The sequence below is a fragment of the Scyliorhinus torazame genome, chromosome 26 (genome assembly GCF_047496885.1).
Source record: "Scyliorhinus torazame isolate Kashiwa2021f chromosome 26, sScyTor2.1, whole genome shotgun sequence".
In the NCBI taxonomy this organism is placed as follows: Eukaryota; Metazoa; Chordata; class Chondrichthyes; order Carcharhiniformes; family Scyliorhinidae; genus Scyliorhinus; species Scyliorhinus torazame.
This window is the reverse complement of record NC_092732.1, coordinates 21,247,849-21,392,027: the sequence shown is the minus strand read 5'-3', so window position 1 is coordinate 21,392,027 and position 144,179 is coordinate 21,247,849.

Below are 144,179 nucleotides of genomic sequence, written 5' to 3'. Positions count from 1 at the left end.
CGGCTTGCATGAAATACAACTTTTAGCCAAATATTCATTTTGGAGAAAAAGTGATTTTATTTTTTGCGACGAATTATGCATTTTGAGTAGTTAGCCGTTTTGGTTTCAGATCAACTTGCATCTAAATGTACTATTTTTTGCCAAACATTCATTTTGGAGAAAAAGTGATTTATTGGCGAGCATTTTGAGCCATTTGCCCTTTGCTTTCAGAAAAAGTGATTTTCTCGGCGAGTTGAGCATTTTAAATAATTTGCGTTCAGAACGGCTTGCATGAAATTATACAACTTTTAGCCAAATATTCATTTTGGAGAAAAAGTGCTTTTTTTTTTGGCGGCGAATTATGCATTTTCAATATTAGCCGTTTGGTTTCAGAGCGACTCGCATCTAAATTTTCTATCTTTTGCCAAACATTCATTTTGGAAAATAAGTGATTTATCGACGAGCATTTTGAGCCCTTTGCCGTTTGCTTTGAGAAAAAGGGATTTTCTCGGCGAGTTGAGCATTTTCAACAATTTGCGTTCAGAACGGCTTGCATACAAATGCACTACTTTTTGCCAAATATCCACTTTGGTGAAAAAGTGATTTTTTTTTGCCGCGAATTATGCATTTTGAGTAGTTAGACGTTTGCTTTCAGTGCAACTTGCATCTAAATTTACTAGCTTTTGCCAAACATTCATGTTGTAAATAAGTGATTTATCGTCGTGCATTTTGAGCCATTTGCAGTTTGCTTTCAGAAAAAGTGATTTTCTCGGCGGATTGAGCATTTTGAATAATTTGCCGTTTGCTTTCAGAACGGCTTGCATGACATTATACAACTTTTAGCCAAGTATTCATTTTGGAGAAAAAGTGCTTTTTTTTTGGAGGCGAATTATGCATTTTCAATATTAGCCGTTTGGTTTGAGAGCGACTTGCATCTAAATTTTCTATTTTTTGCCAAACATTCATTTTGGAAAATAAGTGATTTATCGACGAGCATTTTGAGCCCTTTGCCGTTTGCTTTGAGGAAAAAGTGATTTTCTCGGCGAGTTGAGCATTTTCAACAATTTGCGTTCAGAACGGCTTGCATACAAATAGTGCATACAAAGTGGACTTTTTGCCAAACATGCACTTTGGAGAAAAAGTGATTTTTTTTGCGGCGAATTATGCATTTTGAGTAGTTAGCCGTTTGGTTTCAGTGCAACTTGCATCTAAATTTACTAGTTTTTGCCAAACATTCATGTTGTAAATAAGTGATTTATCGGCGAGCATTTTGAGCCATTTGCCGTTTGCTTTGAGAAAAAGTGATTTTCTCGGCGAGTTGAGAATTGTGAACAATTTGCGTACAGACGGCTTGCATAATAATATACTACTTTTTGCCAAATATTCATTTTGGAGAAAAAGTGATTTTGTTTGAGGCGAATTATGCATTTTGAGCCGTTTGGGTTCAGAGAAGCTTGCATCTAAATTTACTAGCTTTTGCCAAACATTCATTTTGGAGAAAAAGTGATTTATCGGCGAGCATTTTGAGCCATTTGCCCTTTGCTTTCAGAAAAAGTGATTTTCTCGGCGAGTTGAGCATTTTCAATAATTTGTCGTTTGCTTTCAGAACGGCTTGCATGAAATTATACAATTTGTAGCCAAATATTCATTTTGGAGAAAAAGTGATTTTTTGTTTGGCGGCGAATTATGCATTTTCAGTATTAGACGTTTGGTTTCAGAGCGGCTTGCATGTAAATTTTCTATTTTTTGCCAAACATTCATTTTGGAAAATAAGTGATTTATCGACGAGCATTTTGAGCCCTTTGCCGTTTGCTTTGAGAAAAAGGGATTTTCTCGGCGAGTTGAGCATTTTCAACAATTTGCGTTCAGAACGGCTTGCATACAAATGCACTACTTTTTGCCAAATATCCACTTTGGAGAAAAAGTGATTTTTTTTTGCGGCGAATTATGCATTTTCAGTAGTTAGCCGTTTTGGTTTCAGAGCAACTTGCATCTAACTTTACTATTTTTTGCCAAACATTCATTTTGGAAAATAAGTAATTTATCGGCGAGCATTTTGAGCCACTTGCCCTTTGCTTTCAGAAAAAGTGATTTTCTCGGCGAGTTGAGCCTTTTGAATAATTTGTCGTTTGCTTTCAGAACGGCTTGCATGAAATACAACTTTTAGCCAAATATTCATTTTGGAGAAAAAGTGATTTTATTTTTTGCGACCAATTATGCATTTTGAGTAGTTAGCCGTTTGGTTTCAGATCAACTTGCATCTAAATTTACTAGTTTTTGCCATACATTCATTTTGGAGTAAAAGTGATTTACCGGCGAGCATTTTGAGCCATTTGCCGTTTGCTTTGAGAAAAAGTGATTTTCTCGGCGAGTTGTGAATTGTGAACAATTTGCGTACAGACGGCTTGCATAATAATGTACTACTTTTTGCCAAATATTCGTTTTGGAGAAAAAGTGATTTTGTTTGCGGCGAATTATGCATTTTGAGCCGTTTGGTTTCAGAGAAGCTTGCATCTAAATTTACTAGCTTTTGCCAAACATTCATTTTGGAGAAAAAGTGATTTATCGGCGAGCATTTTGAGCCATTTGCCCTTTGCTTTCAGAAAAAGTGATTTTCTCGGCGAGTTCAGCATTTTCTATAATTTGCCGTTTGCTTTCAGAACGGCTTGCATGAAATTATATAACTTTTAGCCAAATATTAATTTTGGATAAAAAGTGATTTTTTTTTTGCGGCGAATTATGCATTTTCAGTGTTAGCCGTTTGGTTTCAGAGCGGCTTGCATTTAAATTTACTAGTTTTTGCCAAACATTCATTTTGGAGTAAAAGTGATTTATCGGCGAGCATTTTGAGCCATTTGCCGTTTGCTTTGAGAAAAAGTGATTTTCTCGGCGAGTTGAGAATTGTGAACAATTTGCGTACAGACGGTTTGCATAATAATGTACTACTTTTTGCCAAATATTAATTTTGGATAAAAAGTGATTTTTTTTTTGCGGCGAATTATGCATTTTCAGTGTTAGCCGTTTGGTTTCAGAGTGGCTTGCATCTAAATTTCCTAGTTTTTGCCAAACATTCATTTTGGAGAAAAAGTGATTTATTGGCGAGCATTTTGAGCCATTTGCCCTTTGCTTTCAGAAAAAGTGATTTTCTCGGCGAGTTGAGCATTTTAAATAATTTGCGTTCAGAACGGCTTGCATGACATTATACAACTTTTAGCCAAATATTCATTTTGGAGAAAAAGTGCTTTTTTTTTGGCGGCGAATTATGCATTTTCAATATTAGCCGTTTGGTTTCAGAGCGACTTGCATCTAAATTTTCTATTTTTGCCAAACATTCATTTTGGAAAATAAGTGATTTATCGACGAGCATTTTGAGCCCTTTGCCGTTTGCTTTGAGAAAAAGTGATTTTCTCGGCGAGTTGAGCATTTTCAACAATTTGCGTTCAGAACGGCTTGCATACAAATTCACTACTTTTTGCCAAATATCCACTTTGGAGAAAAAGTGATTTTTTTTTTTGCGGCGAATTATGCATTTTCAGTAGTTAGCCGGTTTGGTTTCAGAGCAACTTGCATCTAACTTTACTATTTTTTGCCAAACATTCATTTTGGAAAATAAGTAATTTATCGGCGAGCATTTTGAACCATTTGCCCTTTGCTTTCAGAAAAAGTGATTTTCTCGGCGAGCTGAGCCTTTTGAATAATTTGTCGTTTGCTTTCAGAACGGCTTGCATGAAATACAACTTTTAGCCAAATATTCATTTTGGAGAAAAAGTGATTTTATTTTTTGCGACGAATTATGCATTTTGAGTAGTTAGCCGTTTTGGTTTCAGATCAACTTGCATCTAAATGTACTATTTTTTGCCAAACATTCATTTTGGAAAATAAGTGATTTATCGGCGAGCATTTTGAGCCATTTGCCCTTTGCTTTCAGAAAAAGTGATTTTCTCGGCGAGTTGAGCATTTTGAATAATTTGCCGTTTGCTTTCAGAACGGCTTGCAAGAAATTATACAATTTTTAGCCAAATATTCATTTTGGAGAAAAAGTGATTTCTTTTTTTGCGACGAAATATGCATTTTGAGTAGTTAGCCGTTTGGTTTCAGATCAACTTGCATCTAAATTTACTAGTTTTTGCCAAACATTCATTTTGGAGTAAAAGTGATTTATCGGCGAGCATTTTGAGCCATTTGCCGTTTGCTTTGAGAAAAAGTGATTTTCTCGGCGAGTTGAGAATTGTGAACAATTTGCGTACAGACGGCTTGCATAATAATGTACTACTTTTTGCCAAATATTCATTTTGGAGAAAAAGTGATTTTGTTTGCGGCGAATTATGCATTTTGAGCCGTTTGGTTTCAGATAAGCTTGCATCTAAATTTACTAGCTTTTGCCAAACATTCATTTTGGAGAAAAAGTGATTTATCGGCGAGCATTTTGAGCCATTTGCCCTTTGCTTTCAGAAAAAGTGATTTTCTCGGCGAGTTCAGCATTTTCTATAATTTGCCGTTTGCTTTCAGAACGGCTTGCATGAAATTATATAACTTTTAGCCAAATATTAATTTTGGATAAAAAGTGATTTTTTTTTTGCGGCGAATTATGCATTTTCAGTGTTAGCCGTTTGGTTTCAGAGCGGCTTGCATCTAAATTTACTAGTTTTTGCCAAACATTCATTTTGGAGAAAAAGTGATTTATTGGCGAGCATTTTGAGCCATTTGCCCTTTGCTTTCAGAAAAAGTGATTTTCTCGGCGAGTTGAGCATTTTAAATAATTTGCGTTCAGAACGGCTTGCATGACATTATACAACTTTTCGCCAAATATTCATTTTGGAGAAAAAGTGATTTTTTTTTTGGTGGCGAATTATGCATTTTCAATATTAGCCGTTTGGTTTCAGAGCGACTTGCATCTAAATTTTCTATTTTTTGCCAAACATTCATTTTGGAAAATAAGTGATTTATCGACGAGCATTTTGAGCCCTTTGCCGTTTGCTTTGAGAAAAAGGGATTTTCTCGGCGAGTTGAGCATTTTCAACAATTTGCGTTCAGAACGGCTTGCATACAAATGCACTACTTTTTGCCAAATATCCACTTTGGAGAAAAAATGATTTTTTTTTTGCGGCGAATTATGCATTTTCAGTAGTTAGCCGTTTTGGTTTCAGAGCAACTTGCATCTAACTTTACTATTTTTTGCCAAACATTCATTTTGGAAAATAAGTAATTTATCGGCGAGCATTTTGAGCCACTTGCCCTTTGCTTTCAGAAAAAGTGATTTTCTCGGCGAGTTGAGCCTTTTGAATAATTTGTCGTTTGCTTTCAGAACGGCTTGCATGAAAATTTACTATTTTTTGCCACACATTCATTTTGGAAAATAAGTGATTTATCGGCGAGCATTTTGAGCCATTTGCCCATGGCTTTCAGAAAAAGTGATTTTCTCGGCGAGTTGAGCATTTTGAATAATTTGCCGTTTGCGTTCAGAACGGCTTGCATGAAATTATACAATTTTTAGCCAAATATTCATTTTGGAGAAAAAGTGATTTTTTTTTTGCGGCGAATTATGCATTTTGAGTAGTTAGCCGTTTGGTTTCAGTGCAACTTGCATCTAAATTTACTAGTTTTTGCCAAACATTCATGTTGTAAATAAGTGATTTATCGGCGAGCATTTTGAGCCATTTGCAGTTTGCTTTGAGAAAAAGTGATTTTCTCGGCGAGTTGAGCATTTTGAACAATTTACCGTTTGCATTCAGAACGGCTTGCATGAAAATTTACTATTTTTTGCCAAACATTCATTTTGGAAAATAAGTGATTTATCGGCGAGCATTTTGAGCCATTTGCCCTTTGCTTTCAGAAAAAGTGATTTTCTCGGCGAGTTGAGCCTTTTGAATAATTTGTCGTTTGCTTTTAGAACGGCTTGCATGAAAATTTACTATTTTTTGCCACACATTCATTTTGGAAAATAAGTGATTTATCGGCGAGCATTTTGAGCCATTTGCCCATGGCTTTCAGAAAAAGTGATTTTCTCGGCGAGTTGAGCATTTTGAATAATTTGCCGTTTGCGTTCAGAACGGCTTGCATGAAATTATACAATTTTTAGCCAAATATTCATTTTGGAGAAAAAGTGATTTTTTTTTTGCGGCGAATTATGCATTTTGAGTAGTTAGCCGTTTGGTTTCAGTGCAACTTGCATCTAAATTTACTAGTTTTTGCCAAACATTCATGTTGTAAATAAGTGATTTATCGGCGAGCATTTTGAGCCATTTGCAGTTTGCTTTGAGAAAAAGTGATTTTCTCGGCGAGTTGAGCATTTTGAACAATTTACCGTTTGCATTCAGAACGGCTTGCATGAAAATTTACTATTTTTTGCCAAACATTCATTTTGGAAAATAAGTGATTTATCGGCGAGCATTTTGAGCCATTTGCCCTTTGCTTTCAGAAAAAGTGATTTTCTCGGCGAGTTGAGCATTTTGAATAATTTGCCGTTTGCTTTCAGAACGGCTTGCAAGAAATTATACAATTTTTAGCCAAATATTCATTTTGGAGAAAAAGTGATTTCTTTTTTTGCGACGAAATATGCATTTTGAGTAGTTAGCCGTTTGGTTTCAGATCAACTTGCATCTAAATTTACTAGTTTTTGCCAAACATTCATTTTGGAGTAAAAGTGATTTATCGGCGAGCATTTTGAGCCATTTGCCGTTTGCTTTGAGAAAAAGTGATTTTCTCGGCGAGTTCAGAATTGTGAACAATTTGCGTACAGCCGGCTTGCATAATAATGTACTACGTTTTGCCAAATATTCATTTTGGAGAAAAAGTGATTTTGTTTGCGGCGAATTATGCATTTTGAGCCGTTTGGTTTCAGAGAAGCTTGCATCTAAATTTACTAGCTTTTGGCAAACATTCATTTTGGAGAAAAAGTGATTTATCGGCGAGCATTTTGAGCCATTTGCCCTTTGCTTTCAGAAAAAGTGATTTTCTCGGCGAGTTCAGCATTTTCTATAATTTGCCGTTTGCTTTCAGAACGGCTTGCATGAAATTATATAACTTTTAGCCAAATATTAATTTTGGAGAAAAAGTGCTTTTTTTTTTGGCGGCGAATTATGCATTTTCAATATTAGCCGTTTGGTTTCAGAGCGACTTGCATCTAAATTTTCTATTTTTTGCCAAACATTCATTTTGGAAAATAAGTGATTTATCGACGAGCATTTTGAGCCCTTTGCCGTTTGCTTTGAGAAAAAGGGATTTTCTCGGCGAGTTGAGCATTTTCAACAATTTGCGTTCAGAACGGCTTGCATACAAATGCACTACTTTTTGCCAAATATCCACTTTGGAGAAAAAGTGATTTTTTTTTTGCGGCGAATTATGCATTTTCAGTAGTTAGCCGTTTTGGTTTCAGAGCAACTTGCATCTAACTTTACTATTTTTTGCCAAACATTCATTTTGGAAAATAAGTAATTTATCGGCGAGCATTTTGAGCCACTTGCCCTTTGCTTTCAGAAAAAGTGATTTTCTCGGCGAGTTGAGCCTTTTGAATAATTTGTCGTTTGGTTTCAGATCAACTTGCATCTAAATTTACTAGTTTTTGCCAAACATTCATTTTGGAAAATAAGTGGAAAATTTTGGAAAATTATCGGCGAGCATTTGCCCTTTGCTTTCAGAAAAAGTGATTTTCTCGGCGAGTTGAGCATTTTGAATAATTTGCCGTTTGCTTTCAGAACGGCTTGCAAGAAATTATACAATTTTTAGCCAAATATTCATTTTGGAGAAAAAGTGATTTCTTTTTTTGCGACGAAATATGCATTTTGAGTAGTTAGCCGTTTGGTTTCAGATCAACTTGCATCTAAATTTACTAGTTTTTGCCAAACATTCATTTTGGAGTAAAAGTGATTTACCGGCGAGCATTTTGAGCCATTTGCCGTTTGCTTTGAGAAAAAGTGATTTTCTCGGTGAGTTGTGAATTGTGAACAATTTGCGTACAGACGGCTTGCATAATAATGTACTACTTTTTGCCAAATATTCATTTTGGAGAAAAAGTGATTTTGTTTGCGGCGAATTATGCATTTTGAGCCGTTTGGTTTCAGAGAAGCTTGCATCTAAATTTACTAGCTTTTGCCAAACATTCATTTTGGAGAAAAAGTGATTTATCGGCGACCATTTTGAGCCATTTGCCCTTTGCTTTCAGAAAAAGTGATTTTCTCGGCGAGTTCAGCATTTTCTATAATTTGCCGTTTGCTTTCAGAACGGCTTGCATGAAATTATACAATTTATAGCCAAATATTCATTTTGGAGAAAAAGTGATTTTTTGTTTGGCAGCGAATTATGCATTTTCAGTATTAGACGTTTGGTTTCAGAGCGGCTTGCATGTAAATTTTCTATTTTTTGCCAAACATTCATTTTGGAAAATAAGTGATTTATCGACGAGCATTTTGAGCCCTTTGCCGTTTGCTTTGAGAAAAAGGGATTTTCTCGGCGAGTTGAGCATTTTCAACAATTTGCGTTCAGAACGGCTTGCATACAAATGCACTACTTTTTGCCAAATATCCACTTTGGAGAAAAAGTGATTTTTTTTTGCGGCGAATTATGCATTTTCAGTAGTTAGCCGTTTTGGTTTCAGAGCAACTTGCATCTAACTTTACTATTTTTTGCCAAACATTCATTTTGGAAAATAAGTAATTTATCGGCGAGCATTTTGAGCCACTTGCCCTTTGCTTTCAGAAAAAGTGATTTTCTCGGCGAGTTGAGCCTCTTGAATAATTTGTCGTTTGCTTTCAGAACGGCTTGCATGAAATACAACTTTTAGCCAAATATTCATTTTGGAGAAAAAGTGATTTTATTTTTTGCGACGAATTATGCATTTTGAGTAGTTAGCCGTTTTGGTTTCAGATCAACTTGCATCTAAATGTACTATTTTTTGCCAAACATTCATTTTGGAAAATAAGTGATTTATCGGCGAGCATTTTGAGCCATTTGCCCTTTGCTTTCAGAAAAAGTGATTTTCTCGGCGAGTTGAGCATTTTGAATAATTTGCCGTTTGCTTTCAGAACGGCTTGCAAGAAATTATACAATTTTTAGCCAAATATTCATTTTGGAGAAAAAGTGATTTCTTTTTTTGCGACGAAATATGCATTTTGAGTAGTTAGCCGTTTGGTTTCAGATCAACTTGCATCTAAATTTACTAGTTTTTGCCAAACATTCATTTTGGAGTAAAAGTGATTTATCGGCGAGCATTTTGAGCCATTTGCCGTTTGCTTTGAGAAAAAGTGATTTTCTCGGCGAGTTGAGAATTGTGAACAATTTGCGTACAGACGGCTTGCATAATAACGTACTACTTTTTGCCAAATATTCATTTTGGAGAAAAAGTGATTTTGTTTGCGGCGAATTATGCATTTTGAGCCGTTTGGTTTCAGATAAGCTTGCATCTAAATTTACTAGCTTTTGGCAAACATTCATTTTGGAGAAAAAGTGATTTATCGGCGAGCTTTTGAGCCATTTGCCCTTTGCTTTCAGAAAAAGTGATTTTCTCGGCGAGTTCAGCATTTTCTATAATTTGCCGTTTGCTTTCAGAACGGCTTGCATGAAATTATATAACTTTTAGCCAAATATTAATTTTGGATAAAAAGTGATTTTTTTTTTGCGACGAATTATGCATTTTCAGTGTTAGCCGTTTGGTTTCAGAGCGGCTTGCATCTAAATTTACTAGTTTTTGCCAAACAATCATTTTGGAGAAAAAGTGATTTATTGGCGAGCATTTTGAGCCATTTGCCCTTTGCTTTCAGAAAAAGTGATTTTCTCGGCGAGTTGAGCATTTTAAATAATTTGCGTTCAGAACGGCTTGCATGACATTATACAACTTTTCGCCAAATATTCATTTTGGAGAAAAAGTGATTTTTTTTTTGGTGGCGAATTATGCATTTTCAATATTAGCCGTTTGGTTTCAGAGCGACTTGCATGTAAATTTTCTATTTTTTGCCAAACATTCATTTTGGAAAATAAGTGATTTATCGACGAGCATTTTGAGCCCTTTGACGTTTGCTTTGAGAAAAAGGGATTTTCTCGGCGAGTTGAGCATTTTCAACAATTTGCGTTCAGAACGGCTTGCATACAAATGCACTACTTTTTGCCAAATATCCACTTTGGAGAAAAAGTGATTTTTTTTTGCGGCGAATTATGCATTTTCAGTAGTTAGCCGTTTTGGTTTCAGAGCAACTTGCATCTAACTTTACTATTTTTTGCCAAACATTCATTTTGGAAAATAAGTAATTTATCGGCGAGCATTTTGAGCCACTTGCCCTTTGCTTTCAGAAAAAGTGATTTTCTCGGCGAGTTGAGCCTTTTGAATAATTTGTCGTTTGCTTTCAGAACGGCTTGCATGAAAATTTACTATTTTTTGCCACACATTCATTTTGGAAAATAAGTGATTTATCGGCGAGCATTTTGAGCCATTTGCCCATTGCTTTCAGAAAAAGTGATTTTCTCGGCGAGTTGAGCATTTTGAATAATTTGCCGTTTGCGTTCAGAACGGCTTGCATGAAATTATACAATTTTTAGCCAAATATTCATTTTGGAGAAAAAGTGATTTTTTTTTTGCGGCGAATTATGCATTTTGAGTAGTTAGCCGTTTGGTTTCAGTGCAACTTGCATCTAAATTTACTAGTTTTTGCCAAACATTCATGTTGTAAATAAGTGATTTATCGGCGAGCATTTTGAGCCATTTGCAGTTTGCTTTGAGAAAAAGTGATTTTCTCGGCGAGTTGAGCATTTTGAACAATTTACCGTTTGCATTCAGAACGGCTTGCATGAAAATTTACTATTTTTTGCCAAACATTCATTTTGGAAAATAAGTGATTTATCGGCGAGCATTTTGAGCCATTTGCCCTTTGCTTTCAGAAAAAGTGATTTTCTCGGCGAGTTGAGCATTTTGAATAATTTGCCGTTTGCTTTCAGAACGGCTTGCAAGAAATTACACAATTTTTAGCCAAATATTCATTTTGGAGAAAAAGTGATTTCTTTTTTTGCGACGAAATATGCATTTTGAGTAGTTAGCCGTTTGGTTTCAGATCAACTTGCATCTAAATTTACTAGTTTTTGCCAAACATTCATTTTGGAGTAAAAGTGATTTATCGGCGAGCATTTTGAGCCATTTGCCGTTTGCTTTGAGAAAAAGTGATTTTCTCGGCGAGTTCAGAATTGTGAACAATTTGCGTACAGACGGCTTGCATAATAATGTACTACTTTTTGCCAAATATTCATTTTGGAGAAAAAGTGATTTTGTTTGCGGCGAATTATGCATTTTGAGCCGTTTGGTTTCAGAGAAGCTTGCATCTAAATTTACTAGTTTTTGCCAAACATTCATTTTGGAGAAAAAGTGATTTATTGGCGAGCATTTTGAGCCATTTGCCCTTTGCTTTCAGAAAAAGTGATTTTCTCGGCGAGTTGAGCATTTTAAATAATTTGCGTTCAGAACGGCTTGCATGACATTATACAACTTTTAGCCAAATATTTATTTTGGAGAAAAAGTGATTTTTTTTTGGCGGCGAATTATGCATTTTCAATATTAGCCGTTTGGTTTCAGAGCGACTTGCATCTAAATTTTCTATTTTTTGCCAAACATTCATTTTGGAAAATAAGTGATTTATCGACGAGCATTTTGAGCCCTTTGCCGTTTGCTTTGAGAAAAAGTGATTTTCTCGGCGAGTTGAGCATTTTCAACAATTTGCGTTCAGAACGGCTTGCATACAAATTCACTACTTTTTGCCAAATATCCACTTTGGAGAAAAAGTGATTTTTTTTTTGCGGCGAATTATGCATTTTCAGTAGTTAGCCGTTTTGGTTTCAGAGCAACTTGCATCTAACTTTACTATTTTTTGCCAAACATTCATTTTGGAAAATAAGTAATTTATCGGCGAGCATTTTGAACCATTTGCCCTTTGCTTTCAGAAAAAGTGATTTTCTCGGCGAGCTGAGCCTTTTGAATAATTTGTCGTTTGCTTTCAGAACGGCTTGCATGAAATACAACTTTTAGCCAAATATTCATTTTGGAGAAAAAGTGATTTTATTTTTTGCGACGAATTATGCATTTTGAGTAGTTAGCCGTTTTGGTTTCAGATCAACTTGCATCTAAATGTACTATTTTTTGCCAAACATTCATTTTGGAAAATAAGTGATTTATCGGCGAGCATTTTGAGCCATTTGCCCTTTGCTTTCAGAAAAAGTGATTTTCTCGGCGAGTTGAGCATTTTGAATAATTTGCCGTTTGCTTTCAGAACGGCTTGCAAGAAATTATACAATTTTTAGCCAAATATTCATTTTGGAGAAAAAGTGATTTCTTTTTTTGCGACGAAATATGCATTTTGAGTAGTTAGCCGTTTGGTTTCAGATCAACTTGCATCTAAATTTACTAGTTTTTGCCAAACATTCATTTTGGAGTAAAAGTGATTTATCGGCGAGCATTTTGAGCCATTTGCCGTTTGCTTTGAGAAAAAGTGATTTTCTCGGCGAGTTGAGAATTGTGAACAATTTGCGTACAGACGGCTTGCATAATAATGTACTACTTTTTGCCAAATATTCATTTTGGAGAAAAAGTGATTTTGTTTGCGGCGAATTATGCATTTTGAGCCGTTTGGTTTCAGATAAGCTTGCATCTAAATTTACTAGCTTTTGGCAAACATTCATTTTGGAGAAAAAGTGATTTATCGGCGAGCTTTTGAGCCATTTGCCCTTTGCTTTCAGAAAAAGTGATTTTCTCGGCGAGTTCAGCATTTTCTATAATTTGCCGTTTGCTTTCAGAACGGCTTGCATGAAATTATATAACTTTTAGCCAAATATTAATTTTGGATAAAAAGTGATTTTTTTTTTGCGGCGAATTATGCATTTTCAGTGTTAGCCGTTTGGTTTCAGAGCGGCTTGCATCTAAATTTACTAGTTTTTGCCAAACATTCATTTTGGAGAAAAAGTGATTTATTGGCGAGCATTTTGAGCCATTTGCCCTTTGCTTTCAGAAAAAGTGATTTTCTCGGCGAGTTGAGCATTTTAAATAATTTGCGTTCAGAACGGCTTGCATGACATTATACAACTTTTCGCCAAATATTCATTTTGGAGAAAAAGTGATTTTTTTTTTGGTGGCGAATTATGCATTTTCAATATTAGCCGTTTGGTTTCAGAGCGACTTGCATGTAAATTTTCTATTTTTTGCCAAACATTCATTTTGGAAAATAAGTGATTTATCGACGAGCATTTTGAGCCCTTTGCCGTTTGCTTTGAGAAAAAGGGATTTTCTCGGCGAGTTGAGCATTTTCAACAATTTGCGTTCAGAACGGCTTGCATACAAATGCACTACTTTTTGCCAAATATCCACTTTGGAGAAAAAGTGATTTTTTTTTTGCGGCGAATTATGCATTTTCAGTAGTTAGCCGTTTTGGTTTCAGAGCAACTTGCATCTAACTTTACTATTTTTTGCCAAACATTCATTTTGGAAAATAAGTAATTTATCGGCGAGCATTTTGAGCCACTTGCCCTTTGCTTTCAGAAAAAGTGATTTTCTCGGCGAGTTGAGCCTTTTGAATAATTTGTCGTTTGCTTTCAGAACGGCTTGCATGAAAATTTACTATTTTTTGCCAAACATTCATTTTGGAAAATAAGTGATTTATCGACGAGCATTTTGAGCCATTTGCCCATTGGTTTCAGAAAAAGTGATTTTCTCGGCGAGTTGAGCATTTTGAATAATTTGCCGTTTGCTTTCAGAACGGCTTGCATGAAATTATACAATTTTTAGCCAAATATTCATTTTGGAGAAAAAGTGATTTTTTTTTTGCGGCGAATTATGCATTTTGAGTAGTTAGCCGTTTGGTTTCAGTGCAACTTGCATCTAAATTTACTAGTTTTTGCCAAACATTCATGTTGTAAATAAGTGATTTATCGGCGAGCATTTTGAGCCATTTGCAGTTTGCTTTGAGAAAAAGTGATTTTCTCGGCGAGTTGAGCATTTTGAACAATTTACCGTTTGCATTCAGAACGGCTTGCATGAAAATTTACTATTTTTTGCCAAACATTCATTTTGGAAAATAAGTGATTTATCGGCGAGCATTTTGAGCCATTTGCCCTTTGCTTTCAGAAAAAGTGATTTTCTCGGCGAGTTGAGCATTTTGAATAATTTGCCGTTTGCTTTCAGAACGGCTTGCAAGAAATTATACAATTTTTAGACAAATATTCATTTTGGAGAAAAAGTGATTTCTTTTTTTGCGACGAAATATGTATTTTGAGTAGTTAGCCGTTTGGTTTCAGATCAACTTGCATCTAAATTTACTAGTTTTTGCCAAACATTCATTTTGGAGTAAAAGTGATTTATCGGCGAGCATTTTGAGCCATTTGCCGTTTGCTTTGAGAAAAAGTGATTTTCTCGGCGAGTTCAGAATTGTGAACAATTTGCGTACAGCCGGCTTGCATAATAATGTACTACGTTTTGCCAAATATTCATTTTGGAGAAAAAGTGATTTTGTTTGCGGCGAATTATGCATTTTGAGCCGTTTGGTTTCAGAGAAGCTTGCATCTAAATTTACTAGCTTTTGGCAAACATTCATTTTGGAGAAAAAGTGATTTATCGGCGAGCATTTTGAGCCATTTGCCCTTTGCTTTCAGAAAAGGTGATTTTCTCGGCGAGTTCAGCATTTTCTATAATTTGCCGTTTGCTTTCAGAACGGCTTGCATGAAATTATATAACTTTTAGCCAAATATTAATTTTGGAGAAAAAGTGCTTTTTTTTTGGCGGCGAATTATGCATTTTCAATATTAGCCGTTTGGTTTCAGAGCGACTTGCATCTAAATTTTCTATTTTTTGCCAAACATTCATTTTGGAAAATAAGTGATTTTTCGACGAGCATTTTGAGCCCTTTGCCGTTTGCTTTGAGAAAAAGGGATTTTCTCGGCGAGTTGAGCATTTTCAACAATTTGCGTTCAGAACGGCTTGCATACAAATGCACTACTTTTTGCCAAATATCCACTTTGGAGAAAAAGTGATTTTTTTTTTGCGGCGAATTATGCATTTTCAGTAGTTAGCCGTTTTGGTTTCAGAGCAACTTGCATCTAACTTTACTATTTTTTGCCAAACATTCATTTTGGAAAATAAGTAATTTATCGGCGAGCATTTTGAGCCACTTGCCCTTTGCTTTCAGAAAAAGTGATTTTCTCGGCGAGTTGAGCCTTTTGAATAATTTGTCGTTTGCTTTCAGAACGGCCTGCATGAAATACAACTTTTAGCCAAATATTCATTTTGGAGAAAAAGTGATTTTATTTTTTGCGACGAATTATGCATTTTGAGTAGTTAGCCGTTTTGGTTTCAGATCAACTTGCATCTAAATGTACTATTTTTTGCCAAACATTCATTTTGGAAAATAAGTGATTTATCGGCGAGCATTTTGAGCCATTTGCCCTTTGCTTTCAGAAAAAGTGATTTTCTCGGCGAGTTGAGCATTTTGAATAATTTGCCGTTTGCTTTCAGAACGGCTTGCAAGAAATTATACAATTTTTAGCCAAATATTCATTTTGGAGAAAAAGTGATTTCTTTTTTTGCGACGAAATATGCATTTTGAGTAGTTAGCCGTTTGGTTTCAGATCAACTTGCATCTAAATTTACTAGTTTTTGCCAAACATTCATTTTGGAGTAAAAGTGATTTATCGGCGAGCATTTTGAGCCATTTGCCGTTTGCTTTGAGAAAAAGTGATTTTCTCGGCGAGTTGAGAATTGTGAACAATTTGCGTACAGACGGCTTGCATAATAATGTACTACTTTTTGCCAAATATTCATTTTGGAGAAAAAGTGATTTTGTTTGCGGCGAATTATGCATTTTGAGCCGTTTGGTTTCAGAGAAGCTTGCATCTAAATTTACTAGCTTTTGCCAAACATTCATTTTGGAGAAAAAGTGATTTTGTTTGCGGCGAATTATGCATTTTGAGCCGTTTGGTTTCAGAGAAGCTTGCATCTAAATTTACTAGCTTTTGCCAAACATTCATTTTGGAGAAAAAGTGATTTATCGGCGAGCATTTTGAGCCATTTGCCCTTTGCTTTCAGAAAAAGTGATTTTCTCGGCGAGTTCAGCATTTTCTATAATTTGCCGTTTGCTTTCAGAACGGCTTGCATGAAATTATATAACTTTTAGCCAAATATTAATTTTGGATAAAAAGTGATTTTTTTTTTGCGGCGAATTATGCATTTTCAGTGTTAGCCGTTTGGTTTCAGAGCGGCTTGCATCTAAATTTACTAGTTTTTGCCAAACATTCATTTTGGAGAAAAAGTGATTTATTGGCGAGCATTTTGAGCCATTTGCCGTTTGCTTTGAGAAAAAGGGATTTTCTCGGCGAGTTGAGCATTTTCAACAATTTGCGTTCAGAACGGCTTGCATACAAATGCACTACTTTTTGCCAAATATCCACTTTGGAGAAAAAGTGATTTTTTTTTTGCGGCGAATTATGCATTTTCAGTAGTTAGCCGTTTTGGTTTCAGAGCAACTTGCATCTAACTTTACTATTTTTTGCCAAACATTCATTTTGGAAAATAAGTGATTTATCGGCGAGCATTTTGAGCCATTTGCCCTTTGCTTTCAGTAAAAGTGATTTTCTCGGCGAGTTGAGCATTTTGAATAATTTGCCGTTTGCTTTCAGAACGGCTTGCAAGAAATTATACAATTTTTAGCCAAATATTCATTTTGGAGAAAAAGTGATTTCTTTTTTTGCGACGAAATATGCATTTTGAGTAGTTAGCCGTTTGGTTTCAGATCAACTTGCATCTAAATTTACTAGTTTTTGCCAAACATTCATTTTGGAGTAAAAGTGATTTATCGGCGAGCATTTTGAGCCATTTGCCGTTTGCTTTGAGAAAAAGTGATTTTCTCGGCGAGTTGAGAATTGTGAACAATTTGCGTATAGACGGTTTGCATAATAATGTTCTACTTTTTGCCAAATATTAATTTTGGATAAAAAGTGATTTTTTTTTTGCGGCGAATTATGCATTTTCAGTGTTAGCCGTTTGGTTTCAGAGTGGCTTGCATCTAAATTTACTAGTTTTTGCCAAACATTCATTTTGGAGAAAAAGTGATTTATTGGCGAGCATTTTGAGCCATTTGCCCTTTGCTTTCAGAAAAAGTGATTTTCTCGGCGAGTTGAGCATTTTAAATAATTTGCGTTCAGAACGGCTTGCATGACATTATACAACTTTTAGCCAAATATTCATTTTGGAGAAAAAGTGATTTTTTTTTGGCGGCGAATTATGCATTTTCAATATTAGCCGTTTGGTTTCAGAGCGACTTGCATCTAAATTTTCTATTTTTTGCCAAACATTCATTTTGGAAAATAAGTGATTTATCGACGAGCATTTTGAGCCCTTTGCCGTTTGCTTTGAGAAAAAGTGATTTTCTCGGCGAGTTGAGCATTTTCAACAATTTGCGTTCAGAACGGCTTGCATACAAATTCACTACTTTTTGCCAAATATCCACTTTGGAGAAAAAGTGATTTTTTTTTGCGGCGAATTATGCATTTTCAGTAGTTAGCCGTTTTGGTTTCAGAGCAACTTGCATCTAACTTTACTATTTTTTGCCAAACATTCATTTTGGAAAATAAGTAATTTATCGGCGAGCATTTTGAACCATTTGCCCTTTGCTTTCAGAAAAAGTGATTTTCTCGGCGAGCTGAGCATTTTGAACAATTTGTCGTTTGCTTTCAGAACGGCTTGCATGAAATACAACTTTTAGCCAAATATTCATTTTGGAGAAAAAGTGATTTTATTTTTTGCGACGAATTATGCATTTTGAGTAGTTAGCCGTTTTGGTTTCAGATCAACTTGCATCTAAATGTACTATTTTTTGCCAAACATTCATTTTGGAAAATAAGTGATTTATCGGCGAGCATTTTGAGCCATTTGCCCTTTGCTTTCAGAAAAAGTGATTTTCTCGGCGAGTTGAGCATTTTGAATAATTTGCCGTTTGCTTTCAGAACGGCTTGCAAGAAATTATACAATTTTTAGCCAAATATTCATTTTGGAGAAAAAGTGATTTCTTTTTTTGCGACGAAATATGCATTTTGAGTAGTTAGCCGTTTGGTTTCAGATCAACTTGCATCTAAATTTACTAGTTTTTGCCAAACATTCATTTTGGAGTAAAAGTGATTTATCGGCGAGCATTTTGAGCCATTTGCCGTTTGCTTTGAGAAAAAGTGATTTTTCTCGGCGAGTTGAGAATTGTGAACAATTTGCGTACAGACGGCTTGCATAATAATGTACTACTTTTTGCCAAATATTCATTTTGGAGAAAAAGTGATTTTGTTTGCGGCGAATTATGCATTTTGAGCCGTTTGGTTTCAGATAAGCTTGCATCTAAATTTACTAGCTTTTGGCAAACATTCATTTTGGAGAAAAAGTGATTTATCGGCGAGCATTTTGAGCCATTTGCCCTTTGCTTTCAGAAAAAGTGATTTTCTCGGCGAGTTCAGCATTTTCTATAATTTGCCGTTTGCTTTCAGAACGGCTTGCATGAAATTATATAACTTTTAGCCAAATATTAATTTTGGATAAAAAGTGATTTTTTTTTTGCGGCGAATTATGCATTTTCAGTGTTAGCCGTTTGGTTTCAGAGCGGCTTGCATCTAAATTTACTAGCTTTTGGCAAACATTCATTTTGGAGAAAAAGTGATTTATCGGCGAGCATTTTGAGCCATTTCCCCTTTGCTTTCAGAAAAAGTGATTTTCTCGGCGAGTTCAGCATTTTCTATAATTTGCCGTTTGCTTTCAGAACGGCTTGCATGAAATTATATAACTTTTAGCCAAATATTAATTTTGGAGAAAAAGTGCTTTTTTTTTTGGCGGCGAATTATGCATTTTCAATATTAGCCGTTTGGTTTCAGAGCGACTTGCATCTAAATTTTCTATTTTTTGCCAAACATTCATTTTGGAAAATAAGTGATTTTTCGACGAGCATTTTGAGCCCTTTGCCGTTTGCTTTGAGAAAAAGGGATTTTCTCGGCGAGTTGAGCATTTTCAACAATTTGCGTTCAGAACGGCTTGCATACAAATGCACTACTTTTTGCCAAATATCCACTTTGGAGAAAAAGTGATTTTTTTTTTGCGGCGAATTATGCATTTTCAGTAGTTAGCCGTTTTGGTTTCAGAGCAACTTGCATCTAACTTTACTATTTTTGCCAAACATTCATTTTGGAAAATAAGTAATTTATCGGCGAGCATTTTGAACCAGTTGCCCTTTGCTTTCAGAAAAAGTGATTTTCTCGGCGAGTTGAGCCTTTTGAATAATTTATCGTTTGCTTTCAGAACGGCTTGCATGAAATACAACTTTTAGCCAAATATTCATTTTGGAGAAAAAGTGATTTTATTTTTTGCGACGAATTATGCATTTTGAGTAGTTAGCCGTTTTGGTTTCAGATCAACTTGCATCTAAATGTACTATTTTTTGCCAAACATTCATTTTGGAAAATAAGTGATTTATCGGCGAGCATTTTGAACCATTTGCCCTTTGCTTTGAGAAAAAGTGATTTTCTCGGCGAGTTCAGAATTGTGAACAATTTGCGTACAGCCGGCTTGCATAATAATGTACTACTTTTTGCCAAATATTCATTTTGGAGAAAAAGTGATTTTGTTTGCGGCGAATTATGCATTTTGAGCCGTTTGGTTTCAGAGAAGCTTGCATCTAAATTTACTAGCTTTTGCCAAACATTCATTTTGGAGAAAAAGTGATTTATCGGCGAGCATTTTGAGCCATTTGCCCTTTGCTTTCAGAAAAAGTGATTTTCTCGGCGAGTTCAGCATTTTCTATAATTTGCCGTTTGCTTTCAGAACGGCTTGCATGAAATTATAAAACTTTTAGCCAAATATTAATTTTGGATAAAAAGTGATTTTTTTTTTGCGGCGAATTATGCATTTTCAATATTAGCCGTTTGGTTTCAGAGCGACTTGCATCTAAATTTTCTATTTTTTGCCATACATTCATTTTGGAAAATAAGTGATTTATCGACGAGCATTTTGAGCCCTTTGCCGTTTGCTTTGAGAAAAAGGGATTTTCTCGGCGAGTTGAGCATTTTCAACAATTTGCGTTCAGAACGGCTTGCATACAAATGCACTACTTTTTGCCAAATATCCACTTTGGAGAAAAAGTGATTTTTCTTTTGCGGCGAATTATGCATTTTCAGTAGTTAGCCGTTTTGGTTTCAGAGCAACTTGCATCTAACTTTACTATTTTTTGCCAAACATTCATTTTGGAAAATAAGTAATTTATCGGCGAGCATTTTGAGCCACTTGCCCTTTGCTTTCAGAAAAAGTGATTTTCTCGGCGAGTTGAGCCTTTTGAATAATTTGTCGTTTGCTTTCAGAACGGCTTGCATGAAAATTTACTATTTTTTGCCAAACATTCATTTTGGAAAATAAGTGATTTATCGGCGAGCATTTTGAGCCATTTGCCCTTTGCTTTCAGAAAAAGTGATTTTCTCGGCGAGTTGAGCATTTTGAATAATTTGCCGTTTGCTTTCAGAACGGCTTGCATGAAATTATACAATTTTTAGCCAAATATTCATTTTGGAGAAAAAGTGATTTTTTTTTTGCGGCGAATTATGCATTTTGAGTAGTTAGCCGTTTGGTTTCAGTGCAACTTGCATCTAAATTTACTAGTTTTTGCCAAACATTCATGTTGTAAATAAGTGATTTATCGGCGAGCATTTTGAGCCATTTGCAGTTTGCTTGGAGAAAAAGTGATTTTCTCGGCGAGTTGAGCATTTTGAACAATTTACCGTTTGCATTCAGAACGGCTTGCATGAAAATTTACTATTTTTTGCCAAACATTCATTTTGGAAAATAAGTGATTGATCGACGAGCATTTTGAGCCCTTTGCCGTTTGCTTTGAGAAAAAGGGATTTTCTCGGCGAGTTGAGCATTTTCAGCAATTTGCGTTCAGAACGGCTTGCATACAAATGCACTACTTTTTGCCAAATATCCACTTTGGAGAAAAAGTGATTTTTTTTTGCGGCGAATTATGCATTTTCAGTAGTTAGCCGTTTTGGTTTCAGAGCAACTTGCATCTAACTTTACTATTTTTTGCCAAACATTCATTTTGGAAAATAAGTAATTTATCGGCGAGCATTTTGAACCATTTGCCCTTTGCTTTCAGAAAAAGTGATTTTCTCGGCGAGTTGAGCCTTTTGAATAATTTGTCGTTTGCTTTCAGAACGGCTTGCATGAAATACAACTTTTAGCCAAATATTCATTTTGGAGAAAAAGTGATTTTATTTTTTGCGACGAATTATGCATTTTGAGTATTTAGCCGTTTTGGTTTCAGATCAACTTGCATCTAAATGTACTATTTTTTGCCAAACATTCATTTTGGAAAATAAGTGATTTATCGGCGAGCATTTTGAGCCATTTGACCTTTGCTTTCAGAAAAAGTGATTTTCTCGGTGAGTTGAGCATTTTGAATAATTTGCCGTTTGCTTTCAGAACGGCTTGCAAGAAATTATACAATTTTTAGCCAAATATTCATTTTGGAGAAAAAGTGATTTCTTTTTTTGCGACGAAATATGCATTTTGAGTAGTTAGCCGTTTGGTTTCAGATCAACTTGCATCTAAATTTACTAGTTTTTGCCAAACATTCATTTTGGAGTAAAAGTGATTTATCGGCGAGCATTTTGAGCCATTTGCCGTTTGCTTTGAGAAAAAGTGATTTTCTCGGCGAGTTCAGAATTGTGAACAATTTGCGTACAGCCGGCTTGCATAATAATGTACTACGTTTTGCCAAATATTCATTTTGGAGAAAAAGTGATTTTGTTTGCGGCGAATTATGCATTTTGAGCCGTTTGGTTTCAGAGAAGCTTGCATCTAAATTTACTAGCTTTTGCCAAACATTCATTTTGGAGAAAAAGTGATTTATCGGCGAGCATTTTGAGCCATTTGCCCTTTGCTTTCAGAAAAAGTGATTTTCAAGGCGAGTTCAGCATTTTCTATAATTTGTCGTTTGTTTTCAGAACGGCTTGCATGAAATACAACTTTTAGCCAAATATTCATTTTGGAGAAAAAGTGATTTTATTTTTTGCGACGAATTATGCATTTTGAGTAGTTAGCCGTTTTGGTTTCAGAGCAACTTGCATCTAACTTTACTATTTTTTGCCAAACATTCATTTTGGAAAATAAGTAATTTATCGGCGAGCATTTTGAACCATTTGCCCTTTGCTTTCAGAAAAAGTGATTTTCTCGGCGAGTTGAGCCTTTTGAATAATTTGTCGTTTGCTTTCAGAACGGCTTGCATGAAATACAACTTTTAGCCAAATATTCATTTTGGAGAAAAAGTGATTTTATTTTTTGCGACGAATTATGCATTTTGAGTCGTTAGCCGTTTTGGTTTCAGATCAACTTGCATCTAAATGTACTATTTTTTGCCAAACATTCATTTTGGAAAATAAGTGATTTATCGGCGAGCATTTTGAGCCATTTGACCTTTGCTTTCAGAAAAAGTGATTTTCTCGGTGAGTTGAGCATTTTGAATAATTTGCCGTTTGCTTTCAGAACGGCTTGCAAGAAATTATACAATTTTTAGCCAAATATTCATTTTGGAGAAAAAGTGATTTCTTTTTTTGCGACGAAATATGCATTTTGAGTAGTTAGCCGTTTGGTTTCAGATCAACTTGCATCTAAATTTACTAGTTTTTGCCAAACATTCATTTTGGAGTAAAAGTGATTTATCGGCGAGCATTTTGAGCCATTTGCCGTTTGCTTTGAGAAAAAGTGATTTTCTCGGCGAGTTCAGAATTGTGAACAATTTGCGTACAGCCGGCTTGCATAATAATGTACTACGTTTTGCCAAATATTCATTTTGGAGAAAAAGTGATTTTGTTTGCGGCGAATTATGCATTTTGAGCCGTTTGGTTTCAGAGAAGCTTGCATCTAAATTTACTAGCTTTTGCCAAACATTCATTTTGGAGAAAAAGTGATTTATCGGCGAGCATTTTGAGCCATTTGCCCTTTGCTTTCAGAAAAAGTGATTTTCAAGGCGAGTTCAGCATTTTCTATAATTTGTCGTTTGTTTTCAGAACGGCTTGCATGAAATACAACTTTTAGCCAAATATTCATTTTGGAGAAAAAGTGATTTTATTTTTTGCGACGAATTATGCATTTTGAGTAGTTAGCCGTTTTGGTTTCAGATCAACTTGCATCTAAATGTACTATTTTTTGCCAAACATTCATTTTGGAAAATAAGTGATTTATCGGCGAGCATTTTGAGCCATTTGCCCTTTGCTTTCAGAAAAAGTGATTTTCTCGGCGAGTTGAGCATTTTGAATAATTTGCCGTTTGCTTTCAGAACGGCTTGCAAGAAATTATACAATTTTTAGCCAAATATTCATTTTGGAGAAAAAGTGATTTCTTTTTTTGCGACGAAATATGCATTTTGAGTAGTTAGCCGTTTGGTTTCAGATCAACTTGCATCTAAATTTACTAGTTTTTGCCAAACATTCATTTTGGAGTAAAAGTGATTTACCGGCGAGCATTTTGAGCCATTTGCCGTTTGCTTTGAGAAAAAGTGATTTTCTCGGCGAGTTGAGAATTGTGAACAATTTGCGTACAGACGGCTTGCATAATAATGTACTACTTTTTGCCAAATATTCATTTTGGAGAAAAAGTGATTTTGTTTGCGGCGAATTATGCATTTTCAGCCGTTTGGTTTCAGAGAAGCTTGCATCTAAATTTACTAGCTTTTGCCAAACATTCATTTTGGAGAAAAAGTGATTTATCGGCGAGCATTTTGAGCCATTTGCCCTTTGCTTTCAGAAAAAGTGATTTTCTCGGCGAGTTGAGCATTTTGAATAATTTGCCGTTTGCTTTCAGAACGGCTTGCATGAAATTATACAATTTTTAGCCAAATATTCATTTTGGAGAAAAAGTGATTTTTTTTTTTGCGGCGAATTATGCATTTTGAGTAGTTAGCCGTTTGGTTTCAGTGCAACTTGCATCTAAATTTACTAGTTTTTGCCAAACATTCATGTTGTAAATAAGTGATTTATCGGCGAGCATTTTGAGCCATTTGCAGTTTGCTTTGAGAAAAAGTGGTTTTCTCGGCGAGTTGAGCATTTTGAACAATTTACCGTTTGCATTCAGAACGGCTTGCATGAAAATTTACTATTTTTTGCCAAACATTCATTTTGGAAAATAAGTGATTTATCGGCGAGCATTTTGAGCCATTTGCCCTTTGCTTTCAGAAAAAGTGATTTTCTCGGCGAGCTGAGCATTTTGAATAATTTGCCGTTTGCTTTCAGAACGGCTTGCAAGAAATTATACAATTTTTAGCCAAATATTCATTTTGGAGAAAAAGTGATTTCTTTTTTTGCGACGAAATATGCATTTTGAGTAGTTAGCCGTTTGGTTTCAGATCAACTTGCATCTAAATTTACTAGTTTTTGCCAAACATTCATTTTGGAGTAAAAGTGATTTATCGGCGAGCATTTTGAGCCATTTGCCGTTTGCTTTGAGAAAAAGTGATTTTCTCGGCGAGTTCAGAATTGTGAACAATTTGCGTACAGCCGGCTTGCATAATAATGTACTACGTTTTGCCAAATATTCATTTTGGAGAAAAAGTGATTTTGTTTGCGGCGAATTATGCATTTTGAGCCGTTTGGTTTCAGAGAAGCTTGCATCTAAATTTACTAGCTTTTGCCAAACATTCATTTTGGAGAAAAAGTGATTTATCGGCGAGCATTTTGAGCCATTTGCCCTTTGCTTTCAGAAAAAGTGATTTTCAAGGCGAGTTCAGCATTTTCTATAATTTGTCGTTTGTTTTCAGAACGGCTTGCATGAAATACAACTTTTAGCCAAATATTCATTTTGGAGAAAAAGTGATTTTATTTTTTGCGACGAATTATGCATTTTGAGTAGTTAGCCGTTTTGGTTTCAGATCAACTTGCATCTAAATGTACTATTTTTTGCCAAACATTCATTTTGGAAAATAAGTGATTTATCGGCGAGCATTTTGAGCCATTTGCCCTTTGCTTTCAGAAAAAGTGATTTTCTCGGCGAGTTGAGCATTTTGAATAATTTGCCGTTTGCTTTCAGAACGGCTTGCAAGAAATTATACAATTTTTAGCCAAATATTCATTTTGGAGAAAAAGTGATTTCTTTTTTTGCGACGAAATATGCATTTTGAGTAGTTAGCCGTTTGGTTTCAGATCAACTTGCATCTAAATTTACTAGTTTTTGCCAAACATTCATTTTGGAGTAAAAGTGATTTACCGGCGAGCATTTTGAGCCATTTGCCGTTTGCTTTGAGAAAAAGTGATTTTCTCGGCGAGTTGAGAATTGTGAACAATTTGCGTACAGACGGCTTGCATAATAATGTACTACTTTTTGCCAAATATTCATTTTGGAGAAAAAGTGATTTTGTTTGCGGCGAATTATGCATTTTCAGCCGTTTGGTTTCAGAGAAGCTTGCATCTAAATTTACTAGCTTTTGCCAAACATTCATTTTGGAGAAAAAGTGATTTATCGGCGAGCATTTTGAGCCATTTGCCCTTTGCTTTCAGAAAAAGTGATTTTCTCGGCGAGTTCAGCATTTTCTATAATTTGCCGTTTGCTTTCAGAACGGCTTGCATGAAATTATATAACTTTTAGCCAAATATTAATTTTGGATAAAAAGTGATTTTTTTTTTGCGGCGAATTATGCATTTTCAGTGTTAGCCGTTTGGTTTCAGAGCGGCTTGCATCTAAATTTACTAGTTTTTGCCAAACATTCATTTTGGAGAAAAAGTGATTTATTGGCGAGCATTTTGAGTCATTTGCCCTTTGCTTTCAGAAAAAGTGATTTTCTCGGCGAGTTGAGCATTTTAAATAATTTGCGTTCAGAACGGCTTGCATGACATTATACAACTTTTAGCCAAATATTCATTTTGGAGAAAAAGTGCTTTTTTTTTTGGCGGCGAATTATGCATTTTCAATATTAGCCGTTTGGTTTCAGAGCGACTTGCATCTCAATTTTCTATTTTTTGCCAAACATTCATTTTGGAAAATAAGTGATTTATCGGCGAGCATTTTGAGCCATTTGCCCTTTGCTTTCAGAAAAAGTGATTTTCTCGGCGAGTTGAGCATTTTGAATAATTTGCCGTTTGCTTTCAGAACGGCTTGCATGAAATTATACAATTTTTAGCCAAATATTCATTTTGGAGAAAAAGTGATTTTTTTTTTTGCGGCGAATTATGCATTTTGAGTAGTTAGCCGTTTGGTTTCAGTGCAACTTGCATCTAAATTTACTAGTTTTTGCCAAACATTCATGTTGTAAATAAGTGATTTATCGGCGAGCATTTTGAGCCATTTGCAGTTTGCTTTGAGAAAAAGTGATTTTCTCGGCGAGTTGAGCATTTTGAACAATTTACCGTTTGCATTCAGAACGGCTTGCATGAAAATTTACTATTTTTTGCCAAACATTCATTTTGGAAAATAAGTGATTTATCGGCGAGCATTTTGAGCCATTTGCCCTTTGCTTTCAGAAAAAGTGATTTTCTCGGCGAGCTGAGCATTTTGAATAATTTGCCGTTTGCTTTCAGAACGGCTTGCAAGAAATTATACAATTTTTAGCCAAATATTCATTTTGGAGAAAAAGTGATTTCTTTTTTTGCGACGAAATATGCATTTTGAGTAGTTAGCCGTTTGGTTTCAGATCAACTTGCATCTAAATTTACTAGTTTTTGCCAAACATTCATTTTGGAGGAAAAGTGATTTATCGGCGAGCATTTTGAGCCATTTGCCGTTTGCTTTGAGAAAAAGTGATTTTCTCGGCGAGTTCAGAATTGTGAACAATTTGCGTACAGCCGGCTTGCATAATAATGTACTACGTTTTGCCAAATATTCATTTTGGAGAAAAAGTGATTTTGTTTGCGGCGAATTATGCATTTTGAGCCGTTTGGTTTCAGAGAAGCTTGCATCTAAATTTACTAGCTTTTGCCAAACATTCATTTTGGAGAAAAAGTGATTTATCGGCGAGCATTTTGAGCCATTTGCCCTTTGCTTTCAGAAAAAGTGATTTTCTCGGCGAGTTCAGCATTTTCTATAATTTGCCGTTTGCTTTCAGAACGGCTTGCATGAAATTATATAACTTTTAGCCAAATATTCATTTTGGAGAAAAAGTGCTTTTTTTTTTGGCGGCGAATTATGCATTTTCAATATTAGCCGTTTGGTTTCAGAGCGACTTGCATCTAAATTTTCTATTTTTTGCCAAACATTCATTTTGGAAAATAAGTGATTTTTCGACGAGCATTTTGAGCCCTTTGCCGTTTGCTTTGAGAAAAAGGGATTTTCTCGGCGAGTTGAGCATTTTCAACAATTTGCGTTCAGAACGGCTTGCATACAAATGCACTACTTTTTGCCAAATATCCACTTTGGAGAAAAAGTGATTTTTTTTTGTTGCGAATTATGCATTTTGAGCCGTTTGGTTTCAGAGAAGCTTGCATCTAAATTTACTAGCTTTTGCCAAACATTCATTTTGGAGAAAAAGTGATTTATCGGCGAGCATTTTGAGCCATTTGCCCTTTGCTTTCAGAAAAAGTGATTTTCTCGGCGAGTTCAGCATTTTCTATAATTTGCCGTTTGCTTTCAGAACGGCTTGCATGAAATTATATAACTTTTAGCCAAATATTCATTTTGGAGAAAAAGTGCTTTTTTTTTTGGCGGCGAATTATGCATTTTCAGTAGTTAGCCGTTTTGGTTTCAGAGCAACTTGCATCTAAATGTACTATTTTTTGCCAAACATTCATTTTGGAAAATAATTGATTTATCGGCGAGCATTTTGAGCCATTTGCCCTTTGCTTTCAGAAAAAGTGATTTTCTCGGCGAGTTGAGCATTTTGAATAATTTGCCGTTTGCTTTCAGAACGGCTTGCAAGAAATTATACAATTTTTAGCCAAATATTCATTTTGGAGAAAAAGTGATTTCTTTTTTTGCGACGAAATATGCATTTTGAGTAGTTAGCCGTTTGGTTTCAGATCAACTTGCATCTAAATTTACTAGTTTTTGCCAAACATTCATTTTGGAGAAAAAGAGATTTATCGGCGAGCATTTTGAGCCATTTGCCGTTTGCTTTGAGAAAAAGTGATTTTCTCGGCGAGTTGAGAATTGTGAACAATTTGCGTACAGACGGCTTGCATAATAATGTACTACTTTTTGCCAAATATTCATTTTGGAGAAAAAGTGATTTTGTTTGCGGCGAATTATGCATTTTGAGCCGTTTGGTTTCAGAGAAGCTTGCATCTAAATTTACTAGCTTTTGCCAAACATTCATTTTGGAGAAAAAGTGATTTATCGGCGAGCATTTTGAGCCATTTGCCCTTTGCTTTCAGAAAAAGTGATTTTCTCGGCGAGTTCAGCATTTTCTATAATTTGCCGTTTGCTTTCAGAACGGCTTGCATGAAATTATATAACTTTTAGCCAAATATTAATTTTGGAGAACAAGTGATTTTTTTTTGCGGCGAATTATGCATTTTCAGTGTGAGCCGTTTGGTTTCAGAGCGGCTTGCATCTAAATTTACTAGTTTTTGCCAAACATTCATTTTGGAGAAAAAGTGATTTATTGGCGAGCATTTTGAGCCATTTGCCCTTTGCTTTCAGAAAAAGTGATTTTCTCGGCGAGTTGAGCATTTTAAATAATTTGCGTTCAGAACGGCTTGCATGACATTATACAACTTTTAGCCAAATATTCATTTTGGAGAAAAAGTGCTTTTTTTTTTGGCGGCGAATTATGCATTTTCAATATTAGCCGTTTGGTTTCAGAGCGACTTGCATCTAAATTTTCTATTTTTTGCCAAACATTCATTTTGGAAAATAAGTGATTTTTCGACGAGCATTTTGAGCCCTTTGCCGTTTGCTTTGAGAAAAAGGGATTTTCTCGGCGAGTTGAGCATTTTCAACAATTTGCGTTCAGAACGGCTTGCATACAAATGCACTACTTTTTGCCAAATATCCACTTTGGAGAAAAAGTGATTTTTTTTTTGCGGCGAATTATGCATTTTCAGTAGTTAGCCGTTTTGGTTTCAGAGCAACTTGCATCTAACTTTACTATTTTTTGCCAAACATTCATTTTGGAAAATAAGTAATTTATCGGCGAGCATTTTGAACCATTTGCCCTTTGCTTTCAGAAAAAGTGATTTTCTCGGCGAGTTGAGCCTTTTGAATAATTTGTCGTTTGCTTTCAGAACGGCTTGCATGAAATACAACTTTTAGCCAAATATTCATTTTGGAGAAAAAGTGATTTTATTTTTTGCGACGAATTATGCATTTTGAGTAGTTAGCCGTTTGGTTTCAGAGCGACTTGCATCTAAATTTTCTATTTTTTGCCAAACATTCATTTTGGAAAATAAGTGATTTATCGACGAGCATTTTGAGCCCTTTGCCGGTTGCTTTGAGAAAAAGGGATTTTCTCGGCGAGTTGAGCATTTTCAACAATTTGCGTTCAGAACGGCTTGCATACAAATGCACTACTTTTTGCCAAATATGCACTTTGGAGAAAAAGTGATTTTTTTTTGCGGCGAATTATGCATTTTGAGCCGTTTGGTTTCAGAGAAGCTTGCATCTAAATTTACTAGTTTTTGCCAAACATTCATGTTGTAAATAAGTGATTTATCGGCGAGCATTTTGAGCCATTTGCAGTTTGCTTTGAGAAAAAGTGATTTTCTCGGCGAGTTGAGCATTTTGAACAATTTACCGTTTGGATTCAGAACGGCTTGCATGAAAATTTACTATTTTTTGCCAAACATTCATTTTGGAAAATAAGTGATTTATCGGCGAGCATTTTGAGCCATTTGCCCTTTGCTTTCAGAAAAAGTGATTTTCTCGGCGAGTTGAGCATTTTGAATAATTTGCCGTTTGCTTTCAGAACGGCTTGCAAGAAATTATACAATTTTTAGCCAAATATTCATTTTGGAGAAAAAGTGATTTCTTTTTTTGCGACGAAATATGCATTTTGAGTAGTTAGCCGTTTGGTTTCAGATCAACTTGCATCTAAATTTACTAGTTTTTGCCAAACATTCATTTTGGAGTAAAAGTGATTTATCGGCGAGCATTTTGAGCCATTTGCCGTTTGCTTTGAGAAAATGTGATTTTCTCGGCGAGTTCAGAATTGTGAACAATTTGCGTACAGCCGGCTTGCATAATAATGTACTACGTTTTGCCAAATATTCATTTTGGAGAAAAAGTGATTTTGTTTGCGGCGAATTATGCATTTTGAGCCGTTTGGTTTCAGAGAAGCTTGCATCTAAATTTACTAGCTTTTGGCAAGCATTCATTTTGGAGAAAAAGTGATTTATCGGCGAGCATTTTGAGCCATTTGCCCTTTGCTTTCAGAAAAAGTGATTTTCTCGGCGAGTTCAGCATTTTCTATAATTTGCCGTTTGCTTTCAGAACGGCTTGCATGAAATACAACTTTTAGCCAAATATTCATTTTGGAGAAAAAGTGATTTTATTTTTTGCGACGAATTATGCATTTTGAGTAGTTAGCCGTTTTGGTTTCAGATCAACTTGCATCTAAATGTACTATTTTTTGCCAAACATTCATTTTGGAAAATAAGTGATTTATCGGCGAGCATTTTGAGCCATTTGCCCTTTGCTTTCAGAAAAAGTGATTTTCTCGGCGAGTTGAGCATTTTGAATAATTTGCCGTTTGCTTTCAGAACGGCTTGCAAGAAATTATACAATTTTTAGCCAAATATTCATTTTGGAGAAAAAGTGATTTCTTTTTTTGCGACGAAATATGCATTTTGAGTAGTTAGCCGTTTGGTTTCAGATCAACTTGCATCTAAATTTACTAGTTTTTGCCAAACATTCATTTTGGAGTAAAAGTGATTTACCGGCGAGCATTTTGAGCCATTTGCCGTTTGCTTTGAGAAAAAGTGATTTTCTCGGCGAGTTGAGAATTGTGAACAATTTGCGTACAGACGGCTTGCATAATAATGTACTACTTTTTGCCAAATATTCATTTTGGAGAAAAAGTGATTTTGTTTGCGGCGAATTATGCATTTTCAGCCGTTTGGTTTCAGAGAAGCTTGCATCTAAATTTACTAGCTTTTGCCAAACATTCATTTTGGAGAAAAAGTGATTTATCGGCGAGCATTTTGAGCCATTTGCCCTTTGCTTTCAGAAAAAGTGATTTTCTCGGCGAGTTCAGCATTTTCTATAATTTGCCGTTTGCTTTCAGAACGGCTTGCATGAAATTATATAACTTTTAGCCAAATATTAATTTTGGATAAAAAGTGATTTTTTTTTTGCGGCGAATTATGCATTTTCAGTGTTAGCCGTTTGGTTTCAGAGCGGCTTGCATCTAAATTTACTAGTTTTTGCCAAACATTCATTTTGGAGAAAAAGTGATTTATTGGCGAGCATTTTGAGTCATTTGCCCTTTGCTTTCAGAAAAAGTGATTTTCTCGGCGAGTTGAGCATTTTAAATAATTTGCGTTCAGAACGGCTTGCATGACATTATACAACTTTTAGCCAAATATTCATTTTGGAGAAAAAGTGCTTTTTTTTTTGGCGGCGAATTATGCATTTTCAATATTAGCCGTTTGGTTTCAGAGCGACTTGCATCTCAATTTTCTATTTTTTGCCAAACATTCATTTTGGAAAATAAGTGATTTATCGGCGAGCATTTTGAGCCATTTGCCCTTTGCTTTCAGAAAAAGTGATTTTCTCGGCGAGTTGAGCATTTTGAATAATTTGCCGTTTGCTTTCAGAACGGCTTGCATGAAATTATACAATTTTTAGCCAAATATTCATTTTGGAGAAAAAGTGATTTTTTTTTTTGCGGCGAATTATGCATTTTGAGTAGTTAGCCGTTTGGTTTCAGTGCAACTTGCATCTAAATTTACTAGTTTTTGCCAAACATTCATGTTGTAAATAAGTGATTTATCGGCGAGCATTTTGAGCCATTTGCAGTTTGCTTTGAGAAAAAGTGATTTTCTCGGCGAGTTGAGCATTTTGAACAATTTACCGTTTGCATTCAGAACGGCTTGCATGAAAATTTACTATTTTTTGCCAAACATTCATTTTGGAAAATAAGTGATTTATCGGCGAGCATTTTGAGCCATTTGCCCTTTGCTTTCAGAAAAAGTGATTTTCTCGGCGAGCTGAGCATTTTGAATAATTTGCCGTTTGCTTTCAGAACGGCTTGCAAGAAATTATACAATTTTTAGCCAAATATTCATTTTGGAGAAAAAGTGATTTCTTTTTTTGCGACGAAATATGCATTTTGAGTAGTTAGCCGTTTGGTTTCAGATCAACTTGCATCTAAATTTACTAGTTTTTGCCAAACATTCATTTTGGAGGAAAAGTGATTTATCGGCGAGCATTTTGAGCCATTTGCCGTTTGCTTTGAGAAAAAGTGATTTTCTCGGCGAGTTCAGAATTGTGAACAATTTGCGTACAGCCGGCTTGCATAATAATGTACTACGTTTTGCCAAATATTCATTTTGGAGAAAAAGTGATTTTGTTTGCGGCGAATTATGCATTTTGAGCCGTTTGGTTTCAGAGAAGCTTGCATCTAAATTTACTAGCTTTTGCCAAACATTCATTTTGGAGAAAAAGTGATTTATCGGCGAGCATTTTGAGCCATTTGCCCTTTGCTTTCAGAAAAAGTGATTTTCTCGGCGAGTTCAGCATTTTCTATAATTTGCCGTTTGCTTTCAGAACGGCTTGCATGAAATTATATAACTTTTAGCCAAATATTCATTTTGGAGAAAAAGTGCTTTTTTTTTTGGCGGCGAATTATGCATTTTCAATATTAGCCGTTTGGTTTCAGAGCGACTTGCATCTAAATTTTCTATTTTTTGCCAAACATTCATTTTGGAAAATAAGTGATTTTTCGACGAGCATTTTGAGCCCTTTGCCGTTTGCTTTGAGAAAAAGGGATTTTCTCGGCGAGTTGAGCATTTTCAACAATTTGCGTTCAGAACGGCTTGCATACAAATGCACTACTTTTTGCCAAATATCCACTTTGGAGAAAAAGTGATTTTTTTTTGTTGCGAATTATGCATTTTGAGCCGTTTGGTTTCAGAGAAGCTTGCATCTAAATTTACTAGCTTTTGCCAAACATTCATTTTGGAGAAAAAGTGATTTATCGGCGAGCATTTTGAGCCATTTGCCCTTTGCTTTCAGAAAAAGTGATTTTCTCGGCGAGTTCAGCATTTTCTATAATTTGCCGTTTGCTTTCAGAACGGCTTGCATGAAATTATATAACTTTTAGCCAAATATTCATTTTGGAGAAAAAGTGCTTTTTTTTTTGGCGGCGAATTATGCATTTTCAGTAGTTAGCCGTTTTGGTTTCAGAGCAACTTGCATCTAAATGTACTATTTTTTGCCAAACATTCATTTTGGAAAATAATTGATTTATCGGCGAGCATTTTGAGCCATTTGCCCTTTGCTTTCAGAAAAAGTGATTTTCTCGGCGAGTTGAGCATTTTGAATAATTTGCCGTTTGCTTTCAGAACGGCTTGCAAGAAATTATACAATTTTTAGCCAAATATTCATTTTGGAGAAAAAGTGATTTCTTTTTTTGCGACGAAATATGCATTTTGAGTAGTTAGCCGTTTGGTTTCAGATCAACTTGCATCTAAATTTACTAGTTTTTGCCAAACATTCATTTTGGAGAAAAAGAGATTTATCGGCGAGCATTTTGAGCCATTTGCCGTTTGCTTTGAGAAAAAGTGATTTTCTCGGCGAGTTGAGAATTGTGAACAATTTGCGTACAGACGGCTTGCATAATAATGTACTACTTTTTGCCAAATATTCATTTTGGAGAAAAAGTGATTTTGTTTGCGGCGAATTATGCATTTTGAGCCGTTTGGTTTCAGAGAAGCTTGCATCTAAATTTACTAGCTTTTGCCAAACATTCATTTTGGAGAAAAAGTGATTTATCGGCGAGCATTTTGAGCCATTTGCCCTTTGCTTTCAGAAAAAGTGATTTTCTCGGCGAGTTCAGCATTTTCTATAATTTGCCGTTTGCTTTCAGAACGGCTTGCATGAAATTATATAACTTTTAGCCAAATATTAATTTTGGAGAACAAGTGATTTTTTTTTGCGGCGAATTATGCATTTTCAGTGTGAGCCGTTTGGTTTCAGAGCGGCTTGCATCTAAATTTACTAGTTTTTGCCAAACATTCATTTTGGAGAAAAAGTGATTTATTGGCGAGCATTTTGAGCCATTTGCCCTTTGCTTTCAGAAAAAGTGATTTTCTCGGCGAGTTGAGCATTTTAAATAATTTGCGTTCAGAACGGCTTGCATGACATTATACAACTTTTAGCCAAATATTCATTTTGGAGAAAAAGTGCTTTTTTTTTTGGCGGCGAATTATGCATTTTCAATATTAGCCGTTTGGTTTCAGAGCGACTTGCATCTAAATTTTCTATTTTTTGCCAAACATTCATTTTGGAAAATAAGTGATTTTTCGACGAGCATTTTGAGCCCTTTGCCGTTTGCTTTGAGAAAAAGGGATTTTCTCGGCGAGTTGAGCATTTTCAACAATTTGCGTTCAGAACGGCTTGCATACAAATGCACTACTTTTTGCCAAATATCCACTTTGGAGAAAAAGTGATTTTTTTTTTGCGGCGAATTATGCATTTTCAGTAGTTAGCCGTTTTGGTTTCAGAGCAACTTGCATCTAACTTTACTATTTTTTGCCAAACATTCATTTTGGAAAATAAGTAATTTATCGGCGAGCATTTTGAACCATTTGCCCTTTGCTTTCAGAAAAAGTGATTTTCTCGGCGAGTTGAGCCTTTTGAATAATTTGTCGTTTGCTTTCAGAACGGCTTGCATGAAATACAACTTTTAGCCAAATATTCATTTTGGAGAAAAAGTGATTTTATTTTTTGCGACGAATTATGCATTTTGAGTAGTTAGCCGTTTGGTTTCAGAGCGACTTGCATCTAAATTTTCTATTTTTTGCCAAACATTCATTTTGGAAAATAAGTGATTTATCGACGAGCATTTTGAGCCCTTTGCCGGTTGCTTTGAGAAAAAGGGATTTTCTCGGCGAGTTGAGCATTTTCAACAATTTGCGTTCAGAACGGCTTGCATACAAATGCACTACTTTTTGCCAAATATGCACTTTGGAGAAAAAGTGATTTTTTTTTGCGGCGAATTATGCATTTTGAGCCGTTTGGTTTCAGAGAAGCTTGCATCTAAATTTACTAGTTTTTGCCAAACATTCATGTTGTAAATAAGTGATTTATCGGCGAGCATTTTGAGCCATTTGCAGTTTGCTTTGAGAAAAAGTGATTTTCTCGGCGAGTTGAGCATTTTGAACAATTTACCGTTTGGATTCAGAACGGCTTGCATGAAAATTTACTATTTTTTGCCAAACATTCATTTTGGAAAATAAGTGATTTATCGGCGAGCATTTTGAGCCATTTGCCCTTTGCTTTCAGAAAAAGTGATTTTCTCGGCGAGTTGAGCATTTTGAATAATTTGCCGTTTGCTTTCAGAACGGCTTGCAAGAAATTATACAATTTTTAGCCAAATATTCATTTTGGAGAAAAAGTGATTTCTTTTTTTGCGACGAAATATGCATTTTGAGTAGTTAGCCGTTTGGTTTCAGATCAACTTGCATCTAAATTTACTAGTTTTTGCCAAACATTCATTTTGGAGTAAAAGTGATTTATCGGCGAGCATTTTGAGCCATTTGCCGTTTGCTTTGAGAAAATGTGATTTTCTCGGCGAGTTCAGAATTGTGAACAATTTGCGTACAGCCGGCTTGCATAATAATGTACTACGTTTTGCCAAATATTCATTTTGGAGAAAAAGTGATTTTGTTTGCGGCGAATTATGCATTTTGAGCCGTTTGGTTTCAGAGAAGCTTGCATCTAAATTTACTAGCTTTTGGCAAGCATTCATTTTGGAGAAAAAGTGATTTATCGGCGAGCATTTTGAGCCATTTGCCCTTTGCTTTCAGAAAAAGTGATTTTCTCGGCGAGTTCAGCATTTTCTATAATTTGCCGTTTGCTTTCAGAACGGCTTGCATGAAATTATATAACTTTTAGCCAAATATTAATTTTGGAGAAAAAGTGCTTTTTTTTTTGGCGGCGAATTATGCATTTTCAATATTAGCCGTTTGGTTTCAGAGCGACTTGCATCTAAATTTTCTATTTTTTGCCAAACATTCATTTTGGAAAATAAGTGATTTTTCGACGAGCATTTTGAGCCCTTTGCCGTTTGCTTTGAGAAAAAGGGATTTTCTCGGCGAGTTGAGCATTTTCAACAATTTGCGTTCAGAACGGCTTGCATACAAATGCACTACTTTTTGCCAAATATCCACTTTGGAGAAAAAGTGATTTTTTTTTTGCGGCGAATTATGCATTTTCAGTAGTTAGCCGTTTTGGTTTCAGAGCAACTTGCATCTAACTTTACTATTTTTTGCCAAACATTCATTTTGGAAAATAAGTAATTTATCGGCGAGCATTTTGAACCATTTGCCCTTTGCTTTCAGAAAAAGTGATTTTCTCGGCGAGTTGAGCCTTTTGAATAATTTGTCGTTTGCTTTCAGAACGGCTTGCATGAAATACAACTTTTAGCCAAATATTCATTTTGGAGAAAAAGTGATTTTATTTTTTGCGACGAATTATGCATTTTGAGTAGTTAGCCGTTTTGGTTTCAGATCAACTTGCATCTAAATGTACTATTTTTTGCCAAACATTCATTTTGGAAAATAAGTGATTTATCGGCGAGCATTTTGAGCCATTTGCCCTTTGCTTTCAGTAAAAGTGATTTTCTCGGCAAGTTGAGCATTTTGAATAATTTGCCGTTTGCTTTCAGAACGGCTTGCAAGAAATTATACAATTTTTAGCCAAATATTCATTTTGGAGAAAAAGTGATTTCTTTTTTTGCGACGAAATATGCATTTTGAGTAGTTAGCCGTTTGGTTTCAGATCAACTTGCATCTAAATTTACTAGTTTTTGCCAAACATTCATTTTGGAGTAAAAGTGATTTATCGGCGAGCATTTTGAGCCATTTGCCGTTTGCTTTGAGAAAAAGTGATTTTCTCGGCGAGTTGAGAATTGTGAACAATTTGCGTACAGACGGCTTGCATAATAATGTACTACTTTTTGCCAAATATTCATTTTGGAGAAAAAGTGATTTTGTTTGCGGCGAATTATGCATTTTCAGCCGTTTGGTTTCAGAGAAGCTTGCATCTAAATTTACTAGCTTTTGCCAAACATTCATTTTGGAGAAAAAGTGATTTATCGGCGAGCATTTTGAGCCATTTGCCCTTTGCTTTCAGAAAAAGTGATTTTCTCGGCGAGTTCAGCATTTTCTATAATTTGCCGTTTGCTTTCAGAACGGCTTGCATGAAATTATATAACTTTTAGCCAAATATTATTTTTGGATAAAAAGTGATTTTTTTTTTGCGGCGAATTATGCATTTTCAGTGTTAGCCGTTTGGTTTCAGAGCGGCTTGCATCTAAATTTACTAGTTTTTGCCAAACATTCATTTTGGAGAAAAAGTGATTTATTGGCGAGCATTTTGAGTCATTTGCCCTTTGCTTTCAGAAAAAGTGATTTTCTCGGCGAGTTGAGCATTTTAAATAATTTGCGTTCAGAACGGCTTGCATGAAATTATACAACTTTTAGCCAAATATTCATTTTGGAGAAAAAGTGCTCTTTTTTTTGGCGGCGAATTATGCATTTTCAATATTAGCCGTTTGGTTTCAGAGCGACTTGCATCTCAATTTTCTATTTTTTGCCAAACATTCATTTTGGAAAATAAGTGATTTATCGGCGAGCATTTTGAGCCATTTGCCCTTTGCTTTCAGAAAAAGTGATTTTCTCGGCGAGTTGAGCATTTTGAACAATTTACCGTTTGCTTTCAGAACGGCTTGCATGAAAATTTACTATTTTTTGCCAAACATTCATTTTGGAAAATAAGTGATTTTCTCGGCGAGTTGAGCATTTTGAATAATTTGCCGTTTGCTTTCAGAACGGCTTGCAAGAAATTATACAATTTTTAGCCAAATATTCATTTTGGAGAAAAAGTGATTTCTTTTTTTGCGACGAAATATGCATTTTGAGTAGTTAGCCGTTTGGTTTCTGAGCGGCTTGCATCTAAATTTACTAGTTTTTGCCAAACATTCATTTTGGAGTAAAAGTGATTTATCGGCGAGCATTTTGAGCCATTTGCCGTTTGCTTTGAGAAAAAGTGATTTTCTCGGCGAGTTCAGAATTGTGAACAATTTGCGTACAGCCGGCTTGCATAATAATGTACTACGTTTTGCCAAATATTCATTTTGGAGAAAAAGTGATTTTGTTTGCGGCGAATTATGCATTTTGAGCCGTTTGGTTTCAGAGAAGCTTGCATCTAAATTTACTAGCTTTTGCCAAACATTCATTTTGGAGAAAAAGTGATTTATCGGCGAGCATTTTGAGCCATTTGCCCTTTGCTTTCAGAAAAAGTGATTTTCAAGGCGAGTTCAGCATTTTCTATAATTTGCCGTTTGCTTTCAGAACGGCTTGCATGAAATTATATAACTTTTAGCCAAATATTCATTTTGGAGAAAAAGTGCTTTTTTTTTTGGCGGCGAATTATGCATTTTCAATATTAGCCGTTTGGTTTCAGAGCGACTTGCATCTAAATTTTCTATTTTTTGCCAAACATTCATTTTGGAAAATAAGTGATTTTTCGACGAGCATTTTGAGCCCTTTGCCGTTTGCTTTGAGAAAAAGGGATTTTCTCGGCGAGTTGAGCATTTTCAACAATTTGCGTTCAGAACGGCTTGCATACAAATGCACTACTTTTTGCCAAATATCCACTTTGGAGAAAAAGTGATTTTTTTTTGTTGCGGCGAATTATGCATTTTCAGTAGTTAGCCGTTTTGGTTTCAGAGCAACATGCATCTAACTTTACTATTTTTTGCCAAACATTCATTTTGGAAAATAAGTAATTTATCGGCGAGCATTTTGAACCATTTGCCCTTTGCTTTCAGAAAAAGTGATTTTCTCGGCGAGTTGAGCCTTTTGAATAATTTGTCGTTTGCTTTCAGAACGGCTTGCATGAAATACAACTTTTAGCCAAATATTCATTTTGGAGAAAAAGTGATTTTATTTTTTGCGACGAATTATGCATTTTGAGTAGTTAGCCGTTTTGGTTTCAGATCAACTTGCATCTAAATGTACTATTTTTTGCCAAACATTCATTTTGGAAAATAAGTGATTTATCGGCGAGCATTTTGAGCCATTTGCCCTTTGCTTTCAGAAAAAGTGATTTTCTCGGCGAGTTGAGCATTTTGAATAATTTGCCGTTTGCTTTCAGAACGGCTTGCAAGAAATTATACAATTTTTAGCCAAATATTCATTTTGGAGAAAAAGTGATTTCTTTTTTTGCGACGAAATATGCATTTTGAGTAGTTAGCCGTTTGGTTTCAGATCAACTTGCATCTAAATTTACTAGTTTTTGCCAAACATTCATTTTGGAGTAAAAGTGATTTATCGGCGAGCATTTTGAGCCATTTGCCGTTTGCTTTGAGAAAAAGTGATTTTCTCGGCGAGTTCAGAATTGTGAACAATTTGCGTACAGCCGGCTTGCATAATAATGTACTACGTTTTGCCAAATATTCATTTTGGAGAAAAAGTGATTTTGTTTGCGGCGAATTATGCATTTTGAGCCGTTTGGTTTCAGAGAAGCTTGCATCTAAATTTACTAGCTTTTGGCAAGCATTCATTTTGGAGAAAAAGTGATTTATCGGCGAGCATTTTGGGCCATTTGCCCTTTGCTTTCAGAAAAAGTGATTTTCTCGGCGAGTTCAGCATTTTCTATAATTTGCCGTTTGCTTTCAGAACGGCTTGCATGAAATTATATAACTTTTAGCCAAATATTAATTTTGGAGAAAAAGTGCTTTTTTTTTGGCGTCGAATTATGCATTTTCAATATTAGCCGTTTGGTTTCAGAGCGACTTGCATCTAAATTTTCTATTTTTTGCCAAACATTCATTTTGGAAAATAAGTGATTTTTCGACGAGCATTTTAAGCCCTTTGCCGTTTGCTTTGAGAAAGAGGGATTTTCTCGGCGAGTTGAGCATTTTCAACAATTTGCGTTCAGAACGGCTTGCATACAAATGCACTACTTTTTGCCAAATATCCACTTTGGAGAAAAAGTGATTTTTTTTTTGCGGCGAATTATGCATTTTCAGTAGTTAGCCGTTTTGGTTTCAGAGCAACTTGCATCTAACTTTACTATTTTTTGCCAAACATTCATTTTGGAAAATAAGTAATTTATCGGCGAGCATTTTGAACCATTTGCCCTTTGCTTTCAGAAAAAGTGATTTTCTCGGCGAGTTGAGCCTTTTGAATAATTTGTCGTTTGCTTTCAGAACGGCTTGCATGAAATACAACTTTTAGCCAAATATTCATTTTGGAGAAAAAGTGATTTTATTTTTTGCGACGAATTATGCATTTTGAGTAGTTAGCCGTTTTGGTTTCAGATCAACTTGCATCTAAATGTACTATTTTTTGCCAAACATTCATTTTGGAAAATAAGTGATTTATCGGCGAGCATTTTGAGCCATTTGCCCTTTGCTTTCAGAAAAAGTGATTTTCTCGGCGAGTTGAGCATTTTGAATAATTTGCCGTTTGCTTTCAGAACGGCTTGCAAGAAATTATACAATTTTTAGCCAAATATTCATTTTGGAGAAAAAGTGATTTCTTTTTTTGCGACGAAATATGCATTTTGAGTAGTTAGCCGTTTGGTTTCAGATCAACTTGCATCTAAATTTACTAGTTTTTGCCAAACATTCATTTTGGAGTAAAAGTGATTTATCGGCGAGCATTTTGAGCCATTTGCCGTTTGCTTTGAGAAAAAGTGATTTTCTCGGCGAGTTCAGAATTGTGAACAATTTGCGTACAGCCGGCTTGCATAATAATGTACTACGTTTTGCCAAATATTCATTTTGGAGAAAAAGTGATTTTGTTTGCGGCGAATTATGCATTTTGAGCCGTTTGGTTTCAGAGAAGCTTGCATCTAAATTTACTAGCTTTTGCCAAACATTCATTTTGGAGAAAAAGTGATTTATCGGCGAGCATTTTGAGCCATTTGCCCTTTGCTTTCAGAAAAAGTGATTTTCAAGGCGAGTTCAGCATTTTCTATAATTTGCCGTTTGCTTTCAGAACGGCTTGCATGAAATTATATAACTTTTAGCCAAATATTCATTTTGGAGAAAAAGTGCTTTTTTTTTTGGCGGCGAATTATGCATTTTCAATATTAGCCGTTTGGTTTCAGAGCGACTTGCATCTAAATTTTCTATTTTTTGCCAAACATTCATTTTGGAAAATAAGTGATTTTTCGACGAGCATTTTGAGCCCTTTGCCGTTTGCTTTGAGAAAAAGGGATTTTCTCGGCGAGTTGAGCATTTTCAACAATTTGCGTTCAGAACGGCTTGCATACAAATGCACTACTTTTTGCCAAATATCCACTTTGGAGAAAAAGTGATTTTTTTTTGTTGCGGCGAATTATGCATTTTCAGTAGTTAGCCGTTTTGGTTTCAGAGCAACTTGCATCTAACTTTACTATTTTTTGCCAAACATTCATTTTGGAAAATAAGTAATTTATCGGCGAGCATTTTGAACCATTTGCCCTTTGCTTTCAGAAAAAGTGATTTTCTCGGCGAGTTGAGCCTTTTGAATAATTTGTCGTTTGCTTTCAGAACGGCTTGCATGAAATACAACTTTTAGCCAAATATTCATTTTGGAGAAAAAGTGATTTTATTTTTTGCGACGAATTATGCATTTTGAGTAGTTAGCCGTTTTGGTTTCAGATCAACTTGCATCTAAATGTACTATTTTTTGCCAAACATTCATTTTGGAAAATAAGTGATTTATCGGCGAGCATTTTGAGCCATTTGCCCTTTGCTTTCAGAAAAAGTGATTTTCTCGGCGAGTTGAGCATTTTGAATAATTTGCCGTTTGCTTTCAGAACGGCTTGCAAGAAATTATACAATTTTTAGCCAAATATTCATTTTGGAGAAAAAGTGATTTCTTTTTTTGCGACGAAATATGCATTTTGAGTAGTTAGCCGTTTGGTTTCAGATCAACTTGCATTTAAATTTACTAGTTTTTGCCAAACATTCATTTTGGAGTAAAAGTGATTTATCGGCGAGCATTTTGAGCCATTTGCCGTTTGCTTTGAGAAAAAGTGATTTTCTCGGCGAGTTCAGAATTGTGAACAATTTGCGTACAGCCGGCTTGCATAATAATGTACTACGTTTTGCCAAATATTCATTTTGGAGAAAAAGTGATTTTGTTTGCGGCGAATTATGCATTTTGAGCCGTTTGGTTTCAGAGAAGCTTGCATTTAAATTTACTAGCTTTTGGCAAGCATTCATTTTGGAGAAAAAGTGATTTATCGGCGAGCATTTTGAGCCATTTGCCCTTTGCTTTCAGAAAAAGTGATTTTCTCGGCGAGTTCAGCATTTTCTATAATTTGCCGTTTGCTTTCAGAACGGCTTGCATGAAATTATATAACTTTTAGCCAAATATTAATTTTGGAGAAAAAGTGCTTTTTTTTTTGGCGGCGAATTATGCATTTTCAATATTAGCCGTTTGGTTTCAGAGCGACTTGCATCTAAATTTTCTATTTTTTGCCAAACATTCATTTTGGAAAATAAGTGATTTTTCGACGAGCATTTTGAGCCCTTTGCCGTTTGCTTTGAGAAAAAGGGATTTTCTCGGCGAGTTGAGCATTTTCAACAATTTGCGTTCAGAACGGCTTGCATACAAATGCACTACTTTTTGCCAAATATCCACTTTGGAGAAAAAGTGATTTTTTTTTTGCGGCGAATTATGCATTTTCAGTAGTTAGCCGTTTTGGTTTCAGAGCAACTTGCATCTAACTTTACTATTTTTTGCCAAACATTCATTTTGGAAAATAAGTAATTTATCGGCGAGCATTTTGAACCATTTGCCCTTTGCTTTCAGAAAAAGTGATTTTCTCGGCGAGTTGAGCCTTTTGAATAATTTGTCGTTTGCTTTCAGAACGGCTTGCATGAAATACAACTTTTAGCCAAATATTCATTTTGGAGAAAAAGTGATTTAATTTTTTGCGACGAATTATGCATTTTGAGTAGTTAGCCGTTTTGGTTTCAGATCAACTTGCATCTAAATGTACTATTTTTTGCCAAACATTCATTTTGGAAAATAAGTGATTTATCGGCGAGCATTTTGAGCCATTTGCCCTTTGCTTTCAGAAAAAGTGATTTTCTCGGCGAGTTGAGCATTTTGAATAATTTGCCGTTTGCTTTCAGAACGGCTTGCAAGAAATTATACAATTTTTAGCCAAATATTCATTTTGGAGAAAAAGTGATTTCTTTTTTTGCGACGAAATATGCATTTTGAGTAGTTAGCCGTTTGGTTTCAGATCAACTTGCATCTAAATTTACTAGTTTTTGCCAAACATTCATTTTGGAGTAAAAGTGATTTATCGGCGAGCATTTTGAGCCATTTGCCGTTTGCTTTGAGAAAAAGTGATTTTCTCGGCGAGTTCAGAATTGTGAACAATTTGCGTACAGCCGGCTTGCATAATAATGTACTACGTTTTGCCAAATATTCATTTTGGAGAAAAAGTGATTTTGTTTGCGGCGAATTATGCATTTTGAGCCGTTTGGTTTCAGAGAAGCTTGCATCTAAATTTACTAGCTTTTGCCAAACATTCATTTTGGAGAAAAAGTGATTTATCGGCGAGCATTTTGAGCCATTTGCCCTTTGCTTTCAGAAAAAGTGATTTTCAAGGCGAGTTCAGCATTTTCTATAATTTGCCGTTTGCTTTCAGAACGGCTTGCATGAAATTATATAACTTTTAGCCAAATATTCATTTTGGAGAAAAAGTGCTTTTTTTTTTGGCGGCGAATTATGCATTTTCAATATTAGCCGTTTGGTTTCAGAGCGACTTGCATCTAAATTTTCTATTTTTTGCCAAACATTCATTTTGGAAAATAAGTGATTTTTCGACGAGCATTTTGAGTCATTTGCCCTTTACTTTCAGAAAAAGTGATTTTCTCGGCGAGTTGAGCATTTTAAATAATTTGCGTTCAGAACGGCTTGCATGACATTATACAACTTTTAGCCAAATATTAATTTTGGAGAAAAAGTGCTTTTTTTTTTGGCGGCGAATTATGCATTTTCAATATTAGCCGTTTGGTTTCAGAGCGACTTGCATCTAAATTTTCTATTTTTTGCCAAACATTCATTTTGGAAAATAAGTGATTTTTCGACGAGCATTTTGAGCCCTTTGCCGTTTGCTTTGAGAAAAAGGGATTTTCTCGGCGAGTTGAGCATTTTCAACAATTTGCGTTCAGAACGGCTTGCATACAAATGCACTACTTTTTGCCAAATATCCACTTTGGAGAAAAAGTGATTTTTTTTTTGCGGCGAATTATGCATTTTCAGTAGTTAGCCGTTTTGGTTTCAGAGCAACTTGCATCTAACTTTACTATTTTTTGCCAAACATTCATTTTGGAAAATAAGTAATTTATCGGCGAGCATTTTGAACCATTTGCCCTTTGCTTTCAGAAAAAGTGATTTTCTCGGCGAGTTGAGCCTTTTGAATAATTTGTCGTTTGCTTTCAGAACGGCTTGCATGAAATACAACTTTTAGCCAAATATTCATTTTGGAGAAAAAGTGATTTTATTTTTTGCGACGAATTATGCATTTTGAGTAGTTAGCCGTTTTGGTTTCAGATCAACTTGCATCTAAATGTACTATTTTTTGCCAAACATTCATTTTGGAAAATAAGTGATTTATCGGCGAGCATTTTGAGCCATTTGCCCTTTGCTTTCAGAAAAAGTGATTTTCTCGGCGAGTTGAGCATTTTGAATAATTTGCCGTTTGCTTTCAGAACGGCTTGCAAGAAATTATACAATTTTTAGCCAAATATTCATTTTGGAGAAAAAGTGATTTCTTTTTTTGCGACGAAATATGCATTTTGAGTAGTTAGCCGTTTGGTTTCAGATCAACTTGCATCTAAATTTACTAGTTTTTGCCAAACATTCATTTTGGAGTAAAAGTGATTTATCGGCGAGCATTTTGAGCCATTTGCCGTTTGCTTTGAGAAAAAGTGATTTTCTCGGCGAGTTCAGAATTGTGAACAATTTGCGTACAGCCGGCTTGCATAATAATGTACTACGTTTTGCCAAATATTCATTTTGGAGAAAAAGTGATTTTGTTTGCGGCGAATTATGCATTTTGAGCCGTTTGGTTTCAGAGAAGCTTGCATCTAAATTTACTAGCTTTTGCCAAACATTCATTTTGGAGAAAAAGTGATTTATCGGCGAGCATTTTGAGCCATTTGCCCTTTGCTTTCAGAAAAAGTGATTTTCAAGGCGAGTTCAGCATTTTCTATAATTTGCCGTTTGCTTTCAGAACGGCTTGCATGAAATTATATAACTTTTAGCCAAATATTCATTTTGGAGAAAAAGTGCTTTTTTTTTTGGCGGCGAATTATGCATTTTCAATATTAGCCGTTTGGTTTCAGAGCGACTTGCATCTAAATTTTGTATTTTTTGCCAAACATTCATTTTGGAAAATAAGTGATTTTTCGACGAGCATTTTGAGCCCTTTGCCGTTTGCTTTGAGAAAAAGGGATTTTCTCGGCGAGTTGAGCATTTTCAACAATTTGCGTTCAGAACGGCTTGCATACAAATGCACTACTTTTTGCCAAATATCCACTTTGGAGAAAAAGTGATTTTTTTTTGTTGCGGCGAATTATGCATTTTCAGTAGTTAGCCGTTTTGGTTTCAGAGCAACTTGCATCTAACTTTACTATTTTTTGCCAAACATTCATTTTGGAAAATAAGTAATTTATCGGCGAGCATTTTGAACCATTTGCCCTTTGCTTTCAGAAAAAGTGATTTTCTCGGCGAGTTGAGCCTTTTGAATAATTTGTCGTTTGCTTTCAGAACGGCTTGCATGAAATACAACTTTTAGCCAAATATTCATTTTGGAGAAAAAGTGATTTTATTTTTTGCGACGAATTATGCATTTTGAGTAGTTAGCCGTTTTGGTTTCAGATCAACTTGCATCTAAATGTACTATTTTTTGCCAAACATTCATTTTGGAAAATAAGTGATTTATCGGCGAGCATTTTGAGCCATTTGCCCTTTGCTTTCAGAAAAAGTGATTTTCTCGGCGAGTTGAGCATTTTGAATAATTTGCCGTTTGCTTTCAGAACGGCTTGCAAGAAATTATACAATTTTTAGCCAAATATTCATTTTGGAGAAAAAGTGATTTCTTTTTTTGCGACGAAATATGCATTTTGAGTAGTTAGCCGTTTGGTTTCAGATCAACTTGCATCTAAATTTACTAGTTTTTGCCAAACATTCATTTTGGAGTAAAAGTGATTTATCGGCGAGCATTTTGAGCCATTTGCCGTTTGCTTTGAGAAAAAGTGATTTTCTCGGCGAGTTCAGAATTGTGAACAATTTGCGTACAGCCGGCTTGCATAATAATGTACTACGTTTTGCCAAATATTCATTTTGGAGAAAAAGTGATTTTGTTTGCGGCGAATTATGCATTTTGAGCCGTTTGGTTTCAGAGAAGCTTGCATCTAAATTTACTAGCTTTTGGCAAGCATTCATTTTGGAGAAAAAGTGATTTATCGGCGAGCATTTTGGGCCATTTGCCCTTTGCTTTCAGAAAAAGTGATTTTCTCGGCGAGTTCAGCATTTTCTATAATTTGCCGTTTGCTTTCAGAACGGCTTGCATGAAATTATATAACTTTTAGCCAAATATTAATTTTGGAGAAAAAGTGCTTTTTTTTTTGGCGGCGAATTATGCATTTTCAATATTAGCCGTTTGGTTTCAGAGCGACTTGCATCTAAATTTTCTATTTTTTGCCAAACATTCATTTTGGAAAATAAGTGATTTTTCGACGAGCATTTTGAGCCCTTTGCCGTTTGCTTTGAGAAAAAGGGATTTTCTCGGCGAGTTGAGCATTTTCAACAATTTGCGTTCAGAACGGCTTGCATACAAATGCACTACTTTTTGCCAAATATGCACTTTGGAGAAAAAGTGATTTTTTTTTGCGGCGAATTATGCATTTTCAGTAGTTAGCCGTTTTGGTTTCAGAGCAACTTGCATCTAACTTTACTATTTTTTGCCAAACATTCATTTTGGAAAATAAGTAATTTATCGGCGAGCATTTTGAACCATTTGCCCTTTGCTTTCAGAAAAAGTGATTTTCTCGGCGAGTTGAGCCTTTTGAATAATTTGTCGTTTGCTTTCAGAACGGCTTGCATGAAATACAACTTTTAGCCAAATATTCATTTTGGAGAAAAAGTGATTTTATTTTTTGCGACGAATTATGCATTTTGAGTAGTTAGCCGTTTTGGTTTCAGATCAACTTGCATCTAAATGTACTATTTTTTGCCAAACATTCATTTTGGAAAATAAGTGATTTATCGGCGAGCATTTTGAGCCATTTGCCCTTTGCTTTCAGAAAAAGTGATTTTCTCGGCGAGTTGAGCATTTTGAATAATTTGCCGTTTGCTTTCAGAACGGCTTGCAAGAAATTATACAATTTTTAGCCAAATATTCATTTTGGAGAAAAAGTGATTTCTTTTTTTGCGACGAAATATGCATTTTGAGTAGTTAGCCGTTTGGTTTCAGATCAACTTGCATCTAAATTTACTAGTTTTTGCCAAACATTCATTTTGGAGTAAAAGTGATTTATCGGCGAGCATTTTGAGCCATTTGCCGTTTGCTTTGAGAAAAAGTGATTTTCTCGGCGAGTTCAGAATTGTGAACAATTTGCGTACAGCCGGCTTGCATAATAATGTACTACGTTTTGCCAAATATTCATTTTGGAGAAAAAGTGATTTTGTTTGCGGCGAATTATGCATTTTGAGCCGTTTGGTTTCAGAGAAGCTTGCATCTAAATTTACTAGCTTTTGCCAAACATTCATTTTGGAGAAAAAGTGATTTATCGGCGAGCATTTTGAGCCATTTGCCCTTTGCTTTCAGAAAAAGTGATTTTCAAGGCGAGTTCAGCATTTTCTATAATTTGCCGTTTGCTTTCAGAACGGCTTGCATGAAATTATATAACTTTTAGCCAAATATTCATTTTGGAGAAAAAGTGCTTTTTTTTTTGGCGGCGAATTATGCATTTTCAATATTAGCCGTTTGGTTTCAGAGCGACTTGCATCTAAATTTTCTATTTTTTGCCAAACATTCATTTTGGAAAATAAGTGATTTTTCGACGAGCATTTTGAGCCCTTTGCCGTTTGCTTTGAGAAAAAGGGATTTTCTCGGCGAGTTGAGCATTTTCAACAATTTGCGTTCAGAACGGCTTGCATACAAATGCACTACTTTTTGCCAAATATCCACTTTGGAGAAAAAGTGATTTTTTTTTGCGGCGAATTATGCATTTTCAGTAGTTAGCCGTTTTGGTTTCAGAGCAACTTGCATCTAAATGTACTATTTTTTGCCAAACATTCATTTTGGAAAATAAGTGATTTATCGGCGAGCATTTTGAGCCATTTGCCCTTTGCTTTCAGAAAAAGTGATTTTCTCGGCGAGTTGAGCATTTTGAATAATTTGCCGTTTGCTTTCAGAACGGCTTGCAAGAAATTATACAATTTTTAGCCAAATATTCATTTTGGAGAAAAAGTGATTTCTTTTTTTGCGACGAAATATGCATTTTGAGTAGTTAGCCGTTTGGTTTCAGATCAACTTGCATCTAAATTTACTAGTTTTTGCCAAACATTCATTTTGGAGTAAAAGTGATTTATCGGCGAGCATTTTGAGCCATTTGCCGTTTGCTTTGAGAAAAAGTGATTTTCTCGGCGAGTTCAGAATTGTGAACAATTTGCGTACAGCCGGCTTGCATAATAATGTACTACGTTTTGCCAAATATTCATTTTGGAGAAAAAGTGATTTTGTTTGCGGCGAATTATGCATTTTGAGCCGTTTGGTTTCAGAGAAGCTTGCATCTAAATTTACTAGCTTTTGGCAAGCATTCATTTTGGAGAAAAAGTGATTTATCGGCGAGCATTTTGGGCCATTTGCCCTTTGCTTTCAGAAAAAGTGATTTTCTCGGCGAGTTCAGCATTTTCTATAATTTGCCGTTTGCTTTCAGAACGGCTTGCATGAAATTATATAACTTTTAGCCAAATATTAATTTTGGAGAAAAAGTGCTTTTTTTTTTGGCGGCGAATTATGCATTTTCAATATTAGCCGTTTGGTTTCAGAGCGACTTGCATCTAAATTTTCTATTTTTTGCCAAACATTCATTTTGGAAAATAAGTGATTTTTCGACGAGCATTTTGAGCCCTTTGCCGTTTGCTTTGAGAAAAAGGGATTTTCTCGGCGAGTTGAGCATTTTCAACAATTTGCGTTCAGAACGGCTTGCATACAAATGCACTACTTTTTGCCAAATATCCACTTTGGAGAAAAAGTGATTTTTTTTTTGCGGCGAATTATGCATTTTCAGTAGTTAGCCGTTTTGGTTTCAGAGCAACTTGCATCTAACTTTACTATTTTTTGCCAAACATTCATTTTGGAAAATAAGTAATTTATCGGCGAGCATTTTGAACCATTTGCCCTTTGCTTTCAGAAAAAGTGATTTTCTCGGCGAGTTGAGCCTTTTGAATAATTTGTCGTTTGCTTTCAGAACGGCTTGCATGAAATACAACTTTTAGCCAAATATTCATTTTGGAGAAAAAGTGATTTTATTTTTTGCGACGAATTATGCATTTTGAGTAGTTAGCCGTTTTGGTTTCAGATCAACTTGCATCTAAATGTACTATTTTTTGCCAAACATTCATTTTGGAAAATAAGTGATTTATCGGCGAGCATTTTGAGCCATTTGCCCTTTGCTTTCAGAAAAAGTGATTTTCTCGGCGAGTTGAGCATTTTGAATAATTTGCCGTTTGCTTTCAGAACGGCTTGCAAGAAATTATACAATTTTTAGCCAAATATTCATTTTGGAGAAAAAGTGATTTCTTTTTTTGCGACGAAATATGCATTTTGAGTAGTTAGCCGTTTGGTTTCAGATCAACTTGCATCTAAATTTACTAGTTTTTGCCAAACATTCATTTTGGAGTAAAAGTGATTTATCGGCGAGCATTTTGAGCCATTTGCCGTTTGCTTTGAGAAAAAGTGATTTTCTCGGCGAGTTCAGAATTGTGAACAATTTGCGTACAGCCGGCTTGCATAATAATGTACTACGTTTTGCCAAATATTCATTTTGGAGAAAAAGTGATTTTGTTTGCGGCGAATTATGCATTTTGAGCCGTTTGGTTTCAGAGAAGCTTGCATCTAAATTTACTAGCTTTTGGCAAGCATTCATTTTGGAGAAAAAGTGATTTATCGGCGAGCATTTTGAGCCATTTGCCCTTTGCTTTCAGAAAAAGTGATTTTCTCGGCGAGTTCAGCATTTTCTATAATTTGCTGTTTGCTTTCAGAACGGCTTGCATGAAATTATATAACTTTTAGCCAAATATTAATTTTGGAGAAAAAGTGCTTTTTTTTTTGGCGGCGAATTATGCATTTTCAATATTAGCCGTTTGGTTTCAGAGCGACTTGCATCTAAATTTTCTATTTTTTGCCAAACATTCATTTTGGAAAATAAGTGATTTTTCGACGAGCATTTTGAGCCCTTTGCCGTTTGCTTTGAGAAAAAGGGATTTTCTCGGCGAGTTGAGCATTTTCAACAATTTGCGTTCAGAACGGCTTGCATACAAATGCACTACTTTTTGCCAAATATCCACTTTGGAGAAAAAGTGATTTTTTTTTTGCGGCGAATTATGCATTTTCAGTAGTTAGCCGTTTTGGTTTCAGAGCAACTTGCATCTAACTTTACTATTTTTTGCCAAACATTCATTTTGGAAAATAAGTAATTTATCGGCGAGCATTTTGAACCATTTGCCCTTTGCTTTCAGAAAAAGTGATTTTCTCGGCGAGTTGAGCCTTTTGAATAATTTGTCGTTTGCTTTCAGAACGGCTTGCATGAAATACAACTTTTAGCCAAATATTCATTTTGGAGAAAAAGTGATTTTATTTTTTGCGACGAATTATGCATTTTGAGTAGTTAGCCGTTTTGGTTTCAGATCAACTTGCATCTAAATGTACTATTTTTTGCCAAACATTCATTTTGGAAAATAAGTGATTTATCGGCGAGCATTTTGAGCCATTTGCCCTTTGCTTTCAGAAAAAGTGATTTTCTCGGCGAGTTGAGCATTTTGAATAATTTGCCGTTTGCTTTCAGAACGGCTTGCAAGAAATTATACAATTTTTAGCCAAATATTCATTTTGGAGAAAAAGTGATTTCTTTTTTTGCGACGAAATATGCATTTTGAGTAGTTAGCCGTTTAGTTTCAGATCAACTTGCATCTAAATTTACTAGTTTTTGCCAAACATTCATTTTGGAGTAAAAGTGATTTATCGGCGAGCATTTTGAGCCATTTGCCGTTTGCTTTGAGAAAAAGTGATTTTCTCGGCGAGTTGAGAATTGTGAACAATTTGCGTACAGACGGCTTGCATAATAATGTACTACTTTTTGCCAAATATTCATTTTGGAGAAAAAGTGATTTTGTTTGCGGCGAATTATGCATTTTCAGCCGTTTGGTTTCAGAGAAGCTTGCATCTAAATTTACTAGCTTTTGCCAAACATTCATTTTGGAGAAAAAGTGATTTATCGGCGAGCATTTTGAGCCATTTGCCCTTTGCTTTCAGAAAAAGTGATTTTCTCGGCGAGTTCAGCATTTTCTATAATTTGCCGTTTGCTTTCAGAACGGCTTGCATGAAATTATATAACTTTTAGCCAAATATTAATTTTGGATAAAAAGTGATTTTTTTTTTGCGGCGAATTATGCATTTTCAGTGTTAGCCGTTTTGTTTCAGAGCGGCTTGCATCTAAATTTACTAGTTTTTGCCAAACATTCATTTTGGAGAAAAAGTGATTTATTGGCGAGCATTTTGAGTCATTTGCCCTTTGCTTTCAGAAAAAGTGATTTTCTCGGCGAGTTGAGCATTTTAAATAATTTGCGTTCAGAACGGCTTGCATGACATTATACAACTTTTAGCCAAATATTCATTTTGGAGAAAAAGTGCTTTTTTTTTTGGCGGCGAATTATGCATTTTCAATATTAGCCGTTTGGTTTCAGAGCGACTTGCATCTCAATTTTCTATTTTTTGCCAAACATTCATTTTGGAAAATAAGTGATTTATCGGCGAGCATTTTGAGCCATTTGCCCTTTGCTTTCAGAAAAAGTGATTTTCTCGGCGAGTTGAGCATTTTGAATAATTTGCCGTTTGCTTTCAGAACGGCTTGCAAGAAATTATACAATTTTTAGCCAAATATTCATTTTGGAGAAAAAGTGATTTCTTTTTTTGCGACGAAATATGCATTTTGAGTAGTTAGCCGTTTGGTTTCAGATCAACTTGCATCTAAATTTACTAGTTTTTGCCAAACATTCATTTTGGAGAAAAAGAGATTTATCGGCGAGCATTTTGAGCCATTTGCCGTTTGCTTTGAGAAAAAGTGATTTTCTCGGCGAGTTGAGAATTGTGAACAATTTGCGTACAGACGGCTTGCATAATAATGTACTACTTTTTGCCAAATATTCATTTTGGAGAAAAAGTGATTTTGTTTGCGGCGAATTATACATTTTGAGCCGTTTGGTTTCAGAGAAGCTTGCATCTAAATTTACTAGCTTTTGCCAAACATTCATTTTGGAGAAAAAGTGATTTATCGGCGAGCATTTTGAGCCATTTGCCCTTTGCTTTCAGAAAAAGTGATTTTCTCGGCGAGTTCAGCATTTTCTATAATTTGCCGTTTGCTTTCAGAACGGCTTGCATGAAATTATATAACTTTTAGCCAAATATTAATTTTGGAGAACAAGTGATTTTTTTTTTGCGGCGAATTATGCATTTTCAGTGTGAGCCGTTTGGTTTCAGAGCGGCTTGCATCTAAATTTACTAGTTTTTGCCAAACATTCATTTTGGAGAAAAAGTGATTTATTGGCGAGCATTTTGAGCCATTTGCCCTTTGCTTTCAGAAAAAGTGATTTTCTCGGCGAGTTGAGCATTTTAAATAATTTGCGTTCAGAACGTCTTGCATGACATTATTCAACTTTTAGCCAAATATTCATTTTGGAGAAAAAGTGCTTTTTTTTTTGGCGGCGAATTATGCATTTTCAATATTAGCCGTTTGGTTTCAGAGCGACTTGCATCTAAATTTTCTATTTTTTGCCAAACATTCATTTTGGAAAATAAGTGATTTTTCGACGAGCATTTTGAGCCCTTTGCCGTTTGCTTTGAGAAAAAGGGATTTTCTCGGCGAGTTGAGCATTTTCAACAATTTGCGTTCAGAACGGCTTGCATACAAATGCACTACTTTTTGCCAAATATCCACTTTGGAGATAAAGTGATTTTTTTTTTGCGGCGAATTATGCATTTTCAGTAGTTAGCCGTTTTGGTTTCAGAGCAACTTGCATCTAACTTTACTATTTTTTGCCAAACATTCATTTTGGAAAATAAGTAATTTATCGGCGAGCATTTTGAACCATTTGCCCTTTGCTTTCAGAAAAAGTGATTTTCTCGGCGAGTTGAGCCTTTTGAATAATTTGTCGTTTGCTTTCAGAACGGCTTGCATGAAATACAACTTTTAGCCAAATATTCATTTTGGAGAAAAAGTGATTTTATTTTTTGCGACGAATTATGCATTTTGAGTAGTTAGCCGTTTTGGTTTCAGATCAACTTGCATCTAAATGTACTATTTTTTGCCAAACATTCATTTTGGAAAATAATTGATTTATCGGCGAGCATTTTGAGCCGTTTGCCCTTTGCTTTCAGAAAAAGTGATTTTCTCGGCGGATTGAGCATTTTGAATAATTTGCCGTTTGCTTTCAGAACGGCTTGCATGACATTATACGACTTTTAGCCAAGTATTCATTTTGGAGAAAAAGTGCTTTTTTTTTGGCGGCGAATTATGCATTTTCAATATTAGCCGTTTGGTTTCAGAGCGACTTGCATCTAAATTTTCTATTTTTTGCCAAACATTCATTTTGGAAAATAAGTGATTCATCGACGAGCATTTTGAGCCCTTTGCCGTTTGCTTTGAGAAAAAGGGATTTTCTCGGCGAGTTGAGCATTTTCAACAATTTGCGTTCAGAACGGCTTGCATACCAATGCACTACTTTTTGCCAAATATCCACTTTGGAGAAAAAGTGATTTTTTTTTTGCGGCGAATTATGCATTTTCAGTATTAGCCGTTTGGTTTCTGAGCGGCTTGCATCTAAATTTACTAGTTTTTGCCAAACATTCATTTTGGAGAAAAAGCGATTTATTGGCGAGCATTTTGAGCCATTTGCCCTTTGCTTTCAGAAAAAGTGATTTTCTCGTCGAGTTGAGCATTTTAAATAATTTGCGTTCAGAACGGCTTGCATGACATTCTACAACTTTTAGCCAAATATTCATTTTGGAGAAAAAGTGCTTTTTTTTTTGGCGGCGAATTATGCATTTTCAATATTAGCCGTTTGGTTTCAGAGCGACTTGCATCTAAATTTTCTATTTTTTGCCAAACATTCATTTTGGAAAATAAGTGATTTATCGACGAGCATTTTGAGCCCTTTGCCGTTATGCTTTGAGAAAAAGGGATTTTCTCGGCGAGTTGAGCATTTTCAACAATTTGCGTTCAGAACGGCTTGCATACAAATGCACTACTTTTTGCCAAATATCCACTTTGGAGAAAAAGTGATTTTTTTTTGCGGCGAATTATGCATTTTGAGCAGTTAGCCGTTTGGTTTCAGTGCAACTTGCATCTAAATTTACTAGTTTTTGCCAAACATTCATGTTGTAAATAAGTGATTTATCGGCGAGCATTTTGAGCCATTTGCAGTTTGCTTTGAGAAAAAGTGATTTTCTCGGCGAGTTGAGCATTTTGAACAATTTACCGTTTGCATTCAGAACGGCTTGCATGAAAATTTACTATTTTTTGCCAAACATTCATTTTGGAAAATAAGTGATTTATCGGCGAGCATTTTGAGCCATTTGCCCTTTGCTTTCAGAAAAAGTGATTTTCTCGGCGAGTTGAGCATTTTGAATAATTTGCCGTTTGCTTTCAGAACGGCTTGCAAGAAATTATACAATTTTTAGCCAAATATTCATTTTGGAGAAAAAGTGATTTCTTTTTTTGCGACGAAATATGCATTTTGAGTAGTTAGCCGTTTGGTTTCAGATCAACTTGCATCTAAATTTACTAGTTTTTGCCAAACATTCATTTTGGAGTAAAAGTGATTTATCGGCGAGCATTTTGAGCCATTTGCCGTTTGCTTTGAGAAAAAGTGATTTTCTCGGCGAGTTCAGAATTGTGAACAATTTGCGTACAGCCGGCTTGCATAATAATGTACTACGTTTTGCCAAATATTCATTTTGGAGAAAAAGTGATTTTGTTTGCGGCGAATTATGCATTTTGAGCCGTTTGGTTTCAGAGAAGCTTGCATCTAAATTTACTAGCTTTTGGCAAACATTCATTTTGGAGAAAAAGTGATTTATCGGCGAGCATTTTGAGCCATTTGCCCTTTGCTTTCAGAAAAAGTGATTTTCTCGGCGAGTTCAGCATTTTCTATAATTTGCCGTTTGCTTTCAGAACGGCTTGCATGAAATTATATAACTTTTAGCCAAATATTAATTTTGGAGAACAAGTGATTTTTTTTTTGCGGCGAATTATGCATTTTCAGTGTGAGCCGTTTGGTTTCAGAGCGGCTTGCATCTAAATTTACTAGTTTTTGCCAAACATTCATTTTGGAGAAAAAGTGATTTATTGGCGAGCATTTTGAGCCATTTGCCCTTTGCTTTCAGAAAAAGTGATTTTCTCGGCGAGTTGAGCATTTTAAATAATTTGCGTTCAGAACGTCTTGCATGACATTATTCAACTTTTAGCCAAATATTCATTTTGGAGAAAAAGTGCTTTTTTTTTTGGCGGCGAATTATGCATTTTCAATATTAGCCGTTTGGTTTCAGAGCGACTTGCATCTAAATTTTCTATTTTTTGCCAAACATTCATTTTGGAAAATAAGTGATTTTTCGACGAGCATTTTGAGCCCTTTGCCGTTTGCTTTGAGAAAAAGGGATTTTCTCGGCGAGTTGAGCATTTTCAACAATTTGCGTTCAGAACGGCTTGCATACAAATGCACTACTTTTTGCCAAATATCCACTTTGGAGATAAAGTGATTTTTTTTTTGCGGCGAATTATGCATTTTCAGTAGTTAGCCGTTTTGGTTTCAGAGCAACTTGCATCTAACTTTACTATTTTTTGCCAAACATTCATTTTGGAAAATAAGTAATTTATCGGCGAGCATTTTGAACCATTTGCCCTTTGCTTTCAGAAAAAGTGATTTTCTCGGCGAGTTGAGCCTTTTGAATAATTTGTCGTTTGCTTTCAGAACGGCTTGCATGAAATACAACTTTTAGCCAAATATTCATTTTGGAGAAAAAGTGATTTTATTTTTTGCGACGAATTATGCATTTTGAGTAGTTAGCCGTTTTGGTTTCAGATCAACTTGCATCTAAATGTACTATTTTTTGCCAAACATTCATTTTGGAAAATAATTGATTTATCGGCGAGCATTTTGAGCCGTTTGCCCTTTGCTTTCAGAAAAAGTGATTTTCTCGGCGGATTGAGCATTTTGAATAATTTGCCGTTTGCTTTCAGAACGGCTTGCATGACATTATACGACTTTTAGCCAAGTATTCATTTTGGAGAAAAAGTGCTTTTTTTTTGGCGGCGAATTATGCATTTTCAATATTAGCCGTTTGGTTTCAGAGCGACTTGCATCTAAATTTTCTATTTTTTGCCAAACATTCATTTTGGAAAATAAGTGATTCATCGACGAGCATTTTGAGCCCTTTGCCGTTTGCTTTGAGAAAAAGGGATTTTCTCGGCGAGTTGAGCATTTTCAACAATTTGCGTTCAGAACGGCTTGCATACCAATGCACTACTTTTTGCCAAATATCCACTTTGGAGAAAAAGTGATTTTTTTTTTGCGGCGAATTATGCATTTTCAGTATTAGCCGTTTGGTTTCTGAGCGGCTTGCATCTAAATTTACTAGTTTTTGCCAAACATTCATTTTGGAGAAAAAGCGATTTATTGGCGAGCATTTTGAGCCATTTGCCCTTTGCTTTCAGAAAAAGTGATTTTCTCGTCGAGTTGAGCATTTTAAATAATTTGCGTTCAGAACGGCTTGCATGACATTCTACAACTTTTAGCCAAATATTCATTTTGGAGAAAAAGTGCTTTTTTTTTTGGCGGCGAATTATGCATTTTCAATATTAGCCGTTTGGTTTCAGAGCGACTTGCATCTAAATTTTCTATTTTTTGCCAAACATTCATTTTGGAAAATAAGTGATTTATCGACGAGCATTTTGAGCCCTTTGCCGTTATGCTTTGAGAAAAAGGGATTTTCTCGGCGAGTTGAGCATTTTCAACAATTTGCGTTCAGAACGGCTTGCATACAAATGCACTACTTTTTGCCAAATATCCACTTTGGAGAAAAAGTGATTTTTTTTTGCGGCGAATTATGCATTTTGAGCAGTTAGCCGTTTGGTTTCAGTGCAACTTGCATCTAAATTTACTAGTTTTTGCCAAACATTCATGTTGTAAATAAGTGATTTATCGGCGAGCATTTTGAGCCATTTGCAGTTTGCTTTGAGAAAAAGTGATTTTCTCGGCGAGTTGAGCATTTTGAACAATTTACCGTTTGCATTCAGAACGGCTTGCATGAAAATTTACTATTTTTTGCCAAACATTCATTTTGGAAAATAAGTGATTTATCGGCGAGCATTTTGAGCCATTTGCCCTTTGCTTTCAGAAAAAGTGATTTTCTCGGCGAGTTGAGCATTTTGAATAATTTGCCGTTTGCTTTCAGAACGGCTTGCAAGAAATTATACAATTTTTAGCCAAATATTCATTTTGGAGAAAAAGTGATTTCTTTTTTTGCGACGAAATATGCATTTTGAGTAGTTAGCCGTTTGGTTTCAGATCAACTTGCATCTAAATTTACTAGTTTTTGCCAAACATTCATTTTGGAGTAAAAGTGATTTATCGGCGAGCATTTTGAGCCATTTGCCGTTTGCTTTGAGAAAAAGTGATTTTCTCGGCGAGTTCAGAATTGTGAACAATTTGCGTACAGCCGGCTTGCATAATAATGTACTACGTTTTGCCAAATATTCATTTTGGAGAAAAAGTGATTTTGTTTGCGGCGAATTATGCATTTTGAGCCGTTTGGTTTCAGAGAAGCTTGCATCTAAATTTACTAGCTTTTGGCAAACATTCATTTTGGAGAAAAAGTGATTTATCGGCGAGCATTTTGAGCCATTTGCCCTTTGCTTTCAGAAAAAGTGATTTTCTCGGCGAGTTCAGCATTTTCTATAATTTGCCGTTTGCTTTCAGAACGGCTTGCATGAAATTATATAACTTTTAGCCAAATATTAATTTTGGAGAAAAAGTGCTTTTTTTTTGGCGGCGAATTATGCATTTTCAATATTAGCCGTTTGGTTTCAGAGCGACTTGCATCTAAATTTTCTATTTTTTGCCAAACATTCATTTTGGAAAATAAGTGATTTTTCGACGAGCATTTTGAGCCCTTTGCCGTTTGCTTTGAGAAAAAGGGATTTTCTCGGCGAGTTGAGCATTTTCAACAATTTGCGTTCAGAACGGCTTGCATACAAATGCACTACTTTTTGCCAAATATCCACTTTGGAGAAAAAGTGATTTTTTTTTTGCGGCGAATTATGCATTTTCAGTAGTTAGCCGTTTTGGTTTCAGAGCAACTTGCATCTAACTTTACTATTTTTTGCCAAACATTCATTTTGGAAAATAAGTAATTTATCGGCGAGCATTTTGAACCATTTGCCCTTTGCTTTCAGAAAAAGTGATTTTCTCGGCGAGTTGAGCCTTTTGAATAATTTGTCGTTTGCTTTCAGAACGGCTTGCATGAAATACAACTTTTAGCCAAATATTCATTTTGGAGAAAAAGTGATTTTATTTTTTGCGACGAATTATGCATTTTGAGTAGTTAGCCGTTTTGGTTTCAGATCAACTTGCATCTAAATGTACTATTTTTTGCCAAACATTCATTTTGGAAAATAATTGATTTATCGGCGAGCATTTTGAGCCATTTGCCCTTTGCTTTCAGAAAAAGTGATTTTCTCGGCGAGTTGAGCATTTTGAATAATTTGCCGTTTGCTTTCAGAACGGCTTGCAAGAAATTATACAATTTTTAGCCAAATATTCATTTTGGAGAAAAAGTGATTTCTTTTTTTGCGACGAAATATGCATTTTGAGTAGTTAGCCGTTTGGTTTCAGATCAACTTGCATCTAAATTTAATAGTTTTTGCCAAACATTCATTTTGGAGTAAAAGTGATTTATCGGCGAGCATTTTGAGCCATTTGCCGTTTGCTTTGAGAAAAAGTGATTTTCTCGGCGAGTTGAGAATTGTGAACAATTTGCGTACAGACGGCTTGCATAATAATGTACTACTTTTTGCCAAATATTCATTTTGGAGAAAAAGTGATTTTGTTTGCGGCGAATTATGCATTTTGAGCCGTTTGGTTTCAGAGAAGCTTGCATCTAAATTTACTAGCTTTTGCCAAACATTCATTTTGGAGAAAAAGTGATTTATCGGCGAGCATTTTGAGCCATTTGCCCTTTGCTTTCAGAAAAAGTGATTTTCTCGGCGAGTTCAGCATTTTCTATAATTTGCCGTTTGCTTTCAGAACGGCTTGCATGAAATTATATAACTTTTAGCCAAATATTAATTTTGGAGAACAAGTGATTTTTTTTTTGCGGCGAATTATGCATTTTCAGTGTGAGCCGTTTGGTTTCAGAGCGGCTTGCATCTAAATTTACTAGTTTTTGCCAAACATTCATTTTGGAGAAAAAGTGATTTATTGGCGAGCATTTTGAGCCATTTGCCCTTTGCTTTCAGAAAAAGTGATTTTCTCGGCGAGTTGAGCATTTTAAATAATTTGCGTTCAGAACGGCTTGCATGACATTATACAACTTTTAGCCAAATATTCATTTTGGAGAAAAAGTGCTTTTTTTTTTGGCGGCGAATTATGCATTTTCAATATTAGCCGTTTGGTTTCAGAGGGACTTGCATCTAAATTTTCTATTTTTTGCCAAACGTTCATTTTGGAAAATAAGTGATTTTTCGACGAGCATTTTGAGCCCTTTGCCGTTTGCTTTGAGAAAAAGGGATTTTCTCGGCGAGTTGAGCATTTTCAACAATTTGCGTTCAGAACGGCTTGCATACAAATGCACTACTTTTTGCCAAATATCCACTTTGGAGATAAAGTGATTTTTTTTTTGCGGCGAATTATGCATTTTCAGTAGTTAGCCGTTTTGGTTTCAGAGCAACTTGCATCTAACTTTACTATTTTTTGCCAAACATTCATTTTGGAAAATAAGTAATTTATCGGCGAGCATTTTGAACCATTTGCCCTTTGCTTTCAGAAAAAGTGATTTTCTCGGCGAGTTGAGCCTTTTGAATAATTTGTCGTTTGCTTTCAGAACGGCTTGCATGAAATACAACTTTTAGCCAAATATTCATTTTGGAGAAAAAGTGATTTTATTTTTTGCGACGAATTATGCATTTTGAGTAGTTAGCCGTTTTGGTTTCAGATCAACTTGCATCTAAATGTACCATTTTTTGCCAAACATTCATTTTGGAAAATAATTGATTTATCGGCGAGCATTTTGAGCCATTTGCCCTTTGCTTTCAGAAAAAGTGATTTTCTCGGCGGATTGAGCATTTTGAATAATTTGCCGTTTGCTTTCAGAACGGCTTGCATGACATTATACGACTTTTAGCCAAGTATTCATTTTGGAGAAAAAGTGCTTTTTTTTTGGCGGCGAATTATGCATTTTCAATATTAGCCGTTTGGTTTCAGAGCGACTTGCATCTAAATTTTCTATTTTTTGCCAAACATTCATTTTGGAAAATAAGTGATTCATCGACGAGCATTTTGAGCCCTTTGCCGTTTGCTTTGAGAAAAAGGGATTTTCTCGGCGAGTTGAGCATTTTCAACAATTTGCATTCAGAACGGCTTGCATACAAATGCACTACTTTTTGCCAAAAATCCACTTTGGAGAAAAAGTGATTTTTTTTTTGCGGCGAATTATGCATTTTCAGTATTAGCCGTTTGGTTTCTGAGCGGCTTGCATCTAAATTTACTAGTTTTTGCCAAACATTCATTTTGGAGAAAAAGTGATTTATTGGCGAGCATTTTGAGCCATTTGCCCTTTGCTTTCAGAAAAAGTGATTTTCTCGTCGAGTTGAGCATTTTAAATAATTTGCGTTCAGAACGGCTTGCATGACATTCTACAACTTTTAGCCAAATATTCATTTTGGAGAAAAAGTGCTTTTTTTTTTGGCGGCGAATTATGCATTTTCAATATTAGCCGTTTGGTTTCAGAGCGACTTGCATCTAAATTTTCTATTTTTTGCCAAACATTCATTTTGGAAAATAAGTGATTTATCGACGAGCATTTTGAGCCCTTTGCCGTTTGCTTTGAGAAAAAGGGATTTTCTCGGCGAGTTGAGCATTTTCAACAATTTGCGTTCAGAACGGCTTGCATACAAATGCACTACTTTTTGCCAAATATGCACTTTGGAGAAAAAGTGATTTTTTTTTGCGGCGAATTATGCATTTTGAGCAGTTAGCCGTTTGGTTTCAGTGCAACTTGCATCTAAATTTACTAGTTTTTGCCAAACATTCATGTTGTAAATAAGTGATTTATCGGCGAGCATTTTGAGCCATTTGCAGTTTGCTTTGAGAAAAAGTGATTTTCTCGGCGAGTTGAGCATTTTGAACAATTTACCCTTTGCATTCAGAACGGCTTGCATGAAAATTTACTATTTTTTGCCAAACATTCATTTTGGAAAATAAGTGATTTATCGGCGAGCATTTTGAGCCATTTGCCCTTTGCTTTCAGAAAAAGTGATTTTCTCGGCGAGTTGAGCATTTTGAATAATTTGCCGTTTGCTTTCAGAACGGCTTGCAAGAAATTATACAATTTTTAGCCAAATATTCATTTTGGAGAAAAAGTGATTTTTTTTTTTGCGACGAAATATGCATTTTGAGTAGTTAGCCGTTTGGTTTCAGATCAACTTGCATCTAAATTTACTAGTTTTTGCCAAACATTCATTTTGGAGAAAAAGTGATTTATTGGCGAGCATTTTGAGCCATTTGCCCTTTGCTTTCAGAAAAAGTGATTTTCTCGTCGAGTTGAGCATTTTAAATAATTTGCGTTCAGAACGGCTTGCATGACATTATACAACTTTTAGCCAAATATTCATTTTGGAGAAAAAGTGCTTTTTTTTTTGGCGGCGAATTATGCATTTTCAATATTAGCCGTTTGGTTTCAGAGCGACTTGCATCTAAATTTTCTATTTTTTGCCAAACATTCATTTTGGAAAATAAGTGATTTATCGACGAGCATTTTGAGCCCTTTGCCGTTTGCTTTGAGAAAAAGGGATTTTCTCGGCGAGTTGAGCATTTTCAACAATTTGCGTTCAGAACGGCTTGCATACAAATGCACTACTTTTTGCCAAATATCCACTTTGGAGAAAAAGTGATTTTTTTTTTGCGGCGAATTATGCATTTTGAGTAGTTAGCCGTTTGGTTTCAGTGCAACTTGCATCTAAATTTACTAGTTTTTGCCAAACATTCATGTTGTAAATAAGTGATTTATCGGCGAGCATTTTGAGCCATTTGCAGTTTGCTTTGAGAAAAAGTGATTTTCTCGGCGAGTTGAGCATTTTGAACAATTTACCGTTTGCATTCAGAACGGCTTGCATGAAAATTTACTATTTTTTGCCAAACATTCATTTTGGAAAATAAGTGATTTATCGGCGAGCATTTTGAGCCATTTGCCCTTTGCTTTCAGAAAAAGTGATTTTCTCGGCGAGTTGAGCATTTTGAATAATTTGCCGTTTGCTTTCAGAACGGCTTGCAAGAAATTATACAATTTTTAGCCAAATATTCATTTTGGAGAAAAAGAGATTTTTTTTTTTGCGACGAAATATGCATTTTGAGTAGTTAGCCGTTTGGTTTCAGATCAACTTGCATCTAAATTTACTAGTTTTTGCCAAACATTGATTTTGGAGTACAAGTGATTTATCGGCGAGCATTTTGAGCCATTTGCCGTTTGCTTTGAGAAAAAGTGATTTTCTCGGCGAGTTGAGAATTGTGAACAATTTGCGTACAGACGGCTTGCATAATAATGTACTAGTTTTTGCCAATTATTCATTTTGGAGAAAAAGTGATTTTGTTTGCGGCGAATTATGCATTTTGAGCCGTTTGGTTTCAGAGAAGCTTGCATCTAAATTTACTAGCTTTTGCCAAACATTCATTTTGGAGAAAAAGTGATTTATCGGCGAGCATTTTGAGCCATTTGCCCTTTGCTTTCAGAAAAAGTGATTTTCTCGGCGAGTTGAGCATTTTGAATAATTTGCCGTTTGCTTTCAGAACGGCTTGCATGAAATTATACAATTTTTAGCCAAATATTCATTTTGGAGAAAAAGTGATTTTTTTTTTTGGCGGCGAATTATGCATTTTCAGTATTAGACGTTTGGTTTCAGAGCGGCTTTCATCTAAATTTTCTATTTTTTGCCAAACATTCATTTTGGAAAATAAGTGATTTATCGACGAGCATTTTGAGCCCTTTGCCGTTTGCTTTGAGAAAAAGTGATTTTCTCGGCGAGCTGAGCATTTTGAACAATTTGCGTTCAGAACGGCTTGCATACAAATAGTGCATACAAAGTGGACTTTTTGCCAAATATGCACTTTGGAGAAAAAGTGATTTTTTTTTTCGACGAATTATGCATTTTGAGTAGTTAGCCGTTTGGTTTCAGTGCAACTTGCATCTAAATTTACTAGTTTTTGCCAAACATTCATGTTGTAAATAAGTGATTTATCGGCGAGCATTTTGAGCCATTTGCAGTTTGCTTTGAGAAAAAGTGATTTTCTCGGCGAGTTGAGCATTTTGAACAATTTACCGTTTGCATTCAGAACGGCTTGCATAATAATGTACTACTTTTTGCCAAATATTCATTTTGGAGAAAAAGTGATTTTGTTTTTGCGGCGAATTATGCATTTTCAGTATTAGCCGTTTGGTTTCTGAGCGGCTTGCATCTAAATTTACTAGTTTTTGCCAAACATTCATTTTGGAGAAAAAGTGATTTATTGGCGAGCATTTTGAGCCATTTGCCCTTTGCTTTCAGAAAAAGTGATTTTCTCGGCGAGTTGAGCATTTTAAATAATTTGCGTTCAGAACGGCTTGCATGACATTATACAACTTTTAGCCAAATATTCATTTTGGAGAAAAAGTGATTTTCTTTTTGGCGGCGAATTATGCATTTTCAATATTAGCCGTTTGGTTTCAGAGCGACTTGCATCTAAATTTTCTATTTTTTGCCAAACATTCATTTTGGAAAATAAGTGATTTATCGACGAGCATTTTGAGCCCTTTGCCGTTTGCTTTGAGAAAAAGGGATTTTCTCGGCGAGTTGAGCATTTTCAACAATTTGCGTTCAGAACGGCTTGCATACAAATGCACTACTTTTTGCCAAATATCCACTTTGGAGAAAAAGTGATTTTTTTTTTGCGGAGAATTATGCATTTTCAGTAGTTAGCCGTTTTGGTTTCAGAGCAACTTGCATCTAACTTTACTATTTTTTGCCAAACATTCATTTTGGAAAATAAGTAATTTATCGGCGAGCATTTTGAGCCACTTGCCCTTTGCTTTCAGAAAAAGTGATTTTCTCGGCGAGTTGAGCCTTTTGAATAATTTGTCGTTTGCTTTCAGAACGGCTTGCATGAAATACAACTTTTAGCCAAATATTCATTTTGGAGAAAAAGTGATTTTATTTTTTGCGACCAATTATGCATTTTGAGTAGTTAGCCGTTTTGGTTTCAGATCAACTTGCATCTAAATTTACTAGTTTTTGCCAAACATTCATTTTGGAGAAAAAGTGATTTATCGGCGAGCATTTTGAGCCATTTGCACTTTGCTTTCAGAAAAAGTGATTTTCTCGGCGGTTGATCATTTTGATTAATTTGCCGTTTGCTTTCAGAACGGCTTGCATGACGTTATACAACTGAAAGCCAAATATTCATTTTGGAGAAAAAGTGATTTTTTTTTTGGCGGCGAATTATGCATTTTCAGTAGTTAGCCGTTTGATTTCAGAGCGGCCTGCATCTAAATTTTCTATTTTTTGCCAAACATTCATTTTGGAAAATAAGTGATCTATCGACGAGCATTTTGAGCCCTTTGCCGTTTGCTTTGAGAAAAAGTGATTTTCTCGGCGAGTTGAGCATTTTGAACAATTTGCGTTCAGAACGGCTTGCATACAAATAGTGCATACAAAGTGGACTTTTTGCCAAATATGCACTTTGGAGAAAAAGTGATTTTTTTTTTTGCGGCGAATTATGCATTTTGAGTAGTTAGCCGTTTGGTTTCAGTGCAACTTGCATCTAAATTGACTAGTTTTTGCCAAAAATTCATGTTGTAAATAAGTGATTTATCGGCGAGCATTTTGAGCCATTTGCAGTTTGCTTTGAGAAAAAGTGATTTTCTCGGCGAGTTGAGCATTTTGAACAATTTACCGTTTGCATTCAGAACGGCTTGCATGAAAATTTACTATTTTTTGCCAAACATTCATTTTGGAAAATAAGTGATTTATCGGCGAGCATTTTGAGCCATTTGCCCTTTGCTTTCAGAAAAAGTGATTTTCTCGGCGAGTTGAGCATTTTGAATAATTTGCCGTTTGCTTTCAGAACGGCTTGCAAGAAATTATACAATTTTTAGCCAAATATTCATTTTGGAGAAAAAGTGATTTCTTTTTTTGCGACGAAATATGCATTTTGAGTAGTTAGCCGTTTGGTTTCAGATCAACTTGCATCTAAATTTACTAGTTTTTGCCAAACATTCATTTTGGAGTAAAAGTGATTTATCGGCGAGTTGAGAATTGTGAACAATTTGCGTACAGACGGCTTGCATAATAATGTACTACTTTTTGCCAAATATTCATTTTGGAGAAAAAGTGATTTTGTTTGCGGCGAATTATGCATTTTGAGCCGTTTGGTTTCAGAGAAGCTTGCATCTAAATTTACTAGTTTTTGCCAAACATTCATTTTGGAGAAAAAGTGATTTATTGGCGAGCATTTTGAGCCATTTGCCCTTTGCTTTCAGAAAAAGTGATTTTCTCGGCGAGTTGAGCATTTTAAATAATTTGCGTTCAGAACGGCTTGCATGACATTTTACAACTTTTAGCCAAATATTCATTTTGGAGAAAAAGTGATTTTTTTTTTGGCGGCGAATTATGCATTTTCAATATTAGCCGTTTGGTTTCAGAGCGACTTGCATCTAAATTTTCTATTTTTTGCCAAACATTCATTTTGGAAAATAAGTGATTTTTCGACGAGCATTTTGAGCCCTTTGCCGTTTGCTTTGAGAAAAGGGATTTTCTCGGCGAGTTGAGCATTTTCAACAATTTGCGTTCAGAACGGCTTGCATACAAATGCACTACTTTTTGCCAAATATCCACTTTGGAGAAAAAGTGATTTTTTTTGCGGCGAATTATGCATTTTCAGTAGTTAGCCGTTTTGGTTTCAGAGCAACTTGCATCTAACTTTACTATATTTTGCCAAACATTCATTTTGGAAAATAAGTAATTTATCGGCGAGCATTTTGAACCATTAACCCTTTGCTTTCAGAAAAAGTGATTTTCTCGGCGAGTTGAGCCTTTTGAATATTTTGTCGTTTGCTTTCAGAACGGCTTGCAAGAAATTATACAATTTTTTGCCAAATATCCACTTTGGAGAAAAAGTGATTTTTTTTGCGGCGAATTATGCATTTTCAGTAGTTAGCCGTTTTGGTTTCAGAGCAACTTGCATCTAACTTTACTATATTTTGCCAAACATTCATTTTGGAAAATAAGTAATTTATCGGCGAGCATTTTGAACCATTAACCCTTTGCTTTCAGAAAAAGTGATTTTCTCGGCGAGTTGAGCCTTTTGAATATTTTGTCGTTTGCTTTCAGAACGGCTTGCAAGAAATTATACAATTTTTAGCCAAATATTCATTTTGGTTTGCTTTGAGAAAAAGTGATTTTCTCGGCGAGTTGAGAATTGTGAACAATTTGCGTACAGACGGCTTGCATAATAATGTACTAGTTTTTGCCAAATATTCACTTTGGAGAAAAAGTGATTTTGTTTGCGGCGAATTATGCATTTTGAGCCGTTTGGTTTCAGAGAAGCTTGCATCTAAATTTACTAGCTTTTGCCAAACATTCATTTTGGAGAAAAAGTGATTTATCGGCGAGCATTTTGAGCCATTTGCCCTTTGCTTTCAGAAAAAGTGATTTTCTCGGCGAGTTGAGCATTTTGAATAATTTGCCGTTTGTTTTCAGAACGGCTTGCATGAAATTATACAATTTTTAGCCAAATATTCATTTTGGAGAAAAAGTGATTTTTTTTTTTGGCGGCGAATTATGCATTTTCTGTATTAGACGTTTGGTTTCAGAGCGGCTTTCATCTAAATTTTCTATTTTTTGCCAAATATTCATTTTGGAGAAAAAGTGATTTTGTTTGCGGCGAATTATGCATTTTGAGCCGTTTGGTTTCAGAGAAGCTTGCATCTAAATTTACTAGCTTTTGCCAAACATTCATTTTCGAGAAAAAGTGATTTATCGGCGAGCATTTTGAGCCATTTGCCCTTTGCTTTCAGAAAAGGTGATTTTCTCGGCGAGATCAACATTTTCTATAATTTGCCGTTTGCTTTCAGAACGGCTTGCAAGAAATTTTACAATTTTTAGCCAAATATTCATTTTGGAGAAAAAGTGATTTTTTTTTTTGCGACGAAATACGCATTTTGAGTAGTTAGCCGTTTGGTTTCAGATCAACTTGCATCTAAATTTACTAGTTTTTGCCAAACATTCATTTTGGAGTAAAAGTGATTTATCGGCGAGCATTTTGAGCCATTTGCCGCTTGCTTTGAGAAAAAGTGATTTTCTCGGCGAGTTGAGAATTGTGAACAATTTGCGTACAGACGGCTTGCATAATAATGTACTACTTTTTGCCAAATATTCATTTTGGAGAAAAAGTGATTTTGTTTGCGGCGAATTATGCATTTTGAGCCGTTTGGTTTCAGAGAAGCTTGCATCTAAATTTACTAGCTTTTGCCAAACATTCATTTTGGAGAAAAAGTGATTTATCGGCGAGCATTTTGAGCCATTTGCCCTTTGCTTTCAGAAAAGGTGATTTTCTCGGCGAGATCAGCATTTTCTATAATTTGCCGTTTGCTTTCAGAACGGCTTGCAAGAAATTATACAATTTTTAGCCAAATATTCATTTTGGAGAAAAAGTGATTTCTTTTTTTGCGACGAAATATGCATTTTGAGTAGTTAGCCGTTTGGTTTCAGATCAACTTGCATCTAAATTTACTAGTTTTTGCCAAACATTCATTTTGGAGTAAAAGTGATTTATCGGCGAGCATTTTGAGCCATTTGCCGTTTGCTTTGAGAAAAAGTGATTTTCTCGGCGAGTTGAGAATTGTGAACAATTTCCGTACAGACGGCTTGCATAATCATGTACTACTTTTTGCCAAATATTCATTTTGGAGAAAAAGTGATTTTGTTTGCGGCGAATTATGCATTTTGAGCCGTTTGGTGTCAGAGAAGCTTGCATCTAAATTTACTAGCTTTTGCCAAACATTCATTTTGGAGAAAAAGGGATTTATCGGCGAGCATTTTGAGCCATTTGCCCTTTGCTTTCAGAAAAAGTGATTTTCTCGGCGAGTTGAGCATTTTGAATAATTTGCCGTTTGCTTTCAGAACGGCTTGCATGACATTATACAACTTTTAGCCAAATATTCATTTTGGAGAAAAAGTGCTTTTTTTTTGGCGCCGAATTATGCATTTTCAATATTAGCCGTTTGGTTTCAGAGCGACTTGCATCTAAATTTTCTATTTTTTGCCAAACATTCATTTTAGAAAATAAGTGATTTTTCGACGAGCATTTTGAGCCCTTTGCCGTTTGCTTTGAGAAAAAGGGATTTTCTCGGCGAGTTGAGCATTTTCAACAATTTGCGTTCAGAACGGCTTGCATACAAATGCACTACTTTTTGCCAAATATCCACTTTGGAGAAAAAGTGATTTTTTTTTTGCGGCGAATTATGCATTTTCAGTAGTTAGCCGTTTTGGTTTCAGAGCAACTTGCATCTAACTTTACTATTTTTTGCCAAACATTCATTTTGGAAAATAAGTAATTTATCGGCGAGCATTTTGAACCATTTGCCCTTTGCTTTCAGAAAAAGTGATTTTCTCGGCGAGTTGAGCCTTTTGAATAATTTGTCGTTTGCTTTCAGAACGGCTTGCAAGAAATTATACAATTTTTAGCCAAATATTCATTTTGGAGAAAAAGTGATTTCTTTTTTTGCGACGAAATATGCATTTTGAGTAGTTAGCCCTTTGGTTTCAGATCAACTTGCATCTAAATTTACTAGTTTTTGCCAAACATTCATTTTGGAGTAAAAGTGATTTATCGGCGAGCATTTTGAGCCATTTGCCGTTTGCTTTGAGAAAAAGTGATTTTCTCGGCGAGTTGAGAATTGTGAACAATTTGCGTACAGACGGCTTGCATAATAATGTACTACTTTTTGCCAAATATTCATTTTGGAGAAAAAGTGATTTTGTTTGCGGCGAATTATGCATTTTGAGCCGTTTGGTTTCAGAGAAGCTTGCATCTAAATTTACTAGCTTTTGCCAAACATTCATTTTGGAGAAAAAGTGATTTATCGGCGAGCATTTTGAGCCATTTGCCCTTTGCTTTCAGAAAAGGTGATTTTCTCGGCGAGATCAGCATTTTCTATAATTTGCCGTTTGCTTTCAGAACGGCTTGCATGAAATTATATAACTTTTAGCCAAATATTAATTTTGGAGAAAAAGTGATTTTTTTTTTGCGGCGAATTATGCATTTTCAGTGTTAGCCGTTTGGTTTCAGAGCGGCTTGCATCTAAATTTACTAGTTTTTGCCAAACATTCATTTTGGAGAAAAAGTGATTTATTGGCGAGCATTTTGAGCCATTTGCCCTTTGCTTTCAGAAAAAGTGATTTTCTCGGCGAGTTGAGCATTTTAAATAATTTGCGTTCAGAACGGCTTGCATGACATTATACAACTTTTAGCCAAATATTCATTTTGGAGAAAAAGTGCTTTTTTTTTTGGCGGCGAATTATGCATTTTCAAAATTAGCCGTTTGGTTTCAGAGCGACTTGCATCTAAATTTTCTATTTTTTGCCAAACATTCATTTTGGAAAATAAGTGATTTTTCGACGAGCATTTTGAGCCCTTTGCCGTTTGCTTTGAGAAAAAGGGATTTTCTCGGCGAGTTGAGCATTTTCAACAATTTGCGTTCAGAACGGCTTGCATACTTTTGCACTACTTTTTGCCAAATATCCACTTTGGAGAAAAAGTGATTTTTTTTTTGCGGCGAATTATGCATTTTCAGTAGTTAGCCGTTTTGGTTTCAGAGCAACTTGCATCTAACTTTACTATTTTTTGCCAAACATTCATTTTGGAAAATAAGTAATTGATCGGCGAGCATTTTGAACCATTTGCCCTTTGCTTTCAGAAAAAGTGATTTTCTCGGCGAGTTGAGCCTTTTGAATAATTTGTCGTTTGCTTTCAGAACGGCTTGCATGAAATACAACTTTTAGCCAAATATTCATTTTGGAGAAAAAGTGATTTTATTTTTTGCGACGAATTATGCATTTTGAGTAGTTAGCCGTTTTGGTTTCAGATCAACTTGCATCTAAATGTACTATTTTCTGCCAAACATTCATTTTGGAAAATAAGTGATTTATCGGCGAGCATTTTGAGCCATTTGCCCTTTGCTTTCAGAAAAAGTGATTTTCTCGGTGGATTGAGCATTTTGAATAATTTGCCGTTTGCTTTCAGAACGGCTTGCATGACATTATACAACTTTTAGCCAAGTATTCATTTTGGAGAAAAAGTGATTTTTTTTTGCGGCGAATTATGCATTTTCAGTAGTTAGCCGTTTGGTTTCAGTGCAACTTGCATCTAAATTTACTAGTTTTTGCCAAACATTTATGTTGTAAATAAGTGATTTATCGGCGAGCATTTTGAGCCATTTGCAGTTTGCTTTGAGAAAAAGTGATTTTCTCGGCGAGTTGAGCACTTTGAACAATTTACCGTTTGCATTCAGAACGGCTTGCATGAAAATTTACTATTTTTTGCCAAACATTCATTTTGGAAAATCAGTGATTTATCGGCGAGAATTTTGAGTCATTTGCACTTTGCTTTCAGAAAAAGTGATTTTCTCGGCGAGTTGAGCATTTTGAATAATTTACCGTTTGCATTCAGAACGGCTTGCATGAAAATTTACTATTTTTTGCCAAACATTCATTTTGGAAAATAAGTGATTTATCGGCGAGCATTTTGAGCCATTTGCCCTTTGCTTTCAGAAAAAGTGATTTTCTCGGCGAGTTGAGCATTTTGAATAATTTGCCGTTTGCTTTCAGAACGGCTTGCAAGAAATTAAACAATTTTTAGCCAAATATTCATTTTGGAGAAAATGTGATTTCTTTTTTTGCGACGAAATATGCATTTTGAGTAGTTAGCCGTTTGGTTTCAGATCAACTTGCATCTAAATTTACTAGTTTTTGCCAAACATTCATTTTGGAGTAAAAGTGATTTATCGGCGAGCATTTTGAGCCATTTGCCGTTTGCTTTGAGAAAAAGTGATTTTCTCGGCGAGTTGAGAATTGTGAACAATTTGCGTACAGACGGTTGGATAATAATGTACTACTTCTTGCCAAATATTCATTTTGGAGAAAAAGTGATTTTGTTTGCGGCGAATTATGCATTTTGAGCCGTTTGGTTTCAGAGAAGCTTGCATCTAAATTTACTAGCTTTTGCCAAACATTCATTTTGGAGAAAAAGTGATTTATCGGCGAGCATTTTGAGCCATTTGCCCTTTGCTTTCAGAAAAAGTGATTTTCTCGGCGAGTTGAGCATTTTGAATAATTTGCCGTTTGCTTTCAGAACGGCTTGCATGAAATTATACAATTTTTAGCCAAATATTCATTTTGGAGAAAAAGTGATTTTTTTTTTTGGCGGCGAATTATGCATTTTCAGTATTAGACGTTTGGTTTCAGAGCGGCTTTCATCTAAATTTTCTATTTTTTGCCAAACATTCATTTTGGAAAATAAGTGATTTATCGACGAGCATTTTGAGCCCTTTGCCGTTTGCTTTGAGAAAAAGTGATTTTCTCGGCGAGCTGAGCATTTTGAACAATTTGCGTTCAGAACGGCTTGCATACAAATAGTGCATACAAAGTGGACTTTTTGCCAAATATGCACTTTGGAGAAAAAGTGATTTTTTTTTTTGCGGCGAATTATGCATTTTGAGTAGTTAGCCGTTTGGTTTCAGTGCAACTTGCATCTAAATTTACTAGTTTTTACCAAACATTTATGTTGTAAATAAGTGATTTATCGGCGAGCATTTTGAGCCATTTGCAGTTTGCTTTGAGAAAAAGTGATTTTCTCGGCGAGTTGAGCACTTTGAACAATTTACCGTTTGCATTCAGAACGGCTTGCATGAAAATTTACTATTTTTTACCAAACATTCATTTTGGAAAATAAGTGATTTATCGGCGAGAATTTTGAGTCATTTGCACTTTGCTTTCAGAAAAAGTGATTTTCTCGGCGAGTTGAGCATTTTGAATAATTTGCCGTTTGCTTTCAGAACGGCTTGCAAGAAATTATACAATTTTTAGCCAAATATTCATTTTGGAGAAAAAGTGATTTCTTTTTTTGCGACGAAATATGCATTTTGAGTAGTTAGCCGTTTGGTTTCAGATCAACTTGCATCTAAATTTACTAGTTTTTGCCAAACATTCATTTTGGAGTAAAAGTGATTTATCGGCGAGCATTTTGAGCCATTTGCCGTTTGCTTTGAGAAAAAGTGATTTTCTCGGCGAGTTGAGAATTGTGAACAATTTGCGTACAGACGGCTTGCATAATAATGTACTTCTTTTTGCCAAATATTCATTTTGGAGATAAAGTGATTTTGTTTGCGGCGAATTATGCATTTTGAGCCGTTTGGTTTCAGAGAAGCTTGCATCTAAATTTACTAGCTTTTGCCAAACATTCATTTTGGAAAATAAGTGATTTATCGGCGAGCATTTTGAGCCATTTGCCCTTTGCTTTCAGAAAAGGTGATTTTCTCGGCGAGATCAGCATTTTCTATAATTTGCCGTTTGCTTTCAGAACGGCTTGCATGAAATTATATAACTTTTAGCCAAATATTAATTTTGGAGAAAAAGTGATTTTTTTTTTGCGGCGAATTATGCATTTTCAGTGTTAGCCGTTTGGTTTCAGAGCGGCTTGCATCTAAATTTACTAGTTTTTGCCAAACATTCATTTTGGAGAAAAAGTGATTTATTGGCGAGCATTTTGAGCCATTTGCCCTTTGCTTTCAGAAAAAGTGATTTTCTCGGCGAGTTGAGCATTTTAAATAATTTGCGTTCAGAACGGCTTGCATGACATTATACAACTTTTAGCCAAATATTCATTTTGGAGAAAAAGTGCTTTTTTTTTTGGCGGCGAATTATGCATTTTCAAAATTAGCCGTTTGGTTTCAGAGCGACTTGCATCTAAATTTTCTATTTTTTGCCAAACATTCATTTTGGAAAATAAGTGATTTTTCGACGAGCATTTTGAGCCCTTTGCCGTTTGCTTTGAGAAAAAGGGATTTTCTCGGCGAGTTGAGCATTTTCAACAATTTGCGTTCAGAACGGCTTGCATACTTTTGCACTACTTTTTGCCAAATATCCACTTTGGAGAAAAAGTGATTTTTTTTTTGCGGCGAATTATGCATTTTCAGTAGTTAGCCGTTTTGGTTTCAGAGCAACTTGCATCTAACTTTACTATTTTTTGCCAAACATTCATTTTGGAAAATAAGTAATTGATCGGCGAGCATTTTGAACCATTTGCCCTTTGCTTTCAGAAAAAGTGATTTTCTCGGCGAGTTGAGCCTTTTGAATAATTTGTCGTTTGCTTTCAGAACGGCTTGCATGAAATACAACTTTTAGCCAAATATTCATTTTGGAGAAAAAGTGATTTTATTTTTTGCGACGAATTATGCATTTTGAGTAGTTAGCCGTTTTGGTTTCAGATCAACTTGCATCTAAATGTACTATTTTCTGCCAAACATTCATTTTGGAAAATAAGTGATTTATCGGCGAGCATTTTGAGCCATTTGCCCTTTGCTTTCAGAAAAAGTGATTTTCTCGGTGGATTGAGCATTTTGAATAATTTGCCGTTTGCTTTCAGAACGGCTTGCATGACATTATACAACTTTTAGCCAAGTATTCATTTTGGAGAAAAAGTGATTTTTTTTTGCGGCGAATTATGCATTTTCAGTAGTTAGCCGTTTGGTTTCAGTGCAACTTGCATCTAAATTTACTAGTTTTTGCCAAACATTTATGTTGCAAATAAGTGATTTATCGGCGAGCATTTTGAGCCATTTGCAGTTTGCTTTGAGAAAAAGTGATTTTCTCGGCGAGTTGAGCACTTTGAACAATTTACCGTTTGCATTCAGAACGGCTTGCATGAAAATTTACTATTTTTTGCCAAACATTCATTTTGGAAAATAAGTGATTTATCGGCGAGAATTTTGAGTCATTTGCACTTTGCTTTCAGAAAAAGTGATTTTCTCGGCGAGTTGAGCATTTTGAATAATTTACCGTTTGCATTCAGAACGGCTTGCATGAAAATTTACTATTTTTTGCCAAACATTCATTTTGGAAAATAAGTGATTTATCGGCGAGCATTTTGAGCCATTTGCCCTTTGCTTTCAGAAAAAGTGATTTTCTCGGCGAGTTGAGCATTTTGAATAATTTGCCGTTTGCTTTCAGAACGGCTTGCAAGAAATTAAACAATTTTTAGCCAAATATTCATTTTGGAGAAAATGTGATTTCTTTTTTTGCGACGAAATATGCATTTTGAGTAGTTAGCCGTTTGGTTTCAGATCAACTTGCATCTAAATTTACTAGTTTTTGCCAAACATTCATTTTGGAGTAAAAGTGATTTATCGGCGAGCATTTTGAGCCATTTGCCGTTTGCTTTGAGAAAAAGTGATTTTCTCGGCGAGTTGAGAATTGTGAACAATTTGCGTACAGACGGTTGGATAATAATGTACTACTTCTTGCCAAATATTCATTTTGGAGAAAAAGTGATTTTGTTTGCGGCGAATTATGCATTTTGAGCCGTTTGGTTTCAGAGAAGCTTGCATCTAAATTTACTAGCTTTTGCCAAACATTCATTTTGGAGAAAAAGTGATTTATCGGCGAGCATTTTGAGCCATTTGCCCTTTGCTTTCAGAAAAAGTGATTTTCTCGGCGAGTTGAGCATTTTGAATAATTTGCCGTTTGCTTTCAGAACGGCTTGCATGAAATTATACAATTTTTAGCCAAATATTCATTTTGGAGAAAAAGTGATTTTTTTTTTTGGCGGCGAATTATGCATTTTCAGTATTAGACGTTTGGTTTCAGAGCGGCTTTCATCTAAATTTTCTATTTTTTGCCAAACATTCATTTTGGAAAATAAGTGATTTATCGACGAGCATTTTGAGCCCTTTGCCGTTTGCTTTGAGAAAAAGTGATTTTCTCGGCGAGCTGAGCATTTTGAACAATTTGCGTTCAGAACGGCTTGCATACAAATAGTGCATACAAAGTGGACTTTTTGCCAAATATGCACTTTGGAGAAAAAGTGATTTTTTTTTTTGCGGCGAATTATGCATTTTGAGTAGTTAGCCGTTTGGTTTCAGTGCAACTTGCATCTAAATTTACTAGTTTTTACCAAACATTTATGTTGTAAATAAGTGATTTATCGGCGAGCATTTTGAGCCATTTGCAGTTTGCTTTGAGAAAAAGTGATTTTCTCGGCGAGTTGAGCACTTTGAACAATTTACCGTTTGCATTCAGAACGGCTTGCATGAAAATTTACTATTTTTTACCAAACATTCATTTTGGAAAATAAGTGATTTATCGGCGAGAATTTTGAGTCATTTGCACTTTGCTTTCAGAAAAAGTGATTTTCTCGGCGAGTTGAGCATTTTGAATAATTTGCCGTTTGCTTTCAGAACGGCTTGCAAGAAATTATACAATTTTTAGCCAAATATTCATTTTGGAGAAAAAGTGATTTCTTTTTTTGCGACGAAATATGCATTTTGAGTAGTTAGCCGTTTGGTTTCAGATCAACTTGCATCTAAATTTACTAGTTTTTGCCAAACATTCATTTTGGAGTAAAAGTGATTTATCGGCGAGCATTTTGAGCCATTTGCCGTTTGCTTTGAGAAAAAGTGATTTTCTCGGCGAGTTGAGAATTGTGAACAATTTGCGTACAGACGGCTTGCATAATAATGTACTTCTTTTTGCCAAATATTCATTTTGGAGATAAAGTGATTTTGTTTGCGGCGAATTATGCATTTTGAGCCGTTTGGTTTCAGAGAAGCTTGCATCTAAATTTACTAGCTTTTGCCAAACATTCATTTTGGAGAAAAAGTGATTTATCGGCGAGCATTTTGAGCCATTTGCCCTTTGCTTTCAGAAAAGGTGATTTTCTCGGCGAGATCAGCTTTTTCTATAATTTGCCGTTTGCTTTCAGAACGGCTTGCATGAAATTATATAACTTTTAGCCAAATATTAATTTTGGAGAAAAAGTGATTTTTTTTTTGCGGCGAATTATGCATTTTCAGTGTTAGCCGTTTGGTTTCAGAGCGGCTTGCATCTAAATTTACTAGTTTTTGCCAAACATTCATTTTGGAGAAAAAGTGATTTATTGGCGAGCATTTTGAGCCATTTGCCCTTTGCTTTCAGAAAAAGTGATTTTCTCGGCGAGTTGAGCATTTTAAATAATTTGCGTTCAGAACGGCTTGCATGACATTATACAACTTTTAGCCAAATATTCATTTTGGAGAAAAAGTGCTTTTTTTTTGGCGGCGAATTATGCATTTTCAAAATTAGCCTTTTTGTTTTCAGAGCGACTTGCATCTAAATTTTCTATTTTTTGCCAAACATTCATTTTGGAAAATAAGTGATTTTTCGACGAGCATTTGAGCCCTTTGTTGTTTGCTTTGAGAAAAAGGGATTTTCTCGGTGAGTTGAGCATTTTCAACAATTTGCGTTCAGAACGGCTTGCATAAAAATGCACTACTTTTTGCCAAATATCCACTTTGGAGAAAAAGTGATTTTATTTTTTGCGACGAATTATGCATTTTGAGTAGTTAGCCGTTTTGGTTTCAGATCAACTTGCATCTAAATGTACTATTTTTTGCCAAACATTCATTTTGGAAAATAAGTGATTTATCGGCGAGCATTTTGAGCCATTTGCCCTTTGCTTTCAGAAAAAGTGATTTTCTCGGCGGATTGAGCATTTTGAATAATTTGCCGTTTGCTTTCAGAACGGCTTGCATAACATTATACAACTTTTAGCCAAGTATTCATTTTGGAGAAAAAGTGCTCTTTTTTTGGCGGCGAATTATGCATTTTCAATATTAGCCGTTTGGTTTCAGAGCGACTTGCATCTACATTTTCTATTTTTTGCCAAACATTCATTTTGGAAAATAAGTGATTTCTCGACGAGCATTTTGAGCCCTTTGCCGTTTGCTTTGAGAAAAAGTGATTTTCTCGGCGAGTTGAGCATTTTGAACAATTTGCGTTCAGAACGGCTTGCATACAAATAGTGCATACAAAGTGGACTTCTTGCCAAATATGCACTTTGGAGAAAAAGTGATTTTTTTTTTTGCGGCGAATTATGCATTTTGAGTAGTTAGCCGTTTTGGTTTCAGATCAACTTGCATCTAAATGTACTATTTTCTGCCAAACATTCATTTTGGAAAATAAGTGATTTATCGGCGAGCATTTTGAGCCATTTGCCCTTTGCTTTCAGAAAAAGTGATTTTCTCGGTGGATTGAGCATTTTGAATAATTTGCCGTTTGCTTTTAGAACGGCTTGCATGAAATTATACAACTTTTAGCCAAGTATTTATTTTGGAGAAAAAGTGCTTTTTTTTGTCGGCGAATTATGCATTTTCAATATTAGCCGTTTGGTTTCAGAGCGGCTTTCATCTAAATTTTCTATTTTTTGCCAAACATTCATTTTGGAAAATAAGTGATTTATCGACGAGCATTTTGAGCCCTTTGCCGTTTGCTTTGAGAAAAAGTGATTTTCTCGGCGAGCTGAGCATTTTGAACAATTTGCGTTCAGAACGGCTTGCATACAAATAGTGCATACAAAGTGGACTTTTTGCCAAATATGCACTTTGGAGAAAAAGTGATTTTTTTTTTTTGCGGCGAATTATGCATTTTGAGTAGTTAGCCGTTTGGTTTCAGTGCAACTTGCATCTAAATTTACTAGTTTTTGCCAAACATTTATGTTGTAAATAAGTGATTTATCGGCGAGCATTTTGAGCCATTTGCAGTTTGCTTTGAGAAAAAGTGATTTTCTCGGCGAGTTGAGCACTTTGAACAATTTACCGTTTGCATTCAGAACGGCTTGCATGAAAATTTACTATTTTTTGCCAAACATTCATTTTGGAAAATAAGTGATTTATCGGCGAGAATTTTGAGTCATTTGCACTTTGCTTTCAGAAAAAGTGATTTTCTCGGCGAGTTGAGCATTTTGAATAATTTACCGTTTGCATTCAGAACGGCTTGCATGAAAATTTACTATTTTTTGCCAAACATTCATTTTGGAAAATAAGTGATTTATCGGCGAGCATTTTGAGCCATTTGCCCTTTGCTTTCAGAAAAAGTGATTTTCTCGGCGAGTTGAGCATTTTGAATAATTTGCCGTTTGCTTTCAGAACGGCTTGCAAGAAATTATACAATTTTTAGCCAAATATTCATTTTGGAGAAAATGTGATTTCTTTTTTTGCGACGAAATATGCATTTTGAGTAGTTAGCCGTTTGGTTTCAGATCAACTTGCATCTAAATTTACTAGTTTTTGCCAAACATTCATTTTGGAGAAAAAGTGATTTATCGGCGAGCATTTTGAGCCATTTGCCCTTTGCTTTCAGAAAAGGTGATTTTCTCGGCGAGATCAGCATTTTCTATAATTTGCCGTTTGCTTTCAGAACGGCTTGCATGAAATTATATAACTTTTAGCCAAATATTAATTTTGGAGAAAAAGTGATTTTTTTTTGCGTCGAATTATGCATTTTCAGTGTTAGCCGTTTGGTTTCAGAGCGGCTTGCATCTAAATTTACTAGTTTTTGCCAAACATTCATTTTGGAGAAAAAGTGATTTATTGGCGAGCATTTTGAGCCATTTGCCCTTTGCTTTCAGAAAAAGTGATTTTCTCGGCGAGTTGAGCATTTTAAATAATTTGCGTTCAGAACGGCTTGCATGACATTATACAACTTTTAGCCAAATATTCATTTAGGAGAAAAAGTTTTTTTTTTTTTGTCGGCGAATTATGCATTTTCAATATTAGCCGTTTGGTTTCAGAGCGACTTGCATCTAAATTTTCTATTTTTTGCCAAACATTCATTTTGGAAAATAAGTGATTTTTCGACGAGCATTTTGAGCCCTTTGCCGTTTGCTTTGAGAAAAAGGGATTTTCTCGGCGAGTTGAGCATTTTCAACAATTTGCGTTCAGAACGGCTTGCATACAAATGCACTACTTTTTGCCAAATATCCACTTTGGAGAAAAAGTGATTTTTTTTTTGCGGCGAATTATGCATTTTCAGTAGTTAGCCGTTTTGGTTTCAGAGCAACTTGCATCTAACTTTACTATTTTTTGCCAAACATTCATTTTGGAAAATAAGTAATTTATCGGCGAGCATTTTGAACCATTTGCCCTTTGCTTTGAGAAAAAGTGATTTTCTCGGCGAGCTGAGCATTTTGAACAATTTGCGTTCAGAACGGCTTGCATACAAATAGTGCATACAAAGTGGACTTTTTGCCAAATATGCACTTTGGAGAAAAAGTGATTTTTTTTTTTGCGGCGCATTATGCATTTTGAGTAGTTAGCCGTTTGTTTTCAGTGCAACTTGCATCTAAATTTACTAGTTTTTGCCAAACATTTATGTTGTAAATAAGTGATTTATCGGCGAGCATTTTGAGCCATTTGCAGTTTGCTTTGAGAAAAAGTGATTTTCTCGGCGAGTTGAGCATTTTGAACAATTTACCGTTTGCATTCAGAACGGCTTGCATGAAAATTTACTATTTTTTGCCAAACATTCATTTTGGAAAATAAGTGATTTATCGGCGAGCATTTTGAGCCATTTGCCGTTTGCTTTGAGAAAAAGTGATTTTCTCGGCGAGTTGAGAATTGTGAACAATTTGCGTACAGACGGCTTGCATAATAATGTACTACTTTTTGCCAAATATTCATTTTGGAGATAAAGTGATTTTGTTTGCGGCGAATTATGCATTTTGAGCCGTTTGGTTTCAGAGAAGCTTGCATCTAAATTTACTAGCTTTTGCCAAACATTCATTTTGGAGAAAAAGTGATTTATCGGCGAGCATTTTGAGCCATTTGCCCTTTGCTTTCAGAAAAGGTGATTTCCTCGGCGAGATCAGCATTTTCTATAATTTGCCGTTTGCTTTCAGAACGGCTTGCATGAAATTATATAACTTTTAGCCAAATATTAATTTTGGAGAAAAAGTGATTTTCTTTTTGCGGCGAATTATGCATTTTCAGTGTTAGCCGTTTGGTTTCAGAGCGGCTTGCATCTAAATTTACTAGTTTTTGCCAAACATTCATTTTGGAGAAAAAGTGATTTATTGGCGAGCATTTTGAGCCATTTGCCCTTTGCTTTCAGAAAAAGTGATTTTCTCGGCGAGTTGAGCATTTTAAATAATTTGCGTTCAGAACGGCTTGCATGACATTATACAACTTTTAGCCAAATATCCACTTTGGAGAAAAAGTGATTTTTTTTTTGCGGCGAATTATGCATTTTCAATATTAGCCGTTTCGTTTCAGAGCGACTTGCATCTAAATTTTCTATTTCTTGCCAAACATTCATTTTGGAAAATAAGTGATTTTTCGACGAGCATTTTGAGCCCTTTGCCGTTTGCTTTGAGAAAAAGGGATTTTCTCGGCGAGTTGAGCATTTTCAACAATTTGCGTTCAGAACGGCTTGCATACAAATGCACTACTTTTTGCCAAATATCCACTTTGGAGAAAAAGTGATTTTTTTTTTGCGGCGAATTATGCATTTTCAATATTAGCCGTTTGGTTTCAGAGCGACTTGCATCTAAATTTTCTATTTTTTGGCAAACATTCATTTTGAGCCCTTTGCCCTTTGCTTTCAGAAAAAGTGATTTCCTCGGCGAGTTGAGCATTTTGAATAATTTGCCGTTTGCTTTCAGAACGGATTGCATGAAATTATACAACTTTTAGACAAATATTCATTTTGGAGAAAAAGTGATTTTATTTTTTGCGGCGAATTATGCATTTTGAGTAGTTAGCCGTTTTGGATTCAGAGCGGCTTGCATCTAAATTTCCTAGTTTTTGCCAAACATTCATTTTGGAGAAAAAGTGATTTTTTTTTTTGCGGCGAATTATGCATTTTCCGTAGTTAGCCGTTTGTTTTCAGAGCGGCTTGCATCTAAATTTCCTAGTTTTTGCCAAACATTCATTTTGGAAAATAAGTGATTTATCGGCGAGCATTTTGAGCCATTTGCCCTTTGCTTTCAGAAAAAGTGATTTCCTCGGCGAGTTGAGCATTTTGAATAATTTGCCGTTTGCCTTCAGAACGGATTGCATGAAATTATACAACTTTTAGCCAAATATTCATTTTGGAGAAAAAGTGATTTTATTTTTTGCGGCGAATTATGCATTTTGAGTAGTTAGCCGTTTTGGATTCAGAGTGGCTTGCATCAACATTTTCTAGTTTTGCCAAACATTCATTTTGGAGAAAAAGTGATTTTTTTTTTGCGGCGAATTATGCATTTTCAGTAGTTAGCCGTTTGGTTTCAGAGCGGCTTGCATCTAAATTTACTAATTTTTGCCAAACATTCATTTTGAGCCCTTTGCCCTTTGATTTCAGAAAAAGTGATTTCCTCGGCGAGTTGAGCATTTTGAATAATTTGCCGTTTGCTTTCAGAACGGCTTGCATAATAATTTACTACTTTTTGCCAAATATTCATTTTGGAGAAAAGGCGATTTTTTTTTTTGCGGCGAATTATTCATTTTCAGTAGTTAGCCGTTTGGTTTCAGAGCGGCTTGCATCTTAATTTACTATTTTTTGCCAAACATTCATTTTAGAAAATAAGTGATTTATCGGCGAGCATTTTGAGCCCTTTGCCGTTTGCTTTGAGAAAAAGGGATTTTCTCGGCGAGTTGAGCATTTTCAACAATTTGCGTTCAGAACGGCTTGCATACAAATGCACTACTTTTTGCCAAATATCCACTTTGGAGAAAAAGTGATTTTTTTTTTGCGGCGAATTATGCATTTTCAGTAGTTAGCCGTTTTGGTTTCAGAGCAACTTGCATCTAACTTTACTATTTTTTGCCAAACATTCATTTTGGAAAATAAGTAATTTATCGGCGAGCATTTTGAACCATTTGCCCTTTGCTTTGAGAAAAAGTGATTTTCTCGGCGAGCTGAGCATTTTGAACAATTTGCGTTCAGAACGGCTTGCATACAAATAGTGCATACAAAGTGGACTTTTTGCCAAATATGCACTTTGGAGAAAAAGTGATTTTTTTTTTTGCGGCGAATTATGCATTTTGAGTAGTTAGCCGTTTGTTTTCAGTGCAACTTGCATCTAAATTTACTAGTTTTTGCCAAACATTTATGTTGTAAATAAGTGATTTATCGGCGAGCATTTTGAGCCATTTGCAGTTTGCTTTGAGAAAAAGTGATTTTCTCGGCGAGTTGAGCATTTTGAACAATTTACCGTTTGCATTCAGAACGGCTTGCATGAAAATTTACTATTTTTTGCCAAACATTCATTTTGGAAAATAAGTGATTTATCGGCGAGCATTTTGAGCCATTTGCCGTTTGCTTTGAGAAAAAGTGATTTTCTCGGCGAGTTGAGAATTGTGAACAATTTGCGTACAGACGGCTTGCATAATAATGTACTACTTTTTGCCAAATATTCATTTTGGAGATAAAGTGATTTTGTTTGCGGCGAATTATGCATTTTGAGCCGTTTGGTTTCAGAGAAGCTTGCATCTAAATTTACTAGCTTTTGCCAAACATTCATTTTGGAGAAAAAGTGATTTATCGGCGAGCATTTTGAGCCATTTGCCCTTTGCTTTCAGAAAAGGTGATTTCCTCGGCGAGATCAGCATTTTCTATAATTTGCCGTTTGCTTTCAGAACGGCTTGCATGAAATTATATAACTTTTAGCCAAATATTAATTTTGGAGAAAAAGTGATTTTCTTTTTGCGGCGAATTATGCATTTTCAGTGTTAGCCGTTTGGTTTCAGAGCGGCTTGCATCTAAATTTACTAGTTTTTGCCAAACATTCATTTTGGAGAAAAAGTGATTTATTGGCGAGCATTTTGAGCCATTTGCCCTTTGCTTTCAGAAAAAGTGATTTTCTCGGCGAGTTGAGCATTTTAAATAATTTGCGTTCAGAACGGCTTGCATGACATTATACAACTTTTAGCCAAATATCCACTTTGGAGAAAAAGTGATTTTTCTTTGCGGCGAATTATGCATTTTCAATATTAGCCGTTTGGTTTCAGAGCGACTTGCATCTAAATTTTCTATTTCTTGCCAAACATTCATTTTGGAAAATAAGTGATTTTTCGACGAGCATTTTGAGCCCTTTGCCGTTTGCTTTGAGAAAAAGGGATTTTCTCGGCGAGTTGAGCATTTTCAACAATTTGCGTTCAGAACGGCTTGCATACAAATGCACTACTTTTTGCCAAATATCCACTTTGGAGAAAAAGTGATTTTTTTTTTGCGGCGAATTATGCATTTTCAATATTAGCCGTTTGGTTTCAGAGCGACTTGCATCTAAATTTTCTATTTTTTGGCAAACATTCATTTTGAGCCCTTTGCCCTTTGCTTTCAGAAAAAGTGATTTCCTCGGCGAGTTGAGCATTTTGAATAATTTGCCGTTTGCTTTCAGAACGGATTGCATGAAATTATACAACTTTTAGACAAATATTCATTTTGGAGAAAAAGTGATTTTATTTTTTGCGGCGAATTATGCATTTTGAGTAGTTAGCCGTTTTGGATTCAGAGCGGCTTGCATCTAAATTTCCTAGTTTTTGCCAAACATTCATTTTGGAGAAAAAGTGATTTTTTTTTTTGCGGCGAATTATGCATTTTCCGTAGTTAGCCGTTTGTTTTCAGAGCGGCTTGCATCTAAATTTCCTAGTTTTTGCCAAACATTCATTTTGGAAAATAAGTGATTTATCGGCGAGCATTTTGAGCCATTTGCCCTTTGCTTTCAGAAAAAGTGATTTTCTCGGCGAGTTGAGCATTTTGAATAATTTGCCGTTTGCTTTCAGATCGGCTTGCATAATAATTTACTACTTTTTGCCAAATATTCATTTTGGAGAAAAAGCGATTTTTTTTTGCGGCGAATTATGCATTTTCAGTAGTTAGCCGTTTGGTTTCAGAGCGGCTTGCATCTTAATTTACTATTTTTTGCCAAACATTCATTTTAGAAAATAAGTGATTTATCGGCGAGCATTTTGAGCCCTTTGCCGTTTGCTTTGAGAAAAAGTGATTTTCTCGGCGAGTTGAGCATTTTGAATAATTTGCCGTTTGCCTTCAGAACGGATTGCATGAAATTATACAACTTTTAGCCAAATATTCATTTTGGAGAAAAAGTGATTTTATTTTTTGCGGCGAATTATGCATTTTGAGTAGTTAGCCGTTTTGGATTCAGAGTGGCTTGCATCAACATTTTCTAGTTTTGCCAAACATTCATTTTGGAGAAAAAGTGATTTTTTTTTGCGGCGAATTATGCATTTTCAGTAGTTAGCCGTTTGGTTTCAGAGCGGCTTGCATCTAAATTTACTAATTTTTGCCAAACATTCATTTTGAGCCCTTTGCCCTTTGCTTTCAGAAAAAGTGATTTCCTCGGCGAGTTGAGCATTTTGAATAATTTGCCGTTTGCTTTCAGAACGGCTTGCATAATAATTTACTACTTTTTGCCAAATATTCATTTTGGAGAAAAAGCGATTTTTTTTTTTGCGGCGAATTATTCATTTTCAGTAGTTAGCCGTTTGGTTTCAGAGCGGCTTGCATCTTAATTTACTATTTTTTGCCAAACATTCATTTTAGAAAATAAGTGATTTATCGGCGAGCATTTTGAGCCCTTTGCCGTTTGCTTTGAGAAAAAGTGATTTTCTCGGCGTGTTGAGCATTTTGAATAATTTGCCGTTTGCCTTCAGAACGGATTGCATGAAATTATACAACTTTTAGCCAAATATTCATTTTGGAGAAAAAGTGATTTTATTTTTTGCGGCGAATTATGCATTTTGAGTAGTTAGCCGTTTTGGATTCAGAGTGGCTTGCATCAACATTTTCTAGTTTTGCCAAACATTCATTTTGGAGAAAAAGTGATTTTTTTTTTTCCGGCGAATTATGCATTTTCAGTAGTTAGCCGTTTGGTTTCAGAGCGGCTTGCATCTAAATTTACTAATTTTTGCGAAACATTCATTTTGAGCCCTTTGCCCTTTGCTTTCAGAAAAAGTGTTTTTCTCGGCGAGTTGAGCATTTTGAATAATTTGCCGTTTGCTTTCAGAACGGCTTGCATGAAATTATACGATTTTTAGCCAAATATTCATTTTGGAGAAAATGTGATTTTTTTTGGCGGCGAATTATGCATTTTCAGTATTCGCCGTTTGGTTTCAGAGCGGCTTGCATCTAAATTTTCTATTTTTTGCCAAACATTCATTTTGGAAAATAAGTGATTTATCGGCGAGTATTTTGAGACATTTGACCTTTGCTTTCAGAAAAAGTGATTTTCTCGGCGAGTTGAGCCTTTTGAATAATTTGTCGTTTGCTTTCAGTACGGCTTGCATGAAATACAACTTTTAGCCAAATATTCATTTTGGAGAAAAAGTGATTTTATTTTTTGCGACGAATTATGCATTTTCAATATTAGCCGTTTGGTTTCAGAGCGGCTTGCATCTAAATTTACTATTTTTTGCCAAACATTCATTTTGGAAAATAAGTGATTTATCGGCGAGCATTCTGAGCCATTTGCCCTTTGCTTTCAGAAAAAGTGATTTTCTCGGCGAGTTGAACATTTTCAACTATTTGCGTTCAGAACGGCTTGCATACAAATGCACTACTTTTTGCCAAATATCCACTTTGGAGAAAAAGTGTTTTTTTTTTGCGGCGAATTATGCATTTTCAGTAGTTAGCCGTTTTGGTTTCAGAGCAACTTGCATCTAACTTTACTATTTTTTGCCAAACATTCATTTTGGAAAATAAGTAATTTATCGGCGAGTATTTTGAGACATTTGACCTTTGCTTTCAGAAAAAGTGATTTTCTCGGCGAGTTGAGCCTTTTGAATAATTTGTCGTTTGCTTTCAGTACGGCTTGCATGAAATACAACTTTTAGCCAAATATTCATTTTGGAGAAAAAGTGATTTTATTTTTTGCGACGAATTATGCATTTTGAGTAGTTAGCCGTTTTGGTTTCAGATCAACTTGCATCGTTTTTGCCAATCATTCATTTTGGAGAAAAAGTGATTTATCGGCGAGCATTTTGAGCCATTTGCACTTTGCTTTCAGAAAAAGTGATTTTCTCGGCGTATTGAGCATTTTGAATAATTTGCCGTTTGCTTTCAGAACGGCTTGCATGACGTTATACAACTTATAGCCAAATATTCATTTTGGAGAAAAAGTGATTTTATTTTTTGCGGCGAATTATGCATTTTGAGTAGTTAGCCGTTTTGGATTCAGAGCGGCTTGCATCTAAATTTTCTAGTTTTTGCCAAACATTCATTTTGGAGAAAAAGTGATTTTTCTTTTGCGGCGAATTATGCATTTTCAGTAGTTCGCCGTTTGGTTTCAGAGCGGCTTGCATCTAAATTTACTAGTTTTTGCCAAACATTCATTTTGGAGAAAAAGTGATTTTTTTTTGCGGCGAATTACGCATTTTCAGTATTTCGCCGTTTGGTTTCAGAGCGGCTTGCATCTAAATTTACTAGTTTTTGCCAAACATTCATTTTGGAAAATAAGTGATTTATCAACGAGCATTTTGAGCCATTTGCCGTTTGCTTTGAGAAAAATGATTTTCTCGGCGAGTTGAGAATTGTGAACAATTTGCGTACAGACGGCTTGCATAATAATGGACTACTTTTTGCCAAATATTCATTTTGGAGAAATAGTGATTTTGTTTGAGGCGAATTATGCATTTTGAGCCGTTTGGTTTCAGAGAAGCTTGCATCTAAATTTACTCGCTTTTGCCAAACTTTCATTTTGGAGAAAAAGTGATTTATCGGCGAGCATTTTGAGCCATTTGCCCTTTGCTTTCAGAAAAAGTGATTTTCTCGGCGAGTTGAGCATTTTAAATAATTTTCGTTCAGAACGGCTTTCATGACATTATACAACTTTTAGCCAAATATTCATTTTGGAGAAAATGTGCTTTTTTTTTGGCGGCGAATTATGCATTTTCAATATTAGCCGTTTGGTTTCAGAGCGACTTGCATCTAAATTTTCTATTTTTTGCCAAACATTCATTTTGGAAAATAAGTGATTTTTCGACGAGCATTTTGAGCCCTTTGCCGTTTGCTTTGAGAAAAAGGGATTTTCTCGGCGAGTTGAGCATTTTCAACAATTTGCGTTCAGAACGGCTTGCATACAAATGCAGTACTTTTTGCCAAATATCCACTTTGGAGAAAAAGTGATTTTTTTTTTTGCGGCGAATTATGCATTTTCAGTAGTTAGCCGTTTTGGTTTCAGAGCAACTTGCATCTAACTTTACTATTTTTTGCCAAACATTCATTTTGGAAAATAAGTAATTTATCGGCGAGCATTTTGAACCATTTGCCCTTTGCTTTCAGAAAAAGTGATTTTCTCGGCGAGTTGAGCCTTTTGAATAATTTGTCGTTTGCTTTCAGAACGGCTTGCATGAAATACAACTTTTAGCCAAATATTCATTTTGGAGAAAAAGTGATTTTATTTTTTGCGACGAATTATGCATTTTGAGTAGTTAGCCGTTTTGGTTTCAGATCAACTTGCATCTAAATGTACTATTTTTTGCCAAACATTCATTTTGGAAAATAAGTGGAAAATTTTGGAAAATTATCGGCGAGCATTTTGAGCCATTTGCCCTTTGCTTTCAGAAAAAGTGATTTTCTCGGCGAGTTGAGAATTGTGAACAATTTGCGTACAGACGGCTTGCATAATACTTTTTGCCAAACATTCATTTTGGAAAATAAGTGATTTTTCGACGAGCATTTTGAGCCCTTTGCCGTTTGCTTTGAGAAAAAGGGATTTTCTCGGCGAGTTGAGCATTTTCAACAATTTGCGTTCAGAACGGCTTGCATGAAATACAACTTTTAGCCAAATATTCATTTTGGAGAAAAAGTGATTTTATTTTTTGCGACGAATTATGCATTTTGAGTAGTTAGCCGTTTTGGTTTCAGATCAACTTGCATCTAAATGTATTATTTTTTGCCAAACATTCATTTTGGAAAATAAGTGATTTATCGGCGAGCATTTTGAGCCATTTGCCCTTTGCTTTCAGAAAAAGTGATTTTCTCGGCGAGTTCAGCATTTTCTATAATTTGCCGTTTGCTTTCAGAACGGCTTGCATGAAATTATATAACTTTTAGCCAAATATTAATTTTGGAGAAAAAGTGATTTTTTTTTTGCGGCGAATTATGCATTTTCAGTGTTAGCCGTTTGGTTTCAGAGCGGCTTGCATCTAAATTTACTAGTTTTTGCCAAACATTCATTTTGGAGAAAAAGTGATTTATTGGCGAGCATTTTGAGCCATTTGCCCTTTGCTTTCAGAAAAAGTGATTTTCTCGGCGAGTTGAGCATTTTAAATAATTTGCGTTCAGAACGGCTTGCATGACATTATACAACTTTTAGCCAAATATTCATTTTGGAGAAAAAGTGCTTTTTTTTTTGGCGGCGAATTATGCATTTTCAATATTAGCCGTTTGGTTTCAGAGCGACTTGCATCTAAATTTTCTATTTTGTGCCAAACATTCATTTTGGAAAATAAGTGATTTTTCGACGAGCATTTTGAGCCCTTTGCCGTTTGCTTTGAGAAAAAGGATTTTCTCGGCGAGTTGAGCATTTTGAACAATTTGCGTTCAGAACGGCTTGCATACAAATAGTGCATACAAAGTGGACTTTTTGCCAAATATGCACTTTGGAGAAAAAGTGATTTTTTTTTTGCAGCGAATTATGCATTTTGAGTAGTTAGCTGTTTGGTTTCAGTGCAACTTGCATCTAAATTTACTAGTTTTTGCCAAACATTCATGCTGTAAATAAGTGATTTATCGGCGAGCATTTTGAGCCATTTGCAGTTTGCTTTGAGAAAAAGTGATTTTCTCGGCGAGTTGAGCATTTTGAACAATTTACCGTTTGTATTCAGAACGGCTTGCATGAAAATTTACTATTTTTTGCCAAACATTCATTTTGGAAAATAAGTGATTTATCGGCGAGCATTTTGAGCCATTTGCCCTTTGCTTTCAGAAAAAGTGATTTTCTCGGCGAGTTGAGCATTTTGAATAATTTGCCGTTTGCTTTCAGAACGGCTTGCATGAAATTATACAATTTTTAGCCAAATATTCATTTTGGAGAAAAAGTGATTTTTTTTTTGCGGCGAATTATGCATTTTGAGTAGTTAGCCGTTTGGTTTCAGTGCAACTTGCATCTAAATTTACTAGTTTTTGCCAAACATTCATGCTGTAAATAAGTGATTTATCGGCGAGCATTTTGAGCCATTTGCAGTTTGCTTTGAGAAAAAGTGATTTTCTCGGCGAGTTGAGCAGTTTGAACAATTTACCGTTTGCATTCAGAACGGCTTGCATGAAAATTTACTATTTTTTGCCAAACATTCATTTTGGAAAATAAGTGATTTATCGGCGAGCATTTTGAGCCATTTGCCCTTTGCTTTCAGAAAAAGTGATTTTCACGGCGAGTTGAGCATTTTGAATAATTTGCCGTTTGCTTTCAGAACGGCTTGCAAGAAATTATACAATTTTTAGCCATATATTCATTTTGCAGAAAAAGTGATTTTTTTTTGCGACGAAATATGCATTTTGAGTAGTTAGCCATTTGGTTTCAGATCAACTTGCATCTAAATTTACTATTTTTTGCCAAACATTCATTTTGGAAAATAAGTGATTTATCGGCGAGCATTTTGAGACATTTGCCCTTTGCTTTCAGAAAAAGTGATTTTCTCGGCGAGTTGAGCATGTTGAATAATTTGCCGTTTGCTTTCAGAACGGCTTGCATAATTATTTACTACTTTTTGCCAAATATTCATTTTGGAGAAAAAGCGATTTTTTTTTGTGGCGAATTATGCATTTTCAGTAGTTAGCCGTTTGGTTTCAGAGCGGCTTGCATCTAAATTTACTATTTTTTGCCAAACATTCATTTTGGAAAATAAGTGATTTATCGGCGAGCATTTTGAACCATTTGCCCTTTGCTTTCAGAAAAAGTGATTTGCTCGGCGAGTTGAGCATTTTGAATAATTTGCCGTTTGCTTTCAGAACGGCTTGCATGAAATTATACAATTTTTAGCCAAATATTCATTTTGGAGAAAAAGTGATTTTTTTTTTGGCGGCGAATTATGCATTTTCAGTATTAGACGTTTGGTTTCAGATCAACTTGCATCTAAATTTTCTATTTTTTGCGAAACATTCATTTTGGAAAATCAGTGATTTATCGGCGAGCATTTTGAGACATTTGCCCTTTGCTTTCAGAAAAAGTGATTTTCTCGGCGAGTTGAGCATGTTGAATAATTTGCCGTTTGCTTTCAGAACGGCTTGCATAATTATTTACTACTTTTTGCCAAATATTCATTTTGGAGAAAAAGCGATTTTTTTTTGTGGCGAATTATGCATTTTCAGTAGTTAGCCGTTTGGTTTCAGAGCGGCTTGCATCTAAATTTACTATTTTTTGCCAAACATTCATTTTGGAAAATAAGTGATTTATCGGCGAGCATTTTGAACCATTTGCCCTTTGCTTTCAGAAAAAGTGATTTGCTCGGCGAGTTGAGCATTTTGAATAATTTGCCGTTTGCTTTCAGAACGGCTTGCATGAAATTATACAATTTTTAGCCAAATATTCATTTTGGAGAAAAAGTGATTTTTTTTTTGGCGGCGAATTATGCATTTTCAGTATTAGACGTTTGGTTTCAGAGCGGCTTGCATCTAAATTTTCTATTTTTTGCCAAACATTCATTTTGGAAAATAAGTGATTTATCGACGAGCATTTTGAGCCCTTTGCCGTTTGCTTTGAGAAAAAGTGATTTTCTCGGCGAGTTGAGCATTTTGAATAATTTGCCGTTTGCTTTCAGAACGGATTGTATGAAATTATACAACTTGTAGCCAAATATTCATTTTGGAGAAAAAGTGATTTTATTTTTTGCGGCGAATTATGCATTTTGAGTAGTTAGCCGTTTTGGATTCAGAGCGGCTTGCATCTAAATTTCCTAGTTTTTGCCAAACATTCATTTTGGAGAAAAAGTGATTTTTTTTTTGCAGCGAATTATGCATTTTCAGTAGTTAGCCGTTTGGTTTCAGAGCGGCTTGCATCCAAATTTACTATTTTTTGCCAAACATTCATTTTGGAAAATAAGTGATTTATCGGCGAGCATTTTGAGCCATTTGTCCTTTGCTTTCAGAAAAAGTGATTTTCTCGGCGAGTTGAGAATTTTGAATAATTTGCCGTTTGCTTTCAGAACGGCTTGCATGAAATCATACAATTTTTAGCCAAATATTCATTTTGTAGAAAATGTGATTTTTTTTTTGCGGCGAATTATGCATTTTCAGTATTAGCCGTTTGGTTTCTGAGCGGCTTGCATCTAAATTTACTAGCTTTTGCCAAACATTCATTTTGGAGAAAAAGTGATTTATTGGCGAGCATTTTGAGCCATTTGCCCTTTGCTTTCAGAAAAAGTGATTTTCTCGGCGAGTTGAGCATTTTAAATAATTTGCATTAAGAACGGCTTGCATGACAGTATACAACTTTTTGCCAAATATGCACTTTGGAGAAAAAGTGAGTTTTTTTTTTGCGGCGAATTATGCATTTTGAGTAGTTAGCTGTTTGGTTTCAGTGCAACTTGCATCTAAATTTACTAGTTTTTGCCAAACATTCATGCTGTAAATAAGTGATTTATCGGCGAGCATTTTGAGCCATTTGCAGTTTGCTTTGAGAAAAAGTGATTTTCTCGGCGAGTTGAGCAGTTTGAACAATTTACCGTTTGCATTCAGAACGGCTTGCATGAAAATTTACTATTTTTTGCCAAACATTCATTTTGGAAAATAAGTGATTTATCGGCGAGCATTTTGAGCCATTTGCCCTTTGCTTTCAGAAAAAGTGATTTTCACGGCGAGTTGAGCATTTTGAATAATTTGCCGTTTGCTTTCAGAACGGCTTGCAAGAAATTATACAATTTTTAGCCATATATTCATTTTGCAGAAAAAGTGATTTCTTTTTTGCGACGAAATATGCATTTTGAGTAGTTAGCCATTTGGTTTCAGATCAACTTGCATCTAAATTTACTAGTTTTTGCCAAACATTCATTTTGGAGTAAAAGTGATTTATCGGCGAGCATTTTGAGCCATTTGCCGTTTGCTTTGAGAAAAAGTGATTTTCTCGGCGAGTTGAGAATTGTGAACAATTTGCGTACAGACGGCTTGCATAATAATGTACTACTTTTTGCCAAATATTCATTTTGGAGAAAAAGTGATTTTGTTTGCGGCGAATTATGCATTTTGAGCCGTTTGGTTTCAGAGAAGCTTGCATCTAAATTTACTAGCTTTTGCCAAACATTCATTTTGGAGAAAAAGTGATTTATCGTCTAGCATTTTGAGCCATTTGCCTTTTGCTTTCAGAAAAAGTGATTTTCTCGGCGAGTTGAGCATTTTAAATAATTTGCGTTCAGAACGGCTTGCATGACATTATACAACTTTTAGCCAAATATTCATTTTGGAGAAAAAGTGCTTTTTTTTTTGGCGGCGAATTATGCATTTTCAATATTAGCCGTTTGGTTTCAGAGCGACTTGCATTTAAATTTTCTATTTTTTGCCAAACATTCATTTTAGAAAAGAAGTGATTGTTCGACGAGCATTTTGAGCCCTTTGCCGTTTGCTTTGAGAAAAAGGGATTTTCTCGGCGAGTTGAGCATTTTCAACAATTTGCGTTCAGAACGGATTGCATACAAATGCACTACTTTTTGCCAAATATCCACTTTGGAGAAAAAGTGATTTTTTTTTTGCGGCGAATTATGCATTTTCAGTAGTTAGCCGTTTTGGTTTCAGAGCAACTTGCATCTAACTTTACTATTTATGCCAAACATTCATTTTGGAAAATAAGTAATTTATCGGCGAGCATTTTGAACCATTTGCCCTTTGCTTTCAGAAAAAGTGATTTTCTCGGCGAGTTGAGCCTTTTGAATAATTTGTCGTTTGCTTTCAGAACGGCTTGCATGAAATACAAATTTTAGCCAAATATTCATTTTGGAGAAAAAGTGATTTTATTTTTTGCGACGAATTATGCATTTTGAGTAGTTAGCCGTTTTGGTTTCAGATCAACTTGCATCTAAATGTACTATTTTTTGCCAAACATTTATTTTGGAAAATAAGTGATTTATCGGCGAGCATTTTGAGCCATTTGCCCTTTGCTTTCAGAAAAAGTGATTTTCTCGGCGGATTGAGCATTTTGAATAATTTGCCGTTTGCTTTCAGAACGGCTTGCATGACATTATACAACTTTTAGCCAAATATTCATTTTGGAGAAAAAGTGCTTTTTTTTTTGGCGGCGAATTATGCATTTTCAATATTAGCCGTTTGGTTTCAGAGCGACTCGCATCTAAATTTTCTATCTTTTGCCAAACATTCATTTTGGAAAATAAGTGATTTATCGACGAGCATTTTGAGCCCTTTGCCGTTTGCTTTGAGAAAAAGGGATTTTCTCGGCGAGTTGAGCATTTTCAACAATTTGCGTTCAGAACGGCTTGCATACAAATGCACTACTTTTTGCCAAATATCCACTTTGGAGAAAAAGTGATTTTTTTTTGCGGTGAATTATGCATTTTGAGTAGTTAGCCGTTTGGTTTCAGTGCAACTTGCATCTAAATTTACTAGCTATTGCCAAACATTCATGTTGTAAATAAGTGATTTATCGTCGAGCATTTTGAGCCATTTGCAGTTTGCTTTCAGAAAAAGTGATTTTCTCGGCGGATTGAGCATTTTGAATAATTTGCCGTTTGCTTTCAGAACGGCTTGCATGACATTATACAACTTTTAGCCAAGTATTCATTTTGGAGAAAAAGTGCTTTTTTTTTGGAGGCGAATTATGCATTTTCAATATTAGCCGTTTGGTTTCAGAGCGACTTGCATCTAAATTTTCTATTTTTTGCCAAACATTCATTTTGGAAAATAAGTGATTTATCGACGAGCATTTTGAGCCCTTTGCCGTTTGCTTTGAGAAAAAGTGATTTTCTCGGCGAGTTGAGCATTTTCAACAATTTGCGTTCAGAACGGCTTGCATACAAATAGTGCATACAAAGTGGACTTTTTGCCAAACATGCACTTTGGAGAAAAAGTGATTTTTTTTTGCGGCGAATTATGCATTTTGAGTAGTTAGCCGTTTGGTTTCAGTGCAACTTGCATCTAAATTTACTAGTTTTTGCCAAACATTCATGTTGTAAATAAGTGATTTATCGGCGAGCATTTTGAGCCATTTGCCGTTTGCTTTGAGAAAAAGTGATTTTCTCGGCGAGTTGAGAATTGTGAACAATTTGCGTACAGACGGCTTGCATAATAATATACTACTTTTTGCCAAATATTCATTTTGGAGAAAAAGTGATTTTGTTTGAGGCGAATTATGCATTTTGAGCCGTTTGGGTTCAGAGAAGCTTGCATCTAAATTTACTAGCTTTTGCCAAAAATTCATTTTGGAGAAAAAGTGATTTATCGGCGAGCATTTTGAGCCATTTGCCCTTTGCTTTCAGAAAAAGTGATTTTCTCGGCGAGTTGAGCATTTTCAATAATTTGTCGTTTGCTTTCAGAACGGCTTGCATGAAATTATACAATTTATAGCCAAATATTCATTTTGGAGAAAAAGTGATTTTTTGTTTGGCAGCGAATTATGCATTTTCAGTATTAGACGTTTGGTTTCAGAGCGGCTTGCATGTAAATTTTCTATTTTTTGCCAAACATTCATTTTGGAAAATAAGTGATTTATCGACGAGCATTTTGAGCCCTTTGCCGTTTGCTTTGAGAAAAAGGGATTTTCTCGGCGAGTTGAGCATTTTCAACAATTTGCGTTCAGAACGGCTTGCATACAAATGCACTACTTTTTGCCAAATATCCACTTTGGAGAAAAAGTGATTTTTTTTTTTGCGGCGAATTATGCATTTTCAGTAGTTAGCCGTTTTGGTTTCAGAGCAACTTGCATCTAACTTTACTATTTTTTGCCAAACATTCATTTTGGAAAATAAGTAATTTATCGGCGAGCATTTTGAACCATTTGCCCTTTGCTTTCAGAAAAAGTGATTTTCTCGGCGAGTTGAGCCTTTTGAATAATTTGTCGTTTGCTTTCAGAACGGCTTGCATGAAATACAACTTTTAGCCAAATATTCATTTTGGAGAAAAAGTGATTTTATTTTTTGCGACGAATTATGCATTTTGAGTAGTTAGCCGTTTTGGTTTCAGATCAACTTGCATCTAAATGTACTATTTTTTGCCAAACATTCATTTTGGAAAATAAGTGATTTATTGGCGAGCATTTTGAGCCATTTGCCCATTGCTTTCAGAAAAAGTGATTTTCTCGGCGAGTTCAGCATTTTCTATAATTTGCCGTTTGCTTTCCGAACGGCTTGCATGAAATTATATAACTTTTAGCCAAATATTAATTTTGGAGAAAAAGTGATTTTTTTTTTGCGGCGAATTATGCATTTTCAGTGTTAGCCGTTTGGTTTCTGAGCGGCTTGCATCTAAATTTACTAGTTTTTGCCAAACATTCATTTTGGAGAAAAAGTGATTTATTGGCGAGCATTTTGAGCCATTTGCCCTTTGCTTTCAGAAAAAGTGATTTTCTCGGCGAGTTCAGCATTTTCTATAATTTGCCGTTTGCTTTCCGAACGGCTTGCATGAAATTATATAACTTTTAGCCAAATATTAATTTTGGAGAAAAAGTGATTTTTTTTTTGCGGCGAATTATGCATTTTCAGTGTTAGCCGTTTGGTTTCAGAGCGGCTTGCATCTAAATTTACTAGTTTTTGCCAAACATTCATTTTGGAGAAAAAGTGATTTATTGGCGAGCATTTTGAGCCATTTGCCCATTGCTTTCAGAAAAAGTGATTTTCTCGGCGAGTTGAGCCTTTTGAATAATTTGTCGTTTGCTTTCAGAACGGCTTGCATGAAATTATATAACTTTTAGCCAAATATTAATTTTGGAGAAAAAGTGCTTTTTTTTTGGAGGCGAATTATGCATTTTCAATATTAGCCGTTTGGTTTCAGAGCGACTTGCATCTAAATTTTCTATTTTTTGCCAAACATTCATTTTAGAAAATAAGTGATTGTTCGACGAGCATTTTGAGCCCTTTGCCGTTTGCTTTGAGAAAAAGGGATTTTCTCGGCGAGTTGAGCATTTTCAACAATTTGCGTTCAGAACGGCTTGCATACAAATGCACTACTTTTTGCCAAATATCCACTTTGGAGAAAAAGTGATTTTTTTTTTGCGGCGAATTATGCATTTTCAGTAGTTAGCCGTTTTGGTTTCAGAGCAACTTGCATCTAACTTTACTATTTTTTGCCAAACATTCATTTTGGAAAATAAGTGATTTATCGACGAGCATTTTGAGCCCTTTGCCGTTTGCTTTGAGAAAAAGGGATTTTCTCGGCGAGTTGAGCATTTTCAACAATTTGCGTTCAGAACGGATTGCATACAAATGCACTACTTTTTGCCAAATATCCACTTTGGAGAAAAAGTGATTTTTTTTTTGCGGCGAATTATGCATTTTCAGTAGTTAGCCGTTTTGGTTTCAGAGCAACTTGCATCTAACTTTACTATTTTTTGCCAAACATTCATTTTGGAAAATAAGTAATTTATCGGCGAGCATTTTGAACCATTTGCCCTTTGCTTTCAGAAAAAGTGATTTTCTCGGCGAGTTGAGCCTTTTGAATAATTTGTCGTTTGCTTTCAGAACGGCTTGCATGAAATACAAATTTTAGCCAAATATTCATTTTGGAGAAAAAGTGATTTTATTTTTTGCGACGAATTATGCATTTTGAGTAGTTAGCCGTTTTGGTTTCAGATCAACTTGCATCTAAATGTACTATTTTTGCCAAACATTTATTTTGGAAAATAAGTGATTTATCGGCGAGCATTTTGAGCCATTTGCCCTTTGCTTTCAGAAAAAGTGATTTTCTCGGCGAGTTGAGAATTGTGAACAATTTGCGTACAGACGGCTTGCATAATAATATACTACTTTTTGCCAAATATTCATTTTGGAGAAAAAGTGATTTTGTTTGAGGCGAATTATGCATTTTGAGCCGTTTGGGTTCAGAGAAGCTTGCATCTAAATTTACTAGCTTTTGCCAAAAATTCATTTTGGAGAAAAAGTGATTTATCGGCGAGCATTTTGAGCCATTTGCCCTTTGCTTTCAGAAAAAGTGATTTTCTCGGCGAGTTGAGCATTTTCAATAATTTGTCGTTTGCTTTCAGAACGGCTTGCATGAAATTATACAATTTATAGCCAAATATTCATTTTGGAGAAAAAGTGATTTTTTGTTTGGCAGCGAATTATGCATTTTCAGGATTAGACGTTTGGTTTCAGAGCGGCTTGCATGTAAATTTTCTATTTTTTGCCAAACATTCATTTTGGAAAATAAGTGATTTATCGACGAGCATTTTGAGCCCTTTGCCGTTTGCTTTGAGAAAAAGGGATTTTCTCGGCGAGTTGAGCATTTTCAACAATTTGCGTTCAGAACGGCTTGCATACAAATGCACTACTTTTTGCCAAATATCCACTTTGGAGAAAAAGTGATTTTTTTTTTGCGGCGAATTATGCATTTTCAGTAGTTAGCCGTTTTGGTTTCAGAGCAACTTGCATCTAACTTTACTATTTTTTGCCAAACATTCATTTTGGAAAATAAGTAATTTATCGGCGAGCATTTTGAACCATTTGCCCTTTGCTTTCAGAAAAAGTGATTTTCTCGGCGAGTTGAGCCTTTTGAATAATTTGTCGTTTGCTTTCAGAACGGCTTGCATGAAATACAACTTTTAGCCAAATATTCATTTTGGAGAAAAAGTGATTTTATTTTTTGCGACGAATTATGCATTTTGAGTAGTTAGCCGTTTTGGTTTCAGATCAACTTGCATCTAAATGTACTATTTTTTGCCAAACATTCATTTTGGAAAATAAGTGATGTATTGGCGAGCATTTTGAGCCATTTGCCCATTGCTTTCAGAAAAAGTGATTTTCTCGGCGAGTTCAGCATTTTCTATAATTTGCCGTTTGCTTTCCGAACGGCTTGCATGAAATTATATAACTTTTAGCCAAATATTAATTTTGGAGAAAAAGTGATTTTTTTTTGCGGCGAATTATGCATTTTCAGTGTTAGCCGTTTGGTTTCTGAGCGGCTTGCATCTAAATTTACTAGTTTTTGCCAAACATTCATTTTGGAGAAAAAGTGATTTATTGGCGAGCATTTTGAGCCATTTGCCCTTTGCTTTCAGAAAAAGTGATTTTCTCGGCGAGTTGAGCATTTTAAATAATTTGCGTTCAGAACGGCTTGCATGAAATTATACAACTTTTAGCCAAATATTCATTTTGGAGAAAAAGTGCTTTTTTTTTTGGCGGCGAATTATGCATTTTCAATATTAGCCGTTTGGTTTCAGAGCGACTCGCATCTAAATTTTCTATCTTTTGCCAAACATTCATTTTGGAAAATAAGTGATTTATCGACGAGCATTTTGAGCCCTTTGCCGTTTGCTTTGAGAAAAAGGGATTTTCTCGGCGAGTTGAGCATTTTCAACAATTTGCGTTCAGAACGGCTTGCATACAAATGCACTACTTTTTGCCAAATATCCACTTTGGAGAAAAAGTGATTTTTTTTTGCGGCGAATTATGCATTTTGAGTAGTTAGCCGTTTGGTTTCAGTGCAACTTGCATCTAAATTTACTAGCTTTTGCCAAACATTCATGTTGTAAATAAGTGATTTATCGTCGAGCATTTTGAGCCATTTGCAGTTTGCTTTCAGAAAAAGTGATTTTCTCGGCGGATTGAGCATTTTGAATAATTTGCCGTTTGCTTTCAGAACGGCTTGCATGACATTATACAACTTTTAGCCAAGTATTCATTTTGGAGAAAAAGTGCTTTTTTTTTGGAGGCGAATTATGCATTTTCAATATTAGCCGTTTGGTTTCAGAGCGACTTGCATCTAAATTTTCTATTTTTTGCCAAACATTCATTTTGGAAAATAAGTGATTTATCGACGAGCATTTTGAGCCCTTTGCCGTTTGCTTTGAGAAAAAGTGATTTTCTCGGCGAGTTGAGCATTTTCAACAATTTGCGTTCAGAACGGCTTGCATACAAATAGTGCATACAAAGTGGACTTTTTGCCAAACATGCACTTTGGAGAAAAAGTGATTTTTTTTTGCGGCGAATTATGCATTTTGAGTAGTTAGCCGTTTGGTTTCAGTGCAACTTGCATCTAAATTTACTAGTTTTTGCCAAACATTCATGTTGTAAATAAGTGATTTATCGGCGAGCATTTTGAGCCATTTGCCGTTTGCTTTGAGAAAAAGTGATTTTCTCGGCGAGTTGAGAATTGTGAACAATTTGCGTACAGACGGCTTGCATAATAATATACTACTTTTTGCCAAATATTCATTTTGGAGAAAAAGTGATTTTGTTTGAGGCGAATTATGCATTTTGAGCCGTTTGGGTTCAGAGAAGCTTGCATCTAAATTTTCTATTTTTTGCCAAAAATTCATTTTGGAGAAAAAGTGATTTATCGGCGAGCATTTTGAGCCATTTGCCCTTTGCTTTCAGAAAAAGTGATTTTCTCGGCGAGTTGAGCATTTTCAATAATTTGTCGTTTGCTTTCAGAACGGCTTGCATGAAATTATATAACTTTTAGCCAAATATTAATTTTGGAGAAAAAGTGATTTTTTTTGGCGGCGAATTATGCATTTTCAGTGTTAGCCGTTTGGTTTCAGAGCGGCTTGCATCTAAATTTACTAGTTTTTGCCAAACATTCATTTTGGAGAAAAAGTGATTTATTGGCGAGCATTTTGAGCCATTTGCCCTTTGCTTTCAGAACAAGTGATTTTCTCGGCGAGTTGAGCATTTTAAATAATTTGCGTTCAGAACGGCTTGCATGACATTATACAACTTTTAGCCAAATATTGATTTTGGAGAAAAAGTGCTTTTTTTTTTGGCGGCGAATTATGCATTTTCAATATTAGCCGTTTGGTTTCAGAGCGACTTGCACCTAAATTTTCTATTTTTTGCCAAACATTCATTTTGGAAAATAAGTGATTTTTCGACGAGCATTTTGAGCCCTTTGCCGTTTGCTTTGAGAAAAAGGGATTTTCTCGGCGAGTTGAGCATTTTCAACAATTTGCGTTCAGAACGGCTTGCATACAAATGCACTACTTTTTGCCAAATATCCACTTTGGAGAAAAAGTGATTTTTTTTTGCGGCGAATTATGCATTTTCAGTAGTTAGCCGTTCTGGTTTCAGAGCAACTTGCATCTAACTTTACTATTTTTTGCCAAACATTCATTTTGGAAAATAAGTAATTTATCGGCGAGCATTTTGAACCATTTGCCCTTTGCTTTCAGAAAAAGTGATTTTCTCGGCGAGTTGAGCCTTTTGAATAATTTGTCGTTTGCTTTCAGAACGGCTTGCATGAAATACAACTTTTAGCCAAATATTCATTTTGGAGAAAAAGTGATTTTATTTTTTGCGACGAATTATGCATTTTGAGTAGTTAGCCGTTTTGGTTTCAGATCAACTTGCATCTAAATGTACTATTTTTTGCCAAAAATTCATTTTGGAAAATAAGTGATTTATCGGCGAGCATTTTGAGCCATTTGCCCTTTGCTTTCAGAAAAAGTGATTTTCTCGGCGAGTTGAGCATTTTCAACAATTTGCGTTCAGAACGGCTTGCATACAAATAGTGCATACAAAGTGGACTTTTTGCCAAACATGCACTTTGGAGAAAAAGTGATTTTTTTTTGCGGCGAATTATGCATTTTGAGTAGTTAGCCGTTTGGTTTCAGTGCAACTTGCATCTAAATTTACTAGTTTTTGCCAAACATTCATGTTGTAAATAAGTGATTTATCGGCGAGCATTTTGAGCCATTTGCAGTTTGCTTTGAGAAAAAGTGATTTTCTCGGCGAGTTGAGCATTTTGAACAATTTACCGTTTGCATTCAGAACGGCTTGCATGAAAATTTACTATTTTTTGCCAAACATTCATTTTGGAAAATAAGTGATTTATCGGCGAGCATTTTGAGCCATTTGCCCTTTGCTTTCAGAAAAAGTGATTTTCTCGGCGGGTTGAGCATTTTGAATAATTAGCCGTTTGCTTTCAGAACGGCTTGCAAGAAATTATACAATTTTTAGCCAAATATTCATTTTGGAGAAAAAGTGATTTCTTTTTTTGCGACGAAATATGCATTTTGAGTAGTTAGCCGTTTGGTTTCAGATCAACTTGCATCTAAATTTACTAGTTTTTGCCAAACATTCATTTTGTAGTAAAAGTAATTTATCGGCGAGCATTTTGAGCCATTTGCTGTTTGCTTTGAGAAAAAGTGATTTTCTCGGCGAGTTGAGAATTGTGAACAATTTGCGTACAGACGGCTTGCATAATAATGTACTACTTTTTGCCAAATATTCATTTTGGAGAAAAAGTGATTTTGTTTGCGGCGAATTATGCATTTTGAGCCGTTTGGTTTCAGAGAAGCTTGCATCTAAATTTACTAGCTTTTGCCAAACATTCATTTTGGAGAAAAAGTGATTTATAGGCGAGCATTTTGAGCCATTTGCCCTTTGCTTTCAGAAAAAGTGATTTTCTCGGCGAGTTCAGCATTTTCTATAATTTGCCGTTTGCTTTCAGAACGGCTTGCATGAAATTATATAACTTTTAGCCAAATATTAATTTTGGAGAAAAAGTGATTTTTTTTTTGCGGCGAATTATGCATTTTCAGTGTTAGCCGTTTGGTTTCAGAGCGGCTTGCATCTAAATTTACTAGTTTTTGCCAAACATTCATTTTGGAGAAAAAGTGATTTATTGGCGAGCATTTTGAGCCATTTGCCCTTTGCTTTAAGAAAAAGTGATTTTCTCGGCGAGTTGAGCCTTTTGAATAATTTGTCGTTTGCTTTCAGAACGGCTTGCATGAAATACAACTTTTAGCCAAATATTCATTTTGGAGAAAAAGTGATTTTATTTTTTGCGACGAATTATGCATTTTGAGTAGTTAGCCGTTTTGGTTTCAGATCAACTTGCATCTAAATGTACTATTTTTTGCCAAACATTCATTTTGGAAAATAAGTGGAAAATTTTGGAAAATTATCGGCGAGCATTTTGAGCCATTTGCCCTTTGCTTTCAGAAAAAGTGATTTTCTCGGCGAGTTCAGCATTTTGAATAATTTGCCGTTTGCTTTCAGAACGGCTTGCAAGAAATTATACAATTTTTAGCCAAATATTCATTTTGGAGAAAAAGTGATTTCTTTTTTTGCGACGAAATATGCATTTTGAGTAGTTAGCCGTTTGGTTTCAGATCAACTTGCATCTAAATTTTCTATTTTTTGCCAAACATTCATTTTGGAAAATAAGTGATTTTTCGACGAGCATTTTGAGCCCTTTGCCGTTTGCTTTGAGAAAAAGGGATTTTCTCGGCGAGTTGAGCATTTTCAACAATTTGCGTTCAGAACGGCTTGCATACAAATGCACTACTTTTTGCCAAATATCCACTTTGGAGAAAAAGTGATTTTTTTTTGCGGCGAATTATGCATTTTCAGTAGTTAGCCGTTCTGGTTTCAGAGCAACTTGCATCTAACTTTACTATTTTTTGCCAAACATTCATTTTGGAAAATAAGTAATTTATCGGCGAGCATTTTGAACCATTTGCCCTTTGCTTTCAGAAAAAGTGATTTTCTCGGCGAGTTGAGCCTTTTGAATAATTTGTCGTTTGCTTTCAGAACGGCTTGCATGAAATACAACTTTTAGCCAAATATTCATTTTGGAGAAAAAGTGATTTTATTTTTTGCGACGAATTATGCATTTTGAGTAGTTAGCCGTTTTGGTTTCAGATCAACTTGCATCTAAATGTACTATTTTTTGCCAAAAATTCATTTTGGAAAATAAGTGATTTATCGGCGAGCATTTTGAGCCATTTGCCCTTTGCTTTCAGAAAAAGTGATTTTCTCGGCGGGTTGAGCATTTTGAATAATTAGCCGTTTGCTTTCAGAACGGCTTGCAAGAAATTATACAATTTTTAGCCAAATATTCATTTTGGAGAAAAAGTGATTTCTTTTTTTGCGACGAAATATGCATTTTGAGTAGTTAGCCGTTTGGTTTCAGATCAACTTGCATCTAAATTTACTAGTTTTTGCCAAACATTCATTTTGTAGTAAAAGTAATTTATCGGGGAGCATTTTGAGCCATTTGCTGTTTGCTTTGAGAAAAAGTGATTTTCTCGGCGAGTTGAGAATTGTGAACAATTTGCGTACAGACGGCTTGCATAATAATGTACTACTTTTTGCCAAATATTCATTTTGGAGAAAAAGTGATTTTGTTTGCGGCGAATTATGCATTTTGAGCCGTTTGGTTTCAGAGAAGCTTGCATCTAAATTTACTAGCTTTTGCCAAACATTCATTTTGGAGAAAAAGTGATTTATAGGCGAGCATTTTGAGCCAGTTGCCCTTTGCTTTCAGAAAAAGTGATTTTCTCGGCGAGTTCACCATTTTCTATAATTTGCCGTTTGCTTTCAGAACGGCTTGCATGAAATTATATAACTTTTAGCCAAATATTAATTTTGGAGAAAAAGTGATTTTTTTTGGCGGCGAATTATGCATTTTCAGTGTTAGCCGTTTGGTTTCAGAGCGGCTTGCATCTAAATTTACTAGTTTTTGCCAAACATTCATTTTGGAGAAAAAGTGATTTATTGGCGAGCATTTTGAGCCATTTGCCCTTTGCTTTCAGAACAAGTGATTTTCTCGGCGAGTTGAGCATTTTAAATAATTTGCGTTCAGAACGGCTTGCATGACATTATACAACTTTTAGCCAAATATTGATTTTGGAGAAAAAGTGCTTTTTTTTTTGGTGGCGAATTATGCATTTTCAATATTAGCCGTTTGGTTTCAGAGCGACTTGCACCTAAATTTTCTATTTTTTGCCAAACATTCATTTTGGAAAATAAGTGATTTTTCGACGAGCATTTTGAGCCCTTTGCCGTTTGCTTTGAGAAAAAGGGATTTTCTCGGCGAGTTGAGCATTTTCAACAATTTGCGTTCAGAACGGCTTGCATACAAATGCACTACTTTTTGCCAAATATCCACTTTGGAGAAAAAGTGATTTTTTTTTGCGGCGAATTATGCATTTTCAGTAGTTAGCCGTTCTGGTTTCAGAGCAACTTGCATCTAACTTTACTATTTTTTGCCAAACATTCATTTTGGAAAATAAGTAATTTATCGGCGAGCATTTTGAACCATTTGCCCTTTGCTTTCAGAAAAAGTGATTTTCTCGGCGAGTTGAGCCTTTTGAATAATTTGTCGTTTGCTTTCAGAACGGCTTGCATGAAATACAACTTTTAGCCAAATATTCATTTTGGAGAAAAAGTGATTTTATTTTTTGCGACGAATTATGCATTTTGAGTAGTTAGCCGTTTTGGTTTCAGATCAACTTGCATCTAAATGTACTATTTTTTGCCAAAAATTCATTTTGGAAAATAAGTGATTTATCGGCGAGCATTTTGAGCCATTTGCCCTTTGCTTTCAGAAAAAGTGATTTTCTCGGCGAGTTGAGCATTTTCAACAATTTGCGTTCAGAACGGCTTGCATACAAATAGTGCATACAAAGTGGACTTTTTGCCAAACATGCACTTTGGAGAAAAAGTGATTTTTTTTTGCGGCGAATTATGCATTTTGAGTAGTTAGCCGTTTGGTTTCAGTGCAACTTGCATCTAAATTTACTAGTTTTTGCCAAACATTCATGTTGTAAATAAGTGATTTATCGGCGAGCATTTTGAGCCATTTGCAGTTTGCTTTGAGAAAAAGTGATTTTCTCGGCGAGTTGAGCATTTTGAACAATTTACCGTTTGCATTCAGAACGGCTTGCATGAAAATTTACTATTTTTTGCCAAACATTCATTTTGGAAAATAAGTGATTTATCGGCGAGCATTTTGAGCCATTTGCCCTTTGCTTTCAGAAAAAGTGATTTTCTCGGCGGGTTGAGCATTTTGAATAATTAGCCGTTTGCTTTCAGAACGGCTTGCAAGAAATTATACAATTTTTAGCCAAATATTCATTTTGGAGAAAAAGTGATTTCTTTTTTTGCGACGAAATATGCATTTTGAGTAGTTAGCCGTTTGGTTTCAGATCAACTTGCATCTAAATTTACTAGTTTTTGCCAAACATTCATTTTGTAGTAAAAGTAATTTATCGGCGAGCATTTTGAGCCATTTGCTGTTTGCTTTGAGAAAAAGTGATTTTCTCGGCGAGTTGAGAATTGTGAACAATTTGCGTACAGACGGCTTGCATAATAATGTACTACTTTTTGCCAAATATTCATTTTGGAGAAAAAGTGATTTTGTTTGCGGCGAATTATGCATTTTGAGCCGTTTGGTTTCAGAGAAGCTTGCATCTAAATTTACTAGCTTTTGCCAAACATTCATTTTGGAGAAAAAGTGATTTATAGGCGAGCATTTTGAGCCATTTGCCCTTTGCTTTCAGAAAAAGTGATTTTCTCGGCGAGTTCAGCATTTTCTATAATTTGCCGTTTGCTTTCAGAACGGCTTGCATGAAATTATATAACTTTTAGCCAAATATTAATTTTGGAGAAAAAGTGATTTTTTTTTTGCGGCGAATTATGCATTTTCAGTGTTAGCCGTTTGGTTTCAGAGCGGCTTGCATCTAAATTTACTAGTTTTTGCCAAACATTCATTTTGGAGAAAAAGTGATTTATTGGCGAGCATTTTGAGCCATTTGCCCTTTGCTTTCAGAAAAAGTGATTTTCTCGGCGAGTTGAGCATTTTAAATAATTTGCGTTCAGAACGGCTTGCATGACATTATACAACTTTTAGCCAAATATTGATTTTGGAGAGAAAGTGCTTTTTTTTTTGGCGGCGAATTATGCATTTTCAATATTAGCCGTTTGGTTTCAGAGCGACTTGCACCTAAATTTTCTATTTTTTGCCAAACATTCATTTTGGAAAATAAGTGATTTTTCGACGAGCATTTTGAGCCCTTTGCCATTTGCTTTGAGAAAAAGGGATTTTCTCGGCGAGTTGAGCATTTTGAACAATTTGCGTCCAGAACGGCTTGCATACAAATGCACTACTTTTTGCCAAATATCCACTTTGGAGAAAAAGTGATTTTTTTTGCGGCGAATTATGCATTTTCAGTAGTTAGCCGTTTTGGTTTCAGAGCAACTTGCATCTAACTTTACTATTTTTTGCCAAACATTCATTTTGGAAAATAAGTAATTTATCGGCGAGCATTTTGAACCATTTGCCCTTTGCTTTCAGAAAAAGTGATTTTCTCGGCGAGTTGAGCCTTTTGAATAATTTGTCGTTTGCTTTCAGAACGGCTTGCATGAAATACAACTTTTAGCCAAATATTCATTTTGGAGAAAAAGTGATTTTATTTTTTGCGACGAATTATGCATTTTCAATATTAGCCGTTTGGTTTCAGAGCGACTTGCATCTAATTTTTCTATTTTTTGCCAAACATTCATTTTGGAAAATAAGTGATTTTTCGACGAGCATTTTGAGCCCTTTGCCGTTTGCTTTGAGAAAAAGGGATTTTCTCGGCGAGTTGAGCATTTTCAACAATTTGCGTTCAGAACGGCTTGCATACAAATGCACTACTTTTTGCCAAATATCCACTTTGGAGAAAAAGTGATTTTTTTTTTGCGGCGAATTATGCATTTTCAGTAGTTAGCCGTTTTGGTTTCAGAGCAACTTGCATCTAACTTTACTATTTTTTGCCAAACATTCATTTTGGAAAATATGTAATTTATCGGCGAGCATTTTGAGCCATTTGCCCTTTGCTTTCGGAAAAAGTGAGTTTCTCGGCGAGTTGAGCCTTTTGAATAATTTGTCGTTTGCTTTCAGAACGGCTTGCATGAAATACAACTTTTAGCCAAATATTCATTTTGGAGAAAAAGTGATTTATTTTTTGCGACGAATTATGCATTTTGAGTAGTTAGCCGTTTTGGTTTCAGATCAACTTGCATCTAAATGTACTATTTTTTCCAAACATTCATTTTGGAAAATAAGTGATTTATCGGCGAGCATTTTGAGCCATTTGCCCTTTGCTTTCAGAAAAAGTGATTTTCTCGGCGAGTTGAGCATTTTCAACAATTTACCGTTTGCATTCAGAACGGCTTGCATGAAAATTTACTATTTTTTGCCAAACATTCATTTTGGAAAATAAGTGATTCATCGGCGAGCATTTTGAGCCATTTGCCCTTTGCTTTCAGAAAAAGTGATTTTCTCGGCGAGTTGAGCATTTTGAATAATTTGCCGTTTGCTTTCAGAACGGCTTGCAAGAAATTATACAATTTTTAGCCAAATATTCATTTTGGAGAAAAAGTGATTTCTTTTTTTGCGACGAAATATGCATTTTGAGTAGTTAGCCGTTTGGTTTCAGATCAACTTGCATCTAAATTTACTAGTTTTTGCCAAACATTCATTTTGGAGTAAAAGTGATTTATCGGTGAGCATTTTGAGCCATTTGCCGTTTGCTTTGAGAAAAAGTGATTTTCTCGGCGAGTTGAGAATTGTGAACAATTTGCGTACAGACGACTTGCATAATAATGTACTACTTTTTGCCAAATATTCATTTTGGAGAAAAAGTGATTTTGTTTGCGGCGAATTATGCATTTTGAGCCGTTTGGTTTCAGAGAAGCTTGCATCTAAATTTACTAGCTTTTGCCAAACATTCATTTTGGAGAAAAAGTGATTTATCGGCGAGCATTTTGAGCCATTTGCCCTTTGCTTTCAGAAAAAGTGATTTTCTCGGCGAGTTCAGCATTTTCTATAATTTGCCGTTTGCTTTCAGAACGGCTTGCATGAAATTATATAACTTTTAGCCAAATATTAATTTTGGAGAAAAAGTGATTTTTTTTTTGCGGCGAATTATGCATTTTCAGTGTTAGCCGTTTGGTTTCAGAGCGGCTTGCATCTAAATTTACTAGTTTTTGCCAAACATTCATTTTGGAGAAAAAGTGATTTATTGGCGAGCATTTTGAGCCATTTGCCCTTTGCTTTCAGAAAAAGTGATTTTCTCGGCGAGTTGAGCATTTTAAATAATTTGCGTTCAGAACGGCTTGCATGACATTATACTACTTTTAGCCAAATATTCATTTTGGAGAAAAAGTGCTTTTTTTTTTGGCGGCGAATTATGCATTTTCAATATTAGCCGTTTGGTTTCAGAGCGACTTGCATCTAAATTTTCTATTTTTTGTTAAACATTCATTTTGGAAAATAAGTGATTTTTCGACGAGCATTTTGAGCCCTTTGCCGTTTGCTTTGAGAAAAAGGGATTTTCTCGGCGAGTTGAGCATTTTGAACAATTTGCGTTCAGAACGGCTTGCATACAAATGCACTACTTTTTGCCAAATATCCACTTTGGAGAAAAAGTGATTTTTTTTTGCGGCGAATTATGCATTTTCAGTAGTTAGCCGTTTTGGTTTCAGAGCAACTTGCATCTAACTTTACTATTTTTTGCCAAACATTCATTTTGGAAAATAAGTAATTTATCGGCGAGCATTTTGAACCATTTGCCCTTTGCTTTCAGAAAAAGTGATTTTCTCGGCGAGTTGAGCCTTTTGAATAATTTGTCGTTTGCTTTCAGAACGGCTTGCATGAAATACAACTTTTAGCCAAATATTCATTTTGGAGAAAAAGTGATTTTATTTTTTGCGACGAATTATGCATTTTGAGTAGTTAGCCGTTTTGGTTTCAGATCAACTTGCATCTAAATGTACTATTTTTTGCCAAACATTCATTTTGGAAAATAAGTGATTTATCGGCGAGCATTTTGAGCCATTTGCCCTTTGCTTTCAGAAAAAGTGATTTTCTCGGCGGATTGAGCATTTTGAATAATTTGCCGTTTGCTTTCAGAACGGCTTGCATGACATTATACAACTTTTAGCCAAGAATTCATTTTGGAGAAAAAGTGCTTTTTTTTTGGCGGCGAATTATGCATTTTCAATATTAGCTGTTTGGTTTCAGAGCGACTTGCATCTAAATTTTCTATTTTTTGCCAAACATTCATTTTGGAAAATAAGTGATTTATCGACGAGCATTTTGAGCCCTTTGCCGTTTGCTTTGAGAAAAAGGGATTTTCTCGGCGAGTTGAGCATTTTCAACAATTTGCGTTCAGAACGGCTTGCATACAAATGCAGTACTTTTTGCCAAATATCCACTTTGGAGAAAAAGTGATTTTTTTTTTTGCGGCGAATTATGCATTTTGAGTAGTTAGCCATTTGGTTTCAGTGCAACTTGCATCTAAATTTACTAGTTTTTGCCAAACATTCATGTTGTAAATAAGTGATTTATCGGCGAGCATTTTGAGCCATTTGCAGTTTGCTTTGAGAAAAAGTGATTTTCTCGGCGAGTTGAGCATTTTGAATAATTTACCGTTTGCATTCAGAACGGCTTGCATGAAAATTGACTATTTTTTGCCAAACATTCATTTTGGAAAATAAGTGATTTATCGGCGAGCATTTTGAGCCATTTGCCCTTTGCTTTCAGAAAAAGTGATTTTCTCGGCGAGTTGAGCATTTTGAATAATTTGCCGTTTGCTTTCAGAACGGCTTGCAAGAAATTATACACTTTTTAGCCAAATATTCATTTTGGAGAAAAAGTGATTTCTTTTTTTGCGACGAAATATGCATTTTGAGTAGTTAGCCGTTTGGTTTCAGATCAACTTGCATCTAAATTTACAAGTTTTTGCCAAACATTCATTTTGGAGTAAAAGTGATTTATCGGCGAGCATTTTGAGCCATTTGCCGTTTGCTTTGAGAAAAAGTGATTTTCTCGGCGAGTTGAGAATTGTGAACAATTTGCGTACAGACGGCTTGCATAATAATGTACTACTTTTTGCCAAATATTCATTTTGGAGAAAAAGTGATTTTGTTTGCGGCGAATTATGCATTTTGAGCCGTTTGGTTTCAGAGAAGCTTGCATCTAAATTTACTAGCTTTTGCCAAACATTCATTTTGGAGAAAAAGTGATTTACCGGCGAGCATTTTGAGCCATTTGCCCTTTGCTTTCAGAAAAAGTGATTTTCTCGGCGAGTTGAGCATTTTAAATAATTTGCGTTCAGAACGGCTTGCATGACATTATACAACTTTTAGCCAAATATTCATTTTGGAGAAAAAGTGTTTTTTTTTTGGCGGCGAATTATGCATTTTCAATATTAGCCGTTTGGTTTCAGAGCGACTTGCATCTAAATTTTCTATTTTTTGCCAAACATTCATTTTAGAAAATAAGTGATTTTTCGACGAGCATTTTGAGCCCTTTGCCGTTTGCTTTGAGAAAAAGGGATTTTCTCGGCGAGTTGAGCATTTTCAACAATTTGCGTTCAGAACGGCTTGCATACAAATGCACTACTTTTTGCCAAATATCCACTTTGGAGAAAAAGTGATTTTTTTTTTGCGGTGAATTATGCATTTTCAGTAGTTAGCCGTTTTGGTTTCAAAGCAACTTGCATCTAACTTTACTATTTTTTGCCAAACATTCATTTTGGAAAATAAGTAATTTATCGGCGAGCATTTTGAACCATTTGCCCTTTGCTTTCAGAAAAAGTGATTTTCTCGGCGAGTTGAGCCTTTTGAATAATTTGTCGTTTTCTTTCAGAACGGCTTGCATGAAATACAACTTTTAGCCAAATATTCATTTTGGAGAAAAAGTGATTTTATTTTTTGCGACGAATTATGCATTTTGAGTAGTTAGCCGTTTTGGTTTCAGATCAACTTGCATCTAAATGTACTATTTTTTGCCAAACATTCATTTTGGAAAATAAGTGGAAAATTTTGGAAAATTATCGGCGAGCATTTTGAGCCATTTGCCCTTTGCTTTCAGAAAAAGTGATTTTCTCGGCGAGTTGAGCATTTTGAATAATTTGCCGTTTGCTTTCAGAACGGCTTGCAAGAAATTATACAATTTTTAGCCAAATATTCATTTTGGAGAAAAAGTGATTTCTTTTTTTGCGACGAAATATGCATTTTGAGTAGTTAGCCGTTTGGTTTCAGATCAACTTGCATCTAAATTTTCTATTTTTTGCCAAACATTCATTTTGGAAAATAAGTGATTTTTCGACGAGCATTTTGAGCCCTTTGCCGTTTGCTTTGAGAAAAAGGGATTTTCTCGGCGAGTTGAGCATTTTCAACAATTTGCGTTCAGAACGGCTTGCATACAAATGCACTACTTTTAGCCAAATATCCACTTTGGAGAAAAAGTGATTTTTTTTTGCGGCGAATTATGCATTTTCAGTATGAGCCGTTTGGTTTCTGAGCGGCTTGCATCTAAATTTACTAGTTTTTGCCAAACATTCATTTTGGAGAAAAAGTGATTTATCGACGAGCATTTTGAGCCCTTTGCCGTTTGCTTTGAGAAAAAGGGATTTTCTCGGCGAGTTGAGCATTTTCAACAATTTGCGTTCAGAACGGCTTGCATACAAATGCACTACTTTTTGCCAAATATCCACTTTGGAGAAAAAGTGATTTTTTTTTGCGGCGAATTATGCATTTTCAGTAGTTAGCCGTTTTGGTTTCAGAGCAACTTGCATCTAACTTTACTATTTTTTGCCAAACATTCATTTTGGAAAATAAGTAATTTATCGGCGAGCATTTTGAGCCACTTGCCCTTTGCTTTCAGAAAAAGTGATTTTCTCGGCGAGTTGAGCCTCTTGAATAATTTGTCGTTTGCTTTCAGAACGGCTTGCATGAAATACAACTTTTAGCCAAATATTCATTTTGGAGAAAAAGTGATTTTATTTTTTGCGACCAATTATGCATTTTGAGTAGTTAGCCGTTTTGGTTTCAGATCAACTTGCATCTAAATTTACTAGTTTTTGCCAAACATTCATTTTGGAGAAAAAGTGATTTATCGGCGAGCATTTTGAGCCATTTGCACCTTGCTTTCAGAAAAAGTGATTTTCTCGGCGGATTGAGCATTTTGAATAATTTGCCGTTTGCTTTCAGAACGGCTTGCATGACGTTGTACAACTGAAAGCCAAATATTCATTTTGGAGAAAAAGTGATTTTTTTTTTGGCGGCGAATTATGCATTTTCAGTAGTTAGCCGTTTGATTTCAGAGCGGCTTGCATCTAAATTTTCTATTTTTTGCCAAACATTCATTTTGGAAAATAAGTGATTTATCGACGAGCATTTTGAGCCCTTTGCCGTTTGCTTTGAGAAAAAGTGATTTTCTCGGCGAGTTGAGCATTTTGAACATTATGCGTTCAGAACGGCTTGCATACAAATAGTGCATACAAAGTGGACTTTTTGCCAAATATGCACTTTGGAGAAAAAGTGATTTTTTTTTTTGCGGCGAATTATGCATTTTGAGTAGTTAGCCGTTTGGCTTCAGATCAACTTGCATCTAAATTTACTAGTTTTTGCCAAACATTCATTCTGGAGTAAAAGTGATTTATCGGCGAGCATTTTGAGCCATTTGCCGTTTGCTTTGAGAAAAAGTGATTTTCTCGGCGAGTTGAGAATTGTGAACAATTTGCGTACAGCCGGCTTGCATAATAATGTACTACGTTTTGCCAAATATACATTTTGGAGAAAAAGTGATTTTGTTTGCGGCGAATTATGCATTTTGAGTCGTTTGGTTTCAGAGAAGCTTGCATCTAAATTTACTAGCTTTTGCCCAACATTCATTTTGGAGAAAAAGTGATTTATCGGCGAGCATTTTGAGCCATTTGCCCTTTGCTTTCAGAAAAAGTGATTTTCTCGGCGAGTTGAGCATTTTCTATAATTTGCCGTTTGCTTTCAGAACGGCTTGCATGAAATTATATAACTTTTAGCCAAATATTAATTTTGGAGAAAAAGTGATTTTTTTTTTGCGGCGAATTATGCATTTTCAGTATTAGCCGTTTGGTTTCTGAGCGGCTTGCATCTAAATTTACTAGTTTTTGCCCAACATTCATTTTGGAGAAAAAGTGATTTATTGGCGAGCATTTTGAGCCATTTGCCCTTTGCTTTCAGAAACAGTGATTTTCTCGGCGAGTTGAGCATTTTAAATAATTTGCGTTAAGAACGGCTTGCATGACAGTATACAACTTTTAGCCAAATATTCATTTTGGAGAAAAAGTGATTTTTTTTTTCGGCGAATTATTCATTTTCAGTATTAGCCGTTTTTGTTTCAGAGCAACTTGCATCTAACTTTACTATTTTTTGCCAAACATTCATTTTGGAAAATAAGTAATTTATCGGCGAGCATTTTGAGCCACTTGCCCTTTGCTTTCAGAAAAAGTGATTTTCTCGGCGAGTTGAGCCTTTTGAATAATTTGTCGTTTGCTTTCAGAACGGCTTGCATGAAATACAACTTTTAGCCAAATATTCATTTTGGAGAAAAAGTGATTTTATTTTTTGCGACCAATTATGCATTTTGAGTACTTAGCCGTTTTGGTTTCAGATCAACTTGCATCTAAATTTACTAGTTTTTGCCAAACATTCATTTTGGAGAAAAAGTGATTTATCGGCGAGCATTTTGAACCATTTGCACTTTGCTTTCAGAAAAAGTGATTTTCTCGGCGGATTGAGCATTTTGAAAAATTTGCCGTTTGCTTTCAGAACGGCTTGCATGACGTTATACAACTTTTAGCCAAGTATTCATTTTGGAGAAAAAGTGATTTTTTTTTTGCGGCGAATTATGCATTTTGAGTAGTTAGCCGTTTGGTTTCAGAGCAACTTGCATCTAAATTTACTAGCTTTTGCCAAACATTCATGTTGTAAATAAGTGATTTATCGTCGAGCATTTTGAGCCATTTGCAGTTTGCTTTGAGAAAAAGTGATTTTCTCGGCGAGTTGAGCATTTTGAACAATTTACCGTTTGCATTCAGAACGGCTTGCATGAAAATTTACTATTTTTTGCCAAACATTCATTTTGGAAAATAAGTGATTGATCGGCGAGCATTTTGAGCCATTTGCCCTTTGCTTTCAGAAAAAGTGATTTTCTCGGCGAGTTGAGCATTTTGAATAATTTGCCGTTTGCTTTCAGAACGGCTTGCAAGAAATTATACAACTTTTAGCCAAGTATTCATTTTGGAGAAAAAGTGCTTTTTTTTTGGAGGCGAATTATGCATTTTCAATATTAGCCGTTTGGTTTCAGAGCGACTTGCATCTAAATTTTCTATTTTTTGCCAAACATTCATTTTGGAAAATAAGTGATTTATCGACGAGCATTTTGAGCCCTTTGCCGTTTGCTTTGAGAAAAAGTGATTTTCTCGGCGAGTTGAGCATTTTCAACAATTTGCGTTCAGAACGGCTTGCATACAAATAGTGCATACAAAGTGGACTTTTTGCCAAACATGCACTTTGGAGAAAAAGTGATTTTTTTTTGCGGCGAATTATGCATTTTGAGTAGTTAGCCGTTTGGTTTCAGTGCAACTTGCATCTAAATTTACTAGTTTTTGCCAAACATTCATGTTGTAAATAAGTGATTTATCGGCGAGCATTTTGAGCCATTTGCCGTTTGCTTTGAGAAAAAGTGATTTTCTCGGCGAGTTGAGAATTGTGAACAATTTGCGTACAGACGGCTTGCATAATAATATACTACTTTTTGCCAAATATTCATTTTGGAGAAAAAGTGATTTTGTTTGAGGCGAATTATGCATTTTGAGCCGTTTGGGTTCAGAGAAGCTTGCATCTAAATTTACTAGCTTTTGCCAAAAATTCATTTTGGAGAAAAAGTGATTTATCGGCGAGCATTTTGAGCCATTTGCCCTTTGCTTTCAGAAAAAGTGATTTTCTCGGCGAGTTGAGCATTTTAAATAATTTTCGTTCAGAACGGCTTGCATGACATTATACAACTTTTAGCCAAATATTCATTTTGGAGAAAAAGTGCTTTTTTTTTTGGCGGCGAATTATGCATTTTCAATATTAGCCGATTGGTTTCAGGGCGACTTGCATCTAAATTTTCTATTTTTTGCCAAACATTCATTTTGGAAAATAAGTGATTTATCGACGAGCATTTTGAGCCCTTTGCCGTTTGCTTTGAGAAAAAGGGATTTTCTCGGCGAGTTGAGCATTTTCAACAATTTGCGTTCAGAACGGCTTGCATACAAATGCACTACTTTTTGCCAAATATCCACTTTGGAGAAAAAGTGATTTTTTTTTTGCGGCGAATTATGCATTTTCAGTAGTTAGCCGTTTTGGTTTCTGAGCAACTTGCATCTAACTTTACTATTTTTTGCCAAACATTCATTTTGGAAAATAAGTAATTTATCGGCGAGCATTTTGAACCATTTGCCCTTTGCTTTAAGAAAAAGTGATTTTCTCGGCGAGTTGAGCCTTTTGAATAATTTGTCGTTTGCTTTCAGAACGGCTTGCATGAAATACAACTTTTAGCCAAATATTCATTTTGGAGAAAAAGTGATTTTATTTTTTGCGACGAATTATGCATTTTGAGTAGTTAGCCGTTTTGGTTTCAGATCAACTTGCATCTAAATGTACTATTTTTTGCCAAACATTCATTTTGGAAAATAAGTGGAAAATTTTGGAAAATTATCGGCGAGCATTTTGAGCCATTTGCCCTTTGCTTTCAGAAAAAGTGATTTTCTCGGCGAGTTGAGCATTTTGAATAATTTGCCGTTTGCTTTCAGAACGGCTTGCAAGAAATTATACAATTTTTAGCCAAATATTCATTTTGGAGAAAAAGTGATTTCTTTTTTTGCGACGAAATATGCATTTTGAGTAGTTAGCCGTTTGGTTTCAGATCAACTTGCATCTAAATTTTCTATTTTTTGCCAAACATTCATTTTGGAAAATAAGTGATTTTTCGACGAGCATTTTGAGCCCTTTGCCGTTTGCTTTGAGAAAAAGGGATTTTCTCGGCGAGTTGAGCATTTTCAACAATTTGCGTTCAGAACGGCTTGCATACAAATGCACTACTTTTTGCCAAATATCCACTTTGGAGAAAAAGTGATTTTTTTTTGCGGCGAATTATGCATTTTCAGTAGTTAGCCGTTCTGGTTTCAGAGCAACTTGCATCTAACTTTACTATTTTTTGCCAAACATTCATTTTGGAAAATAAGTAATTTATCGGCGAGCATTTTGAACCATTTGCCCTTTGCTTTCAGAAAAAGTGATTTTCTCGGCGAGTTGAGCCTTTTGAATAATTTGTCGTTTGCTTTCAGAACGGCTTGCATGAAATACAACTTTTAGCCAAATATTCATTTTGGAGAAAAAGTGATTTTATTTTTTGCGACGAATTATGCATTTTGAGTAGTTAGCCGTTTTGGTTTCAGATCAACTTGCATCTAAATGTACTATTTTTTGCCAAAAATTCATTTTGGAAAATAAGTGATTTATCGGCGAGCATTTTGAGCCATTTGCCCTTTGCTTTCAGAAAAAGTGATTTTCTCGGCGAGTTGAGCATTTTCAACAATTTGCGTTCAGAACGGCTTGCATACAAATAGTGCATACAAAGTGGACTTTTTGCCAAACATGCACTTTGGAGAAAAAGTGATTTTTTTTTGCGGCGAATTATGCATTTTGAGTAGTTAGCCGTTTGGTTTCAGTGCAACTTGCATCTAAATTTACTAGTTTTTGCCAAACATTCATGTTGTAAATAAGTGATTTATCGGCGAGCATTTTGAGCCATTTGCAGTTTGCTTTGGTAAAAGTGATTTTCTCGGCGAGTTGAGCATTTTGAACAATTTACCGTTTGCATTCAGAACGGCTTGCATGAAAATTTACTATTTTTTGCCAAACATTCATTTTGGAAAATAAGTGATTTATCGGCGAGCATTTTGAGCCATTTGCCCTTTGCTTTCAGAAAAAGTGATTTTCTCGGCGGGTTGAGCATTTTGAATAATTAGCCGTTTGCTTTCAGAACGGCTTGCAAGAAATTATACAATTTTTAGCCAAATATTCATTTTGGAGAAAAAGTGATTTCTTTTTTTGCGACGAAATATGCATTTTGAGTAGTTAGCCGTTTGGTTTCAGATCAACTTGCATCTAAATTTACTAGTTTTTGCCAAACATTCATTTTGTAGTAAAAGTAATTTATCGGCGAGCATTTTGAGCCATTTGCTGTTTGCTTTGAGAAAAAGTGATTTTCTCGGCGAGTTGAGAATTGTGAACAATTTGCGTACAGACGGCTTGCATAATAATGTACTACTTTTTGCCAAATATTCATTTTGGAGAAAAAGTGATTTTGTTTGCGGCGAATTATGCATTTTGAGCCGTTTGGTTTCAGAGAAGCTTGCATCTAAATTTACTAGCTTTTGCCAAACATTCATTTTGGAGAAAAAGTGATTTATAGGCGAGCATTTTGAGCCAGTTGCCCTTTGCTTTCAGAAAAAGTGATTTTCTCGGCGAGTTCACCATTTTCTATAATTTGCCGTTTGCTTTCAGAACGGCTTGCATGAAATTATATAACTTTTAGCCAAATATTAATTTTGGAGAAAAAGTGATTTTTTTTGGCGGCGAATTATGCATTTTCAGTGTTAGCCGTTTGGTTTCAGAGCGGCTTGCATCTAAATTTACTAGTTTTTGCCAAACATTCATTTTGGAGAAAAAGTGATTTATTGGCGAGCATTTTGAGCCATTTGCCCTTTGCTTTCAGAACAAGTGATTTTCTCGGCGAGTTGAGCATTTTAAATAATTTGCGTTCAGAACGGCTTGCATGACATTATACAACTTTTAGCCAAATATTGATTTTGGAGAAAAAGTGCTTTTTTTTTTGGCGGCGAATTATGCATTTTCAATATTAGCCGTTTGGTTTCAGAGCGACTTGCACCTAAATTTTCTATTTTTTGCCAAACATTCATTTTGGAAAATAAGTGATTTTTCGACGAGCATTTTGAGCCCTTTGCCGTTTGCTTTGAGAAAAAGGGATTTTCTCGGCGAGTTGAGCATTTTCAACAATTTGCGTTCAGAACGGCTTGCATACAAATGCACTACTTTTTGCCAAATATCCACTTTGGAGAAAAAGTGATTTTTTTTTGCGGCGAATTATGCATTTTCAGTAGTTAGCCGTTCTGGTTTCAGAGCAACTTGCATCTAACTTTACTATTTTTTGCCAAACATTCATTTTGGAAAATAAGTAATTTATCGGCGAGCATTTTGAACCATTTGCCCTTTGCTTTCAGAAAAAGTGATTTTCTCGGCGAGTTGAGCCTTTTGAATAATTTGTCGTTTGCTTTCAGAACGGCTTGCATGAAATACAACTTTTAGCCAAATATTCATTTTGGAGAAAAAGTGATTTTATTTTTTGCGACGAATTATGCATTTTGAGTAGTTAGCCGTTTTGGTTTCAGATTAACTTGCATCTAAATGTACTATTTTTTGCCAAAAATTCATTTTGGAAAATAAGTGATTTATCGGCGAGCATTTTGAGCCATTTGCCCTTTGCTTTCAGAAAAAGTGATTTTCTCGGCGAGTTGAGCATTTTCAACAATTTGCGTTCAGAACGGCTTGCATACAAATAGTGCATACAAAGTGGACTTTTTGCCAAACATGCACTTTGGAGAAAAAGTGATTTTTTTTTGCGGCGAATTATGCATTTTGAGTAGTTAGCCGTTTGGTTTCAGTGCAACTTGCATCTAAATTTACTAGTTTTTGCCAAACATTCATGTTGTAAATAAGTGATTTATCGGCGAGCATTTTGAGCCATTTGCAGTTTGCTTTGGTAAAAGTGATTTTCTCGGCGAGTTGAGCATTTTGAACAATTTACCGTTTGCATTCAGAACGGCTTGCATGAAAATTTACTATTTTTTGCCAAACATTCATTTTGGAAAATAAGTGATTTATCGGCGAGCATTTTGAGCCATTTGCCCTTTGCTTTCAGAAAAAGTGATTTTCTCGGCGGGTTGAGCATTTTGAATAATTAGCCGTTTGCTTTCAGAACGGCTTGCAAGAAATTATACAATTTTTAGCCAAATATTCATTTTGGAGAAAAAGTGATTTCTTTTTTTGCGACGAAATATGCATTTTGAGTAGTTAGCCGTTTGGTTTCAGATCAACTTGCATCTAAATTTACTAGTTTTTGCCAAACATTCATTTTGTAGTAAAAGTAATTTATCGGCGAGCATTTTGAGCCATTTGCTGTTTGCTTTGAGAAAAAGTGATTTTCTCGGCGAGTTGAGAATTGTGAACAATTTGCGTACAGACGGCTTGCATAATAATGTACTACTTTTTGCCAAATATTCATTTTGGAGAAAAAGTGATTTTGTTTGCGGCGAATTATGCATTTTGAGCCGTTTGGTTTCAGAGAAGCTTGCATCTAAATTTACTAGCTTTTGCCAAACATTCATTTTGGAGAAAAAGTGATTTATAGGCGAGCATTTTGAGCCAGTTGCCCTTTGCTTTCAGAAAAAGTGATTTTCTCGGCGAGTTCACCATTTTCTATAATTTGCCGTTTGCTTTCAGAACGGCTTGCATGAAATTATATAACTTTTAGCCAAATATTAATTTTGGAGAAAAAGTGATTTTTTTTGGCGGCGAATTATGCATTTTCAGTGTTAGCCGTTTGGTTTCAGAGCGGCTTGCATCTAAATTTACTAGTTTTTGCCAAACATTCATTTTGGAGAAAAAGTGATTTATTGGCGAGCATTTTGAGCCATTTGCCCTTTGCTTTCAGAACAAGTGATTTTCTCGGCGAGTTGAGCATTTTAAATAATTTGCGTTCAGAACGGCTTGCATGACATTATACAACTTTTAGCCAAATATTGATTTTGGAGAAAAAGTGCTTTTTTTTTTGGCGGCGAATTATGCATTTTCAATATTAGCCGTTTGGTTTCAGAGCGACTTGCACCTAAATTTTCTATTTTTTGCCAAACATTCATTTTGGAAAATAAGTGATTTTTCGACGAGCATTTTGAGCCCTTTGCCGTTTGCTTTGAGAAAAAGGGATTTTCTCGGCGAGTTGAGCATTTTCAACAATTTGCGTTCAGAACGGCTTGCATACAAATGCACTACTTTTTGCCAAATATCCACTTTGGAGAAAAAGTGATTTTTTTTTGCGGCGAATTATGCATTTTCAGTAGTTAGCCGTTCTGGTTTCAGAGCAACTTGCATCTAACTTTACTATTTTTTGCCAAACATTCATTTTGGAAAATAAGTAATTTATCGGCGAGCATTTTGAACCATTTGCCCTTTGCTTTCAGAAAAAGTGATTTTCTCGGCGAGTTGAGCCTTTTGAATAATTTGTCGTTTGCTTTCAGAACGGCTTGCATGAAATACAACTTTTAGCCAAATATTCATTTTGGAGAAAAAGTGATTTTATTTTTTGCGACGAATTATGCATTTTGAGTAGTTAGCCGTTTTGGTTTCAGATTAACTTGCATCTAAATGTACTATTTTTTGCCAAAAATTCATTTTGGAAAATAAGTGATTTATCGGCGAGCATTTTGAGCCATTTGCCCTTTGCTTTCAGAAAAAGTGATTTTCTCGGCGAGTTGAGCATTTTCAACAATTTGCGTTCAGAACGGCTTGCATACAAATAGTGCATACAAAGTGGACTTTTTGCCAAACATGCACTTTGGAGAAAAAGTGATTTTTTTTTGCGGCGAATTATGCATTTTGAGTAGTTAGCCGTTTGGTTTCAGTGCAACTTGCATCTAAATTTACTAGTTTTTGCCAAACATTCATGTTGTAAATAAGTGATTTATCGGCGAGCATTTTGAGCCATTTGCAGTTTGCTTTGAGAAAAAGTGATTTTCTCGGCGAGTTGAGCATTTTGAACAATTTACCGTTTGCATTCAGAACGGCTTGCATGAAAATTTACTATTTTTTGCCAAACATTCATTTTGGAAAATAAGTGATTTATCGGCGAGCATTTTGAGCCATTTGCCCTTTGCTTTCAGAAAAAGTGATTTTCTCGGCGGGTTGAGCATTTTGAATAATTAGCCGTTTGCTTTCAGAACGGCTTGCAAGAAATTATACAATTTTTAGCCAAATATTCATTTTGGAGAAAAAGTGATTTCTTTTTTTGCGACGAAATATGCATTTTGAGTAGTTAGCCGTTTGGTTTCAGATCAACTTGCATCTAAATTTACTAGTTTTTGCCAAACATTCATTTTGTAGTAAAAGTAATTTATCGGCGAGCATTTTGAGCCATTTGCTGTTTGCTTTGAGAAAAAGTGATTTTCTCGGCGAGTTGAGAATTGTGAACAATTTGCGTACAGACGGCTTGCATAATAATGTACTACTTTTTGCCAAATATTCATTTTGGAGAAAAAGTGATTTTGTTTGCGGCGAATTATGCATTTTGAGCCGTTTGGTTTCAGAGAAGCTTGCATCTAAATTTACTAGCTTTTGCCAAACATTCATTTTGGAGAAAAAGTGATTTATAGGCGAGCATTTTGAGCCATTTGCCCTTTGCTTTCAGAAAAAGTGATTTTCTCGGCGAGTTCACCATTTTCTATAATTTGCCGTTTGCTTTCAGAACGGCTTGCATGAAATTATATAACTTTTAGCCAAATATTAATTTTGGAGAAAAAGTGATTTTTTTTTGGCGGCGAATTATGCATTTTCAGTGTTAGCCGTTTGGTTTCAGAGCGGCTTGCATCTAAATTTACTAGTTTTTGCCAAACATTCATTTTGGAGAAAAAGTGATTTATTGGCGAGCATTTTGAGCCATTTGCCCTTTGCTTTCAGAAAAAGTGATTTTCTCGGCGAGTTGAGCATTTTAAATAATTTGCGTTCAGAACGGCTTGCATGACATTATACAACTTTTAGCCAAATATTGATTTTGGAGAAAAAGTGCTTTTTTTTTTGGCGGCGAATTATGCATTTTCAATATTAGCCGTTTGGTTTCAGAGCGACTTGCACCTAAATTTTCTATTTTTTGCCAAACATTCATTTTGGAAAATAAGTGATTTTTCGACGAGCATTTTGAGCCCTTTGCCATTTGCTTTGAGAAAAAGGGATTTTCTCGGCGAGTTGAGCATTTTGAACAATTTGCGTCCAGAACGGCTTGCATACAAATGCACTACTTTTTGCCAAATATCCACTTTGGAGAAAAAGTGATTTTTTTTTGCGGCGAATTATGCATTTTCAGTAGTTAGCCGTTTTGGTTTCAGAGCAACTTGCATCTAACTTTACTATTTTTTGCCAAACATTCATTTTGGAAAATAAGTAATTTATCGGCGAGCATTTTGAACCATTTGCCCTTTGCTTTCAGAAAAAGTGATTTTCTCGGCGAGTTGAGCCTTTTGAATAATTTGTCGTTTGCTTTCAGAACGGCTTGCATGAAATACAACTTTTAGCCAAATATTCATTTTGGAGAAAAAGTGATTTTATTTTTTGCGACGAATTATGCATTTTCAATATTAGCCGTTTGGTTTCAGAGCGACTTGCATCTAATTTTTCTATTTTTTGCCAAACATTCATTTTGGAAAATAAGTGATTTTTCGACGAGCATTTTGAGCCCTTTGCCGTTTGCTTTGAGAAAAAGGGATTTTCTCGGCGAGTTGAGCATTTTCAACAATTTGCGTTCAGAACGGCTTGCATACAAATGCACTACTTTTTGCCAAATATCCACTTTGGAGAAAAAGTGATTTTTTTTTTGCGGCGAATTATGCATTTTCAGTAGTTAGCCGTTTTGGTTTCAGAGCAACTTGCATCTAACTTTACTATTTTTTGCCAAACATTCATTTTGGAAAATATGTAATTTATCGGCGAGCATTTTGAGCCATTTGCCCTTTGCTTTCGGAAAAAGTGAGTTTCTCGGCGAGTTGAGCCTTTTGAATAATTTGTCGTTTGCTTTCAGAACGGCTTGCATGAAATACAACTTTTAGCCAAATATTCATTTTGGAGAAAAAGTGATTTATTTTTTGCGACGAATTATGCATTTTGAGTAGTTAGCCGTTTTGGTTTCAGATCAACTTGCATCTAAATGTACTATTTTTTCCAAACATTCATTTTGGAAAATAAGTGATTTATCGGCAAGCATTTTGAGCCATTTGCCCTTTGCTTTCAGAAAAAGTGATTTTCTCGGCGAGTTGAGCATTTTCAACAATTTACCGTTTGCATTCAGAACGGCTTGCATGAAAATTTACTATTTTTTGCCAAACATTCATTTTGGAAAATAAGTGATTCATCGGCGAGCATTTTGAGCCATTTGCCCTTTGCTTTCAGAAAAAGTGATTTTCTCGGCGAGTTGAGCATTTTGAATAATTTGCCGTTTGCTTTCAGAACGGCTTGCAAGAAATTATACAATTTTTAGCCAAATATTCATTTTGGAGAAAAAGTGATTTCTTTTTTTGCGACGAAATATGCATTTTGAGTAGTTAGCCGTTTGGTTTCAGATCAACTTGCATCTAAATTTACTAGTTTTTGCCAAACATTCATTTTGGAGTAAAAGTGATTTATCGGTGAGCATTTTGAGCCATTTGCCGTTTGCTTTGAGAAAAAGTGATTTTCTCGGCGAGTTGAGAATTGTGAACAATTTGCGTACAGACGGCTTGCATAATAATGTACTACTTTTTGCCAAATATTCATTTTGGAGAAAAAGTGATTTTGTTTGCGGCGAATTATGCATTTTGAGCCGTTTGGTTTCAGAGAAGCTTGCATCTAAATTTACTAGCTTTTGCCAAACATTCATTTTGGAGAAAAAGTGATTTATAGGCGAGCATTTTGAGCCAGTTGCCCTTTGCTTTCAGAAAAAGTGATTTTCTCGGCGAGTTCACCATTTTCTATAATTTGCCGTTTGCTTTCAGAACGGCTTGCATGAAATTATATAACTTTTAGCCAAATATTAATTTTGGAGAAAAAGTGATTTTTTTTGGCGGCGAATTATGCATTTTCAGTGTTAGCCGTTTGGTTTCAGAGCGGCTTGCATCTAAATTTACTAGTTTTTGCCAAACATTCATTTTGGAGAAAAAGTGATTTATTGGCGAGCATTTTGAGCCATTTGCCCTTTGCTTTCAGAACAAGTGATTTTCTCGGCGAGTTGAGCATTTTAAATAATTTGCGTTCAGAACGGCTTGCATGACATTATACAACTTTTAGCCAAATATTGATTTTGGAGAAAAAGTGCTTTTTTTTTTGGCGGCGAATTATGCATTTTCAATATTAGCCGTTTGGTTTCAGAGCGACTTGCACCTAAATTTTCTATTTTTTGCCAAACATTCATTTTGGAAAATAAGTGATTTTTCGACGAGCATTTTGAGCCCTTTGCCGTTTGCTTTGAGAAAAAGGGATTTTCTCGGCGAGTTGAGCATTTTCAACAATTTGCGTTCAGAACGGCTTGCATACAAATGCACTACTTTTTGCCAAATATCCACTTTGGAGAAAAAGTGATTTTTTTTTGCGGCGAATTATGCATTTTCAGTAGTTAGCCGTTCTGGTTTCAGAGCAACTTGCATCTAACTTTACTATTTTTTGCCAAACATTCATTTTGGAAAATAAGTAATTTATCGGCGAGCATTTTGAACCATTTGCCCTTTGCTTTCAGAAAAAGTGATTTTCTCGGCGAGTTGAGCCTTTTGAATAATTTGTCGTTTGCTTTCAGAACGGCTTGCATGAAATACAACTTTTAGCCAAATATTCATTTTGGAGAAAAAGTGATTTTATTTTTTGCGACGAATTATGCATTTTGAGTAGTTAGCCGTTTTGGTTTCAGATTAACTTGCATCTAAATGTACTATTTTTTGCCAAAAATTCATTTTGGAAAATAAGTGATTTATCGGCGAGCATTTTGAGCCATTTGCCCTTTGCTTTCAGAAAAAGTGATTTTCTCGGCGAGTTGAGCATTTTCAACAATTTGCGTTCAGAACGGCTTGCATACAAATAGTGCATACAAAGTGGACTTTTTGCCAAACATGCACTTTGGAGAAAAAGTGATTTTTTTTTGCGGCGAATTATGCATTTTGAGTAGTTAGCCGTTTGGTTTCAGTGCAACTTGCATCTAAATTTACTAGTTTTTGCCAAACATTCATGTTGTAAATAAGTGATTTATCGGCGAGCATTTTGAGCCATTTGCAGTTTGCTTTGAGAAAAAGTGATTTTCTCGGCGAGTTGAGCATTTTGAACAATTTACCGTTTGCATTCAGAACGGCTTGCATGAAAATTTACTATTTTTTGCCAAACATTCATTTTGGAAAATAAGTGATTTATCGGCGAGCATTTTGAGCCATTTGCCCTTTGCTTTCAGAAAAAGTGATTTTCTCGGCGGGTTGAGCATTTTGAATAATTAGCCGTTTGCTTTCAGAACGGCTTGCAAGAAATTATACAATTTTTAGCCAAATATTCATTTTGGAGAAAAAGTGATTTCTTTTTTTGCGACGAAATATGCATTTTGAGTAGTTAGCCGTTTGGTTTCAGATCAACTTGCATCTAAATTTACTAGTTTTTGCCAAACATTCATTTTGTAGTAAAAGTAATTTATCGGCGAGCATTTTGAGCCATTTGCTGTTTGCTTTGAGAAAAAGTGATTTTCTCGGCGAGTTGAGAATTGTGAACAATTTGCGTACAGACGGCTTGCATAATAATGTACTACTTTTTGCCAAATATTCATTTTGGAGAAAAAGTGATTTTGTTTGCGGCGAATTATGCATTTTGAGCCGTTTGGTTTCAGAGAAGCTTGCATCTAAATTTACTAGCTTTTGCCAAACATTCATTTTGGAGAAAAAGTGATTTATAGGCGAGCATTTTGAGCCATTTGCCCTTTGCTTTCAGAAAAAGTGATTTTCTCGGCGAGTTCACCATTTTCTATAATTTGCCGTTTGCTTTCAGAACGGCTTGCATGAAATTATATAACTTTTAGCCAAATATTAATTTTGGAGAAAAAGTGATTTTTTTTTGGCGGCGAATTATGCATTTTCAGTGTTAGCCGTTTGGTTTCAGAGCGGCTTGCATCTAAATTTACTAGTTTTTGCCAAACATTCATTTTGGAGAAAAAGTGATTTATTGGCGAGCATTTTGAGCCATTTGCCCTTTGCTTTCAGAAAAAGTGATTTTCTCGGCGAGTTGAGCATTTTAAATAATTTGCGTTCAGAACGGCTTGCATGACATTATACAACTTTTAGCCAAATATTGATTTTGGAGAAAAAGTGCTTTTTTTTTTGGCGGCGAATTATGCATTTTCAATATTAGCCGTTTGGTTTCAGAGCGACTTGCACCTAAATTTTCTATTTTTTGCCAAACATTCATTTTGGAAAATAAGTGATTTTTCGACGAGCATTTTGAGCCCTTTGCCATTTGCTTTGAGAAAAAGGGATTTTCTCGGCGAGTTGAGCATTTTGAACAATTTGCGTCCAGAACGGCTTGCATACAAATGCACTACTTTTTGCCAAATATCCACTTTGGAGAAAAAGTGATTTTTTTTTGCGGCGAATTATGCATTTTCAGTAGTTAGCCGTTTTGGTTTCAGAGCAACTTGCATCTAACTTTACTATTTTTTGCCAAACATTCATTTTGGAAAATAAGTAATTTATCGGCGAGCATTTTGAACCATTTGCCCTTTGCTTTCAGAAAAAGTGATTTTCTCGGCGAGTTGAGCCTTTTGAATAATTTGTCGTTTGCTTTCAGAACGGCTTGCATGAAATACAACTTTTAGCCAAATATTCATTTTGGAGAAAAAGTGATTTTATTTTTTGCGACGAATTATGCATTTTCAATATTAGCCGTTTGGTTTCAGAGCGACTTGCATCTAATTTTTCTATTTTTTGCCAAACATTCATTTTGGAAAATAAGTGATTTTTCGACGAGCATTTTGAGCCCTTTGCCGTTTGCTTTGAGAAAAAGGGATTTTCTCGGCGAGTTGAGCATTTTCAACAATTTGCGTTCAGAACGGCTTGCATACAAATGCACTACTTTTTGCCAAATATCCACTTTGGAGAAAAAGTGATTTTTTTTTTGCGGCGAATTATGCATTTTCAGTAGTTAGCCGTTTTGGTTTCAGAGCAACTTGCATCTAACTTTACTATTTTTTGCCAAACATTCATTTTGGAAAATATGTAATTTATCGGCGAGCATTTTGAGCCATTTGCCCTTTGCTTTCGGAAAAAGTGAGTTTCTCGGCGAGTTGAGCCTTTTGAATAATTTGTCGTTTGCTTTCAGAACGGCTTGCATGAAATACAACTTTTAGCCAAATATTCATTTTGGAGAAAAAGTGATTTATTTTTTGCGACGAATTATGCATTTTGAGTAGTTAGCCGTTTTGGTTTCAGATCAACTTGCATCTAAATGTACTATTTTTTCCAAACATTCATTTTGGAAAATAAGTGATTTATCGGCAAGCATTTTGAGCCATTTGCCCTTTGCTTTCAGAAAAAGTGATTTTCTCGGCGAGTTGAGCATTTTCAACAATTTACCGTTTGCATTCAGAACGGCTTGCATGAAAATTTACTATTTTTTGCCAAACATTCATTTTGGAAAATAAGTGATTCATCGGCGAGCATTTTGAGCCATTTGCCCATTGCTTTCAGAAAAAGTGATTTTCTCGGCGAGTTGAGCATTTTGAATAATTTGCCGTTTGCTTTCAGAACGGCTTGCAAGAAATTATACAATTTTTAGCCAAATATTCATTTTGGAGAAAAAGTGATTTCTTTTTTTGCGACGAAATATGCATTTTGAGTAGTTAGCCGTTTGGTTTCAGATCAACTTGCATCTAAATTTACTAGTTTTTGCCAAACATTCATTTTGGAGTAAAAGTGATTTATCGGTGAGCATTTTGAGCCATTTGCCGTTTGCTTTGAGAAAAAGTGATTTTCTCGGCGAGTTGAGAATTTTCAACAATTTGCGTACAGACGGCTTGCATAATAATGTACTACTTTTTGCCAAATATTCATTTTGGAGAAAAAGTGATTTTGTTTGCGGCGAATTATGCATTTTGAGCCGTTTGGTTTCAGAGAAGCTTGCATCTAAATTTACTAGCTTTTGCCAAACATTCATTTTGGAGAAAAAGTGATTTATCGGCGAGCATTTTGAACCATTTGCCCTTTGCTTTCAGAAAAAGTGATTTTCTCGGCGAGTTGAGCCTTTTGAATAATTTGTCGTTTGCTTTCAGAACGGCTTGCATGAAATACAACTTTTAGCCAAATATTCATTTTGGAGAAAAAGTGATTTTATTTTTTGCGACGAATTATGCATTTTGAGTAGTTAGCCGTTTTGGTTTCAGATCAACTTGCATCTAAATGTACTATTTTTTGCCAAACATTCATTTTGGAAAATAAGTGATTTATCGGCGAGCATTTTGAGCCATTTGCCCTTTGCTTTCAGAAAAAGTGATTTTCTCGGCGGATTGAGCATTTTGAATAATTTGCCGTTTGCTTTCAGAACGGCTTGCATGACATTATACAACTTTTAGCCAAGAATTCATTTTGGAGAAAAAGTGCTTTTTTTTTGGCGGCGAATTATGCATTTTCAATATTAGCTGTTTGGTTTCAGAGCGACTTGCATCTAAATTTTCTATTTTTTGCCAAACATTCATTTTGGAAAATAAGTGATTTATCGACGAGCATTTTGAGCCCTTTGCCGTTTGCTTTGAGAAAAAGGGATTTTCTCGGCGAGTTGAGCATTTTCAACAATTTGCGTTCAGAACGGCTTGCATACAAATGCAGTACTTTTTGCCAAATATCCACTTTGGAGAAAAAGTGATTTTTTTTTTTGCGGCGAATTATGCATTTTGAGTAGTTAGCCGTTTGGTTTCAGTGCAACTTGCATCTAAATTTACTAGTTTTTGCCAAACATTCATGTTGTAAATAAGTGATTTATCGGCGAGCATTTTGAGCCATTTGCAGTTTGCTTTGAGAAAAAGTGATTTTCTCGGCGAGTTGAGCATTTTGAATAATTTACCGTTTGCATTCAGAACGGCTTGCATGAAAATTGACTATTTTTTGCCAAACATTCATTTTGGAAAATAAGTGATTTATCGGCGAGCATTTTGAGCCATTTGCCCTTTGCTTTCAGAAAAAGTGATTTTCTCGGCGAGTTGAGCATTTTGAATAATTTGCCGTTTGCTTTCAGAACGGCTTGCAAGAAATTATACACTTTTTAACCAAATATTCATTTTGGAGAAAAAGTGATTTCTTTTTTTGCGACGAAATATGCATTTTGAGTAGTTAGCCGTTTGGTTTCAGATCAACTTGCATCTAAATTTACAAGTTTTTGCCAAACATTCATTTTGGAGTAAAAGTGATTTATCGGCGAGCATTTTGAGCCATTTGCCGTTTGCTTTGAGAAAAAGTGATTTTCTCGGCGAGTTGAGAATTGTGAACAATTTGCGTACAGACGGCTTGCATAATAATGTACTACTTTTTGCCAAATATTCATTTTGGAGAAAAAGTGATTTTGTTTGCGGCGAATTATGCATTTTGAGCCGTTTGGTTTCAGAGAAGCTTGCATCTAAATTTACTAGCTTTTGCCAAACATTCATTTTGGAGAAAAAGTGATTTACCGGCGAGCATTTTGAGCCATTTGCCCTTTGCTTTCAGAAAAAGTGATTTTCTCGGCGAGTTGAGCATTTTAAATAATTTGCGTTCAGAACGGCTTGCATGACATTATACAACTTTTAGCCAAATATTCATTTTGGAGAAAAAGTGTTTTTTTTTTGGCGGCGAATTATGCATTTTCAATATTAGCCGTTTGGTTTCAGAGCGACTTGCATCTAAATTTTCTATTTTTTGCCAAACATTCATTTTAGAAAATAAGTGATTTTTCGACGAGCATTTTGAGCCCTTTGCCGTTTGCTTTGAGAAAAAGGGATTTTCTCGGCGAGTTGAGCATTTTCAACAATTTGCGTTCAGAACGGCTTGCATACAAATGCACTACTTTTTGCCAAATATCCACTTTGGAGAAAAAGTGATTTTTTTTTTGCGGTGAATTATGCATTTTCAGTAGTTAGCCGTTTTGGTTTCAAAGCAACTTGCATCTAACTTTACTATTTTTTGCCAAACATTCATTTTGGAAAATAAGTAATTTATCGGCGAGCATCTTGAACCATTTGCCCTTTGCTTTCAGAAAAAGTGATTTTCTCGGCGAGTTGAGCCTTTTGAATAATTTGTCGTTTGCTTTCAGAACGGCTTGCATGAAATACAACTTTTAGCCAAATATTCATTTTGGAGAAAAAGTGATTTTATTTTTTGCGACGAATTATGCATTTTGAGTAGTTAGCCGTTTTGGTTTCAGATCAACTTGCATCTAAATGTACTATTTTTTGCCAAACATTCATTTTGGAAAATAAGTGATTTATTGGCGAGCATTTTGAGCCATTTGCCCATTGCTTTCAGAAAAAGTGATTTTCTCGGCGAGTTCAGCATTTTCTATAATTGGCCGTTTGCTTTCCGAACGGCTTGCATGAAATTATATAACTTTTAGCCAAATATTAATTTTGGAGAAAAAGTCTTTTTTTTTTGCGGCGAATTATGCATTTTCAGTGTTAGCCGTTTGGTTTCAGAGCGGCTTGCATCTAAATTTACTAGTTTTTGCCAAACATTCATTTCGGAGAATTGGCGAGCATTTTGAGCCATTTGCCCATTGCTTTCAGAAAAAGTGATTTTCTCGGCGAGTTGAGCATTTTAAATAATTTGCGTTCAGAACGGCTTGCATGACATTATACAACTTTTAGCCAAATATTCATTTTGGAGAAAAAGTGCTTTTTTTTTTGGCGGCGAATTATGCATTTTCAATATTAGCCGTTTGGTTTCAGAGCGACTTGCATCTAAATTTTCTAATTTTTGCCAAACATTCATTTTAGAAAATAAGTGATTGTTCGACGAGCATTTTGAGCCCTTTGCCGTTTGCTTTGAGTAAAAGGGATTTTCTCGGCGAGTTGAGCATTTTCAACAATTTGCGTTCAGAACGGCTTGCATACAAATGCACTACTTTTTGCCAAATATCCACTTTGGAGAAAAAGTGATTTTTTTTTTGCGGCGAATTATGCATTTTCAGTAGTTCGCCGTTTTGGTTTCAGAGCAACTTGCATCTAACTTTACTATTTTTTGCCAAACATTCATTTTGGAAAATAAGTAATTTATCGGCGAGCATTTTGAACCATTTGCCCTTTGCTTTCAGAAAAAGTGATTTTCTCGGCGAGTTGAGCCTTTTGAATAATTTGTCGTATGCTTTCAGAACGGCTTGCATGAAATACAACTTTTAGCCAAATATTCATTTTGGAGAAAAAGTGATTTTATTTTTTGCGACGAATTATGCATTTTGAGTAGTTAGCCGTTTTGGTTTCAGATCAACTTGCATCTAAATGTACTATTTTTTGCCAAACATTCATTTTGGAAAATAAGTGATTTATCGGCGAGCATTTTGAGCCATTTGCCCTTTGCTTTCAGAAAAAGTGATTTTCTCGGCGGATTGAGCATTTTGAATAATTTGCCGTTTGCTTTCAGAACGGCCTGCGTGACATTATACAACTTTTAGCCAAGTATTCATTTTGGAGAAAAAGTGCTTTTTTTTTGGCGGCGAATTATGCATTTTCAATATTAGCCGTTTGGTTTCAGAGCTACTTGCATCTAAATTTTCTATTTTTTGCCAAACATTCATTTTGGAAAATAAGTGATTTATCGACGAGCATTTTGAGCCCTTTGCCGTTTGCTTTGAGAAAAAGGGATTTTCTCGGCGAGTTGAGCATTTTCAACAATTTGCGTTCAGAACGGCTTGCATACAAATGCACTACTTTTAGCCAAATATCCACTTTGGAGAAAAAGTGATTTTTTTTTTGCGGCGAATTATGCATTTTCAGTATGAGCCGTTTGGTTTCTGAGCGGCTTGCATCTAAATTTACTAGTTTTTGCCAAACATTCATTTTGGAGAAAAAGTGATTTATTGGCGAGCATTTTGAGCCATTTGCCCTTTGCTTTCAGAAAAAGTGATTTTCTCGGCGAGTTGAGCATTTTAAATAATTTGCGTTCAGAACGGCTTGCATGAAATTATACAACTTTTAGCCAAATATTCATTTTGGAGAAAAAGTGCTTTTTTTTTTGGCGGCGAATTATGCATTTTCAATATTAGCCGTTTGGTTTCAGAGCGACTCGCATCTAAATTTTCTATCTTTTGCCAAACATTCATTTTGGAAAATAAGTGATTTATCGACGAGCATTTTGAGCCCTTTGCCGTTTGCTTTGAGAAAAAGGGATTTTCTCGGCGAGTTGAGCATTTTCAACAATTTGCGTTCAGAACGGCTTGCATACAAATGCACTACTTTTTGCCAAATATCCACTTTGGAGAAAAAGTGATTTTTTTTTGCCGCGAATTATGCATTTTGAGTAGTTAGCCGTTTGCTTTCAGTGCAACTTGCATCTAAATTTACTAGCTTTTGCCAAACATTCATGTTGTAAATAAGTGATTTATCGTCGTGCATTTTGAGCCATTTGCAGTTTGCTTTCAGAAAAAGTGATTTTCTCGGCGGATTGAGCATTTTGAATAATTTGCCGTTTGCTTTCAGAACGGCTTGCATGACATTATACAACTTTTAGCCAAGTATTCATTTTGGAGAAAAAGTGCTTTTTTTCTGGAGGCGAATTATGCATTTTCAATATTAGCCGTTTGGTTTGAGAGCGACTTGCATCTAAATTTTCTATTTTTTGCCAAACATTCATTTTGGAAAATAAGTGATTTATCGACGAGCATTTTGAGCCCTTTGCCGTTTGCTTTGAGGAAAAAGTGATTTTCTCGGCGAGTTGAGCATTTTCAACAATTTGCGTTCAGAACGGCTTGCATACAAATAGTGCATACAAAGTGGACTTTTTGCCAAACATGCACTTTGGAGAAAAAGTGATTTTTTTTTGCGGCGAATTATGCATTTTGAGTAGTTAGCCGTTTGGTTTCAGTGCAACTTGCATCTAAATTTACTAGTTTTTGCCAAACATTCATGTTGTAAATAAGTGATTTATCGGCGAGCATTTTGAGCCATTTGCCGTTTGCTTTGAGAAAAAGTGATTTTCTCGGCGAGTTGAGAATTGTGAACAATTTGCGTACAGACGGCTTGCATAATAATATACTACTTTTTGCCAAATATTCATTTTGGAGAAAAAGTGATTTTGTTTGAGGCGAATTATGCATTTTGAGCCGTTTGGGTTCAGAGAAGCTTGCATCTAAATTTACTAGCTTTTGCCAAACATTCATTTTGGAGAAAAAGTGATTTATCGGCGAGCATTTTGAGCCATTTGCCCTTTGCTTTCAGAAAAAGTGATTTTCTCGGCGAGTTGAGCATTTTAAATAATTTGTCGTTTGCTTGCAGAACGGCTTGCATGAAATTATACAATTTGTAGCCAAATATTCATTTTGGAGAAAAAGTGATTTTTTGTTTGGCGGCGAATTATGCATTTTCAGTATTAGACGTTTGGTTTCAGAGCGGCTTGCATGTAAATTTTCTATTTTTTGCCAAACATTCATTTTGGAAAATAAGTGATTTATCGACGAGCATTTTGAGCCCTTTGCCGTTTGCTTTGAGAAAAAGGGATTTTCTCGGCGAGTTGAGCATTTTCAACAATTTGCGTTCAGAACGGCTTGCATACAAATGCACTACTTTTTGCCAAATATCCACTTTGGAGAAAAAGTGATTTTTTTTTGCGGCGAATTATGCATTTTCAGTAGTTAGCCGTTTTGGTTTCAGAGCAACTTGCATCTAACTTTACTATTTTTTGCCAAACATTCATTTTGGAAAATAAGTAATTTATCGGCGAGCATTTTGAGCCACTTGCCCTTTGCTTTCAGAAAAAGTGATTTTCTCGGCGAGTTGAGCCTTTTGAATAATTTGTCGTTTGCTTTCAGAACGGCTTGCATGAAATACAACTTTTAGGCAAATATTCATTTTGGAGAAAAAGTGATTTTATTTTTTGCGACCAATTATGCATTTTGAGTAGTTAGCCGTTTGGTTTCAGATCAACTTGCATCTAAATTTACTAGTTTTTGCCAAACATTCATTTTGGAGTAAAAGTGATTTACCGGCGAGCATTTTGAGCCATTTGCCGTTTGCTTTGAGAAAAAGTGATTTTCTCGGCGAGTTGTGAATTGTGAACAATTTGCGTACAGACGGCTTGCATGACAGTATACAACTTTTTGCCAAATAATCGTTTTGGAGAAAAAGTGATTTTGTTTGCGGCGAATTATGCATTTTGAGCCGTTTGGTTTCAGAGAAGCTTGCATCTAAATTTACTAGCTTTTGCCAAACATTCATTTTGGAGAAAAAGTGATTTATCGGCGAGCATTTTGAGCCATTTGCCCTTTGCTTTCAGAAAAAGTGATTTTCTCGGCGAGTTCAGCATTTTCTATAATTTGCCGTTTGCTTTCAGAACGGCTTGCATGAAATTATATAACTTTTAGCCAAATATTAATTTTGGATAAAAAGTGATTTTTTTTTTGCGGCGAATTATGCATTTTCAGTGTTAGCCGTTTGGTTTCAGAGCGGCTTGCATCTAAATTTACTAGTTTTTGCCAAACATTCATTTTGGAGAAAAAGTGATTTATTGGCGAGCATTTTGAGCCATTTGCCGTTTGCTTTGAGAAAAAGGGATTTTCTCGGCGAGTTGAGCATTTTCAACAATTTGCGTTCAGAACGGCTTGCATACAAATGCACTACTTTTTGCCAAATATCCACTTTGGAGAAAAAGTGATTTTTTTTTTGCGGCGAATTATGCATTTTCAGTAGTTAGCCGTTTTGGTTTCAGAGCAACTTGCATCTAACTTTACTATTTTTTGCCAAACATTCATTTTGGAAAATAAGTAATTTATCGGCGAGCATTTTGAACCATTTGCCCTTTGCTTTCAGAAAAAGTGATTTTCTCGGCGAGCTGAGCCTTTTGAATAATTTGTCGTTTGCTTTCAGAACGGCTTGCATGAAATACAACTTTTAGCCAAATATTCATTTTGGAGAAAAAGTGATTTTATTTTTTGCGACGAATTATGCATTTTGAGTAGTTAGCCGTTTTGGTTTCAGATCAACTTGCATCTAAATGTACTATTTTTTGCCAAACATTCATTTTGGAAAATAAGTGATTTATCGGCGAGCATTTTGAGCCATTTGCCCTTTGCTTTCAGTAAAAGTGATTTTCTCGGCGAGTTGAGCATTTTGAATAATTTGCCGTTTGCTTTCAGAACGGCTTGCAAGAAATTATACAATTTTTAGCCAAATATTCATTTTGGAGAAAAAGTGATTTCTTTTTTTGCGACGAAATATGCATTTTGAGTAGTTAGCCGTTTGGTTTCAGATCAACTTGCATCTAAATTTACTAGTTTTTGCCAAACATTCATTTTGGAGTAAAAGTGATTTATCGGCGAGCATTTTGAGCCATTTGCCGTTTGCTTTGAGAAAAAGTGATTTTCTCGGCGAGTTGACAATTGTGAACAATTTGCGTACAGACGGTTTGCATAATAATGTACTACTTTTTGCCAAATATTAATTTTGGATAAAAAGTGATTTTTTTTTTGCGGCGAATTATGCATTTTCAGTGTTAGCCGTTTGGTTTCAGAGTGGCTTGCATCTAAATTTACTAGTTTTTGCCAAACATTCATTTTGGAGAAAAAGTGATTTATTGGCGAGCATTTTGAGCCATTTGCCCTTTGCTTTCAGAAAAAGTGATTTTCTCGGCGAGTTGAGCATTTTAAATAATTTGCGTTCAGAACGGCTTGCATGACATTATACAACTTTTAGCCAAATATTCATTTTGGAGAAAAAGTGATTTTTTTTTGGCGGCGAATTATGCATTTTCAATATTAGCCGTTTGGTTTCAGAGCGACTTGCATCTAAATTTTCTATTTTTTGCCAAACATTCATTTTGGAAAATAAGTGATTTATCGACGAGCATTTTGAGCCCTTTGCCGTTTGCTTTGAGAAAAAGTGATTTTCTCGGCGAGTTGAGCATTTTCAACAATTTGCGTTCAGAACGGCTTGCATACAAATTCACTACTTTTTGCCAAATATCCACTTTGGAGAAAAAGTGATTTTTTTTTTTGCGGCGAATTATGCATTTTCAGTAGTTAGCCGGTTTGGTTTCAGAGCAACTTGCATCTAACTTTACTATTTTTTGCCAAACATTCATTTTGGAAAATAAGTAATTTATCGGCGAGCATTTTGAACCATTTGCCCTTTGCTTTCAGAAAAAGTGATTTTCTCGGGGAGCTGAGCCTTTTGAATAATTTGTCGTTTGCTTTCAGAACGGCTTGCATGAAATACAACTTTTAGCCAAATATTCATTTTGGAGAAAAAGTGATTTTATTTTTTGCGACGAATTATGCATTTTGAGTAGTTAGCCGTTTTGGTTTCAGATCAACTTGCATCTAAATGTACTATTTTTTGCCAAACATTCATTTTGGAAAATAAGTGATTTATCGGCGAGCATTTTGAGCCATTTGCCCTTTGCTTTCAGAAAAAGTGATTTTCTCGGCGAGTTGAGCATTTTGAATAATTTGCCGTTTGCTTTCAGAACGGCTTGCAAGAAATTATACAATTTTTAGCCAAATATTCATTTTGGAGAAAAAGTGATTTCTTTTTTTGCGACGAAATATGCATTTTGAGTAGTTAGCCGTTTGGTTTCAGATCAACTTGCATCTAAATTTACTAGTTTTTGCCAAACATTCATTTTGGAGTAAAAGTGATTTATCGGCGAGCATTTTGAGCCATTTGCCGTTTGCTTTGAGAAAAAGTGATTTTCTCGGCGAGTTGAGAATTGTGAACAATTTGCGTACAGACGGCTTGCATAATAATGTACTAGTTTTTGCCAAATATTCATTTTGGAGAAAAAGTGATTTTGTTTGCGGCGAATTATGCATTTTGAGCCGTTTGGTTTCAGAGAAGCTTGCATCTAAATTTACTAGCTTTTGCCAAACATTCATTTTGGAGAAAAAGTGATTTATCGGCGAGCATTTTGAGCCATTTGCCCTTTGCTTTCAGAAAAAGTGATTTTCTCGGCGAGTTCAGCATTTTCTATAATTTGCCGTTTGCTTTCAGAACGGCTTGCATGAAATTATATAACTTTTAGCCAAATATTAATTTTGGATAAAAAGTGATTTTTTTTTTGCGGCGAATTATGCATTTTCAGTGTTAGCCGTTTGGTTTCAGAGCGGCTTGCATCTAAATTTACTAGTTTTTGCCAAACATTCATTTTGGAGAAAAAGTGATTTATTGGCGAGCATTTTGAGCCATTTGCCGTTTGCTTTGAGAAAAAGGGATTTTCTCGGCGAGTTGAGCATTTTCAACAATTTGCGTTCAGAACGGCTTGCATACAAATGCACTACTTTTTGCCAAATATCCACTTTGGAGAAAAAGTGATTTTTTTTTTGCGGCGAATTATGCATTTTCAGTAGTTAGCCGTTTTGGTTTCAGAGCAACTTGCATCTAACTTTACTATTTTTTGCCAAACATTCATTTTGGAAAATAAGTAATTTATCGGCGAGCATTTTGAACCATTTGCCCTTTGCTTTCAGAAAAAGTGATTTTCTCGGCGAGCTGAGCCTTTTGAATAATTTGTCGTTTGCTTTCAGAACGGCTTGCATGAAATACAACTTTTAGCCAAATATTCATTTTGGAGAAAAAGTGATTTTATTTTTTGCGACGAATTATGCATTTTGAGTAGTTAGCCGTTTTGGTTTCAGATCAACTTGCATCTAAATGTACTATTTTTTGCCAAACATTCATTTTGGAAAATAAGTGATTTATCGGCGAGCATTTTGAGCCATTTGCCCTTTGCTTTCAGTAAAAGTGATTTTCTCGGCGAGTTGAGCATTTTGAATAATTTGCCGTTTGCTTTCAGAACGGCTTGCAAGAAATTATACAATTTTTAGCCAAATATTCATTTTGGAGAAAAAGTGATTTCTTTTTTTGCGACGAAATATGCATTTTGAGTAGTTAGCCGTTTGGTTTCAGATCAACTTGCATCTAAATTTACTAGTTTTTGCCAAACATTCATTTTGGAGTAAAAGTGATTTATCGGCGAGCATTTTGAGCCATTTGCCGTTTGCTTTGAGAAAAAGTGATTTTCTCGGCGAGTTGACAATTGTGAACAATTTGCGTACAGACGGTTTGCATAATAATGTACTACTTTTTGCCAAATATTAATTTTGGATAAAAAGTGATTTTTTTTTTGCGGCGAATTATGCATTTTCAGTGTTAGCCGTTTGGTTTCAGAGTGGCTTGCATCTAAATTTACTAGTTTTTGCCAAACATTCATTTTGGAGAAAAAGTGATTTATTGGCGAGCATTTTGAGCCATTTGCCCTTTGCTTTCAGAAAAAGTGATTTTCTCGGCGAGTTGAGCATTTTAAATAATTTGCGTTCAGAACGGCTTGCATGACATTATACAACTTTTAGCCAAATATTCATTTTGGAGAAAAAGTGATTTTTTTTTGGCGGCGAATTATGCATTTTCAATATTAGCCGTTTGGTTTCAGAGCGACTTGCATCTAAATTTTCTATTTTTTGCCAAACATTCATTTTGGAAAATAAGTGATTTATCGACGAGCATTTTGAGCCCTTTGCCGTTTGCTTTGAGAAAAAGTGATTTTCTCGGCGAGTTGAGCATTTTCAACAATTTGCGTTCAGAACGGCTTGCATACAAATTCACTACTTTTTGCCAAATATCCACTTTGGAGAAAAAGTGATTTTTTTTTTTGCGGCGAATTATGCATTTTCAGTAGTTAGCCGGTTTGGTTTCAGAGCAACTTGCATCTAACTTTACTATTTTTTGCCAAACATTCATTTTGGAAAATAAGTAATTTATCGGCGAGCATTTTGAACCATTTGCCCTTTGCTTTCAGAAAAAGTGATTTTCTCGGGGAGCTGAGCCTTTTGAATAATTTGTCGTTTGCTTTCAGAACGGCTTGCATGAAATACAACTTTTAGCCAAATATTCATTTTGGAGAAAAAGTGATTTTATTTTTTGCGACGAATTATGCATTTTGAGTAGTTAGCCGTTTTGGTTTCAGATCAACTTGCATCTAAATGTACTATTTTTTGCCAAACATTCATTTTGGAAAATAAGTGATTTATCGGCGAGCATTTTGAGCCATTTGCCCTTTGCTTTCAGAAAAAGTGATTTTCTCGGCGAGTTGAGCATTTTGAATAATTTGCCGTTTGCTTTCAGAACGGCTTGCAAGAAATTATACAATTTTTAGCCAAATATTCATTTTGGAGAAAAAGTGATTTCTTTTTTTGCGACGAAATATGCATTTTGAGTAGTTAGCCGTTTGGTTTCAGATCAACTTGCATCTAAATTTACTAGTTTTTGCCAAACATTCATTTTGGAGTAAAAGTGATTTATCGGCGAGCATTTTGAGCCATTTGCCGTTTGCTTTGAGAAAAAGTGATTTTCTCGGCGAGTTGAGAATTGTGAACAATTTGCGTACAGACGGCTTGCATAATAATGTACTAGTTTTTGCCAAATATTCATTTTGGAGAAAAAGTGATTTTGTTTGCGGCGAATTATGCATTTTGAGCCGTTTGGTTTCAGAGAAGCTTGCATCTAAATTTACTAGCTTTTGCCAAACATTCATTTTGGAGAAAAAGTGATTTATCGGCGAGCATTTTGAGCCATTTGCCCTTTGCTTTCAGAAAAAGTGATTTTCTCGGCGAGTTCAGCATTTTCTATAATTTGCCGTTTGCTTTCAGAACGGCTTGCATGAAATTATATAACTTTTAGCCAAATATTAATTTTGGATAAAAAGTGATTTTTTTTTTGCGGCGAATTATGCATTTTCAGTGTTAGCCGTTTGGTTTCAGAGCGGCTTGCATCTAAATTTACTAGTTTTTGCCAAACATTCATTTTGGAGAAAAAGTGATTTATTGGCGAGCATTTTGAGCCATTTGCCGTTTGCTTTGAGAAAAAGGGATTTTCTCGGCGAGTTGAGCATTTTCAACAATTTGCGTTCAGAACGGCTTGCATACAAATGCACTACTTTTTGCCAAATATCCACTTTGGAGAAAAAGTGATTTTTTTTTTGCGGCGAATTATGCATTTTCAGTAGTTAGCCGTTTTGGTTTCAGAGCAACTTGCATCTAACTTTACTATTTTTTGCCAAACATTCATTTTGGAAAATAAGTAATTTATCGGCGAGCATTTTGAACCATTTGCCCTTTGCTTTCAGAAAAAGTGATTTTCTCGGCGAGCTGAGCCTTTTGAATAATTTGTCGTTTGCTTTCAGAACGGCTTGCATGAAATACAACTTTTAGCCAAATATTCATTTTGGAGAAAAAGTGATTTTATTTTTTGCGACGAATTATGCATTTTGAGTAGTTAGCCGTTTTGGTTTCAGATCAACTTGCATCTAAATGTACTATTTTTTGCCAAACATTCATTTTGGAAAATAAGTGATTTATCGGCGAGCATTTTGAGCCATTTGCCCTTTGCTTTCAGTAAAAGTGATTTTCTCGGCGAGTTGAGCATTTTGAATAATTTGCCGTTTGCTTTCAGAACGGCTTGCAAGAAATTATACAATTTTTAGCCAAATATTCATTTTGGAGAAAAAGTGATTTCTTTTTTTGCGACGAAATATGCATTTTGAGTAGTTAGCCGTTTGGTTTCAGATCAACTTGCATCTAAATTTACTAGTTTTTGCCAAACATTCATTTTGGAGTAAAAGTGATTTATCGGCGAGCATTTTGAGCCATTTGCCGTTTGCTTTGAGAAAAAGTGATTTTCTCGGCGAGTTGAGAATTGTGAACAATTTGCGTACAGACGGTTTGCATAATAATGTACTACTTTTTGCCAAATATTAATTTTGGATAAAAAGTGATTTTTTTTTTGCGGCGAATTATGCATTTTCAGTGTTAGCCGTTTGGTTTCAGAGTGGCTTGCATCTAAATTTACTAGTTTTTGCCAAACATTCATTTTGGAGAAAAAGTGATTTATTGGCGAGCATTTTGAGCCATTTGCCCTTTGCTTTCAGAAAAAGTGATTTTCTCGGCGAGTTGAGCATTTTAAATAATTTGCGTTCAGAACGGCTTGCATGACATTATACAACTTTTAGCCAAATATTCATTTTGGAGAAAAAGTGATTTTTTTTTGGCGGCGAATTATGCATTTTCAATATTAGCCGTTTGGTTTCAGAGCGACTTGCATCTAAATTTTCTATTTTTTGCCAAACATTCATTTTGGAAAATAAGTGATTTATCGACGAGCATTTTGAGCCCTTTGCCGTTTGCTTTGAGAAAAAGTGATTTTCTCGGCGAGTTGAGCATTTTCAACAATTTGCGTTCAGAACGGCTTGCATACAAATTCACTACTTTTTGCCAAATATCCACTTTGGAGAAAAAGTGATTTTTTTTTTTGCGTCGAATTATGCATTTTCAGTAGTTAGCCGGTTTGGTTTCAGAGCAACTTGCATCTAACTTTACTATTTTTTGCCAAACATTCATTTTGGAAAATAAGTAATTTATCGGCGAGCATTTTGAACCATTTGCCCTTTGCTTTCAGAAAAAGTGATTTTCTCGGGGAGCTGAGCCTTTTGAATAATTTGTCGTTTGCTTTCAGAACGGCTTGCATGAAATACAACTTTTAGCCAAATATTCATTTTGGAGAAAAAGTGATTTTATTTTTTGCGACGAATTATGCATTTTGAGTAGTTAGCCGTTTTGGTTTCAGATCAACTTGCATCTAAATGTACTATTTTTTGCCAAACATTCATTTTGGAAAATAAGTGATTTATCGGCGAGCATTTTGAGCCATTTGCCCTTTGCTTTCAGAAAAAGTGATTTTCTCGGCGAGTTGAGCATTTTGAATAATTTGCCGTTTGCTTTCAGAACGGCTTGCAAGAAATTATACAATTTTTAGCCAAATATTCATTTTGGAGAAAAAGTGATTTCTTTTTTTGCGACGAAATATGCATTTTGAGTAGTTAGCCGTTTGGTTTCAGATCAACTTGCATCTAAATTTACTAGTTTTTGCCAAACATTCATTTTGGAGTAAAAGTGATTTATCGGCGAGCATTTTGAGCCATTTGCCGTTTGCTTTGAGAAAAAGTGATTTTCTCGGCGAGTTGAGAATTGTGAACAATTTGCGTACAGACGGCTTGCATAATAATGTACTACTTTTTGCCAAATATTCATTTTGGAGAAAAAGTGATTTTGTTTGCGGCGAATTATGCATTTTGAGCCGTTTGGTTTCAGATAAGCTTGCATCTAAATTTACTAGCTTTTGCCAAACATTCATTTTGGAGAAAAAGTGATTTATCGGCGAGCATTTTGAGCCATTTGCCCTTTGCTTTCAGAAAAAGTGATTTTCTCGGCGAGTTCAGCATTTTCTATAATTTGCCGTTTGCTTTCAGAACGGCTTGCATGAAATTATATAACTTTTAGCCAAATATTAATTTTGGATAAAAAGTGATTTTTTTTTGCGGCGAATTATGCATTTTCAGTGTTAGCCGTTTGGTTTCAGAGCGGCTTGCATCTAAATTTACTAGTTTTTGCCAAACATTCATTTTGGAGAAAAAGTGATTTATTGGCGAGCATTTTGAGCCATTTGCCCTTTGCTTTCAGAAAAAGTGATTTTCTCGGCGAGTTGAGCATTTTAAATAATTTGCGTTCAGAACGGCTTGCATGACATTATACAACTTTTCGCCAAATATTCATTTTGGAGAAAAAGTGATTTTTTTTTTGGTGGCGAATTATGCATTTTCAATATTAGCCGTTTGGTTTCAGAGCGACTTGCATCTAAATTTTCTATTTTTTGCCAAACATTCATTTTGGAAAATAAGTGATTTATCGACGAGCAATTTGAGCCCTTTGCCGTTTGCTTTGAGAAAAAGGGATTTTCTCGGCGAGTTGAGCATTTTCAACAATTTGCGTTCAGAACGGCTTGCATACAAATGCACTACTTTTTGCCAAATATCCACTTTGGAGAAAAAGTGATTTTTTTTTTGCGGCGAATTATGCATTTGCAGTAGTTAGCCGTTTTGGTTTCAGAGCAACTTGCATCTAACTTTACTATTTTTTGCCAAACATTCATTTTGGAAAATAAGTAATTTATCGGCGAGCATTTTGAACCATTTGCCCTTTGCTTTCAGAAAAAGTGATTTTCTCGGCGAGCTGAGCCTTTTGAATAATTTGTCGTTTGCTTTCAGAACGGCTTGCATGAAATACAACTTTTAGCCAAATATTCATTTTGGAGAAAAAGTGATTTTATTTTTTGCGACGAATTATGCATTTTGAGTAGTTAGCCGTTTTGGTTTCAGATCAACTTGCATCTAAATGTACTATTTTTTGCCAAACATTCATTTTGGAGAAAAAGTGATTTATTGGCGAGCATTTTGAGCCATTTGCCCTTTGCTTTCAGAAAAAGTGATTTTCTCGGCGAGTTGAGCATTTTAAATAATTTGCGTTCAGAACGGCTTGCATGACATTATACAACTTTTCGCCAAATATTCATTTTGGAGAAAAAGTGATTTTTTTTTTGGTGGCGAATTATGCATTTTCAATATTAGCCGTTTGGTTTCAGAGCGACTTGCATCTAAATTTTCTATTTTTTGCCAAACATTCATTTTGGAAAATAAGTGATTTATCGACGAGCAATTTGAGCCCTTTGCCGTTTGCTTTGAGAAAAAGGGATTTTCTCGGCGAGTTGAGCATTTTCAACAATTTGCGTTCAGAACGGCTTGCATACAAATGCACTACTTTTTGCCAAATATCCACTTTGGAGAAAAAGTGATTTTTTTTTTGCGGCGAATTA